The 117,037-nt window shown below is 37.8% G+C and overlaps 9 protein-coding genes and 2 long non-coding RNA genes across 30 annotated transcripts; 9 read left to right on the top strand and 2 right to left on the bottom strand.

The window, feature by feature from the left end:
* Positions 1-1,896: 1,896 nt before the first annotated feature.
* On the top strand, positions 1,897-6,812 carry nkain5 (sodium/potassium transporting ATPase interacting 5). Of its 2 annotated transcripts, XM_073867877.1 has the most exons (6): positions 1,899-2,168; positions 4,445-4,582; positions 4,851-4,931; positions 5,075-5,272; positions 5,364-5,431; positions 6,158-6,812. In XM_073867877.1, exons 1-6 carry the CDS (start codon positions 2,115-2,117, stop codon positions 6,162-6,164), a joined length of 546 nt encoding a protein of 181 aa, XP_073723978.1. In that variant the 5' UTR covers positions 1,899-2,114; the 3' UTR covers positions 6,165-6,812. The 2 variants fall into 2 exon arrangements, with proteins under 2 accessions (XP_055025245.2, XP_073723978.1); XM_055169270.2 differs by lacking the exon at positions 6,158-6,812 and having other exon boundaries at positions 1,897-2,168; positions 5,364-5,432.
* A 1,044-nt stretch (positions 6,813-7,856) lies between these two features.
* On the top strand, positions 7,857-15,467 carry ythdf1 (YTH N6-methyladenosine RNA binding protein F1). Of its 2 annotated transcripts, none has more exons than XM_055169265.2 (6): positions 7,857-8,246; positions 8,879-8,903; positions 9,798-9,877; positions 10,144-11,784; positions 13,679-13,723; positions 13,911-15,467. In XM_055169265.2, the coding sequence occupies exons 1-6, from the start codon at positions 8,220-8,222 to the stop codon at positions 13,935-13,937; spliced, it is 1,845 nt and encodes a 614-aa protein (XP_055025240.1). In that variant the 5' UTR covers positions 7,857-8,219; the 3' UTR covers positions 13,938-15,467. The 2 variants fall into 2 exon arrangements, with proteins under 2 accessions (XP_055025240.1, XP_055025239.1); XM_055169264.2 differs by having other exon boundaries at positions 7,858-8,246; positions 10,144-11,793.
* Positions 15,468-24,519: 9,052 nt separating this feature from the next.
* Positions 24,520-26,331, top strand: gid8a (GID complex subunit 8 homolog a (S. cerevisiae)). The gene is made up of 5 exons (XM_055169267.2): positions 24,520-24,676; positions 24,893-25,022; positions 25,168-25,364; positions 25,646-25,843; positions 26,006-26,331. Exons 1-5 carry the CDS (start codon positions 24,671-24,673, stop codon positions 26,177-26,179), a joined length of 705 nt encoding a protein of 234 aa, XP_055025242.1. The 5' UTR covers positions 24,520-24,670; the 3' UTR covers positions 26,180-26,331.
* A 256-nt stretch (positions 26,332-26,587) lies between these two features.
* slc17a9a (solute carrier family 17 member 9a) lies at positions 26,588-33,831 on the top strand. The gene is made up of 13 exons (XM_073867879.1): positions 26,588-27,682; positions 28,416-28,613; positions 28,689-28,828; positions 28,942-29,041; positions 29,297-29,421; positions 30,139-30,241; positions 30,430-30,526; positions 32,214-32,301; positions 32,438-32,472; positions 32,668-32,783; positions 33,042-33,097; positions 33,213-33,234; positions 33,383-33,831. The coding sequence occupies exons 1-13, from the start codon at positions 27,564-27,566 to the stop codon at positions 33,552-33,554; spliced, it is 1,371 nt and encodes a 456-aa protein (XP_073723980.1). The 5' UTR covers positions 26,588-27,563; the 3' UTR covers positions 33,555-33,831.
* A 524-nt stretch (positions 33,832-34,355) lies between these two features.
* On the top strand, positions 34,356-42,373 carry dnajc5aa (DnaJ (Hsp40) homolog, subfamily C, member 5aa). Its single transcript, XM_055169269.2, has 5 exons — positions 34,356-34,515; positions 37,278-37,410; positions 38,831-39,044; positions 39,289-39,460; positions 39,568-42,373. The coding sequence occupies exons 2-5, from the start codon at positions 37,301-37,303 to the stop codon at positions 39,678-39,680; spliced, it is 609 nt and encodes a 202-aa protein (XP_055025244.1). The 5' UTR covers positions 34,356-34,515; positions 37,278-37,300; the 3' UTR covers positions 39,681-42,373.
* A 534-nt stretch (positions 42,374-42,907) lies between these two features.
* tpd52l2a (tpd52 like 2a) lies at positions 42,908-50,673 on the top strand. 16 transcript variants are annotated; one of them, XM_055167161.2, is made up of 10 exons: positions 42,909-43,093; positions 43,694-43,791; positions 44,070-44,218; positions 44,506-44,565; positions 45,614-45,661; positions 46,815-46,916; positions 48,629-48,652; positions 48,930-48,971; positions 49,328-49,376; positions 49,536-50,673. In XM_055167161.2, exons 1-10 carry the CDS (start codon positions 43,075-43,077, stop codon positions 49,602-49,604), a joined length of 660 nt encoding a protein of 219 aa, XP_055023136.1. In that variant the 5' UTR covers positions 42,909-43,074; the 3' UTR covers positions 49,605-50,673. The 16 variants fall into 16 exon arrangements, with proteins under 16 accessions (XP_073723975.1, XP_055023136.1, XP_055023135.1 ...); XM_055167160.2 differs by having other exon boundaries at positions 48,927-48,971; XM_073867874.1 differs by lacking the exon at positions 45,614-45,661 and having other exon boundaries at positions 42,908-43,093; positions 48,927-48,971.
* A 606-nt stretch (positions 50,674-51,279) lies between these two features.
* Positions 51,280-53,269, top strand: ppdpfa (pancreatic progenitor cell differentiation and proliferation factor a). The gene is made up of 5 exons (XM_073867878.1): positions 51,280-51,439; positions 52,320-52,417; positions 52,531-52,608; positions 52,721-52,818; positions 52,898-53,269. The coding sequence occupies exons 2-5, from the start codon at positions 52,363-52,365 to the stop codon at positions 53,018-53,020; spliced, it is 354 nt and encodes a 117-aa protein (XP_073723979.1). The 5' UTR covers positions 51,280-51,439; positions 52,320-52,362; the 3' UTR covers positions 53,021-53,269.
* A 3,737-nt stretch (positions 53,270-57,006) lies between these two features.
* Positions 57,007-63,470, bottom strand: ptk6a (PTK6 protein tyrosine kinase 6a). Its single transcript, XM_055167159.2, has 8 exons — positions 63,022-63,470; positions 61,605-61,726; positions 61,287-61,453; positions 59,959-60,127; positions 59,396-59,554; positions 58,991-59,172; positions 58,757-58,910; positions 57,007-57,690 (listed from the first exon to the last, which is right to left on the bottom strand). Exons 1-8 carry the CDS (start codon positions 63,390-63,392, stop codon positions 57,434-57,436), a joined length of 1,581 nt encoding a protein of 526 aa, XP_055023134.1. The 5' UTR covers positions 63,393-63,470; the 3' UTR covers positions 57,007-57,433.
* Positions 63,471-63,966: 496 nt separating this feature from the next.
* LOC141363850 (uncharacterized) lies at positions 63,967-65,791 on the top strand. The gene is made up of 2 exons (XR_012369437.1): positions 63,967-64,645; positions 65,108-65,791. It is a non-coding gene; the product is annotated as an uncharacterized lncRNA (long non-coding RNA).
* A 1,352-nt stretch (positions 65,792-67,143) lies between these two features.
* On the bottom strand, positions 67,144-109,415 carry nol4la (nucleolar protein 4-like a). 2 transcript variants are annotated; one of them, XM_073867872.1, is made up of 11 exons: positions 108,421-109,415; positions 94,365-94,517; positions 87,749-87,860; positions 86,034-86,143; positions 79,005-79,158; positions 74,668-74,969; positions 74,349-74,534; positions 73,471-73,659; positions 71,548-71,663; positions 71,200-71,381; positions 67,144-71,126 (listed from the first exon to the last, which is right to left on the bottom strand). In XM_073867872.1, exons 1-11 carry the CDS (start codon positions 108,760-108,762, stop codon positions 70,906-70,908), a joined length of 2,067 nt encoding a protein of 688 aa, XP_073723973.1. In that variant the 5' UTR covers positions 108,763-109,415; the 3' UTR covers positions 67,144-70,905. The 2 variants fall into 2 exon arrangements, with proteins under 2 accessions (XP_073723973.1, XP_073723974.1); XM_073867873.1 differs by lacking the exons at positions 86,034-86,143; positions 87,749-87,860; positions 94,365-94,517; positions 108,421-109,415 and adding an exon at positions 79,409-79,565.
* LOC141363971 (uncharacterized) lies at positions 108,463-110,680 on the top strand. Of its 2 annotated transcripts, none has more exons than XR_012369681.1 (3): positions 108,463-108,595; positions 109,605-109,692; positions 110,204-110,680. It is a non-coding gene; the product is annotated as an uncharacterized lncRNA (long non-coding RNA). The 2 variants fall into 2 exon arrangements; XR_012369680.1 differs by having other exon boundaries at positions 110,245-110,677.
* Positions 110,681-117,037: the final 6,357 nt, after the last annotated feature.

The following is a 117,037-nucleotide window of genomic DNA, read 5'->3' as shown; positions in this document are numbered from 1 at the left end:
CTGTGATTTTACCATGTGATATTATGATACTTTAAGCACATTTGTGTTAAAGAATAAAGGTAGCATATTTTCACTGATTCGTTATTTACAGACAAACTGACAAAATTGTTTCACTAACTAAACTGAACTGAAAACTTGTTTCTAGGAAACTAGAAACTATTAGTCTTGAAATTGTTACAACCTAGATCAAACACATGCTGCACACGCGTCAAAAGGAATAGAAAGATTTAAAAAATGTAATGTAGCTCTTAAAGCAACAAACCAACCAACCAATCAAACATTGCTGTCTGTAAAGATAGCTGCATTTGTTTATCAGTGCATACTGAGACGCACAGACCTAAACCCTTGCACCCTGCTGATAATCACCCATCTGTGGGACAAAGCACTGTGCCAGTATGCATACTCACTACAGCAGGCAGCTGTACTCAGGTCAGTGATATGTGCTGAACATGGTTGGGCACAGCAGGGGTTTGCCAAGTGTGGGGGGTTCAAATTATGAAAAATGCAACCTCAGATCTGACATCTTAATTACTGCGTGAATCAAAACAAAATACACAATCAGGAGCCTACAGATACACAACGAGCAACGACACACACAAAACTTCTAAAGAATCTAATTTGAGTTTTCAAAGATGGCTTAGGTAGCCTACAAAAGAACAGTACACACTTTTTGCAACTTTTGTAACTTACAGTGCATGCAAGAAGTGCTTTATCTGTGCATGCTTTCCAGAAATCTAATGTGTTTGTTGCGTCATGTGAACCATGTGCATCACATGTTTTGTCAAAATAAGTGCCTGCTGCACACGCGTCAATACAGTTTATGATAAAGGAGACACTCACGTTCACAAAATACACACAAGACACTCCCTTAAAAGTAAACTCTGATTACGCATGAGATTATACGAGTATCTGGCAAACACAAGCGTCTTTTTTATCATAAACCCTTTAGACGCGTCTGCAGCAGGCACTTATTTTGACAAAACAAGTGATGGGTTCACTTGATGTGCCGAACACATATTTTGAAATGACGAACCACACACATGAGGGCTACATACATGTTGTGACGAACTTCGCATCGTATCGTGCCAACTTGAAAAAAGAAGTCACTGGCCGCCACTGGAAATCATTTTTTACTTTTACAACATAGATTACTTTGGCATTGCTAACACCAAGCTAGTTATGCTAAACAAAGGTTCTTAAAAGGGTTCATGACCCATTTTGGTTCTCCAAAGAACCTTTCAGTCAACGGTTAAAAGAACACTTTCTTACCTTTTTTATAGCTTTTTACCACCAAAAAGACCCTTGTGTGTAACAGAAAGGTTCTATGGATGTTAAAGGCGCTTTATGAAACCATACAGCCCAGAAAAGTGTACAGCTGATCAAAACTGATGGTAGTACGGAAGAGGTTGGGCCACTGGTGAAAAAAATATTTGAATTCTGACTTTATTCTCAGAATTCTGACTTTAATCTCAGAATTCTGACTTTAAACTCGGAATTCTGAGATTAAAGTCAGAATTCTGAGAATAAAGTCAGAATTCAAATATTTTTTTCACCAGTGGCCCTAATCCTCTTCTGTATTGAAGAGATGAATTAGAATTAAATGTGCTATATTGTTTTTTTATTAATAGATGCTCATAAAAAAGACAATATCTAAATATTTGGGTCTCTATGAAAATCTTCACCTTGAACACTCGCACTATTAAAATATGCAAGAATTTTGAAAAACTGTCACACAATTATGCAAACTATAAAAACTGCAACTTCTTCAATGGGAATTACCTGTACGTTTAGCGCCAAGATTGCACTACGTTGCTAGTGGCCCATCCACCCTCAAGTGCTCCACCTGCCGCTCCCTCATGTCAGTACATCAGGAGGTAGGGGGCCGCCTCCTTCGACCCATTTATTTACCCCCACCATCCCACTCTTCATACCCCCGCCTACTGCTCCATACATTGTTTTGAATCCTATGCGCAATGTACAGATCGTGCCATGAGCACATCTTATTGTAAGGGCAAGTACTGTCAAATACTGAGAGTAAATATCGAGGATCATCTAAAATGAATCTGCTGTATGTATAATTTTGAGTTTGACGAGTACACAGAGTGAATTTGAAGATGGGGTGCTGCACGGGGAGGTGTGTGTTCATATTCTTCTGCGCTATTCAGCTGGTAAGACGGCGTTCTTTATAAAAATACGCAAACGCAAGAGTAACCGAGCCGCTGTACTTTTGTAACCTGTTCATTTAATCTGCATGATAAAGGAAAATGTTGTTATGTATTAACTTCAAGAAGTTTCTCAACATACGAGGTCTCCAGAGTCCGTTATGTTTGCGTGCATTCGGCCTGTAGGCTACACCAATTGTGTGAAGCGATTCGAGTTTTGTGCCTGTGGTCTGATATGACCGTTTAATTTTATGTTTTCGTTTTATACATTTATTTTTATTTAAACAAAAATATAAGTGTGGGACAGGACACATATGTTGGTCGTCTTTGTTACACAATACATAGCCTGCTATTCATATAGCCTACGTGCTCACTCACTTTATAGAAAATGCATTAATGTCTACGCAAACTATTTTGAATGTTTTTAAATATTAAATATATTTTTCACTGTTATTAATGAAAATATGAACTATTATTTACATGACAGTTACAGAACAGACAAATGCTAAAATCTAATTTATTTATTTATTAGGACTATTTATTTATTAATTTCTTTATTATTTATTTAAAAAAATTCTTGTTTTCTTGGTCAGGTCACTCTTGTTTTTAACCTGGTTAAATGAAAGAACTGATTTAGATTAGGGACTGGCATTATAAAACACATGACCATCACCTGTGCATTATAGACTTTAATACCAAGCGAAAAAAGGCAAAACTTAGAAATCAAATTAAAAAAATATATTTTATATCTTTGTGAATTTTTAATTGTGTTAGATTTCTACATTTTTTTTCAACTCTTCTGAGTTTTCCATTATATTCATCTTCATCGCTCTTTATTGATTTTTTGTGGTCTTCCAGTGTGACATCATTGTCTTCCCTCACATAACGTGTTAGTAATTGGATTGTAATTGTTGTGTTATCTCAGTTCAATAGTTACACTGGTGGCCTCCACAGGAGGAAGCCTTCTGTACTGAACACCAACTAAGTATGACCTATATCCCTGCTTCCATTCTCTTAACCCTTTTATGGCTTTTAACTGGCTATAACCCAATCTTTTTAGTCCTTCTCAACCTTAACTATTCATTTGCTTGTCTTTATATGAAAGATATTCATATTCACATTTTTAGTCAACATTTAGTTTGCTGCAATGTTTGACTGTACACTCTTGTATATTATTGATCTGGTATGACATCACACTTGACTTCATAATCTCAGTGGATTTTCTTTTTTAAAATTACTGTCATCTAGTAAATAAATGATGAAGATTTAGTGAGACAGGGCAGAACAGAGGCATAGTTATTATTAGTCATTACAGTCATGTACGTTTGATCTTGGCTCAAAGAAAATATAGATAATTGGCTTAACCACAGCTTCACACCTATATGCTATCTTAAAAATAAAATTGTATGGAGTATGTCTATATATGTGATTTTGCGTAACAGTTGGCAATACGTTTTGGCTGAGCATTCACCTGTGATGTAGTCTATATCAACAGGTTCTGCAACACTGTTGCTGTGTAGACTCGGTTTAATCATTTTAATATTTTGAGTTGAACCTCATCCTCAGCACTGTTATTACAGACCTGAGGCTGTGACTGTGTTTATTACTGAGATTGCAGTATTTCATCTATTTCCACAAAGCATCTCTCAATTAGATTTTGGTGTTTGGCTCTTTATCGCGCACCTCATTTAGAAAGATAAAGCATGATATGAATGGGTGATTTGAGGTGGAACCTCTGGGAACAGCTGGTAAAAAGCAGCGGTATGCCATGAAGAGGGTTGGATAGGGGGATGGGTGGTTAGTGGCAGAGAGAGGGTTTATGACTGCTTCGGTAAACCATTATAAGAGAGCAACATCCCCCACACATAGTGTCTCTCTCCTGAATCATACATCTCCTCATTGAGTCTTTGACCTCCAAGGAGAGCTCTCATCTCCTCCTGCTCACCCTTTCTCCCTTAGTTGCCTCCCTCTCTCTTTTCTTGTTCTCCATCTCTCATTCCCTATTTCTCTGTCACAAGCTTTGTACCCCAATGGCTGTGTTACCCTGGCAACCCTGAGTAAAAATCCAGTGTGCGGAAAAGCAGGGATGGGGGTTTCGAACGGTTCTCTAGGAGAAAGAGATGGGGTCTTCTTTATTATTGTGATTGTGCATGGCTTATCTGCAGAAAGCAGAAAAATAAAGGGTGTGGGTTTTTTAGTCGTAGATGCAAAGTAGCTGGTGATGTTATTGTGTTAACAATGTGCAGAGAGCTCATTTACCTTTTTCTTTCACACCTTTTTAGATCACTGCTGTGGAGAGACAGGTGTTTGATTTTCTGGGTTACCAGTGGGCGCCCATCCTTATCAACTTCCTGCACATCATTGTGGTGATATTGGGTTTGTTTGGGACAGTCCATTATAAGCCCAGATATATTATTTTGGTGTGTGTATATACCTCACTTTTTTCTATTTTTTTAAACAAGCACAGTGTGAAATGAGATGTTATTGTTGTTGGACTTATTATTAAAATTATAAATAATTAATTATTTTTTATTATTATTAATTTATAAGTATTATAAATAGCCTAAACACAAACCATAATTATAAAAATTACATTTTCACACAGATTAAAAAAATTTCTCTTTACAAAGTGAATCTGAAAGTAATGTTATCATGTTATTAAATCATATGTTCTTACTTTTTATTTTGTATATAGTCTGGACTCTGTTTTGGGTGACATGGAACATCTTTATATGTTGCCTTTATCTTGATCTCGGAGGTCTCTCTAAGGTAAAGAGCCCTAATAAATATGTCTGCTCATTTGGGTCGGTCAGCTAGACCAAGTTCACATAAATTCATAGCATTTGTGTAAATAACTTGGTGTAAGTCATGGTGTATAATTTTAATGGTATTCCTGTTATGTGCTTTTGTAGGATAGTGATTATCTGTCACTGGGACTTTCCTCTCACCGGACATGGTGGAAAGACAACAGTCTGGGCTGCAATCATGTTAAACCCCCAACCGCTAGGTGGCAGCATCTAGACAGTCCTGCTCAAGTTGCTGAACTGGGCTGCATTCTAGAATATCAATACATTGAAGTCTTACACAGTGCTATTCAACTATTTATTTCTGTAAGTCAAATTTCAGATGCCCCTTAAACTGATTAAATCCACAAAAATGGCTTGTAGGTGATGTTGCTGAATGTGTTTTGTTTTTGTGCAGGCCCTTGGATTTGTTTTCGCCTGCTACATCATCAGCATCTTCAGTGAAGACGAAGACACATATTTGTAGAATTTAAACTTTTACTCCTTTTATGATTTCTTATAAAGGTGCAGTGTGTAGATTTTAGCGGCATCTAGCAGTGAGATTGTGAATTGCAACCAACGGCTCACTCCACCGTTCACCAAAATACATAGAGAAGCTATGGTAGCCTTAAAAGGACAAGCAAGACAAAATACAGTAGTGACGAAACACGGTCTGTAGAGCAGTTTGTCTGTTTAGGGCTTCTGTAAAAACACAGCGGCACAAAATGGCAAATTCTAAGGGGACCCGCTGTGTATGGAGATAAAAACGGCTCATACTAAGATAATAAAAACAATACATTTCATTATGTAAGGTCTTGATACAACATTGATAATATAGTTATGTAGATTATATTGCATTTCTGTCAAGGGATCCTGCTAAAAGTTACACACTACTCCTTTAAAACATTTCTTTAAATAAACAAAATCATTTAGTTGCATAACATTTGCATATAATAATAATTGCATAAAAAATAACATTTTAATAGTCATATGATATGATAGACCTAATGAAACTGTGGATTAAGGACATTAACCTATGCGGTTTTATGTTTCATTTTACTCTATACTGTAGTTTTGACTCATCCTCTTTGCATTTGGCTGTTTGTAACTACTAGATTTTCTTAAATGAGAAAACATTTTCTTACCTGTTCCTCCCTTGCTTATTCATATGTGTGTTTCTAATTTTGTGCCTGTGTTTTTTCCAGATTTGTACAAGTGAAAATGTCCAGATCTTATCAACTTTCCCAGGAAGAGAAAGAAAAATATCAGGAAAGTTCACCGTTTCTCAGTATATTCTCAGCCAACAAAAGAAACCCCATGAGAGATTACAGATTATGTATATAATAAGATAACAATACTTCAGACAACAATTACGGACAAAGCAATTAAAATTATTAAAAGACAAATAGGCATCTGTACATACTAGTTCATCTCTTGTATGATCTGAATCTGAAGAATCTTTCACATTTTCAGCACTGATTTTGGGTGGAATGGATTTAAGCATGTTAAACTTGTGTTAAGAGTACCTGAATCTTATTGGTAGCTGAAAGCAAATCAAATTAGACAGAATATTTTGTGAATGTTCCAAGTCTTCAAAATTCTGTGGAGTTTGAAAATCATGTGTTCATGCTAATAACACAGTGACCAATTAAAGTGAATGAAACAAAGTCATGGCATATTTGAATGGTCTGTTTAAACACAAGCTATTTTTTGTTGTGCAAAGTCTGTGGCTTTTTAGTCCTACAATTCAAGGGGGTATTTAATGTACATTTCATTCAAATCAGATGTGTTTGTGTATTGTAGATATTTCTTTCTGCATGTTTAATGTTTTAATGGTGGGGATAAAATAAATACTCTGACTGAGATAGTACCATGTTCTGTTTACCTGCAATGCATACCAAAACCATATTTGTATATAAGATAATAAGAACAGTGAGAATGTTTGCATGATTGCTCTGTTGTCTTATTCACCCCTCAAAAAAAATGCACAATGTGAAACCTCATTTTGCATATGTAAATTATTCCAGCATTTACTGATCACTGAATATGGTGTTTGTAGGTCATATCATAATTTCTCTTCTACAATCATAGATTTAGCTATGACAACCCATAATAATATTTGATTTGATTAAAATACACCACGTTTCTTACCATTTTCTCTGTGTCTACAAACGTAATCGAGGAAATCCAATTCGTTCTAGTGACACCTAGTGGTTAAAGTCATGAAAATGCAAGCTCTTATAATGGTGTTTATGGATGGATTTTTAGTGCAAAGTACAATATTATGATGACATATAATATCAAAAGCATAAACATGCCCGGATTGTGTATGGTTGGCTAATAGTTATGCAGTAAATGTGGTTCTATCTATTGTACAATCTTGTAATATTTTGCACATAAGCAAACGAAAACCTTACACAAAACCAACATCACTTTTACCTAGAATCTATGTAATTTTCTAAAGCCTAAAGATATTAGGAAACTTTGTACATAATAGATTTAATAAAAAGAAACTTAAAAATAACAGCGGAGAAGAAAACTAAATTACAAATTTATTAAAAAGTAAAAGTTATCCATATACAATAGTGTAGTATAATATTTACTATAATGAGTAATTTTCCTAGACAATATATTTTTTAAACATAGTAAATATAAGTACAGTAAGTACAGTATTTGCTACAGTTTATCAGTTTACTATATAGTATTTCTCGTGTGGGAATGGTGACAGCTATTATGATAGACACATTTCATTCTCGCAAACCAGGAAGTGAGAATGTTACGTTATGTAATAAATATTTCTAGGTTCAGTAGGAGGACACATAGTTGGAAGATTATAATTCTTGCTGCTCAGGTTGATCATCTCCGCATGGCCACCCGGTCCATGTGGCGTCAGTCCCCTCCGCTCAGATCCCGGATGGAGCGGCCATTGGGCGGAAGTGAGCAGAGGTGCACAATAACTGCGGGCTGGGAGGAGGAAAAATATAAATACACTTTTAACAAATTAAACACACACTGTGTGACAGCGTTGGATTGTTTCCGAAAAACAACGAGCCTCTAATACGAACAGAAACGACCGCAGACTTGACTGTGAGTGCCCTCGGTAGCACCGGATCGCCGGAATCAAGTCGTGGAAGTTGCTGAAAAAAAAGCGCAGTTCAGCCTGCACGGAGCCGAGAGGAACCCACGGGCTTCGGGTTACGCCGAGCACCCTCGCCGCCGCTTCGTTTTCTTTGCGAGACTCTTGCTAAATTTAAAGGGGCTCTCTGGATGAATTATGTCTACCACCAGTATTGACCCACAGGTAGGTTGGAGCAGTAGGGGCCGGCGGAGTGGCACGGCGTCGGTAAGGCCTTTAGGAGGAGCAGGGAATAGGCGTCCAGCCTCCGCCGCTTGTGCGGAGACATTACGGGCATCTGACTCTCCTCGCTTCGCACAATCGCGATGGCTAACCAGTTAGCAATTTTTCAGTGGTTAAATGGGCATGTGTGAAAAATCACATTGCGTTTCCTCAGTTGATACACAGATTCGTGAAACGACGTATCGCAAAATGCGCTCTGCTCCAGTGTGCCATCCGGATAAACTTAATTTCGGTCTGAATATCTCCCTTTAGCTTCCGAGAGTTATGTCCAGTCTAGTCACTGGACGCGGGCTGATGGTCGTGGCCGACCAAATCTTTATATAACTGGTTGCACGTATAATGTCTTGTTTGACTAAATAAATGTATATGCAAGCACCCGGTTCTGTTTAATATGCGGGGACGTGCATTGATTTATTTGTGACTCTGGTGGTGGGCGGTATATCGACGACAAGACGATGCGTATCGCGGTAATGAAATACCGATTGTATTGGAAAGCTCCTGTTAGAAATAAATCAAATGTGGTAACCTTATATCTTGTTTTTCTTTGCATCTCTAATCGCCAACTAAATGGGAAGACATCCAAAGGACAAGACGCTAAAGGTAAGTTTGGCTGCAATGCACATGGCTTAGTTGTGATCCCTTTGTATTTCACAATTTATATTAAATTAAAGGTTGCACGTTGTGACTAATTTCAGGATAGACATATCAAATTTAATATATCAACCCACTGTTAGTAAAATGTAGACATTAGTTCTCTATGCTTTCCATAAAGTCAAGGCTAGGTTGTTGTAGTGCTGGTCGTATATCATTCAAATGTTTTCTATCAATCACCTGATAAAGCCGTACTGAAGGGCAGCAACCCGCTCTCGTTGAATTAACACCACATTGATATATCTTTTGGATTTTAAACACTAAACAATTTGTAGCCTTAACCATTGCATTTGTGATTTTGCCCTTTTGGGCTTATGTGTGAATCTCAGCTGAAGATTTTAGACTGCACTCTACATTTATGACTTTACATCATGTAGTATCATGATACACAGACCTAACATGTGGTGCACGACTCGCTAAAACCAGTGTGATAATGTACGTGTTACTCAAATCATACATTATGCAGTGAAGTTCTTGTGATGTAGTAGTTGAATGATGTATTATCCCATTTTCCCCTGGTTTCACAGATGAGCCTTAAGGTTAGCCCTAGATTAAAACACATGCTTGAGTTGTCTGAACTGAAAATAACATGCAATGACAGATCTTAAAATAGGCCAGTGCCATTGATTTGTCTCAAGATACACACCAGTACGTCTTTTTCTGAGACATGTTTACAAAAGATGCTTAAACATCTTAAGCTAACTAACCCCTAGTCCTGGCTTTAGCTAAGCCTTGTCTATGATGCCTTTCAAGAAACAGAGTAAGTTGTTGGCTGTTGCATGCTCATTGTCAGATGTACTGATTAAAGTGTTATGCTAATATCAAACTTGTTCTTTATTTCAGTGCAAAATGGCTCTCTTCATCAGAAGGAAACAGTCCACGATAATGACTTCGACGCATACCTCACTGGCCAGTCAAATCCGGTAAGAGATGTATTTCTTGAGTTTTAAGTGTTGGAAGGCGGGAAATTTGTCTGTACATTTAAAAAAAATTACCTGGTACTTTTCAACAAGCTTTGTCCCTTTTGAGCTGGTTAAATTAAGCCGTTGACTGCATCATTGCTTTCATGATGTGCTTGGGGGTTGATAATAATTTATTTAGTTGAACATTTTTGTGTGTGTTGTTGAGTTTTGGTTTGCATTTTGTCAATATTATATACTAACAATAATTTTTCTGGTTATCCCATCAGAATAACAGTTACCAATCCATGACTGATCCTTACCTGTCTAGCTACTATGCCCCCTCAATTGGGTTCCCATACCCCCTCAGTGAAGCCCCCTGGTCCACTGGCGGAGACCCACCGATCCCGTACCTCACTCCATATGCCCCCCTTAGCAATGGAGACCATCATTTCATGCATGACACTGTGTTTGGACAACCGGGGGGTCTGGGCAGTAGCATCTATCCACACCGTTTTAACTTTTTTCCAGAAAACCCTGCATTTTCTGCCTGGGGTACTAGTGGCTCCCAGGGCCAGCAGACGCAAAGTTCTGCATATGGAGGCAGTTACAGTTACCCACCTAGTTCTTTAGGAGGCACTCTGGTGCCGGATGGGCAAACAGGTTTTCCCAGTGACACCTTGAATAAAGCACCAGGTATGAACAGCTTGGAGCAGGGCATGGTGGGGCTAAAGATTGGTGGTGATGTGACAGGAGGTGGTTCAGGAGTGAAAACGGTGGGCTCGGTGATCGGTGGAGGGCCAGTGGCGGCAGCAGTTGCCACGGGTAACGGTGGTACTCCTATTGGAATGCCGCCCCCCAAACCTGCATCTTGGGCCGCCATTGCTAGCAAACCAGCCAAGCCTCAGCAGATGAAGGTGAAGAGTAAGCCGGGGATGCCCATGGCTGGTGGCACCCTTCCTCCACCACCTATTAAACATAACATGGACATTGGAACTTGGGATAATAAGGGCCCCGTGACGAAAGTTGCGTCCCCGTTGCCCCCGCACCACCACCATCATCACCACCACCAGCAGCCCCCTCTCCACTCCCAGGGTCACTTACAACCTCACCCTCATGGGCTCCCACCACCACCTCAACCTCCCATTCCGTCTGCCCAATCACTTGCCCAGCAGATGGCTATGCAGGGCCCGCCCCCTCCACAGCCCTACCAAAACCACACCCCTGCTCCTCCCCCCCAAACCAGGTGGGTCGCCCCACGGAATCGTAATCCAGGTTACGGCGGGGGTGGCAGCGTGGACAGCAGCGGCTCCTCGGGTGGCGGAGGGGTTGGTAACGGTGGTGGGGGTGGACCTCCAGGCTCAGGTACCATCGAGTCACATCCGGTTCTGGAAAAGCTCCGTGCGGCGCACAGCTACAACCCCAAGGAATTCGATTGGAACCTGAAAAACGGGCGGGTGTTCATTATTAAGAGTTACTCGGAGGACGACATCCACCGCTCCATCAAGTACTCCATCTGGTGCAGCACGGAACACGGTAACAAACGGCTGGATTCTGCTTTTCGCGCCATCAACAGTAAAGGGCCCGTCTATCTGCTGTTCAGCGTTAACGGCAGCGGACACTTTTGTGGCGTGGCGGAAATGCGCTCGCCCGTAGACTACGGAACCAGCGCCGGCGTTTGGGCGCAGGACAAGTGGAAGGGAAAATTCGATGTGGACTGGCTGTTTGTTAAAGACGTACCCAACAGCCAGCTCAGGCACATCCGCCTTGAGAACAATGACAACAAGCCAGTCACCAACTCGCGTGACACGCAGGAGGTGCCGCTGGAGAAAGCGAAGCAGGTGCTGAAGATCATCGCCACTTATAAACACACCACCTCCATCTTTGATGACTTCTCACACTACGAGAAACGGCAGGAGGAGGAAGAGGTGGTAAGAAAGGTATTGTTTTTCTGATCCCGAAAATGCAGATGATGCAGATATTTGTAGGTTTATTAAAGCATCTGCTGAAGGAAAATCATTCTGTTGAACTGAGACCCTGTTAAATAGGTAGACCCTGTTGAGGTTAATGACCATAGGCAGCTATTAACAAAAGAACTTTGAACAGCATGTGATGGGTTGATGTATTTGTCACTACATGTGTCATTGTAACTGCTTTAATATAGGTGTAAACAGGATGCCAGATATCAGTGCAGATGGGTCATGACATGACATGCATATTTTTTTTATCTGGGGCATTATTTCCTAAAAAAAACATGATACATTTACGACATGCCACTTTATTTTATATTATATGTCTATTTAGTTTAAATGGACTCTTAAAAAATGCTGTTATTTTCAACAGCGTTGGATCAAAAAGGGAAGAACCCAACAGCAGCTGAGTTGAAATTAACACAGAAAATGTTTATATTTGACCCAACAATGGGTTAAAACAACCCAGCATTTTGGGTTGAAACAACCCAGCATGGGTTAAATTACAACCCAGCGGGCTGGGCTTGTCCCTTTTTGACCCAACGCTGGGTTAAAATCACCCACAGAGTGTACATCTTCAGCATTTTTAATAATAAATATCAATTTTTGTTTTGGTATCTCAAACTTGTAAAATGGCAGGCAGGCAACAGTAAAAAATGTGTTTAAATTATTAAAAATAATTTCACAAATATTCGTAGTTGTTGGTATGTTAGGATAATTGAAAAACTTGTGTTCAACAATTTGGATGTTCTCAAATGACACAATAGCAATTATGGGCTTTTTATGTATAAACAGATATGATATGATATCACATGATATGAATGAAAAGTTTGTAGGTTTCTCTCAAATACTGGAAAAAAATAGCTACTTTAATGTAATGAGTAGGCTGGTAAAATTTTTGTGTCAGATGGTACAACCAATGTGTATAACTAGGGAAAAAATTCTATTTTATCAAACACGTGTTAATGGTATTTAAAAAGCATGTTTATGAATTAGATATCACATGCAGCTACACGTTTTAATTGTATTTAAAAGGCATGTTTATGCATTTGATATCACATGCAGCTAAATAGGAGTCTGTTAAATGTAAATTCATTGCAAAGGTCAGGTGGTGCAACCACAAAGTCCAAGGGTGCTACTGCTATAAATGCCCCTAAGAAATAAAACAAACATTAAGCTAAATAATTTTATTAAGCTTATAATTAGTAAATAATTTTAGTTTTAATAAATGTAAGCTAAAGTTGTCTATAAAAAAATTGTTCTTAAATGTATAGTTCTCAATTTTTTACTTTAATGTTGAAGTCATTTCTAATTTTCAAACTATTTTCAGGATTATAATTTTAAATACCACTATCAACCAAACAAACAATTTGTATGACACAGGAATGCATTAAAACTTACCTGACAAATGGTCAATGATCGAATGGTTGTACTACCTGACTTTTTTTGAATATCAAAAATATTGTGAAAACATTAAATATACTGAAATGTTGTTTGAATAACAAAACTTGTGCATCAAAAATATGCCTCACATAAATTTCTTATAAACATGTTTTTAGGAGATTGTTTTGTCATTGACCCAGATGCTTTATTCAGAACGTTTAATGCGCTCTTTCTATTTGGTGCTACAGTTTTGTTATTTCGTCTTTGATGTATTTTTAATACTATGCTGTTGCTTTAGTCCAGTTTCGAGCTGCTAATGAAAATGTTTTTTGAAATATCATGTTGTAACTTTTTGATTTACTATGTAAAATATCATTTTAAAAATTAAATGAAATAGGATGTTAATTGTTAAACCTCTAATTTAAACTGAGTTTTTATATTTTAATCTTTTTTTTTTAATCTCCACTGACAGAACGTAGAGCCTGCTCCTCTGCAGAACCGATCCCGACTGGATCAAGTAAGTTACTTAATTTTTTTATTTGGTTTTATACGTTTGAGAGAGAAATTAAAACACAGAGCTTGTACTTAAACACATGAAAGCTTTTCTTATTGATAGTGTAATGGTTGAATTTTGTGATAAAAATAAGTTGTTTGTTTTGAGTTTTACATACTAACTTTCTCCTCGCTCTCTCTCTCTCTTCCAGGAACGCCAAATCCGAAATAAACAATAGAAGGCTGCCCCCTACAGCCAACAAGCAGTTGTTTTAGGACTGACCATTTGAAAATGAAATTTAAAGAGGACACCAGATGAAATTTAAAAAAATAAACAATCATTATGTTTTTCTATTTAATTCTGGTGACTTAAGCCAGCGTCAGACTCGAGTCTCTGCTCTTCTGTCTTCACCTGTGGTGGCTGAAGTCGATTAGCGTCGAGTCGCGTCATCGTTACGATTTTTCTTTTCTATCATTTGGTATTGTTTTCATGCACCCCCTTTGACCAACCAATATCTGCACAAGTCTCTTTTTTTTTGTCCTGTTTATGTTTCTTCAGCCCCACCGATCCTCATGGTTGCCCTTAAGAGTTGGTTAGGTGAGTGGGTAGTGAATTTTGTAACACGTGTATGTATGTGTGCGTGTGTGTGTGTGTGTGTGTGTGTGTGTGTGTGTGTGTTAGGAAAGTGTGATGAGTGTAAGTCGGTCATGTCAGATGGGGGGCATCTTCAGCATCAGTAACTGTAATGGGCCAGTTTTTTTTGTTTTGTTTTTTCTAGTGGGTGACTTAACCCATTTGTGGAGTGTTGTGCAACTGCGTAGAAGGGACAATGAAATGTGTCTTGACATGAGATGATAATGTTATAGAAAAACTATATTTTTGAATTATGTAACACTTTTTGTGTTCAGTGACGAGCCACACGTGTCACCTGTTTTTTCTTTTCTGTTTTTCCTGCTTGGAGCCTTAACATTTTAAAGCTACGGTGTCATCAGAACTGTTTAATAATGGCTGTTCTATACCTCAGTTGAAACAGCATTATCAGGGAGAAGACATCCCATGCATCTTTACCCAGGGGAAGTCAACATTGTCACTGGCTGGACTAAAAATTCTGGACTAATGTTTTAGTTGTGGTTCAGAGTTCAGTGCTCAGACTCTGTTCGCATACTTAATGTTTAAAGAGCAGAAATGTAACTACTTACTGTTCCAAACCCCGCCCAGCAGAGGTCGCTTTTTCTTTACACCAATTTGAGAGATGTAGCAATTTACTGCTTTTATTTGAAATCACTTTAGATGCATCACATTTTTTGTTCTTTGTCCTTTCCTAACAGATTTCATTTTATCGCTTTTCCTCCCCCATGTCCTCAGTATATTGCTAAGCTTTAACGTAGGATCATATAATTATAATAATAACGAAGAAAGCCTCAAACGTGTAACCTGAAATTTAATGTTACTGATTTACTGTTAAAGGAAAAAACAAACAAAAAAAGAGTATATGGTTTCTGTGCGTGGTTTTTTTAGGACCTGCTTGCTGTTTTGTGTGTTTGTGTGTGGGAGAGCAGAATTGAGCTGTGCGAGGGTTTCAAATTTCTATAGTCATATAACAAAAGATTCATTAAATATATGAAATACTAAAAATATTAAAAAAGGAATTACAAGACAAACATTTAAGTCACCCCTGAAATGAATATGCATTGTATTGGAAGGTCACTATCTATCACGTTCTTAGATTTGATCATGCTCATTATTAAAATAATACTATATGGTGTAATTGGTGTTTGAAAGTGTTATTACTGCCTTGTTTTGTTTTTTGAGAATTGTCTTTATTGTTAATTTGTTCATTGTTTTTGCCCAAAACAAAGGTATTGTGTTTCACCTGTTGACCCACTCAAGTTGGCAAAAAATTTAATTGATTTGCTCTAGGTTGAAGAAACCACATTTGACAAACAGGGATTAACAGCATCCCCCATATTAAGAGATGTTGGAAATTTGTTGTTGTTTGTGTTTATTTTATTAATCTAAAACAATCTAATATATATTATTGTACACGAGTATGTGCAAAATGCTTATTTGTGTTGAAAACGTAAAAGAAGCCTAAAACCAGCTAATCATAACAAATGGGAAAATATTGAATTCCCTTTTGTACTCCGTAATCACCAGTACTTTTTCTTTTTTTCCCTCTGCAAATTATTTAATTTTAAGGATGTGATTTATTGGTATGTTGTTTTAAGAGATATAGGGCAAATAGCAAGTTTTTTTTTTATTCCTTTTTTTCACATTCACTGTAGTGTCTTTGTCTTAACAGAGGAAAACTAAAGAAACAGTATTAAGCAAAACATTCTGGGAAACAAAATCTGAAGCAAAAAACAGAAAAAGGTTGATGATGATTTCTGGTTCCCAGAATGCTTTGCATGAGGCTGTTATTGTATAGTTTTATTCTGTAAAGATAAAGACTTGTTTATATTTAAAATTTATTTAACTTTGAACAAACTCTTGCCAGTAATAACATAAATTTAAATCTTAATTTACCGGCAACCCAGCTGCAATACCATTGTAATTTCTACGGATTTTTTTTTACAGTGTGTAATTTCTACGGCTTTCTTTACAGTGTTTGTTGCACAATTAATTGCTACAAATAAGCAGCATTCAACTACAGGCATTGTTAGTAAAAGCTGAAAACACCTCAACAGATGTTACAGCTTTTATGTGCACATCTGGCACTTCCACACACTGTAAAAAAATTCCGTAGAAATTACAATGTTATTGCAGCTGGGTTGCCGGTAATTTACCGTAGATTTAAATTTGTTGTTTGCTGGCAAGAGTTTGTTCAAAGTTAAATAAATTGTAAATATTAACAAGTCTTTATCTTTACAGAATAAAACTATACAATAACAGCCTCATGCAAAGCATTCTGGGAAACAGAAATCATCATCAACCTTTTTCTGTTGTTTGCTTCAGATTTTGTTTCCCAGAATGTTTTGCTTAATGCTGGTTTTTTTTGTTTTACTCTGTAAAGACAAAGACTTGTAAATGTTTAATGTTCATTTAACTTTGAACAAAATGTTGCCAGTAAAAAACATAAAATTAAATCTACGGTAAGTTACCGGCAACCCAGCTGCAATTTCTACGGAATTTTTTTACAGTGGAGACTGAACATCAATTAAAGTGAGCAGCCAATGGGAGTGGTTCAGTATACAGTACGGGAAGGGTCTTATATGATAGGCAGCATATATACCAATATGATTTCTTGAAGGTCATATGTTGTATTGATCATTGAAACCGCTTGCAATGAAATTGTCACTGTGTAGTGTAAATGAGTTGTTTAAATTGATTGGCTTTCATCTTGCTTTACCACCCATTCAGACCATCATATACCAATAGTTGGAAAAGGTGATTATGTGGATCACTGGGAGAAAAACAAAATTTGGATAAAGTACATCAGCTTTATTAAGTAACCAGAGTCTGTGTGGATGTTACAACCTTTAATAGAAGATTAATGTGTGCAATTTAAAAGACTGAGTACATATTATTTGCAAATATATTTAAAAACAATTGCTACTTTCAAATACTACACAATGTCGTTCAGATTTTCAGTAGACTATTTTGCAATCTAGAAATCTTGATGTACAATTATTTCAAGTGATTATAATATCAATACTTAACACAAAACGACCAAACATCGCAAAACAGGATTAAGCAGAAATGTATCTATATATCAGGTAATTATATTTAATATTTTCAGGGTGCAATATTAAACACGGTCTTTCCTTAGTTTTGCTGCATTTCTGCAGAGAGAAACATTGTAGCCTACACACCATTAGTATGACGTTTTAAATATTTGTGATGATGGCCTCGAGGACACAAGGGATTTATCTCAGCAGTCTAATGCTGAGTGTGCTTTAGGTAGCCTATAGGCTACACACCAGCATAGGCTACTTAATAAACTGAAACTATTATTATGTAGCTAATTTATATACTGGTTGAAATGCGCATAGGGGAATTAAAAAGCGAAAGCTGGAAAAACTGAAAGAGGAATTTTAAATTCCTGTCAGCACTGCTTCCAAAATTAATATTCCCATCATGCGCACGCAAACCGAGCGGACTCAGTTCCTGCTCAGCTCCGAAATGCAGCAATGTGGCTGTAGGAGAATAAACGCGCGCTCTTTTCGTAAATGCTGCTTATTTCTCGTAACGCCGCTCGTGTTTTAAACGCGATTTGTTGTTATAAAGCCCCTCTCTTGGCATTCACCGCGTGCCTTAATTGTATGTATATTAAATCAAGGTCCGCCGTGAACACGCAGAGTGGCGGGCCCATGTCACCACCCTCAATGACGCGCGCCTGTGAACGCACACACACACACACACTTGCACACTACAGCAGGCAGCTACTTCAAAGAGTAGCCTACTGCAAAGAGAGATGTCGTAATGCGTTTTAACAACGCACTGACTATAAAACGTCAACACAGCAAACACAATTATATTTCTATAATGTTTTCAATTTCAAACGAAACGCAGTTAAATGTTTAATCATGCATATTTTAGGAAATTTGCCGAACAGGCCACCCACTGGCCTATTTCACTCCCCACTAGCTGCTCTGAGAGCATGTATATGATTCTGCATTCTCATGTCAAACACCCATGCCCATTGTCCTCTTTTTGAGTCGATTTTGTGCGCAACTTTGTACATTAAAAATCCAAAGAATGTCAATGCCCATATTAGCCAGATCGTGTATTATCAATATCGTTTGAACAAATATATCGCATTGTAGGCGACAGAATGAAAGAAAATAGGAAGGTATCATCCACCGCACATCCATCCGAAGGGCGCGCATTGTTATGATTAGCACTCATTTTGCTGACCTCTGCAGTAGTGCATCCTTTATACTACACATCAACCGTAAACAAAACCCTCCACATCTCAAAATACACAATCAACTAATTTACAAAGAGCTGTCCATCAATCTTTTCTGAGCAAATTATCAACGCCAAATCGAGCAAAACCTCTCAAACACCACTGCAGTCCCCGTAAACACGGTGCTCCATTTTCTCCGTCGAGCATCTTTTAAGATGCCGCCGTATCCCTTCTTGCATCCCACAAAGAGCAATGAGGTTTGTATCCCCTCTTAAACTGTAATCATCTTCCGCTGTACCGTTAATGTGTATCATTTGCGTCTTGTCTTCGTTAAAGCCGTCTGGAGAGATTAGTGCTTCCTTGCATCCCAGCGCGCTCGCCCTCCTCTATTGATAGGACTCAAGCGCGAGAGGATTACATTGGGACACGGTGACGTCATGACCCGCACCGAGGGCCCCCTCCCCTCCCGTTAACCAAATCCCCATCAGTACGATGCCCTTGAAAACCAGTGAAGCTGACATTCGGAGGACTGAGAGCCATTAGCGCCCTTTACATTCGGCTGAGTTGCTGTACCCAAAATTGGCCCTTTAACCACAGTTGCGGTTATGCTTCTCCGACAAGAAGCCCTTAAAATATAAAAAAAATAATGTCATGCGCAATACGGTTTTTCATAATGCATAAACTGCTTAGACTCATTTGTGTTCGGGCGAAAGTGCCATGGAATCCCATTTACATTCATGCACTTGACAGACGCTTTTATCCAAAGCAACTTACAGCTTATTCACGCTATAGTACATTTTATCTGCATGTGTTTCCTGGGTATCAAACCCATGACCCTTACGTAACACAATGCTCTTCTAGGCTGAGCTACATACTGCTCAATATCCATAATGATTATTTCAGCAGGACGTGCTTCACATTTTGCACACAAATATATTTGGGTTAAAAAAATTACTTATTCTATTTCAGAAAAAAACGCACTGCACGATTCCTCAAGAAATTGTAATTTCCACAAAATTAAAGCCAGAAGTAGGGAAATAAGTGAAAACTCAAAAACGCACAACCCACGTGCAATTTTATGACAGTGTGCTGCAGTACCATCCATCCACCGTCTTAAATGTATCTCCAATCCCTTAATCCAAGAATAGATGTTCAAAACGGTTATTTCTTTTCCCCTGAAGCGATATTTTGGATCTACTTCCTTCTTCGCATGAGGGAGGAGTTGCGTCTTTGCATTACAATAATCGCTTCACAATTCATCCCGTGAGTCTCAGCTCGTTCAACGGCCTGTCCACCCCACCGCGCGACCTGGGCCTCTTCATCACAAGACGTCACCATAAATGCAAGTCAGTGCAGGAGGGAGGCTTTGGTGATGCAGGGGTGCGACTTAGCGGCTTTGTCATTGACGAGGACTCAAGATAATGTAGATGAATAAGAGCTGAAAAAGCCTATTGAGTTAAAGTAACTGCCTGCACCTGCTTCCACTGTCATGTATATCTAACCCTGTTGGCGAGGTCAAATGATCCGCATATTCTGTAAGGGATTTTAAAGCCGTTTAAGCGCACTAATTTAGTAATAAAGCGATTGTTACTTAATATTAAGTTTGTGGTGACGGATATGTAGACAGACAGGTAGAAACATATGCCTATCTTGCATAATGTTAAGAACTTTTGTTAAAACATAACCTTAATATGTTACATATTAATTCAAATTTTGACCTGCATTTAGACTGGGTCACAAAGCTTTTAATGAAATAAACATTTCAGGATCTTGTTTTAATGCCATGTACAGTATCTTTTCCCCCATGCTTCTTTTTTGCTCTTTCCCCTCCCTCCTTCCTTTTCCATTTATTTTCTCTAGGAAGTTTATTTTTTTCCTGTTCAGTATCCCCTTGCTTCCTTTCTACCTCCCACATGTTTCAACATCACTCTCTCCAGTATATAAGATCTACTCTGCCCTACAAGTCTCAGCTGATTGGACAAGCTGCTCAACTCATGTTCACCATAGCAACTATAATTCAGTCGCCCGGCAACGGGTTTTTACTTTCACCCCACTTCCTACTCTGGGACCCCCATCTCCCCACAGCCAACAGTCCAGTGGGTGAATCTGGTGATAAGTGATGAAGTGTCTCTACCTGGTATATGCAGTTTCACAGGGCTGATCACATGCAGGAGTGAAGCTATACCATTCATGTGGTGAAGAAAAGTGTTCAGTAGGATCTGGTAGAAACCAAAAGAACGTATTTATATAATTGGCACAATACAATGAATTTACACGAAAACATGACATGTTGTGTATATAGTACAGTAAACACATAAATTGGGACCAATGGTTTTTTTTTGGGGGGGGGGGGGTAGATTCCATTCGCCATATGCCAAAATGTTTCATGGCGATGATTAAAAAAATGTAAGATGTTTAAAATTGTTGACAGATATGTTAATATTCTCAAAGTAGTGTTTATTAGAATATTAGCAGCCACAATGACTTGGATGTTATTAGTGAGATATTAGTGAGAATAAACATATGTGCCGATGTTGCTAGTTTAACTTTATTTAGTGATTTGACTCAGAAAAAAACATTCTTATTTTAAAAGGCATTTATGTGAGCCAGCAATGTTTGGCACACATCTGCAAAATATTATTTGTTTATTCGGCATCACCAAAACAATCCGAAAATGACAATGACTTTTCGCCTGTAACTTCGTTTTGCATGACTAATGGAAATGTGTTTGCATTTAAATGATTACAATAAACAAATTAGGCCATCAACTCTTGCTTACCAAACAGATGTGTTGCTCCTTCTCACAAAATTGTTGATTGCACTCCATCAACCCCCTACATATGCACAGGGTTCATTCAGCATTTGGAGTCTAATTTCTAATCACACTCATTTGCATTAGTAAATGATGACTAATTGTTCAGACTCGTTTGGGGCATTTCTCAGGTGTAGGAGTAATATTGTCATTGCATGAATTTCCTTATTTGCTAGCATCTGTCATACATGTTTTTTTATTATATAATTGGCATGAATCATGATTATACAATTAAAAACACAGTTTAATGTAAGTCTTTTCTCTACAAAGTCAAAAGCGAAGAGAGAAAAAAAGTAGGAGAGTCATGGAGATTAGCTAAAGTGACAACATATGTGGTCAATTAAATCTATTTGAATAATTTATTGATAAATCTAATGTAATATACCATAATAATATATACTGTTCTTCAGCTGAACATTATATGTCATACCTACACTGTAAAAAAATTCTGTAGAAATTTATCATTTGGCAATTTGTGCACTCTCTAACATGCACACTATTTTTCCACATTGGGATTAAGCAGTAATTTGGCGTGATGACCCAGTTTTTCAATAGCAAAGCCAGCTAGTCTCTTTAAATCTTATAGTCATTTCAGATGACAGAAGCCTTCATAAATATCAAATTCTAGTAGACAGTTGGCATAAATGCATGTAAATCATTTTATGAGTAAAGAAAGGGGAATATATTTAAAAGAGATAGAAATATTTCATAAGAAAAAATAGTATTTATAATGACTGTGATTAAAAACAGTTAGGCTCTCTTATGTGGTACAAACAGCAGCACCTGTTTACATTTGTGTAGACTGATTTGATTGGGCAGTATGTTAATCCTTGAGAAGTTTCCCCAGGTTAAATAGGCGTTTACCACTGCGACAAACTTAAGCAGCAAAGGACGTTGGAAAAAAGGACTACAAATATATTTACTAAAATGAACAACAGGGGAGAGAAAACAATTTCAGATGGCGACCAAGGTTTTGGACTGCCCTTCTGCACCGCCATGAGTTGCCTGCCCCACTACCAGAATCTCGATGATGGAGTTTCTACACATCCTTCGGAAGAATTACGTATTGAAAATAACGTAATTAACGAGACCACAACCGAGACTAACAGAAAAAGTTTGGAAGATGAGTTTCATGGCGATTGTAATCAAAAAACATTTAAAAAGCCTAGATCGTTGCGGCTGCTCGTAAATGCGCGTGAACGGAGGCGCATGCACGACCTTAACGATGCGCTAAACGACCTACGATCTGTCATACCTTACACACCGAACCAAAGAGTGAAAAAATTATCCAAGATCGCAACGCTGCTTCTGGCCAAGAACCACATCCTGATGCAAGCTCGAGCTTTGAAGGAGATGCGAAGAATAGTTCAGCACCTGGACGTGACACAGAATTTTACATCCATTTACTTATCATATATATTGTCACAAGCGCATTAAAGTTGTTTCATATTATTTATTTTGTTATAATTGGGTAAACTAATGTAGTAGTACTTTTAGTGTATCCTAAAATATTAATGCAGTTACTACATAACTTGTACAATGTAACATAAAGTTAGACTAGAAATTAGAACTGTCATTTTTTAAATGTAGGCTACCCTTATTATTTTGTACATTTTCTGTCACCTGTTATGTATTAATTTTGCGTAATTATTTATACAAAACACAAATAAAATTTCGATCAAAATGAGTCTTCTGTGTTCTGTAAAAGAAAAGAAATGACAAAAAAGTTTGAACATAAATCCATTGTTAAATTGCATTTAGAAACGACAACAAAGTCACCAAAATCAAGCCACAGTTTTATAGCAAACGTGTCATGCATACATAAACTAATAACATAACATATAATCCTGATGCATTTATTTTTATTTTCTTTGAAAATTGAAAGGACGTTTCATTTAATATTTAGATAATTTAGTGAAGGGGTGGTCCACGATTCGTCTTGTACTGAAGAGATACAATATAATTAGTAGTTTAGATTTACGTGGAAATCAGCATGCAAATTAAGTTGTCATAAGCCAGTATAAGTAAATTAAATTATAGGCTACAAAATATAATGAAAGAATGTTCATAATAATTGTACTTATTATTATTATATATATCGTACACAAAATGGCTTGTTGCTTGCATCACCTGTTTTGAGAAAAATATGTTTTTCAACCTACAAACACACACAAACCTATTTTCATTGGCTTATCTGGTCTTAACTTAATACAGGCTGTTGTCATTTTAATAATATTAATATATGGGGGAAATAAACAATAGTTTTCCATAGTATGTTTTGTGTATGCATTTTTGCGACAAATAGGCTATATACACCCCCTTTCCCCCTCAACTCTTAACAGGGGATTTTTCATTCTTAAATATAGTCATCATAATAAAGGTGATAATCCTATCTAATATCTGAGCCATAATCAAATATATTTCTGGCTGTTTTTTGTAGTGCTTGTTTTGCAAAACATTATTATGCTAGAAAAGAGGATTAGACAAATTTAAGCTTGTTTTGGAAGGAGTATCAAGGTAAGGCATTTGTCATGACTTATTTGTCATAAGTCAGTGTTTGTGTTGCTTGTTTTTCACTTTGAAAGAACATGTTTTGCGACATAATTATATACTCATTTTAGAGAACAATAAACGTTTAGTCTCTGTGGAGTTTCAGTACATCCTAAAAAGTCTTAGAACGCTATTGCTTACTTTCAATTGTTATTGTTTTATATATATATATTTTTTAACATTTGTTTATTTCATATATTTAATCAAAAATCAGAAAATAAATGTCAAAGTTACGTAAATAATAGAAATCTGTTTGATCTGTGTACCTGATCTGGCAACCATTCCAGCTTTGCCACAGCAACCGTGACGTCATCATTCTGACCAATCACTGGCCTCTCCTGAAGTCTCGTTTAGAGCCCTGTTCTGTTATCGCGTGATCTTCGCAAAGGCCCACCGCTATTTACAACAGTAAACAGTAAGTATTTTATTATATTTAATAAAATAAATTGACAAAAAATAATACGAATAAATAATGTTTGAATTAACACCATGTATTGCTCTGGTGACAAATTGCGTTGTCAGAAAATAGTTAAACAAGCCTGCTTCCAAGTCTCGCGCTATTGTACGTGCACATAGGGGTCTGTTTATTCTTTTGGTCCGATATAACATAACAATCTTTAACGCGGCATTTTATTCACTAGTTTATTGCATTTTTTATTTAATCACATATATATGCTTTTAAGTCAGATACGCAGTTGGATGGCCAGTAAGCCGCTGGCTGCTTTGTTGTTGTGTTTCGGAACAGAAACACCGCGAAAATATGAACGTACACAGTGTCATTCATTCATTCATCCATTTATCATGTATTAACTAGAAACTGCCTAAATCTTAAACTAGTTTCCACTGTTTAATTAATGCAGCATCTTAAACCTATGCTGTAACAATTAACACATGAAGACAAAAACACGTGGAAGTTACCTTGTATAACGTGTAACGTTACACAATGATGTTTGTTTTAACCGCATGTCATTTTCTATCACAGGGCATCCATATGATGAGCTATTCAGAAAAGCCTGAAGATATTACGAAGGAAGAATGGATGGATAAACTAAATAATGTGCACATTCAGAGGGCAGATATGAACAGGCTCATCATGAACTATCTGGTAACAGGTAGGCAATGTGATTTCAGTGTTTTTTATAGTATCAGTTAAATGTATACATAACTAAAATTATAACATTATACACTATAGTTTTGTGCCCCTTCAAATCACAACCAAGCTCTAAAACTAACTGCCCCAACTGTTTCTCTTCACAGAGGGCTTTAAAGAGGCTGCAGAAAAGTTTCGTATGGAGTCTGGAATTGACCCGAATGTGGATCTGGACTCTCTGGACGAGAGGATAAAGATCAGGGAAATGGTTCTTAAAGGTCAGATCCAGGAAGCCATTGCTCTCATTAACAGCCTCCATCCAGAGCTCCTTGACACCAATCGATACCTCTACTTTCACCTTCAGGTAAATAGCTCACCTCATAATGGCATGCTGGGAGAGAGATATCTGACCGGGCATGTGAAAGGAATAGAGCCATCATAAACCTTGACAAAATCAAGAAACAATACCCAAAGCATGGCCGTGTTGTTTTTGTCATGCCCAAGCAAAAGTTTTATTTAACCCTTTCTAGTAACATCCACAGAAGACAAAACATGCTGAACGTAATAAACAAAACTTCACATCAAAGTGCTCCAAGTGCACTGGTTTAGGACAGAGTTACCAGTTTACTCATTTCCCTTTTGTAGCAGCAGCACCTTATTGAGCTGATCCGTTTGCGGGAGACTGAGGCTGCGCTGGAGTTTGCCCAGTCACAGCTGGCTGAACAGGGGGAAGAGAGCAGAGAATGTCTTACTGAGATGGAGCGGACCTTGGCACTGCTTGCTTTCGACAACCCTGAGGAATCACCATTTGGAGACCTGCTCAATATGATGCAAAGACAAAAGGTGTGTGTGTGTTTATTTAAATAAGAGGTTATTATCAGTCAAGTTGCGAATCTTTGTTTTGATTTGTTTTTCCTAATTATTTCTTTACAATACGGCCATTACTGTACCTACTGTAAATTCTGCCCTTTTTTCTTAAATGCCGGGTTCTGTCTCCCTCTACAGGTATGGAGTGAAGTGAACCAGGCTGTTTTAGACTATGAGAACAGGGAATCTACTCCAAAATTAGCAAAGCTCTTAAAGCTCTTACTTTGGGCTCAGAACGAACTGGACCAGAAAAAAGTGAAATACTCCAGAATGACAGACATCAGCAAGGGCACCATTGAGGACCCCAAATAGAGACTGTAATCCACATGGACACATTTGTAATTTTTTCTTATTTATAATCAGTCAGTGACTGGATGGCAAATATGTATCTATATTTCTTGATGCTACTGTAAAAATTAAAACAGATAATAAATTACAAGTGAAAATTTCATCATTTACTCACACTCGACACCTGTATGACTTTGTTCTGGGCACAAAACTAGATCATTTAATATATTTTCCATATATACTCCAGGGTGAGTAAATGATTACAATTTTCAACTAAATCTATAAGCAACTGTACATGTTTTTTTTTTTCAAATAGAACGATACTTATTGAAAACAGACAGTAAAGCTAAAATGTATTGTTATCTAATTATAACAAAGTGGCTAGCATATTTTTAAAGAACATGGAAAATTCTTATTGTTCTACTTTTTAGTTTTTAGAAGAAATCATCTGCACTGTTTCTGAATTAAATTTATTTTTACATACATTGATTGTCCATCAATGTTATGTCATAATGCCTAAATTAAATTGTTTTTTAAGACATTGATATCATCTTCTGGTTGGAAAAATAAGTCTTCATTATTGATAACCCCACGTTGTTCCTTGAGGGCATCTATCCTGCATATTTTAGGTCCAACCCTACTCCACGCACCTGCCATTAGTTTTTATGTATAGCCCTGGCCTGAACAACTTGATTTGCAGGTTCAGGTATGGTAGAGTAGGGTTGGAACTAAAATATGCAGGACTGGTGGCCTCCAGGAACAACGTTGGAGACCCATGCCATAGAGCAGTGTTCCCCGGGTCTTACCCTGGAGGGCCAGAGCACTCAATCAAACTTACCCACCTGTGATTGTGATCATGAAGAGCTTGATTAGCTTGCTCAGGTGTGTTTGATCAGGGTTGGAGCTAAACTCTGCAGTGCTCTGGCCCTCCAGGTTGAGATTTGGGGAACCCTGCCCTAGAGACTAGTGTAATTTATTTCACTTGGACAATGCTTTTATTATTTATTTTATTTTTCAGTGTTTTTGAATAAATTCCATGTTGTGCTCTTTAATGGCATGGTATGGTTTTCTTACAATAATTAAATCACATACGCTATGTTAGTTTAAAATTCAAGTGGTAAAGATGTTTCAAACCCCAAAAGTTTTAAACCTTATGTTATTATTCTCATTTGTTCACATTTTTGCTGCCTATTTGGGGATCATGTTGGTTTCACGGTAAAGTTTACTTCAGTTCCTCGTTAATCTTAATAAAAAAACACAAATATTTGTTATGATGTTCTAGATGTCTTCTGCTTGATCCGTGTCAATGGCCCCGCCTTCTGCATGTTACCTGTGGGCAGGTGTGGTTTTAATGTAGTTCAACAAAAGTCACCGTCCGGTTCCCAGCTGCGGAAATCAGTCGGATTTAATGGCTTGCGAAAAAGAGTCGGACGTCAAACCAACTGTGTATTCTCAAAAAACACCTGTCCGAAATGTGTGCGCCACGTCTGCGTTTACGATCATTGACAAGACAACATTATGGCCACGGTATGATACAACCTATTATATATTTTGTTTTTATTACACGTGAGCCACTGACAACAGTTTCAGCTGTAAAAGTTTAGTATATTAAACGGTAACATGAACGCAAATCATTCTCATTGTATTAAAAATTTTGCTAATAAAATAAATAAATAAATAATGAGTGAGTTGTGCATATATGTTCTGAAATTCACTGCATCTCCATCCGATTGGCTTCTTGGCAACCGTTGCACAAAAACAACGTAGCCTATTTTGTTTTTGGCATGTCATTGTGGTTCTTATCTGTGTTCGTGGAGGAACCAAAAAATACTTCCTTAAAGTACTAGCATTGTATAATTATGGTAATCATCTTAAATAAATATCATAAAAGGGGGTTGGCATCCTACATTCAAACATAAAGATCACCAAATACAAAAACCTTCCCAACAGGTTCTGGATCTAAATAAGCAGGGTAATTCAATCTTACAATCTAATCTAATGACAATGGTCATGGGTTCGAATTCTAGGGAGCACAGATAAAATGTACACCTTTCACTGTTAGTCACTTTGTGTGAAAGTGCCTGTCAAATGTTAATAAAAAATGTCAATATAAGAAGCATTCAAAACTAATAAACAAGAAAAAAAATGAAGAGACTGCTCCACCACAATGTCTTCCAGAAAGGCTATTATACATACAAGAAATGCTGTTCTGATTGGTTTCGTGGTTGGTGTTTAATTTTACGTTCCCCACCCACTGCAGGCCGCTGGCCCGAACATGGACGCTCATGCTGTTGTTGGTCACATGCCTTCTCTATTGGGCACGGATGGCCATGCCAATCTGTGCCGTCACCATGGCGAAACAGTTTGGATGGAGCAAGACAGAAACCGGCATGGTACTGGGGGCTTTTTTCTGGGGTTACTGTTTTACTCAAGTACTTGGAGGCCATGCTGGTGACAGGTAAGAGACACAGATCAGATATCACTGATTGATTGTTGATTAAAAAAAATATTCACTGTTTATCTTATTTAACAGTATTGGAGGAGAGAGGGTATTGCTTCTATCCACATCATGCTGGGGAGCCATGACCGCTATTACCCCACTTTTGGCCAACATAGGTGTTCGACCCCTTGTTACCATGACGATGGCTCGGTTTCTGATGGGTGTAATGCAAGGTCAGCGCACTGCATGAGAAGAATGTGCAGAAACATAAGATTACGTAAAAATGGTTAATCAAAAAGTAGTGTATTGGATTGTGAGTTTGTGCCATGTTCTTCTCTGTTTTCAGGGGTTCACTACCCTTCTCTAGTCAGTGTCTGTGCTCAGCGTGTGGCAATGGGAGAGAGAGGATTTTTGATGAGCACTTTAGCGTGTGGCTGCTACCTAGGGTGAGAATAATACTTGGCATACTCCAGAAAACACAGACACACAGTTAGGAGTGCTGAAGTAGGATCATTACACCTTGGTCTGTGGAAGCTTATTATTTATTAAGGTGTGAAAAGTAAATGATGCTGCTTCTGCTTTCTTTAATTGAATACTTTTTAGAAGTTTACTGGAGTTTACTCATACTGTAGGTGTTCCACACTGTGCATAGTTTTATAAGTGAGCCGAATCCATCTTACACAATATGATGTTTGTCTCAGGATGCTGTTGGTTGGAGGTGTGGGTTCGCTGATGCTGGATTGGTTCGGATGGGAGAGTGTGTTTTACGGAGCTGGTCTCCTTGCTGCTTGCTGGACCTTTTATGTATGGAAATGTCTTCTGCGAGGTAATATTTTAGATTTATTTAGGTAATCTGATTATTTACCTGCAGTGCTTAAATTGTTTTGTTAATACTTTATAGGTGAGTATGATTTTATCAATTAAAATATGGTCAGATTTGGCACAACCACTTCTCCCAGGCAACGTCATCAAAAACAGTGTTGGTATTTGTGTTTGCATAGCAACTGTGCTTTTTTTGCAAGTGTTATTTCACAACAACCAGCATGCAGCTGCACCATAGAACTGGAGAATTCTGACCGAGGCTGTTTCTCAATGTCAAGGAAGGATCTTCGGAAGCCAGAATTTCGAGGATGCTATGTCATCGACATCCGTCGAAGGACTGTTCCAATGTCGAGGATCCTCGGAATTAGTCATTCGTTCGAAAAATATCCCATATACAGGAAAGAATGTATATGTGTATCCTTCGCTCTATCAAATCACCCACAAGTCTATGCGCGCAGCACCGATAGCACACCTTTTTACTGACGTAATGACGCAATGACGTGCACTTGCTAGGCTGTTCTATTTACGTGTTCTCCAAATTCTGAAGAGGAGCCTCGCCTAGCCTCTGAAGGAAGTGACTTGAAAAGACCAGTCCTGCCAAGGAAGTATCCTTGACATTGAGAAACAGCCTGAGAACAGAAATGGTGTTTGCAACATCTTACATAGTTCAACAGTGCAATATCATACAGGGTTAATGCTAACTATATATGTTTCAACACAGGTCCATTTTTTTCCTTTGACTCTCCGAGCGACTCTGTGACTGAAGCCCAGCCAGGGGCCACCAGAACCCGCTGGCTGTATCTGCTCAAAGAGCCTTGCGTCTGGTGAGGTTCTGTAAATATTCATTATCCCATTCTGTATTTCAATTTTGAGCTCAGTTTATCACTTAACACTTGTTAGACAATTGTTTTTACATTAGATAGAAGGTTTAAAATCCAAATGCGTTTAAATTGCGTGATTATTCTGTACTTTTGTCTCATATTATTCACCTTTTAATGTGTGTGTGTCTCAGGGCCATGATCATTGCCCATCTCTGCTTCAGTAGCACCTATTACACCCTCATGTCATGGCTACCAACTTTCTTCAAAGAGACATTTCCTCATGCCAAGGTTCTAACATTTCTGAGTACTGTTTTATGTTTTTCCCCTACCTGTGATTTTTAATTCCCTGTTCAATTTTCTTTTTAAATTACCTTTATCACTTTTAGAAAACCTTTGAAGGGACATTCCACTTTTTTGGAGGTATGCTCATTGTCCAGCTCCCCTGGAGTTGAGCATTTGAGTCTTGCCGTTTTGGAATCCATTCAGCTGGTCTCTGGTTCTAGTGCTACCGCTTTTAGCATAGTTTAGCACAATTCATTGAATCTGATTAGACCATTAGCATCGCGCTAAAAATAACCAAAGAGTTTTTTAATATTTTTCCTATATTTAAAACTTGACTCTTCTGTAGTTACATCTTGTACTAAGACCAACAGAAAATTAAAAGCTGCGATTTTTTTTTTTCGAAGAATGGCACGTATGGTCACCCTAGCTAATGGTCTAATTAGATTCAATGGATTACGCTAAGCTATGCTAAAAGTGCTAGCGCCAGACCTGGAGATCAGCTGAATGGATTCCAAAGCGGTAAGATTCAAATGTTTAACTCTAGGGGCGCTGGAAAATGAGCATATTTTCAAAAAAGTGGAATGTCCCTTTAAGTGGTTTATAAAGCAAGGAACTACAATGCACTTCAAGTGCATTGTAACCACTCTTCTGCTGTCTATGTTCATGAAACAGCAGGTCATTAGAGTGATCAAATACATTTAAAAGTGCTGATTAATACGTATCTTTGACTGTGCTATATGAAATGCTTTTTAAGATGTAAAATAAATATTTGGTTACTGGATTGATCTTTTTCACATTTTCTAGGTTGATAGAAGCACTGGGGACCCAATTGTAGCACTTGAAAAAAGTCAGATTTTCACGACATATCCCCTTTAAACATAAGACACATGTGCTCTATACCCAGTGTGCCCCAGTAGCAATTCGTCCTCTATTCAGACAGACTAAAGGTTTGATGTTTTTGTCCTCAGTATTTTAAACAAGCCTTTGATTGTGGTTTTGAACAAGGCTTTGAACCGGTTCACGGAACGAAAACGAAAACCAGAAACTTTTGATGTTTTGCATGGAACAGAAACGAAACCAGAAACTTTCAAAAAATGTATCAAATGTGATTATCCCAATGCCCTTCAAAGATCAGAACTCTTGATGTGTAAACTTGAGAGAGAGTTGCACTACTGTCTCACCACTGTGTAAAATACATTTGGCGAATAAAGCACTGAAAAACAACGTAATTTTGACTTTATGTGGAGCGACTGTTTATGCTGCATCTTCTTCCTAAAGCACCATTTGGAATTCGTCCTCCGTCTGTGTGTGTGCGTGTTTAAGTGCACTCAACAAATGAAGGCATGTCAGAATTACATTTATGCCGCTTACATAATGTAGCCTTTTTTAATGTTTGATGACAAGATAGAGACTTAAGTAAAATTATGTAGACTAATAATTTAAGTTTAATGTACTGATCAGCCTATTTGTATGTCCCACAACTGACATGGAACGTTATTAACCGGTCCAGGAACTTTATTTTTTTTTGTTCTAACCGGTTCAGGAACGGCAAATGTAGGGTTGAACTGAAAACCGGAAACGTTAAAATACTGTTTCTGTTCGGAACGAACCAATTGGGAAAAAATTCTGGTTCAAAGCCCTGGTTTTTAATGAATTAACTTATTTAGTTGTTTGATGTTATTTTTGATGACAGGGTTGGGTGTTTAATATGGTGCCTTGGTTTGTGGCTATGCCCTCTTCGCTGTTTGGTAGCTGCATCTCTGACCATCTCATTAAGCAAGGTTGGACAATATTTCTCCCAGCCTAAACACAGCAGTTTCTGGTTCTAAAAACCCAATCTTATTTTGATTCTTGCTTCCATCAGTAATCATTATGAAACGGCATGGTCACACATTTAACCATTTGTCTTTATCTCAGGTTTTGGGACGGCAACTGTAAGAAAAATAATGCAGGTAACCCTGCACCAGTGGTGCGCTTTGCCATGCCTTCAAAAACGGTATTATTAAATTAATATAATGCATTTTATTGTAGTTGTCATCACTACTACAGAATATATTTGTAGTAAACAGGATACATATAGAGACACTGTGCATTTGCATCAAATTTGTGTTCTTTACTGTGTTTGTGTGTATCTTTGTAAATTTCAGTTCTGTGCTATGGGAATTGCCAGTGTGTTCATCTTCCTTGTCTGTAAGACCAGCAATTTTCTCCTAGCTGTTGCTTGTGTGTCTATGGCTGTTGGGCTCTCTACTTTTAATAACAGGTTAGAATGAACTATCATATACATAAACTACTGTATCTTTTAGCACTATGACCTTATATTTTATTATGAGTAATCATTTTATAAATGCAATATGCACCCAAAGCTGTTTTTTACAATAGCATGCACCTTTTTGCATAAATATGCTGTGTTATTTGATTTACAAATGAAAGAATTTAGATTTACCTTACTGAGAATAGCAATAAAATAAAGTAACAGTCACCAATAGGGTAACTTTTTGTCTGTGTCTTTGGTATGCAGTGGGGGTTCAGTGAACGTGCATGATCTGGCACCATCATGTGCAGGAGCCCTGTTTGGTGAGTTCACCCCTCACAAAATCTTTGAAAATATGAAAATGAATTTAACAAAAATGCCTGTGCAATTTTAGTTGTTATTATGTTTTCTGAATATGCCTCTCTTTTTTTTTAACAGGGATTATGAACACATGTGCTGCTTTTACTGGTGGGTCATTTACATTTATTTATTTATGTGTGTGTTCCTTGGGAATAGGATTATAATCATTTAACCAGTTACATTGCATATACACATTTAGTTTTTATTCATATGTATGTGCATATTTTATTATTTCGCTTGTTACTGGACTTTACTGGTTTGGTGATGGTGTATATATCTGGATACATGATTGAGGTCACAGGTTCCTGGGTGACTGTGTTCTCACTCTTGGCTTTGGTGAACATCATTGGTGTCACTGTATTCATTGTGTTGGGTAAAGCTGAGCGAGTTGACGTGCTGAATGAACCTCAAAGCATATGAACAACTCTATTTTATTTGAATTAAAAAAATACAAAAGTAACTTGGCAAGCAAATTGAAAAGTAATGTTTTTGAAAGTTGTAAACTTTCTTTAACAGATCAGTGCATCAGTGTATTCATTGGAACACAGCAAAGCACATAATGTGTGTATACTGTATGTATGTATGTATGTATGTATGTATGTATGTATGTATATTATAATGTGTATACATTTTATTTTAACTGTACCATTAATACAGTTGGCAGGAGTTGTTGGAAATTATATGTGATGATCCTGTACAGACAATGTTTCATTCACATTTTATTTATTTATTATTTTAAATGTTATTTAATATAAAACACGTTTATTTTTTAACATTTTTCTAATATATTAAATAATTAAACTGTCAACTACCTGGCTTTGTGTATGATAATAAATGCAAGCTCTCTCTCTCTCTCTCTCTCGCTCTCTCTCACCAGAAGGTGGCGACAGACAACCGAATTTGTAAAATTACGCACAAAACATAAACATTGAGAATATTAAAACATAGCACATTAACATGACGTTTACTCGTATTGGACCTTTAAACAAACAAAAAAAAATACTACTATTATACGCCTAGCCATTTGCCGTGGATGTATCGACTTATTTATTTAGTAGGCGTGTTCGCGCGGCACTGTGCAGACCGCCGCCATGTAACATCAAAGTATCGTGAGATCAATAAGCGTACGACATCAGCATCGCGATATCCGACGTCACATGGCGATCGGTTTGCGCAGTGCGCATGAATTTGAACCCTACTAAAACAACAGGGCGACTTCGTTATGCTGACGCTCCTAGTGGGCGGAGTCGAGAGCGATCTGCTGCATCTGGTACATTGACGTGATCGCGCGTTTCCCGGGGATGCAACCACAAAACTGACATCGGTTTCTTTACCGCACTGATATCAAATCAAGACGCCGTGTGTCGGGGCCGACAAAACGGTAAGCGGTGCATGCGTTAAACACACCTACACCCTAAGAGAAATCACTGTTCCCCATTTGTTTGATTTTGTCAGTGGGTTTGGCTGAATCAATCTTATTCGGTGTAACGGGAGTGCAAGCTAACAGGCCACAGTAATATGGAATTAGGAGCGCACAGCAAACCAAAGCAATGGGCCCTTCCTAGCGATATAGACGCAAAGTAAACCAGGGATTTACTTTAAATCTTGTCTTTTTTTAGTAATTTGATGTACGTTATGTGACGCAGTAGGGCGCAGTCGGAATTCGGATAAATGCTCAGATCATCGACCCCTCCTCAGCGTTATACTGTGAATGAATGGTGTGTACTTTTTGTCATTGCATGATTTAAAAATACATTCCTGTAATGTGGGATAATAAGTGACATATAGCGCAACATTTCGTGAAAAAGCGATATGTGTAAGCAAAATGTAATTCATCATTCGTACATACTGGCGTGCTTATAAATCTAACTGGACCTCATTGTGAGTGCCATAGTCGACTGTTCAAATTTCGTTTTAAATATCTCTCAAAGTGCTGTCTAGGTGGGCAGCTCATAGGTTTTTTAAAACACAACCATAGCTCCCTTAAACTATGTGATGCTGAAGGCAGCCAGGCCCGTTAGTTACTCCTCGTGATGCTTCTGGAAAATATATACGTTTATACGTCCACAACGTAACAGCTGTGACACTGACGATTCTTTTCATAATGCTGTCGTATAATAGTAAATGTGCAGCTTGTAGCTCATATGGCGTAAGCAACGCAAAGAGCGCACATACTTATCAAATAGGTAGCTTGAATGTATTATAAAAGCGTCCCTAAAATGCAAATTTTATGTCACTGCATACAACATATAGTCCTCAGAAATACTTTTATTTTGCTTCTTCAATTTACATTGTTAAACATATTTAAATATATTTTTATGTAAATGTCCTGAGCAGACGTTTTCTAACAAATTTTGTCCAAATAATCTATAGTCAATTACATTGTGCTTTTTTACATGTTTTTCTTTAAGGAGGCTTGGCTGAGTTATTAGGGTCTGACACTGCTGAGTAAACGAACTGAGATACGACATTCAACTCAGCAATGTGTTCAAGGTTCATTTGACCCAAACCCAGGTCTCCATTGATAAGTCAAACAACCGTATGGAGAGACATTTTAACATTTGAATTCTCACACAATATATTATTATCCACTGGTGTAAAAAAGTTCCAGCTTTGTGCACAATAATAAGTCTATAATCCACAAACCAATATTGTTTGGAGTGGCTCACAGGGTAACCTTGATGCGTTTTAAATCTGACATCTGCTCTAAACTATCACCTGTGATTTGTATTGGTTTCTCTTTCTGTGGACCAACACAAAAGAATCAGCTGACAGTGGAGGTGTGAGTCAGCCGGTGAATCATGCTTTGGATCACTGTTTTTAATATCATCATTGGATTTCAAACATTCCTGGTGACCAATCATGCAGATTCTCTGAACATTTTCTGTTATTGTTCTCGTGTTCCCGAGTAGCTTGACATTATCTTGTGACAGATGAACAGAAGTGGTGTAAAAGTTAAACAAAGACGGCATGTTCTTGATGGTTTGGACCTTTATGGCATCTTTAAATGATCCAGCTGCTCTGTTTTATTTTCAAGTTGAGTTATTGATTAGAAATCCATTAAATGTACTAATTATCTGGAGTGGTTTTGGTGTTAAACTTTAATCAATGATAAGGTGATGTCAGGCATGTTCTTCTTGCAATGCATTTTTGTGTCATTTGGGATTTTAGAGGCAAATTTATAACTGTACATTATAACCGGCAAGGTTACTAAATAGTCAATAAACATTGTTTGGTGTGTGGCCTTGTCATTTAGGATGGTGTGTGGCATTATGTTTCTCTGTCCTTTCATTACCCACAATCCCCTGCAATCAGACAAACAGTGTAAGAGCTTATATACGTGACAAAATGCGTGACAAAAAAGATGAGAACTTAAAAAGTCAGTAAATGACCTTAACAAACCACAGTTGGCCCATAATGCCATGTGATCTTTAAACTCTTATAAAACAATGACATTTAATAATACGCGTATTGTAATAATAACGTATCAAGATACATGATACATTGTGGTACTATAAAGGTTGGTGGTATATAGGGGCATTTCATCCTTTGGGAATATTATAGGATATAATTTTAGGAAACCTGTCATCAAGAACACACCACCATATGCAAGCCTTAGCAAAAAAATTGTGGTGCGCCCCTATGTAAGACGGCTCTATTATGGGCAAAATCATAATCATGCTTATTTAACATTTTTGTACTCGGTGGCTTTGAAAACATGAATTTATTTAATCTTTATTAAGTAAGTGTTGCAATAGGCTACATGTGTCAAAGCAGTGGTGCCTTACAAACACATCGGTCTAGCAGCATGCACGCAATTTAAATTTGAATCGCACAATAATTGTTTGATCTCGATAATCTTGTTTTTTGGCGATTAATTGGACAACCCTACCCCTATATTTGTACATCCTGTCACCGTTTAAGTTCAGAGATAAAAACAATCCTATCTAGTGGTTGGGATGTAAACACCAAACAAAACAACTGCCATAAATCGTGTATGATTTTTTTATTATAATTTTTTTTTTAGACTTGGTATAGTATTGCCAAACAAAATATCACGATACTCACATGTATCAGTATTTTCTTACACCCCTATTTGTGTTATGATGTCATCATTCATTGTCCACGTGTGTTTCTGATCAGATTGTTTGAGGACCTAAAGTACCATGGCTGAGCAGCAGAGGCAGCGTACGCTCTCCACATCTGGAGAATCCCTCTATCATGTGTTGGGAGTCGACAAACTGGCTACCGTTGATGACATTAAGAAGTCCTACAGGTAAGTTAGAAAAGTCCCTGCACTTCCACAGCATCTATGCGCAGTGGTCTGCACTACCGTTTCTGGCAGTTCAGTTTAAAGCTTTTGCTGGTTTTCATCACATGCTTATTGACTAAATGCATCAAACGGCACGCAGAACCCTGCAGTTCAATAACATTAAGTGCATTCAGGGGCTACATTATATTGTGTAGTGTTGCTGCTGTAAAAAATAGTTTTTAGTGATATGAGCTTACAGAATCTTGGAGAAAAAGTAGTTTTCAGCTATGTGGTTACTGTCAGATTATCACAATGGTCTACTGTGAAACTGATACTGTTAAGGCGCTTTTCCATTGCATAGTACCCCACGGGTTGGGTCCGATCAGCTTACTTCAACTGGGTATAGTATGTAGTACCCGATACTTTTTTTAGTACCACCTCGGTTGGGGTTCCAAGCGAGCTGAGCTGATACTAAAATGTGACATGGTTTGGTCTGAGAGAATCGTCACTACCAGCGTCAATGCTAAATGCAAGATTAGATTTACCTTCGTGCTTGTGCTGTTTGGAGCAAATCTGTTGTCATCTGTGCTTTGTTGTAAGTTCCCAAACTCCCTTTTAGCGGTGAAAAACATCCACAGGCTGAGAATCATGGCGGCACATCCGCGATGCGCACGGGTGTTACAGAAAATGTCATGTGAGACAGAGGTAGTGATAAACGCGATCTGTTTTTGGTGGTCAATTTTGATTTTGTGGCGTACTGACAAATAAGTGAATGTATGGGAAACACTGCATTCCAACGATGCTCTGTTGCTTCCACATTTTGTATGATGTCACAGCAGTAGGCAGCGCAAATATAACAACACGTCTATAATCCCTCCCACTCTGAAGTGGTACTAAACTCAATGGAAAAGCTAACCAAGCCAAAGTAAAGTGAGCTAACCCGACCCGTGGGGTACTACGCAATGAAAAAGCGGCATTACAGTTTATGTATTAGAATAACCACAGAGTCTTGACCAAAGATGTATTATGGTAGTCAACGAATTTAAACCAACAGTCTTGCTTAAAGACACAATATGTAAAATTTTTATTAAAATCACTAGCACCATGTTATGTATTTTGTTCACATGCAAATACTGTTGCGATGATTTTGTGATATTTTGATGCCATATGCCAATCGTTGGACATGATTTGTGAGTCCTGTCGAATTGATTCGTATTGACAGTGAAGGTGAAGATTTTTTTTACAGCGTCATCATGCTGCGCCACCATTGTTGCTCAAGTTGCGATCATTACATATTGTGCCTTTAATAAAAAGTATATAATAAAAATAAAAATAATGCATATTATTTATTTGATTACAGTAATATATTTTAAGGAAAGTAACATTTGACTGCAAAATTTGACTGCATTTAATGTAGCTTATGTGCCATTCTTGATTTTTAAAGGAAACTGGCTTTGAAATTCCATCCTGACAAGAATCCTGACAACCCAGAGGCAGCGGATAAGTTTAAAGAGATAAACAATGCCCACGCTATCCTCAACGACCCTACAAAGCGAAATATCTACGACAAGTACGGCTCTCTGGGTCTGTATGTGGCTGAACAGTTTGGAGAGGAGAACGTCAACACCTACTTTGTCCTGTCCAGCTGGTGGGCCAAGGTAGGACCCCGTTCTAAGTTCAGAAACTGCTATTATAGTTTCACCTGCTGTTTGAATAACAAACGTTTATCCGGCTGTTTTACATGGCAGCTTCAAGACCAAGCTGTTTGGTAAATGTAATGGTAGTTTTCAGTCATGAAATTATTCTTAAAATACTTAAACGCAGCAAATGCCTGAAACCGCCATAATCGACAACTATACAATAACACTAATTGGTTGTCTTGCTCTCCGTCCCCCCCTACAGGCTCTGTTTATTTTCTGCGGCCTGGCCACTGGCTGCTATTTCTGCTGTTGCCTGTGTTGTTGCTGCAACTGCTGCTGTGGTAAGTGTAAACCACGACCACCTGAGGGACAGGAGCAGGAATTCTACGTCTCCCCTGAAGACTTGGAGGCCCAGCTGCAGTCCGATGAGAGAGGTTTGTGTGTTTGGGAGTCATAGCCTAGCTCGCACTATGTACTGTATATGACACATAAATATGGAATATTAATATGTTTCAACTATAATCTCCTGTTCCCAACACAGAGGCAGGTGGAGGTGAGCCTATCGTGATGCAGCCCTCATCTGCCACGGAAACCACCCAGCTGACGTCCGACGGTTACCACACCACTTACCGCACTGACACCAGCTTCAACTAAAAGCTCGACCCTTTCCACCTCCACTCTGTGGCTTATCTCCTGCCACTACACCCCACCTCTCTGAGGAAAAAATGAGCAGAATCCTTAAACTACAACAAAATAGCCTGTTTCTGAGAGGAGGAAAGTCAGCAATGGAGGAATGGTTTTTAATTTAGCCTAACTTGTCCTGTTCACACACCACTTCCATGTCCCACACAAGAGTGGCTCCCATTCACCTCAGCGTAGCTTAAAACCGAGTTTTTGAAAAAGATTAAAAGATCCTGTCGGTTAGCCTGATCTCTTTGTTGCCTTGACCTCTGACCTTGCCTTCCACTTCCTCCAGTCAGTTTTGCTCGTCGTCCTGTGGCATGCACTGTTCCTTGACTTTGTTAGATTAAAATTTCACAGTTTGGGGTTTTTTTGTAGGTATATTTATTGACATGCGATGTTTGTTTCCATTTTTGTAAGTACTTTTGACTGTGGTTTGAATTTAACATTGTGAACTTGCCATAGGTGTTCGAAGACTAGTGAGGCTCAGCTGAGAAGCAGTAGGATTTGGTTTAATTCTTCATCATTAGTTTTTTTTAAACCATTTTTTTTGTAAGAGAGAAATAGAAGTGATGCAACTGATGACGTCATCCTCTTAGTAGTTACATTTTTTACATTTGGATGTTGGTGATTCTTATTAAGGACCATTCGCAACAAGCTGAGCCAACATTAGCACTCTTCTGTGTATGTGGAATGGATTTACATGTCATCTCTCGGTGTGCCTAGTATTTGGACGTTGCCATGCCGTGCTGAGGTTGTTCGGTAATATGCTATAACTGAGCTTTGGTCTTTGTGTTAAGCTCCATTCGGCCCAGTTGTGTCTCTCCTGTCATTGAAGGGGAATCATATACCACCCATAGTGTCATATCTAATGTCACATCTTGACGGTGCATAATCGATATACTAACAAAGATGAGGCATTTTTATATAGATAAACAATCTGTACACATCATGTGTATTTACAATATATGTATATTTTGTGCATTTTTATATTTCTGTTGTTGTTTTGCGCATATAGTTAAGATTGCGTGATCTAGTTCTTTGTGTCTGTGGTACTGGCCCCTCGTGGTCGCTTCCTTTGCCAAGATATACAGCAGATATACAGTCTGAAGTGAGAGAAATGTTTGTAATAGTTCAATCCTTAAGGATTGTGTGCTGTATGTTCCTCAGATTTATTTATTGAAGTGGCATGATGCAGCTCTCATGCTTTTTAACATTACAAGTATCTGGATACATGTCTAAGGTTTAATCTCACAATGCCTAAAAGGAAACCAAATATTAAATTGTGCATGCATTTTAATTTTCTCGGGTTTCATTTGTTTAATGCACTCAGATGTACAGTAGTACAGTATGCGAGAATCATTCTGTACACATTTTTTTTTTTTAAATTAAAATCAGCGTACATGAAAGGCGGTTTTTGAAAAGCCACCATGGTTTGTGGTAAAATATTTATCAAGTTGCTGACAGGCTTTGTGAAATTGACTCTCAAATCTCTCCATCACTACAATAATGTAAAGTGCAAAACTATCTGAGTAGTTATCTGGGCATCTATTTACAAACCATTTATTTTTGTCTCTCAGTTTTAAAAGGACTTGTAGTCTTAGATGTGTTGAAACTTTATTGAGCAGCTAAGTTTTGATGCTACATTTTACAAAGAATAAGCTACTTTACATTAATATTTCAGCATTTATTTGATATAATTTCTTAGACATGGCATTATATTTAATCATCCTTACACATTTTTGTTTTATGTGTGTCATATTTGGTGTCATGTAGTATAGTCATGTGGCCGGATCCTCATCGTGATTCTCTTGATAGACGTTTTGTGCTCTAAAAGAAAATTCAAGTAAGAAGTTATGTGGCGACATCAAGTCACCTCAGTACATGTGGTCAGTTGTTTTTTCAAGTACAGTACATTTGAAAGTACTTTAATAACCTTCTTATACCAAACCTGATTTTCAGAATCTGCCATTAAAAATACTAACATTACCATTATTGCCATATTCACTATCAGGAAAATTTCCATCATGGCATTTTTTCTGTTTGTGTACTCTTCCTTTTCCTTCCCAGCTCAAACTGAAGCAAAACACAAATGTCACCAGCCATGTTCATGTGTGAATTTTCCTGTTGATCCTTAAATGCCAATAATTTTTTTATTTGTTTAGATTTAGTTATTGAGCACAGCACAATGATGTTTTGTGTGTCACTATCTGCTCCTTTTCTTCTTCTCTCTCGCTCTCTTTCTCACTCTCTCTTGTTCTCTCTCGATGGCTTTTAATGGATTTTAGACTCTGTGGTCCCTTTTATCTGTGATCTGCAATTAAAAAGTATGGCTTCTTTGTTAAAATGGTGGATTTTCCTTTGAAGTTAAATGAACCTTGCTTAAAGGAGAGAAAAAAAATGAAACATACAATAGTAAAATGGTCAGGAAATTGTTGCAATTAATGTGTTGAGAAAGAAGAGAAAATGTTTAGTGTAATTATAGTGAAATGGTTATTTTATGCATTTTCTAATTTTATTTATGATCTTGTTTTGTCATGTTTATAATGAATTGTCTTTGTTTCAAATGGTATGTTACATGAATTTGACTCTGAAACTATGCGACAGTTCTCTATAGTGAAGGTCTCTTGTACATACACTGAATTATTAAAAAGAATAATAATAGACCTTTATGTTGTAGCATGGTTATTGTATGACGTAAAGAAACATTTATTTGCTGGTGTAAAATAAATGTTCTAAACATTTATTGTGACTGAGAGTAGTCTTCTTAAAAATCAACAAAAATTAATTCAGATGTTTCTAAATAAAAATAAGGGCTTGGGAAGATAACTGAGCACCTTGCCAATTGTGAAAAGAAGCATGATAAAAGTATAGTGTGAGGAGGAGAGAAAATATATAATATAACCCAATAAAAGTGTAGTATATATTTTTAAATAAAGAGAAAACTGCACAAACATTTATGCAAACTCTTTTTGGGATTGATTAAAATATTTAAGTTTATACATGGAAAGTTTACTTTTATGAACTTAGGATTTTTTAAATCTTAATTTTTTTTCCGGTCACATTATAATCAAGAGGATAGTCACTTGTATACATCAAAATATATATAAAAATTTTGTGAACAAATATATAATTAAATGGGTAAATAAAATCAATAAATAAAATATTTTAGTTTTCGATCCTAAAGCGCGCTGACGTCATTTCCGCGCTCCGGAAGCTCATTCACGTCGGTCGTTTGTTAAAGCGCTCGTGTGTGTTGTCGAAGTCCGTGAGGTCAACTCTCTTTTCTCCTTTTGTTTTTTAAATATACCCCTTGACAATTGTTCTGGCACTAATAAAGGTGGTCGAGGATCATATCTGAACAAAAATGGACTCGTCTGAACACGGTAAGGAGTTCTGATAGAGATTTATGTGTTTCCGAGCAGGTGCAGTAAAGATGTGGGTGGTGCTAATACTACTACAGTGTACATAGATTAGAAACAGTCAATTATAATAGCAATACTATCACATTTTTAATACTTGCTTTAGTTTACTGTTGTTTAGGGATTATTTGACTTAAATTGAGTGTACTTCGACGGGTTTTGTACATTACATGTCAGGGGTGTTAGAGGTCCGACAGCTGATCTACAGTAGCAACCTTATGGAAATGCACTAAAATAACCAGCTCCCGTGTTGTGCAGCTGTATCTTTTTTTACAGGCAGGGAAACAATATAGTCTTTTAATGTGATTCTGACATTTCAAACAAGCCTTATATTCCAAATATGGCGATTCATCCTTAAATTATTGAGAAATTAATTTGGTCAGTATCGCCCCGCCCTATCGTACTGTATCGTTACGGTCTGGTTAAGCGGCCATAACAAGTAACGATGTCATTTTTTTTATTTCTGTCATTTTGGTCTTGATCTTGTGGTTCACACAGGATGCCCTTTTAAAACCACATTATCTTGGTCTTTGTACACTTATATTACACATCTTATATATACAGACTCTTCAATGCCATCTTCAGGCTTTGCCACTGGAGGGGATCTACCACCTGGCCTTACAGAGGAAGAAGTAGAAGAAATACAGCTAGAGCTTACAAAGGTACCTCACACTGTACCCTCCACCCAAACCACCTGAGCGTCAACACCACAAAAGCAATCCGGTCGAATACGTTTGGGACTACCTCTGAATTTGGGCGAGCTCAAAACATTTGACACCTCGTTTGCACCTGTATTTAGCGACATCCACTTGTGATCCGATCGGCCAAAACGCATCTTAATATCAGCCAGGTGTAAACAGCCCCAAAACATTGTTATAGAATAACTCTTTTATTTAATTGTGGTGATTTGTTTTTTCTCCATTTGGTGTATTTGTGATAGGTGGATGATGAGATTCAGACACTGAAGCAAGTTTTGACGGCTAAGGAGAGGCATGCCGCAGAGCTTAAACGCAGGCTTGGCATCAGCCCTCTCTCTGAAATCAAACAAAATTTCACTAAGGGCTGGCAAGAAATCCAGTGCTCTAGTGCGTAAGTACTTCCTGTCTGATGAACCTACTTACTCTGTTTTAGTGGCACACATGTCCACCTGTTATTCTAGATCTCATGCTGTACATTTGATATCTGGATCTCTCACTAGTTAATCTCTGATTTGAATATTTACATAGAAATATACACTGTCAATATAAAATATTTACATTAATTAAATTATTCTCTGCAGTCTTTCCTCAGACTTATCTTTGGTGTTCTTTACCAGCATCTCAACTGCTGCCTTTTCTAGAAAAACTTCTTTCTACTTTCTGTATTTCTATTTCTAGCTATATGCGGACCTCACAAACTGTTGGAGACTTGAATCGTAGAGTTACTTCATCGAATGTGTGAGTTTCTGTCTTTTGCCCGTGGTTGCTTGGTCTTGTGATTTTATTTTTTTTATTTTATTTGCTAGGTGTGGACCTGCTTTTTTTATTTCTCTTGTATTCTCGCTGCCACTTTCCATGATTCTCTCCTAAGGAGATGATAAAAACTGCTTTAGGGTTTACTGTCTCCTATTCGGAGTTTGCCAGCTGATAAAACACAAAAGATAACGATTGCTACTTTTTTTTAACATAAACGTATATTATTTTCTTATTATTACATCTATACTGTGACCTCTATATCATAATTCTTCTAAATTAATTTTCATACAACAAAATGTTTGTAATGAATGAAGCTGGCTAACTTTTGATGCTTTGTGATGTTTTCATCTGAAGCATCCTTATTGTTACAAACAACCAGTACAACGTGTAAACAACTCAGTCACTGATGCAGATGTACAGTATGGTGTGGTGAAAAAATCTACACGATTACACAAAGCATGATGTCAGGCCAATAAAATACTTTAATATAAAAATGCAGGAATTGCAAGGGTTAATAATTCTTACTAGAAGAATATTTTTTGTGTTTATAAATATTAGGTGTCTGTCTACAGTAATGGTAACAGTAATAAGTAATTGATGGTATACACACATTTTACACACACAAAGGTCATGATGATGTGTAAGTGTCACAATAGCTCATGTGTACTTTACTCAGGATTTTATGACATCAGAGGGCATGTCTGAGTATTTGAATTTAAGCAGTCAGACCTGTTTTACAAGAAGAGGTAACACAAAGGTTCACCGAAAGTAAAAATGCTGTCATCGTTTACTCACCCTCAAGTTGTTCCAAACTTTCTTTGTGTCACTGAATACAAAAGAAGATATTTTGAAGAATCTCTGTAACCAAGCAGATCTGGGGCACCATTGACTTTCATAGTAGGAAAAAAATATACTATGGAAATGAATGGTGCCACAAGTGTTCTTCATTTGATGTTTGTTTTAACATGCACACCATTTGAACAGAATATATATTAATAGATTAATCGAATGTATAAATTTGTGTTTATAGATACCTTACAGCTTCTACCACACTGGAGGACATTAGCCGCTCAGAGGCGTGAGTTTTGCACACAACTTTCACAACATTTTTACTGTTTAATGGATTTTATTATTTCGTTCCTTAAAGAAGTAGTCCACTTTAAATATGGGGCCAATTGACTTACCATAGTGTTTTTTTCCTCCTACTATAAAAAGTCAATGGGCCCCATATTTAAAGTGCACGACTACTTTAAAATAAATGGCATTTATTCATGCCATTATTTATTTTATCCATTAAAAAACTCACAAGATAACTATTAAATTATGCAATAATTGCTATAGTCCTAAACAAACAATTCTTAAGATTGAGAGACTACAGATTGAGAGACCTTAATCTTGTAAGAGCACTGATGTCACTACTCCCTAAGAAACTGAACAACAGGCTTTTTAATGATGCTAGTGCCATAGAGTTTCCATGGCAACAGCCTAAAGGCGCCATTGCATATCTCTCTAGAGTTCTTTCATGGTAAAGATATCAGATCATAAATCAGAAAGGTTACAAAAACTCTACCTATACTTTCAAAATGTCTGTAAAATTGCTGGTAGAGATTTCAAAAATATTTTGCAGAAGCAACTTGGTGGTAGAAAAAAATCGCCTTTTTTGTTACGAAATAAGATTCGTAGCTGCTAGGCTAACCCACACCTAAGACGTGATATGATTCAATATTGTCTTATCTAGAACAGGTTGTCTATGTAATGTGGTCTGTGTTCAGTGCATGTGCCGATAAAGCTGACTTGGAGAATGCATAATGGGATTTCTTAGAAGTGGCTTAGCCATAATTAAGGTCATTAGTGTTGGTGAACCTCTGCAACTGTTAACTTGTTTTTTAGCCATGCACATGTGCGCTAGACCATGAGCTTTGTTTTTGGGAATGAAAATCACACAGGATGAAAATGTGTATTTGATTCAGATGTTATAAGATCAAACTGTAGCATCTTGAGTAAGAAGGAGGTTTTAATGCGAAATGTATATTGATATATTTTATTCGAATTTTAATAACTTTATTTGTTTGCCAGTTGCACTACTATTTCCCCACACTAAAATCCTAAATGTTAATGTTGTCCTGATACATTTGCATCTAAAGTGGCATTGTACTTGGTTTCCTATATAAGCTATCATTTGCAAAATGTATTCCCTAATAATTGACAACCGATGACATCTCTTTCTGTAGGTATAAGAAGACTCAGGAGACTCTGTCTCAGGCAGGTCAGGTGACATCAGCTGCCTTCTCCACAATGGGCACTGCCATCAGAAACAGACTGGGCGAGATGAGGTTAATTTTTACTATACCTCCCAATTTTACTTATCTCTGTCCTCCACCTTTATCCTCACCTATCTTTCAAACCACTCCTTCTTTTTCTACATCACTTCTGAGTTACACAGGATGTTTAATGAGATAAAATGTTGGGTGTGGTATGATTTTATCCATAAGGATTTGATACATGGTCACTATATGACAGGTCGATGAGGGGTTGTCTAATGTGACACTGGACCACAAAACCAGTCTTAAGTAGCATAGGTATATTTGTAGCACAGCCAAAAATACATTGTATGGGTCAAAATTGTCTTTTTTATGCCAAAAATCATTAGGATGTTAAGTAAACATCATGTTCTGTAAAGGTATTTGATAATTTTTTTACCATAAATATATACACATAGAAATATGTGTGGCTAAGGACTTGGACAACTTTAAAGGGATAGTTCACCAAAAAAAAAAGTATTCTTCTATGGAAGTGAATGGGGTCCACGAACGTTTCGGTTACAAGCATTTCTTAAAATATCTTCCTTTGTGTTCATCAGAGCAAAGAAATTATATGGGTTTGTAACAACATGAGAGTGAGTAAATAATGCCAGAATTTTAATTTTTTGTGAACTATCCCTTTAAAGATAATTTTCTCAATATTAGTATTTTTTGCAGCCTTAGATTTCAGATTTTCAAATAGTTGTATCTCAGCCAAATATTGGCCTATCCTAACAAACCATACATCAATGGAAAGCTTATTTATTCAGTTGATATTTATTCAGATGATGTATAAATCTCAATTTAAAAAAAATTACCCTTATGACTGGTTTTGTGGTCCACGGTCTTTGTGGTCAATTTTTTATGTTTTTTCCAGGTGACTATGATTAACTTGAATGAATCAGGAATCACAACTGTATTTTGTCACAAATATCAAGTACACATTTTACAGCCCAGTTCATCTTGTTTGACTAACAGCCAGTGACTGTCAGAAGCTGTAATAAAGTAATGGGAAATTCACAGATGGCTGCAGTAACCTTTAGTTATTCAAAATAGTTGGTTTTAAACACTGACTTTATCAATAGTAGTTAATGGTTTGAAAGTTTTTATAGAAAACAATTACCTTATTTGCATAGCTTCCTGTATATAACCATTGTTTCACTTTTCTGTATAACCAACCTTTTGCATTGCTTACTGCCAACTAACAAACATGATTGTAATGTTGTGTGTTGTGCCGTCCTTTAGCTTTAACACTCTCTGTTCTGATATAGGAACATGTCCATTGTTTTAGTCCACTGTTTAAATAAAATCACCCTTGAAGAAGGTAGCTGAAAGTTCACACAAGTGTAATACATGACACTAACAATGGAAATGTTCTCATGTGATCCATTCAGATATTTTGAGTGTTTGGACTAAGTGAATGCCATAGTATACAGCACTGTGCAAAAGTATTAGGCCACCACCACCAGACTTGTTGTTTTAGACGTTTTAATGTCCATCCATATGTATTTTTCAATCAATTTTATTAAGATGTAAACAGAAAATACAGGAAATATGTACAAAAAAATTACATTTTCAGGAGTAAATGTCTTTACAATTATATATAATTACTATAACATTGCAAAAACAACAAAATCTAATTCTGGCATGGTGGCCTGAGACTTTTGCACAGTACTGTATATCGTCAATATTATATTGTGATGGTTTTGTGTTTTTCTCCACACTGCTGCGATCTGGCTACTCAGGGCTCTACCGTACACTAACTCTGGGTAAGAGCTATATATGAGAGGCTGTACTGATGGTGCCCATCATCTATTTGTACTGCCCTGTACCCCAGAAGATATCTAGAATAGTTCTGAAAGTGTCTGTATTTAAAACTGTTGTCTGTTGTGATTTAATATATTCTTGTTTTTCTTGTTTGAGTTGCCTCAATAAGATTTTCATGATGCTTTACAATCTCTTTCTCTACTCTGTGCTCGACTAACGCTGCCTGCTTGGCTAATGCTGCCTGCTCGCTCTCTGTCTCCAACCTGCTCTCTGCAGTAGTAACCTTTCCATGCGTCACTCTTTAAGTATGCCAGCTATGAGGTAAAGTACCAATCACAGCAACACTTCTTCTTATCTTTTTCTGAATATGTATGTCTGAACATTCTGTCTTCCATCTGTTGTCATGCAAAGGTAAATTCTTAGCAAGACTCGTATTTAATAGACTAAATTTCCAGTTGTAGCTAGCCTGTATGTATTGATCAGATACAGTACAACAGGTGCAGAAGCCAGAAATGTAAAATGATGGTCAGCACTGTGGCTCAGATTTAAGATCTTAATATATTTGTCTTTTTCCACATGCAAAGCAAGAGCTTTATCACTCTGTGTAGCTATTTAAGTCCTTGCATGAATGGTAACTGGATGTTTTATTCAGTTGTTAATTGTAAATATCTTCTCAGGAACTCGCCAAGCTTTAAATCCTTTGAGGACAAGGTGGAAAACATGAAGGTTACACCTTTTTTTAATTTTCTCACTCACTGTAGTGGTTTCTGTTTCTGGATGCAAGATCTAGCAACTGTTTCTTTAGTACTGATAAAGAATATAATTTTTTTTACGTTTATTAAACTGTATTACTCAGTCCATCATCTGTGTTTCAATGTTTTGCAGTACAAAGTAATGGGACGATCGAATGGGGAGGGCTCCAATTCGCCAACCAACAATGATGCAACATTCTGAGCTCGAAGCACAACCAAAAACTGACCTTCATAACCCCGTAACAAAAGTTCACTCAAAAGAATGTACAAACTGAAAACTGGCAAACGTTGCCAACGTGCAAAGAAGCTTTTTACTTTCACCCTCGTAAAGGTGTTGTAGCCAAACTGATAAACAAAACCTCTTAAATATGCGTGTGGAAAAATTTGGGTAGGAGCTTTCTTTTCTATGCACCACATCGCGTTTAGTTTTTTAAGAACAAGGCTTATGTGAATTGTTTTTACAGATCTCACTTAGACTGTGCTGAAACATCATGGCTATTATTGTTACATGCTTTACATAACAATTGCACTGGTTATTACCCTGCTTATTAAAGACTTTTTTACTCAGGGCTAAAGGTGCTACAGCACCATATCTCTAAATGTATGTGCTAAATGATTCACATTCAGTGTTTTTTTTATTTGGTCTAAATAGAGTTTTCCCCAAATTATAATCTTAATTTATACAACCTTTCTAAAAAAAATTATGTTGTATCTTTAATAGGAGTTAAGTGTTTATCAAGCAAGCTACTCTCATTACCCTTTAAAAGTTTAAACATGACTTTTTCTCTTTTGGTAAAGATAAAGGACTTTTGGATGTTTTCCCTTTGATTTCTTATATTTATGGAGTGTGGTGTCCAGCATTGTTTGTGTTTTACTTTTTCAGTATTTTCAATACGTTAAGTAACAACAACATTAAGGGCATTTGGTAAAATTATGGAAATTAATAAATTATTTATTGTACTAATCAAACGCATGCTATCTAAATATAGAAGATTAAGGGAAGATTGGTGTACTGTTTGTGGATTAGTCATGCTCTATCCCAAATATTGTGTTGGGACAAAAGGTCAGTTTCACTGTGAGGTGATAGAAACCCCCTTGTTTTGGGTTAATCGTTTTGCTTTTGATTCTTTGTACTGGGCTGGTGCTGATGGGAGTCATACTATGAATGTTACCATGGTGACCTAAACACTGTATACATGTTGGATGCTTTACTATTGTAACATACTAGACTGTTCAGGGTTTATCAAGGACAAATAAATTAATGTAAAGAGCATTGTGGTGTTTGTCTTTTTTATGCATAGTAACATATTGCCGTCATGGTTGGCATTGCAATACAAATTGGCCGTTTCTCAATCCGAAGGCTGCAGCCTCCGGAGGTCGCATTTCGAGGATGCATACGTCATCAAGACTGTCTTATTTCAGAATATTAACAATTAATAAGTTGACTATTATTCTTAGTTAATCGTATATTGTTGTAATATGCGAATGTATGACGTATGCAGCCTTGAAAAACGGCCAAAATGGTCAACAATAATAACAACCGACAGCAGGTGGCGACAGAGATGCCTTAAATTTTTCATCGTTGCTAAAAGACCTACCAGAGTTTGACTGTACAGCGTTTTTATCACTGCCAAAGAGACTAAAAACAGGCCGCCAAATTGACCTCAATAAAATGGTTGTCATGTGGACAGTATGTTGTTTATGAGGGATTATCTTCCCTTGACAGCTGTGAAACGACATTGTTTTGAACGTGCCAGAGAGCAAGCCCCGATGAACTGCGTCAACCTAATCCAACGTCCAAGCCACGCACCAGCGGAAAGACCACGCCCACTGGGAGGGGCATGCGTGTAAGGTCACTCAGATAATAAATAGACCGCATGCTTATCATTCAGCAGAATTTGGAGCGGACAAGAGCGAAAGACCTTGGAGGGTCTCACCCAACAACCAAACTACAAATGGGCCCCGTCGCCTAGCGTTTACCCGACCAAGCTTAAAATTTGGTGCTTTACTACCATCAGCACTCAACAAATTTTAAACGTAAGTAAGACTTATAATTTTATTTATAATTTAACTTCATATTATTGTATGCGAACCACAAATAAAGAGTTCAAATTTAGTGTTTAGCACTCATTTTTTATTTATTTAATTTTTTGGGCCTGTTTTCTTTTATGTTGTATAAAGTTTAACATTTATTTGGATGTCTTTTTATCATATTATCAGGGTCATAATTGCATAACGTCCTATGTGTTGTATATGTAGCACAGAAAGGTATTAACCGGTCACACAGTAAATCCATTTATCCATTGCAACTGAAAAGGAGTGTGCATAAGGTTTTCACTATGCTAACTGTACTAGAAATGTCATAAAGTTATCATATTTTGCATAGTCTTCCTCTTGAAAGTTTCAAGCTACAGTCGACCTCCTTATTAATGCCGGGTACTTGCATGCATTCAACGCGTGGATGCCATGTGTCATGAAATGTGAGCTAAAGTTCATTGCAGTGCCAGCTGGGTAATGTCTGGTTTAAGCAAAGTGGGTAGCTGGATGTTGAAATTTGATTCTTCAAGTAACACCTGTTGAAGTACCCTCACATCACCCTTTGGGAAATATTGATAGTGTAGAGGAGAAAGCAGTGTCTACAGTTTCAGTGAAACCTCCATGTGTTTGATATGATGGGTCTTCTTTAAAAATGGTATAGCCACCGGTGGTTATTGGTATTTGACACGCCAGTGCCCTGTGTGGGATCTTGGCGAGGTTATAATCGCATTGAATCTTTGCCGGGTGTCAGTCATGAGGCAAAGCAGAGATTGTTTAGGCATCTGCCTACCAGAGATATTTTCCAGACTGATTTGATACCGTACAGCTGTCGTCATCAACCCTGCATGGAAACATTTATTAAAACTTTTTTTATTAACAGGTCTTCCATCTTTCCACACGGTTGACACTTAGAGGACGGGAAAATGGCAGCAATTCCATCCAGCGGTTCACTTATTGCCACCCATGATTACTACCGAAGTGAGTTCACTTTTTTTATCAATTAAAACAAATCAACATGGTTACTATATCCTCATTAAGTGTGGTACAAATTGGTGAATTAACCATTGTGGTCATGCACATTCATGTTGCAGGGCGCATTGGATCTACATCCAGCAACAGTTCCTGTGGCAGTTCGGAGTACACGGGTGAAGTCATTCCACACCCACCAGGTATCTGAAGATGTTTTTATAAATCGAGGATGTTTTGATAATCTTATACCCTGAGTTCCACATGGAAAATGTATGAAAGTGTAATATGGCTAAACATGGTTTTTGATGGCAGGTCTAGCACGTCAGGACTCTGGCCACTGGTGGGCCAGTTTCTTCTTTGGGAAGCAAAACCAAGCGGGAACACCTAATGGATTTGAATCCCAGCAGAAGTGAGTTTAAGGGCATGTTTGTGTATCAAAGTCTCATTTTTGTGCATTTTTTAAAGAGTGTTCATTTTGATTGGCAGAAGGCTGGTACCTACACAGTGACAAATGGCCAGGTGACCTGTGTTGCACGAGAGATTGTACTGAAAAGACAAATGAGTGAGAGCAGTGACTCTGGGAAAGAACCTGGATCTCCATTTCCCCCGTAAACTGCCCCCAATCCAATGCCGTACCCTTTACCCCATTCGGGAGTCACCGTGGGCAGACGCAGGCGACGGGGCTCAATTTTATTTTTTAGTAAAACAGGCTGCTTTTATGTCATATTGTAATATTGCTGTTTTTATCTATGACCAAATTAAAGCTGTTAACAAAAAAGCCCAAAATGAGTGTTTTAGTGTAACTCACTGTATCACTGTGTGCAGGTATTGTATGAAAAAATGACTGACTGCAGCCCAGAATACATCCTCTTTTATGGTCATTACTCAGTATTGTTAAAAATAAAGAGCTGTTGCCATTGTACCTAAAAGGATTAACACTAAACTGTATTTGGTAACTGACTCTGCGGTTATATGAGATCCTGGTGACCAGCCCCTGTGCAAGACGTTTGGAATTAAATAGGCTTTCAAGTGATTAAAATACAGGACACACTAATACGGTTTATATAACACAACCTGCTGTAACCGGATCCATTTATCATGCATAAAGAAACTCGAACAGTGTTTACAAGTCTTTCAATACTGAAATAATCACATCTGGATGGAAAGAAGGGATTGTTTGCTTAGTCAGATTGTGAAGGGGAGTCACATTGCTGAAAATTAATATCCCCAATACCTGTGCTAATCATAGAAATTATTTGACCCAAATAAAACAGCAGTGTGTCAGCTTTAGAAGCCTTGACCTACATTACTGACAATGTTTAACCTTTTAAGCGTCACCCCACCCCATTGAGTTAAATCTACACTCTCTGAGCTTTCCAACAATATACAGTTTGTCATGATTAGATAAGAATTCATATGCAAACATTGAAGTAAATGTAGTCGTCCTCCTGGGATAGTGACATTTAGCAGAAAATAAATTTTTTGAGGCACACTCTCTTCATAAATGAATCAATTACTCTCCCTACATAATTTATTTTATAAAACACTGTTGAAATGTCTATTCTGGAGGCTTAGACCTTTCCAACGATATATAGTTTGTAGTGAAAGATTAAAATTGACATCAACAATATTAATGCAAACTTAGGTGTCCCGTATTCGGGACGGTGACGCTTAACAGTTTAAACAATTATCTTTAAATCAAGATAACAGAAGTTTGATCTTACAATACTAAATACTAATACTAAAATGTTATAACATTGTTACATCTTTAAATTCCTTAATCAAAGCAAAAAATTCTGTTGCACAAAGCTTTCATATTGCTTCTATTTTTTTTAAACAATTATATGACCCTCAACCACAGAATCAGATGTAAACATTCATTTATATATTTCATATTTTTATTATCTGGCTGTATTTTAACTAAAATGCTATTTTAAGTGATATAAGTAAACTATTAGAAAATGTAGTCAAAAAACCCAGCTGTTACTGAGGCAGTACCCTTTGAAGTTACTAAAATGCACATTTGGTACCAACATGTACCTTTGAGATACTATTATTTATCTTTGACATGATAAGCTCTGTTTGGTACCAATGTACATCTGAGGCACTAATATGAACTTTTTATGAGCAAAGGTTTACTTTTTGAAAAGGTACTTTTTTACCTTTTGCTGGAGTTTAAAAGTGCTTGCCTACAATCCTAAGGGGGGGGGGGGTCACAAAATAATATAATAGAAATTGTGCTGTTTTATTAAAAAAAATCATATATTCATATGTAATGATTGTGATATTACAAAACAAATTGTCTTTATCCACTTACTAAACTATTTAAAAAGAGAAAACACATTGCGTATTGTAATTAGTTTGGCTTTATTGAGAATAGGTCAAGCATTTAAAGTAGCTAAAGTAAAATTAGAACTATGCCATTCTTCCTATACTGTTGCTTTTAAAATAACTAGAAAAATATAAATGTTATTCCCTGTAAGGGGTCCCTGACCCCGAAAAGTTTGAGAACCTCTGAGCTAGACCATCTCCTTGAAGGGCCTTAAAGGCCCAAAAGTTCCCAGTTGTCCTGAATCCAACCACAACCCTATGGCACCTCATGCTGTTCTTCTAACTTGAATGACAACTTTTTTAGGTCAATGTTTACATGTTTCCAGTACTTGACCTTTTGCCTACATGAATATTTTGGGGTTGTCGACTTTCCGTACTAATGCCAAAGTCGTTTCCAAAAAGAGACACGTGCTAAAACTGGCACATGGTCTGTTGTTATGGACTGTGGAATCTCCCACAAGCTGTTTTCGGTGAACCAGCCCACCATGTGCTTCAGTCTCACCCGAACTCCAGGGTTACTCTGTACAAAGGTGAGCACATGTTCGCAGAATTATGCCAAGCTGTTCTGTTTGGTTCAGTTTTGTCTGAGATGAGGCTGGTACAGTACATAAACAGAAAACATCTGCCTTATTTTGATTAATAAGAAAAACAATTCACAATAATAAAATAATTATTACAAATTTTACTTTTAAAACAGCTAAACTGGTGCAACTTTTTTATTTTAAGAAATGCAAATGATAAAAGCAAAGCTCCAAAAGTATTGTTTACAATTAGTTCACATTTACTTTATACTAATTTTAACAAATCAGAGCTCAATGCAAATATTTTTTTATATTATTGGTTCAGGTTTTCACTTGCCCTGCCAAAATTTTCACTGGCCCGAATAAAAAAATGTCAGAGTCACATATTTAAAAATAATAATTCAAAAATCAAATATAATTGTATACATATATGTTCCAACAAAAAAAGGCTCCCAACTTTTATGCATTACCTGTAAACTGACAGCAAATTGTGCAAAATATTGCATCGTTTCTTTCGTCATGTTTTACGCAAGTGAATGTCTGCTTGCAAAGATGTTAAATCATATACACTGATGAAAATATATTTTAGTGACTGAGGATGAAGCACTGGCCCGATCGGGCAAGTGACAATACTTTTTACTGGCCCGAACGTCTCTCACGTTGGCATAACAAATCTATAATTTTGACCCATACAATGTCTATTGCTACAAATATACCTGTGTTACTTATAACTATTCTGTGGTCCAGGGTCAAAGATGGAACCTGTGTGTGTTCCTGGTAGCTCATAAACCATAAACCAGGAAACTTTAATGCACTGTAAGTTTTATTGGATAACAGCGTCTGCCAAATGCATAAAAACGTAAATGTGTGTTATTTAGGTCATGCATGCACATAACAGAGTTACAGCATAAGAGGTTTAGCCTAAAAAAGTCACATTTGACTTCTGTTTGTTTTGTGGCCCTGCCTCTGAAGTCTGACTCATTAGGTGTCTGATTGCAGAGCATAAGAGCTGCCTGAAATCTTTCGGAGGTGCAATTCCAGCCAATCACGTCACAGCAGTGACCAAGTACCCATTCTGAACAACCTGTATATTTTTCCTATTAAATCTGGCCAGGCAAGTCCAGCGTGTTCCTGTTTCTATTTCTGCTCCCCACAGCATGCATGCTCGTGTTACTATGTTGCCATTAAAAGTTTCAGGGGCAATAATACTGAATAGCATGCAATTATACAACAATTGGATTGGTGTGCAGTGACAGTGCATATACAGTACTGTACATGTATTTATCAATGATCAGCGAATCTTGCAAGCACCATGTCACGCTATAAGACCCCATGAACTAACACAGCAAGAGATTGTGAAATATAAGGACTGGCCAAGCACGTTCTGTTCATAGTATTTACCATCTCTATTTTCCAGTGCTTATCAGCAGCAGAGACAGTTAAAGGGGTCATATCCATTTTTTTTTTTTACTTTTTTAAAAGAAGTAGAAAGACTTTAAAGTCCTAATTCAAAAGAAGACCTCTAAAGGGATAGTTTGCCAAAAAAGAAAAATTCTGTTATCGTTTACTTACTCTCATGTTGTTACAAACCTGTATAACTTTCTTTGTTTGTAGGGAGATATTTTGAGGAATGTTTGTTACAAAACCGTTCATGCCCCCTATTTACCTCCATAGTATTATCTTTCCTACCATGGAAGTAAATGGGGCTCACGATCTAGTATATTATCACACCTTTAAATGTTTGGGTTGCTTTTCAGTCTTATTTTATTCATATAAATAAATCTGGTGAGTTGGGTGGTACTGCATTCCATTAGCAAATGTTAAAACAAAAAAACATACAAACATCTGATTATAACTGAGAAACATTCCCATCTGCATAGGGAAGAAATTTTGTAGTAGAAAAATAATCATCATACTTAGAAGTAACAATTAAGGAAAGATTCCTTGAATGAATACAAATATGGCACATAAGTCACTAATGTCACATAAGGAAGTAATAAACATGTTAATACTGTAATATAAAGTGTCACTGGTTCAATACTCAAGCAACACACAAACTGATCAAAAGTACCTGGAAAAGATTCGCTTGAGTTACTTTAGAAAAAAATGTCTCCCAGCTGCTTTAATGCAGTCTATTCACAACACATTCCTTCTGATTTACTGTAAATCTTGGTTAAGAATTGCCCTCGGTCTGTGTATCATGACTGCATTCTGCTGGATCAGAGTCGTCACTGCAGGCTTCAGGGGTCCATTCAGTGTATAGTTTATTGTTTATGAGCATTTTTTTCAGTTCCTTGAAGTCTGGCCTTTCGTCTGCTGAGAAATTCCAACACATCAACATGATGTCGTAAATGTGTGATGGGCACTTATCAGGCGAAGGCATTCTGTAGCCGGAGCCGATCAGAAGAAACACCTCACGGTTTGAGTGAGCTGCAGAAACACAAACAGAAAACAAATGCAACTTAACCTGGCCCAGATATGTATGAACAATATTTACAAATTTGTGACCCTGCCTGTGAAACCCAAGCTAAAGTCACAATTACAGTTACATAAAATCATCCTGCATAAATATAAAAACATTGAAAATAAAACCTTAATATCTTTAATATTGACTAGGTAAGGTCAAGTAAAAAAATTTAATTAAATCGGAATCGATGATTAAAATCAAAGTTTGATGCTTCTAATTAGATTATAAGACTTTGGCCTGGATTTTACAGGCAGAGTCACGTTTAACTTAAAGGGACACTCCACTTTTTAAAAAAATATATATACTCATTTTCCAGCTCCCCTAGAGTCAAACATTTAATTTTTACCATTTTGGAATCCATTCAGCCGATCTTCGGGTCTTGCGGTACCACTCCTAGCATAGCTCAGCACAATCCACCGAATCTGACCAGACCATCAGCATCACGCTCAAAAATAACCAAAGAGTTTCAATATTTTTCCTATTTAAAACTTGACTCTTCTGTAGGTTGGAGGTGCAACTATATTACGCAGTACCCCAAAATAGTCCCCTCCTATTGAAAGTTACAAAGGGGGCTATTTTCGGCTGCCGCGCAATATCATTGCGCCTCCTGCAGCCATGTTACGGCAGCAAAGTCCTTGATTATTACGCCAGAATGAGAGTATAGTTCATAGCCATATCTGCCTAGAAAATCGCAACTTTTAATTTTCCGTCGGTCTTAGTACACGATGTAACTACAAAAGAGTCGTATATAGGAAAAATTTTTAAACTCTTAGGTCATTTAGATGCCAATGGTCCAATCAGATTCAATGGACTATGCCAAGCCAAGCCAAAAGTGCTAGTGTCAGAACCAGAGATCAGTTGAATGGATTCCAAAACGTAAAAATATTTAACTCTAGAAATCTGGAAAATTAGATTTTAAAAAAAAAAAAAAGGTGGAGTGTCCCTTTAATGCATTTGGCAGACCCTTTTGTGTGTTCACTAGGAATCGAACCCAATACTTTTGCGCTGCTAACGTAGTGCTCTACCTACCCGGATATGGGACACCACCATATGAGAAAATCTCATATAGGAGAACTCCAAACGACCAGACATCAGATTTGTTGGAGAACCTTCCATGGCTAATAGCTTCAGGTGCACACCATTTATATGGTATTTTTTTATCCTCAGTTGTGTAAATCGGCTCCTGTGAAACAACACATTTTAAAAGGCATGTTATATTAATCATGTTATAAGTAGACTGTTTAGCCAGAAAGAAGTGCTTACCTTGATGATTCGGGCTAACCCAAAGTCTGCCACTTTACAAATGTTGTTTTGTCCCACTAGAACATTCCTGGCTGCCAAGTCTCTGTGAATGCTGCTCTGCTCCTCAAGGTACGCCATCCCATCAGCCACCTGGCTCGCCATTTCCGTCAGCTTATGTGGCTCAAGTTTTCGGCCCTCCTGACCTGCATGCCGAAAAAATTTGAGGAATTTTATCAATCTGCTCTTGCGTTCTCATCTATTCAAGTGTCTCTTCATGAAGGGATTGCTTTCCAAAGTAATTAGACTTAATCTTCTCAATCTTATCATAAATATTAGCTGACATTTTTATGACACCTTGTAGTACATATTAAAAGCTAACGTGTAAAAAACATTACGTTAAACAGCAAGAAGTAAAAATGTAGTAACCTCGCAGGAAACTGAGCAGGTTGCCTTTTTCCATAAGCTCAGTTATTATGTAAAACGGGGTGCAGCTTGTACAAACAGCATACAGTGTGATCAGATGTTTGTGTCTGAGTTTTTTCAATATTTGCGTCTCCAGAAGGAACTCCCTGTGGTCCATAGATGCTAAATGAGGAGATAATAAAGCAGGTCAAGTATACATGAGTGATACCTGTGCTCTCATTCACCTTTCACAGTCACCAAACTAGAAACGCAACATTTCTCACATTCGTAAACAACAGGAAATAGCCCAAGGGTTATAGTTCAGAGTTTCACCAGATTCAGTCGAGAACTGATACAGTGAGAATGATACCCGTTTAATGAGATTTCCAGGCTGATATGATAACTTACATTGTTATATAACAGTACAAGAGATTAACTTGTATAAATACACAGTACAGTAATATATACACATCTGATTGTGTATAAAGTCTTACATGTCTCTCCTTTAAAGGTGCTGTATGTACAGTATATTTTTATGCATCACAAAGCTAAAAGCATTTTTACATTTATGCATGCGCCAGACCTACCATTTTGTTTCAGGATCTTGATGGCCACATTGACCACACCTTTATACTTTCCACGGTAAACATCTGCGAAGTATCCATTACCAAGCTGTTCTTCAAGGGTAAACTCTTCCTTGGGTAACTCCCATTCATCTACTGTTAGGTGGGAAAGATCTTGTGGTTTTGGCTCTGGCTAATAGCATAAAACAAGACACAGATGCATGTTGTTAATCACATATTACACTCACCTAAAGGATTATTAGGAACACCATACTAATACTGTGTTTGACCCCCTTGTGCCTCCAGAACTGTGTGGCATTGATTCAACAAGATGCTAAAAGCATTCTTTAGAAATGTTGGCCCATATTGATAGGATAGCATCTTGCAGTTGATGGAGATTTGTACACATCCAGGGCACGATGTGGTTCCACCACATCCCAAAACATGCTCTATTGGGTTGAGATCTGGTGACTGTGGGGGCCATTTTAGTACAGTGAACTTATTGTCATGTTCAAGAAACCAATTTGAAGTGATTCGAGCTTTGTGACATGGTGCATTATCCTGCTGGAAGTAGCCATCAGAGGATGGGTACATGGTGGTCATAAAGGGTATGGACATGGTCAGAAACAATGCCCAGGTAGGCCGTGGCATTTAAACGATGCCCAAATTGGCACTAAGGGGCCTAAAGTGTGCCAAGAAAACATCCCCCACACCATTACACCATTGCATTTATGAGAAATTGAACAGGTGTTCCTAATAATCCTTTAGGTGAGTGTATATACTGAATAGTGATATATATTAAATCATATTTTATTATTACTATATTGATTTATTATTTATTAACTATTATTTATTTATTAATATCTGTGTCCCGTGATTTGTATCCTGCAAAAAGTTTTTTCTTCAAAATTAGTCATTACTTACATAAAAATGTAGACTGGTAAAATTTGAATCCGAAAAGTAAGAATGATTAGACCGAACTAAATGCAAGATGGTCAGACTTGTTTCTTAAGACACAGTCTTAACTTAGTGGCTATGTTTATGTAACTGATCTAAAGTAAATTAAATATTTTAATGGCAACATGAAACCCCAACATTTGAATGTTAATCTCTCTTTAATCAATTGACATCTTGACTGAAACACAAAACATGCAGATCCTTTGAATTGGTGTGACAATGACAACAAGAATCTTCAGAGGATGTTAAAATATTTTTCTTCCTCATATTAGAGATGTTTTTTGTACCCACATGACTAATAATCATGACAGCATGAATGACAGGCGTCTCTCTAATTCCTTTATGCATTATTATCTTCAAAGTTTATTCATCTCTGTCCAGTTTCTTTTGCTTACCTTTATGCAGGGCTTTGTGAGGTGAATGCCACAGTCCAGTGAATTTCTACTGTAGTGTTCCACCAGCTCCTCAAGGTTCGAAAACACATTACTTTGATCCAAATAAAGAGTTCCCTCATTATCCTTGTGAATTTTAATGTGTTTCACTTGCCTTTGACTGACTAGCACTGACAGATTGAGAGAGAAACAATACAGAAGTCACAAACGGTATTGTTACAAAAATGTGCCTTTGAAATATGCTATTTTAATACTATTATTAAATACAATTTAACTATTAAAACCACACTTCAGTACATGCACATAGTTCCTCAGACTTACCTGATAATACACATCCTATGCTGTCTTTCTCACTCTGTCTCACCAGAAACGTCCCCACTTCATTACCTTGACCCAAAAGAAAATTCTCTGTCTCGAAGCGGCTTAGCGTCCCAAAATACCAACTAAAACACATAAACATTTAAGTTAGCTAGAAAAACTGAGAAGTAAGTAACTTAAGGGATTCTGTATAGCCATTTAATTGAAAAATGAACCAGAATAGCCCAACACCATCACTCCAAAAATATTTATTTGCCAAAAGCAACCGGATGGGTGTACATTTGTAACAAATTAAATCTTGCCAAGATAGCGGAGTGATATATTGTTCGACTTTATGCGGCGGCGTAAGAACCGACAGCCGGATGACGTCAAAGTACCGCGAGAACAATTAGAGAACTCATACAAAGTCTAATTTCGTCTCGCTCTCGCGGTACTTCGACGTCATCCGGCTGTCGGTTCTTGCGGCACCGCATGAAGTCGAACACACCTATTGAATAAATAGTAGCGGTCGATGGCTTGAGGTACCCGGATGAACAGTGTATTATAATAAGCAGTTGTTATTGGGACGACTGTCCAATCAGATTCAAGTATTCCAGACGTGCAATAAGAAACACGAATTAACTAAATGAACATTTAATTAGTTAAATACATTAAATAATGTTAACAAATACAACGATGTTGCACAGTGTTACCTATTTTAATCAATGTAGTTTAAAGTTCGCACAGTTTAGCATTAACGTTCAAAGGTTTATCAACTCGCAAATTCATAACAAATGAGGAGCTTGGTTGCAACACGAGATAACTCCGTTTTTAAAATGTTTAAAACAAAAAATAGATTTTTTTATTGTGCATTCCAATTAATATCAATCAAACTGCAGTTGGTTTGTTTTAGTTTAAGATTTTATAACTAAAAAATACAGCTAAGTAACACAATAAAACACGAAAACATAATAATAATAAACATGTTTGAGAATTTTTTTAAAAAACGGAGTTATCTCGTTTTGGAAACTCTTCAAATACTGCTGTATTGTTTGGTGTTTACTATAGTAAACTAACACTTGTTTTAATCCTAAAAAAAACAAACGAAAACATGATTACTATAGTTAAACCATAGCTACTTACCACAAATTTATAAAACCACATGGTTTTATAAATGATAATCATAGTATGCCAAAACCAATAATACTTATTAAATTTTAACTATATTAAAAATACTTATTTTTTGTAAGGTACGTTTTTTTTACCTTACCATGGTAATTAAATTAAATTATAGTACTACAGAAAATACTATATTATAGTATGAACTAACTAAATATGGTAATTACTTTACTTTAATTTTTGTACACTAAAATTGACTACAGTAAATACTTAAGTATGCAAGTATACAATTATACAACTCATCTGCAGTGTAAATACTCACGGATACTCTTTCGCTGTCTCTGTTCTGGCCAGGTAATTGTAAGGAACGTAGCCTTTTGCTGTCACCTTTCCGTTTTTGTCCAGTTTAACAGCTGTCCACCAGTTACCCGTGCGCTCATAGATACGGAACAGCTCTCCCTCCTGGAAAGACAACTCTTCCTCTGCACGAGCCTGAAAAGCCCACAGGGCCGTGTAGATCTCTTCCTCGCCGTCATCGTTCGCGGCAGTCGCCGGTGTTGTACTCGGGACGACCGGTTGTATCTGGAGTTTGTCAATCTTTTTTGGTTTGTCCACTTCATTCTTAGGAGGCTTAAACAGTCTGTCATACAGCGCCCAAAAATCGGGGCACGAGCAGCACCTGTCCTTGGACATTTCATTGAAATGAACGTGTGACGAGCACAGATTGAGAAATGAAACAAGGAGTGGGTGGAGCACGAAGTGTGCGTTTCACAACAGCAACACTATCTTGACGGGATTGTTTCAAACGATAGGCAGCACAAGGGGGGTTGAGACACAGGTGAGTATTTGGAGAGATACACTGTTGTGTCCTATTTTAATAGATTAAAGGGACATTTCACAATACTTTTTTAAGATGGAAAATAAATATTTGGTGTATACAGAGTATGTATGTGAAGTTTTAGCTCAAAATACCATATAGATAGTTTATTATAACATGTTAAAATTGCCACTTTGTAGGTGTGAGTTTTTGGGTGTGTCCTTTTAAATGCAAATGAGCTGATCCTGCACTAAATGGTATCACTGTGGTTGGATAGTGCAGATGAAGGGGCGGTATTATCCCCTTCCAGTGGCGGCTGGTGACTTTTTTTTTGAGGGTGCATGATGCAAAGTAGCCCGTCATGTGTGTGTTTTGTCATTTTAAAATATGTGTTCGGCGTGTTGAATGAACCTGTGTGCATCACGTGTCTTGTCAAGGTGGGTGCCTTCTGCACACGCGTTTAAAGGGGTTTATGATGAAATAGACGCTCGCGTTTGCCAGATACTTTGAAAATCTCATACGTAATCAGAGTTTACTGTTAAGGAAGTGTCTTGCGTTTATTTTGTGAACGTGAGCAGGTCTCTTTTATCATAAACGGTTTTGACGCGTGTGCAGCAGGCACTTATTTTGACAAAACACGTGATGCACATGGTTCACATAACTCAACAAACACACATTTTGAAAACACGAGCAACGCACATGACACTCTGAACACATATGAATTTGCGCCCCTTGGAAGAGCAGTCACGAGCCGCCACTGTCCCCTTCTGACATCACAGGGGGACGTCATTTCAATGACCTATTTTTCACATGCTTGCAGAGTTTACCAAAACTAAGTTACTGGGTTGTTCTTTTTCACATTTTCTATTCACCTTATTTTTCACGACAACAAGGGCGGCGCCATTTCGCTCATTTTGTCAACGTTCTTCCGGCCGCATAGACGATGAGCAGCTGAGGCAGTGACTGAAGGCGACGCGTTAAGCTTAAAAAGCTCACTTGAGCGCCTTTATGTTTCTTTCTTACCAATTTTAAGCCAACTGAGGAACACCCTTATCCCAAGTAATGTTTCGACTACGATGTTCCGGTAACTTTAAACCACGCCGGGTGTTGAAAAGGTGGCCAGTTTCAGGTAAGCTATCTTAGCTAACTTTGTGCTCGTTCGCCTAAAGTTAGATTTGTGAAGTCCGTTCTACAAATACACTTAAGATCAGTAACGTTAGTTTATAAAATTAAACTATTTGAATGGTTTTAATTGTCCACCTATATTTTTATATTTACGATAATACAACAAGATATTATAGTCATTGCATTCTTACAGTAGCCCACGTGATTCCTACAAGTTACTGAGATTTCAGATGCTAGAATGTCAGTTCAGTTCTCATTCAGATATTGATAATGACCTATTAAACAACGTATTATTTAACACTGAAGTTAAAGGTTGTGTGTATAATGTTACTGTCTCTTTTTAATGCATCTCTCTCTTACACACTGTTCTGTTTAAGTATGGGTGCCATTTATATATTACTTCTCATGATGCAAGTTTATTTTAAATACTAACATAAAACTGTTTATGGTTATATTGTTTTCACAGATGCATTGATGTGTAGTGATGCAGTGGACAACTGTGAGGATGATACAATCAACATGTTTCTAAACTGTGATGCAGAAACACAATGGGACCATCCATCCGTCTCTGACCACAACTACACTTTAAAATCACAACTCAACCTGAAGCAACCTACATCTGATATGGGAAAACAATGGTGCGGTTTCCCTGACAGGGCTTATGCTGGTCCCAGGCTAAAATGCAGATTTGAGCTACAATAATTTAAAAACACCTTGTACTGACATACCTCAACATATATGAGTGCCATTGTTTTGTCACAAGATGCGCACCAGTCTTGTTTTTTTGTAGGGTTTTTGTAAAAACTAAAATGTCCTAATATAATTAAATCCTAGTCCTGTAAACCCTGTCCGAGAAACTGCTTCAATGTGTTGAGCTGGCACAAATGTACATATCTCTGCTGAGAAACAACCATCTTTGTGTCAGCTTTACAGAGGGTTGATATTGCATCCATTACACAGTCGCCAAGCACTTTACCAGTACATACACCAACAGCTTCCAGATAAACACTTGGGATCAGCTCCTGATGACTCCGATAAAGCTGTGTCTTAATTTATTGCAGGGTGGTCTTGCTTTACCTGTTGTAAAGTTACATTAAACCTTCATATGTGATCAGATGTCATGCAGTGATATTAAACATTTACAGTGTGATCAGATGTTGTGCAGTTATATTAAACCTTTACTATGTGATATGATGTTGTGCATTTATATTAAACCTTTACTATGTGATCAGCTGTTACCTGTCATGCAGTTATATTAAACATTTACTATGTGATCAGATGTAACCTGCCATGCAGTTATATAAACCTTTACAGTGTGATCAGATATTATCTGTAAGGAATTTCTTAAACCATATGTGAGCTTTGTAGATTCCACTTAAAAGGATTTAAGTCTCCTGATTTGAAGGAATAAGTTTTGGCAAGTTTGCAAATGAATTCTATCATGGTACCACATAAAAACGAAATAGTTATTGGACTGGCTAAGGTGCACATTTAAAAAAGACGAAATCACTGTGTAAATATTGGTAGACATACTTTTAATAATTTTCAATGCTGCTCCATCAACTCCTGACAGGACGAGGTAATTAAATATGCCAGGTTACTTGCCGCGGCCGCTTTATATCGTCTAACCACGAGAAGATTGATGGGACAATATAAGACTATCCGAGCGTCGTATGAAGTTTTAACCGTGCTCCTAATTTAAAACATTTACAGCATTAGCGATATTTGTCATTTCGCTAAATTTATAGTGAACTACAAACAATCTTCTAACCACCAAACTAACCACCGAATGCACTGTGCCATATTAGCAGCGGAAGTCGTTTGACAAAATGCGGAAGAGCGAAGAATTAAAAAGGGGCGTGGCGGAATAAGGTGAATAGGTTGATAGAAGCACTGGAGACCCAATTATAGCACTTAAACATGGAAAAAGTCAGATTTTTATGATATGTCCCCTTTAAGGCCTTTTAAAAGGGTACTGCTCCAGTGACAGCTTGGAACCAGTTTTGACAATTTTGTATGACTGGTAAATTTTGTAACCTTTATGTACTTTGGATTGAAAGAAAAGACTAAAATTGAAAAGGACAAATATTTTTTCTTATAGCCTCTTCAATATCAAAAATTGATGATAATGATAATACAATCGTCACTTTAATTTTAGTTTAACCTGATTTGTAGACTTACGCATGCAATGATGACTTTCGTAAATTAGGTCTTTTTATGAGTCTGTGATAGTTTCATTGCATATTAACTCTGCTTCTCGGTGGGAGAAATGATTTAGGGAAAATGATTGTGTCATTAACTCAGCAGACATAGTTGGATCGCATTCAAATACATCTTTTATGATTCACTGTTGAATTAAAATTTCTCTCTAGTCAATACAAAAATGAGAAAATATCCAAAATGATTTTCTCATACTACGCTTACTAACATGATTTCCTAGCAGCTCAACAAGAAAAATACAGCCGTCATGGCCATTAAAAGAAACACAGACAGCAGTAAGTCTTCAGTTCACAGATTTTATTCAGACAGCTCTGGAGGATAGAGCAACTCGGGTTGCAGGTGCTTTCTCGTACCACAGCGATGACACCACACCGAACATTTTAAAATGTCTTAGAATGAGTCTCTCGGCAAAGTGATATGTAAAAGGCAGGCAAATCATCCACCTGTGCTTTTTTCTTTTTGTACATTAAACAAACAAAAATGATTTTACCTGCAATATTCTCCATCTTTTAGTTGTTTCACACACACACACATTTATATATTTATTTATATATATTTTTATCAACACTTTTCTAAAGTTTCAAATATTCAGCCACATTTACTGGAGAAGATTCACTTTTAAACACAATAAATATATAAAAACAAACAAACAGAACACCGATATAACTGGGTTGAAATTGGAGAGAGGGAGGACTCGTCAGCAAAGACGTACAGACCTGGTTAAAAAAAGTAACGCAGGTCCAAAGAGTTCCTGAGGTTCGCGTGTTCCCCATACGTACCAACAATAGGAGGAATGGCTTTCACGAATGTCAATATGAGCTGAGTAGAAACCTGCCCCATCCCAAAAAAAAAAAAGCCCCTACTCACATGACATCAAGAGTCTTTTTGCTGTCTCTACAACAGCAAAAATGCATAAATATCTAATGGGAATTATTATAAGTGGCCTTTTTAATCCAACATTTGTGGGGAAGGGAATTAGTCGTGCACTTTGTGCTGATGAGAAGTCCCTCCTCTCTCTTTCTTCAGCATCTATCCTCAGCATTGGCAATCACATTTAAAGGCCCTTACACAGATCTTTATCCCTTTGATGCGGAAACAGCACTTTATACTGCACTTTATGCTGTTTTCTAAAATTAAAAAAGCATTTGATTTGATTTAAGCAATAACATGACCTAGAAAATAAAAACACGTGTTTCTATTGTGAATGTGCAAAGGCCTTTAACGTGGTTTAAATTCAGCATTTTTTTAGGAATTGTCATTTTAAAGTAAAAAGCACGGTGTGGGGTCACGACAGGACAAGAGGCTGGGATTTACCAGGACAAACAAAAACAACAACAGCAAAAATAAGAACAACGAAGAAAATCGTAAATTCTGTACATGTAAACATCACACACTTTCACTGAGTCAAAAAACCAGAAAGAAATCATACAAAACTTCACATTGGTATACAAAGAGAAACTGAGCGTCAGCTTACAGTTTCTAGTAAGTACAGGAGTAAAAACAAACAAAAAAATACCAGAATTATAATAATATTACAAAGCACCACAAAATTAAAATATATCACAGGCAATGGTTGTTACTACATTTCATTGCAGATTTTAGCTGCACTTAAAAAAATAAAAGGTTGTAGCATCTTTTTTTCTTGCCTTCAGTTTTTCCTTTTTCCATTAAATGCATCATGTTCACCAACCTCAGATGTCAGAGCTTTAAAGGTCTATGCCCTTTAATGAAATGTAAAAAAACATTTTACACTTCTAATGTTATTATAAAACAAAAGCATACAAAAAAGCGAAAATATAAGTTAAAGCAAAACAAAATTATACGGCTTTGTACAACTTTTGTACTTGTAAAGAGCTGTTTGTCTACAATATTAAATTAGAATAATGTCTGATGCATTTTACTTGATGGTCAGAAATCATAAATGAACCTGGCACTGTTGGATCGGCATAAAGGGGTGTGTGGAAAATAACATAAATGCGAGCATACAAGCAGAACAAAGAAATAGTTTTCTTAAATAGCAAATATTCACATTTCAGCAACGCAGAGTAAATTAAGACAGGAGATTATGGCTTGTGAACGACTAGCTGCATTTTATAATTTAGAGTCATGTACGTAGTTTTAAGGCTCCGTCTCATTTGACCCCTTCTGCGTACATTTTCCTATATGCGGACTGTAAAGTGCTACTATGTTTTTAACCAATTTAAATCATTTATAAAGTGTAACATCTGAATATAAATTACTAATGATCCTGCACATATTTCATCTGTTCATCAAGCAACCGATTCAACAAATAACATATAAGAGGTAATAACAGGCTAAGTTGTTTGAGTCAAGCTTGTTTTCTCTCCATTTGTATGTCAATCTTAGATGCACGGTTTACATTTGGAATGTTGAGAATTCTCTATAGACCCTCATTGTAGCACAAATGAAATAAAAAATACAAAAAGTAGCCACAAATAACGGGAAAAATAAGAAAATGAAATGTTTTACAGCTAAGTTCCGCATAAACATGTTGCAGAGCGAGGACACGGTTCAAGCTATGGCTACGAGAGTTGAAACTTGAAGGCCCTGTCGCTCCGCTGAAGGCTAGAGAGTCCGATCTCATACACAGCTATGCAGTTTTACAAGTGATCAACCGTTCAGGATTGTCTTTTGCTTTTTTAATACAGTTTTTAAAGATGGCATTTGTGAACATGAGAAAATGAAGGAATAGTAAAACTGGTAATGAGGGTTGTAGTTTCTACTCTATTCTGTCTCAGTCCACTGATCACTGCCAAAAATATGCCAATTGAGCATAGCTTTCCTGACAGAAAGGAAATGATGACATCATCCTTCCTGTTAACAACTACTGTAGGTCCTTTCTCTCAACCTCACTATGCATATACAGTACAGTATGTGTGCCAATGAGATGTCCCTCTGGTCCACGTGAAGATGAAAGTGTCTCAGTCATGAGGTTAGAAAATAAGAGCAGCATTCACAACTTAACAAAATGTATTTGCAATGCATCATGGGAAACGCAGTCCATATTTTTCATTTTTTTCCTCACTTTTTTATTTTTCAAGTCCTTCCGGTCTGGGAGGTCGATGTCAGCGTTCCTCTGCCTCTACAGTGCATTGATGTGCTGAACGTGGAGGGGTGCCAAGGCGGTAGAGGACGAAGGAAAGGGTTTGAAGCGTTCCACTTCGCACAGCTTCATTTGCATAATGTCCAACGGTGCACCGTTCTCAACCAATAGGATTACATCACCTTTAGCTATAACCAATCATTGCCCCTTTAAGTAGACTTTTCTGTGCACGTGTAAGCTCAAACTAATTTTTCTTTAATATGTGTGAGGAATATATTTATAAATATGTACAAACAACATTGTTAATGTGTTTATGATCGAAAATGATACATTTTCAGACAGTAACACACTAGAACGATTATCATCTACATTGCACCTTCTCCCCAAACCTCATTAGCATTAAACAGATAGAAGAGATCTCATATAGAAACCCTTTCTCTTGAATCTGTTCTTTATCTAAATGGCTAAAATCTGGATCAAAGTTGCAGCATGGTTACATGTATGGTAACTTAAATGTCTGAGGTGTGTAAGTTTTGGCTCATCTGTGTTATTTTTTGTAATTTAATAAAGCCTTTGAGATTGTAAAACATGTAATTGTGCCCACGTCAAAAGTTTGTAAGTATAGAGAATGTTTGTGTACTCAATGTGATGTACCAGTTTGCTGAAAGCACTGCTCTGTGCAAGAGACTTTATGATGATGCAGACATGTTTCTCATAAAACACAGCTCTGATCATTAGGATAATTGTGAACGTACAGCTGTCATGGGTGATAGATGGAAAGAGGAGGCTTTAACATAGACAGAGTTTGGATTGGTCGAAACTGATTCGGTAGAATGGTCAAGATATTCAACTCTGGGCTCTGCCTATGGGCTTTAGGTGTATAAATGCGTGTAAGTGCACATAGCTACATGTATCTTTCTTGTCATTGCATGTATGCATACATATGTGAAAGACGGGCAGCACCAGACCGTGTGCAGTTCTCAGTTCTGCTGCAGTATGAGGTTCTCCAGCTCATCTGCCGAGCGGAGCAGGAAGGCTGCGGACTCGCGGTAGCCTGCGATAAGTTGCCGAACGGCGGTGACCTCGGGTGGGCTGAGCTGGGCAGATGCCCCGCCGCCCCCTCCGCCCTGACCGTGACTGTTTGAACTGGAGGAGGAGGTGGTGCTGGATGCCAAAGATTTCATACTGAGATCAGTAGGACCTAAGAGAAGCAAAAAAGATGTTTATTTATCAGTTCATCAGGAGAGATGAAAATGCTTTGAAATTTTACTCACCGTTAGATTGTTGTGTGCCATTATTTTGGAGGGTCCCGTATCCACGGAAACTGTAGTTAAGTCCACCGTTGGTGTAGAGTTGGTCCTGGGCGTAGGCCGAGGCAGCCAATGAGAAGCCTGAGTGTGCCAGGGCAGCTGGATCTCTGGAGCTGGGCTTGTCCGATGAAACCGTCTCATCATGAGGAGAGGTGAGTGGACCGATGGGGAGGAAACCAGGTATCACATTTTAATACAGTAAGAAGGCAAGCAGCTAATTAACATTCACTGATGTTATAGAGAATGAATTGTTTTGACTAGAGATCCAGAGATATAATAATAAAAACAGCAATATTTATTAGACTCACATGACCCTGGTAGATGTCAAGGCGCATCCTCTTGGCTGCATTACGCGTTTCACTTTCACATGCGGCTGCGAGGATGTTTTCAGCCATGGCGGAGGTTAGGTGGGGGGGCGTAGGCCGTGTCTGACACCATGAGTGAAGAGAGAAAGAAAGTGTCAGTACATTATTAAAACAGCAGAGTGCAGCTCTTCCTGACAAAATCCTGAATCACAATTTTGTCTTAAATGAGTCTGTTGTAAGCTCTACTATACACTGTCAGAAATATAGTCCATCAAAATTACATACTGTACCTAAATGGTACATATTAGGACCTTTTGAAAGGCTACTGCCAAAATAACGGTAATCATTTTTTTTTATTGTACTAACTCAATTGCGATACTGTAGTAGACTATATTAAATGCATTTAAATAGGCATTCTTTTATATAAAAGTAATGCTGAGCAAAGATTAATTGCGATTAATCGCAAACAAAATAAAAGTGATTTTTTTTGCATAATATATGAGTGTGTGCTTTTTATATATTCCATTATATATATATATACATACATTTATATATATATATATATATATATATATATATATATATATATATATATATATATATATATATATATATATATATATATACACATGTAAATGTTTCTTAAATATATATTCATATATATGTGTGTGTGTGTGTGTGTGTGTGTGTGTGTGTGTGTGTGTGTGTGTGTGTGTGTGTGTGTGTGGTTAAATATAATAATTACACACAGTACAAACACATATATTATGCAAAAAAAAAAATCACTTTTATTTTGTATGTGATTAATCGCGATTAATCTTTGCCCAGCACTATGTCTTGGTAAACTAACTGTATAGTCATGTGTCTTCCTGTTTTATGATTATACAGAATTGTTTTGACAAGTATCAGATTGGATTTTTGGATCTAGTTGCAGTAGCTGCTATACATTCCAGTCATTTTAGGCTGTCTGCCCATGATATGTGTCGCTACCAGCATCACAGATTCCAGAAATACTGGTTTGTCTGCATTTAATTCCAGTAAAAGGCAGGAAGTAAATTAAAAAAACATTGCTGGATCTGTTGGATTAGAGGTTCAGTGTCTAGTTTTAAACTTTTTGGAAGTCTGCCCTCTCTGGCAGTTCAAGTCATCTACTAATAAGCTAATGAAGTAAATCAGGTTTGTTCAAATGTGAGGTACTGTGATACTCCAGGTTTGAGAAACACAGCAGTAAAGTGAAACCATCAGCCACTAGAGGGCAGAAGTGTGGTATAAAAATGTGCTAGCTACATAACACCCATGCCCCTGCTTTAAAGGTCACGTTCTTTCTGATCCAATATTTTAACCCCTAGTTAGTGTGTAATGTTTCTATAATAGCATAAATAATACCTGTGAAATGATAAAGCTCAAAGTTCACTGCCAGGCGATATATTTTCGTTAACAGAATTCGCCTTTCAAAGCCTACAGCGAACGGCCGGTTTGGACTACAGCCCTCTACTTCCTACTTTAAAGACGTCACTAGAACAGTTTTTTGACTAAACTCCGCCCACAGGAATACGTCCGTCGCCAGCTAAGCTAACGGCAAGCTGAGCTGCTTTTGAATCACAACACACTAAACAAACTACCCAATCAGAACTCGTTACGTATTTCTGAAGGAGGGACTTCAACAAGGACAGTTTTTTAGCACCGTGAAAACAGCGGTATAGAGATAAGTAAATTGTGTGAAAAAATTTTTTACACGTGAAACATGAACACATTATATTGCGTACTCTAAACACAATCAAAGCTTCAAAAACACAGAAAGAACGGGACCTTTAATTAAATGCTATTACTTTCTAGTACTGTCATAAGCACATATGCATAGAAGACTATGTTAGAAATTTGTCTCTCTGTGTGATTGTCCATATTCAGGCTTAAGTGCATGTTTCTGTACCTCAAAGCCCCCCTTCTTCATGCGTCGGCAGGATTTGAGGTAGGTTCGGATACGTTTCCGAGCACGTTCTTGAAACTCTGGGAACTGGCGGCTGCAGGACTCAATGATGGCCTGGATTTTTTCTTTGGGCTGCTTTGAAATCGGAACCATTCGGTCCAAATTCTCATCCACAAACAACCGGACAAACATCTGAAAACAGAGGGAAGTCATTTAGAACAAGAAAACAAGCATTCAAAATATTTAAAAAAATACACATTATTTGCAAGTATATAACTGAAACTATATAAAGGCATCTTGAGCTAAAACAATGGAATTGATATATGTTAAAATGTCAGTGCAAGGTGTTTTTAAATTAAGGCAGCTCGAACATGCATTTTAGTCTGGGACTAGTAATACTTGAGCAATAGCAGGCAACTGCAGGATCTCCTTAACCTATATGAAATTAAATCCTAATTTCCGATTCTAATCGAATGACTTCAGTCTCCTCAAAAAAGCTCAAAATGTGTTTCGTGCCAAGAGAGGTCACACTAAATACTGATTGATGCCTGAAGACGACATTTAGCTCTGAAAATTGTTTTGTTTTTAATTTTGTGTACATAATTTCGGTGTTTTCTGTTTGTATCTTAAAAAAGAGTGAAAAATAAATATGTATGGACATTAAAACTTTGCTAAAACAACAAAGATGTTGATGGTGGCCTAATACTTTTGCACAGTACTGTATGTACACCACCAGTGCTGTCTTAAATTAAATTGATCCTCAGACACATTTTTAATAAATAAATTACATTACAAACCATTATAAAAAACTTTATAAACTATTTAAAATGCATATATATGAGGAAAACCAAGAAAAAATGGATTAAGTGATGCAAACTCACATTAAAAGCTTTGAGTCTTTCAGGGTCCATACCCTCGGCATCATTAATCTTGTCACTGTCGTCATGGTCATCGTGCTCATCATCATCATCATCTATCACCTGAGAGCGACCCGGGGTCATGTCCTCCCCACACGTGCTCAGTTCTGTCTTCACAGAGTCATAGCTTCCTGAGCTGTATTGAGGGGACTATGGAAAAACAATATGAAAACAACAGTGTAGTTTTTCTAGTACTAGTTAAAACCTAACCTCTGAATTTATAGAATTTAAGTACCATTACCCTAACTACCTTTAATACACTTATTTTAATAATGTGATCTACCTTGTTGCCATACTCGGTTTTGACAGGGAATTTTCTGTTGAGGTCAGGTTGGTAGGATCCGAGCGTCACCCCTGGCAACAGTCTGTCAGTCAGGTTGACGGGCTGCTGTCCCTCCTGTGAAGAAGAGGATGATAAAGTGTTGCTGAAGTCCAGCGGTGCTGCGGCACCGTTACCGTTCACCTCCCCGTATGGAACCGCCCCCTCAGATGCAGGAACTCCTCCTGTCGCCATAGCAGCAGCACCAGGTGGAGTCACTGCAGGAAGGCCGTTAGCTGTGCTGCCATTCTCTGAAGAGGAGTCATCTAAGAGGAGAGAGAGAGAGAGAGAGAGAGAGAGAGAGAGAGAGAGAGTCTGTTCATAAAGTCACTTAGCACTTTAAATGCACGTGTGGATGTGGGGTGTAAATGTGTATGTGCGTCAGTGTGTGTCTAATATGGAAAGGGGTGGAGGCTGTTCCACTTTTAGGCTGTTTGTAATTATGAAGCGGTGTGTGTGAGCACAGGCGCAACATTTGGGCCAACTGTCAAACCAGTGGATGGAGGCAGAGATGAAGAGAGAGCTGGGATGAAGGGGAATGAGATGGGTGTGGGCTCTGACAGAGTGGATGGAAGCATGCTTAGAGGGGGAAGGGGGAAAGATCAGATGAAAAAGATCCATTTTTATTATTTCAATTGAAAAACAAAGACAAATAAATTGGGCACATGAATGGACCCCGCAGAGCCACTTTGAGATGATCAGACCAACCCAGTCTCACCCCATGTCGTCAATATTTGAAGTTAAACATTTGATTCTTACTGTTTTGGAATCCATTCAGCTGATCTCCGAGTCTGGTGCTAGAACTTTTAGCATAGCTTAGCATAATCCATTGAATCTGATTAGACCATTAACATTGCGCCTTAAAAAAATAACCAAAGAGTTTCTATATTTTTTCCGATTTAAAACTTGACTCTTCTGTAGTTACATCGTGTACTAAGACCGACGGAAATTAAAAGTTGTGATTTTCTAGGCAGATATGGCTAGAACTATACTTTCATTCTGGCGTAATAATCAAAGACTTTGCTGCCGTATGGCTGCAGGAGGCGCAATGCAGCAGCCGAAAGTAGTCCCTTATAACTTTCAATGGCAGGGGACTATTTTCGGGCAGTGCGTAATATCATTGTTACCATGTTACGGCAGCAAAGTCCTTGGTTATTGCGCCAGAATAAGAGTATAGTTCCTACCTAGCCATATCTGAATAAAAAAAGTGACTTTTAATTTTCTGTCTGACTAAGTACACAGAAGAGTTAAGTTTTAAATGGGAAAAATATCAAAACTCTTTGGTTATTTTTTTAGGCGCGATGCTAATGGACTAATCAGATTCTATGGATTGTGCTAAGCTATGCTAAAAGTGCTATGCCAGATCAGAGATCAGCTGAATGGATTCCAAAACGGTACAAATCAAATGTTTAACTCTAGGGGGCTGGAAAATGAGCATATTTATAAAAAAAAGTGGAGTGTCCCTTTAAGGTATACATCAAAAATCATCAAAAAATGACTTTAGCTCGGTTTCCACAAAGTGTGTCACATATTCAGATGCATATGGTTTATATTTTTTAATTGTAAAATTATTTTCATAATCAGTGCTATTATCTTGTTTTTTAGTGAAACTAAACTGTGCGCAGACTGTTCCTGTTTTAAGCATAAAACTAAAGGTTTATAGAAAGGTTTATCCTTATTAAAAAATATATATATATATATATTCTCTAAATAACAAGTCTTGATATAGCCTATTACTTTTGCAGTGATACCCAAACTAACATTTAAAGGTGCAGTGTGTAACCTTTATAAGGATCTCTTGATAGAAATGCAATATAAAATACATAACTATATTATCAGTGGTGTATAAAGACTTTTCATAATGAAGTGTTATGTTTTTATTACCTTAGAATGAGACGTTTTTATCTACATACACAGGGGTCCCCTTACATGGAAGTCACCATTTTGTTTCTACAGAAGCCCTTAACGGACAAACTTTTTTTACCAAGTTGTCTCCAACGATGACATGGTTGTCCGGTGGCAGCTACCGTAGCTTCTCTATGCATTTCGGTGAACGGTGGACTAAAATGTTGGTTGCAATTTGCAACCTCACCAATAGATGTACTAAAATTTACACACTGCACCTTTAAAGAAACTCTCAAAAATGCTCTAAAGTGGGATTGGCCTAAAGAAACAATATAATGCGATCCGAACAACAAACAGGAGGTTTCCTCTATGCTGTATGATGGGTGGGTTAAATAATCATCATCATCCTGTATGTAAACAGCACCTTGGACTGCCATAAATCAAAAGCATGGGTGTGTTTATATCAGGTACAAAACACCAAAGCACCTCATTATACTGTATTACAAGATCTGAACTGAATCATAAAAATCCCATAAAACCACACCAGGTAGTACAACACAGTCACGCAGATATAATTTGTGTAAAAGACATCAATAGTGTCACTGTGCAACACTGTATGTGTATGGTACACTGTCACAATAAATGGGAAAAAATGCTGCCATTGGGGCGGTACTGTAAAGAACCACCCACCGGCCCAAAAAAGGTCTTAATATATACCATCAACGTCAGTGGCGTAGCGTCTGGGCATGCAGGGTATGCACGTGCAAATGGGCCCGGGCCAATAGGGGGCCTGCCCTATTTTTTTCAATGTCATTTTTATTTGTGGCAGCAATAAATATATTTTTGTATGCATATCATGTGTAGTGATTTCTTATTTCTCCGTAATGTCTAATTTCTTGTTTGCGTTTATACATTTTTTTGCACTTTACGGCTGCCGTAGACTACTACGCCATCATTTTTTTACATGACGCATCACAGCGCCAAAAAATATAAGAAAACACAGTGTGAGAGGTTACTTTAGCGGCCATCTACATAAACGTTAAGGATGGACAGATATAAACATAAAAGTGGGGCCTCAAAGAGAAAAGAGAAGGCGGAGAAGTTAGTCACGAGTCAAAAACTAACCAAAACATTTTGTTTTTCTTTATTTAAATCTACCCTTTAAAGTAAAAACGTAAAGTAAAAATATGTGACTACCTTATAAAAGTATATGTTGTTAATAGACCTGCGCGTCACAGTTAACAGTGCCAACGGGCAAGGTTGGTGGGGGGTCTTTGGCTTAAGGGGGCCCGTAAATTTTTTTGCATATGGGCTCGGGACTCACTTGCTACGCCACTGATCAACATACATATAGGTATACATTTGTTACCAATATAATGTTCGGTTGAGGTACAAATATGTACCTTTAGGTTCAAATGTGTACTTTTTAAAAAGGGTACTGCCCTAGTCACAGTGTATGTAATTAAACGAGAATCACAACTTTACTGTCATTCCTAAAAAATACTATCATTGCCCCATTCGTTTAAATTTCAAAGGGGTTTCTACAGCCGTCCATCAAGGGTAAAGTGCACTGAGCATGTGCATCGTCACTCTCTCTCTCTCTCCACGTGCAGGGGTGAGGGGACACGCGTCTGTGCGTGTGTGGCCTAGTCATTCCCCGCAGTCCCCTCTGAGCAAGATTACACGGGATTAGCCTACAAAGAAGCGACCCAAGCTGCTTCCTCTCTCTCTACCACCCACAAGAACCTCGACTGTCCCAGCAGCCATTTTAAAAGCATCCTCGCATCCCCTCCCCCTGCCCCATCCTCACACCCCTCGTACGCCACCCCAGCCCCCTGCACTTAGCTGAATGAGAGACAACACAGAGTGTGAGATCTTGCGTGCTGAATTCAAAAAGGAACCAACAAGGAAGTCAACGACCATGAAACCCTGCAGTTGTTTACATTCATAAGAAACCAATATAAAACCCTGGGCAACCATTCTTTATCGATTGTGATGTTTATCAATAGATTATAACTTGTAAGTCTGTTATTGATTGCATGAACAAGAACATTTAAAATAGCTAAGGATGCAGATTATATAGAATCGAGATCCACATAGGCTATGCTGCAAAACTTCACATTGAAGATGCAGCCAAACAGAAAAAAATAAGGCTGTCTCAGCAGACCCCAGACATCCATTTAACCGGCATCTGTCCACAACATAATGGAAGAGAGTGAGAGATGCTGGAGTGCTGTAGGAAGAGCTATAATGGGCCTTTACGCACCTCTTAAGCATCAGCATTACAAAACACTTACCAGACTCTCCGCAACATAAAGTCCACACACATAAACCCTGACAAACATTGGTGCAAGGCTGTTGTTTTTAAGAAATATATACAGTTACAGTATACAGTACACAATGTGAGGGAGTGTATGTATGTATGTATGTGTGTGTGTGAGAGAGAGAAATCATACCTTCCTCTTCTTTAATGCTGGCCTGTGGAGGTGTTGGCATCCTTTCTGAGTACGGGGCGGCCGGACTGTTGGGCTCTGCGGCTGGAGCACGCTCAGTAGAGACCCACGCGGGCTCAGCCATGTCCAAATCCTCACTGCTTACTGAACTCTCATCCTGTATGTGAGAGGGAGAGGGGGGTGGGGAGGAGGAAGTCAGAGAGCTCAGGATACTCGGTGGACAAAATGAATCCCATCCACTCCACTATTGCCTAGATATCAGTAGACTCTCCCTCCAATGTCTCCACTAAACCATCCCCACACAGCCCAACCAGAGTCAAAATAAACATTGCGCTTCCCATTTAGTTCGATATACGATGATATACGAGATGATATATGAGAGATAAACAATCTAACGTCTTGCCAACCTGTTCTCTTTTTGCTTCAGTCCATTAGTACGTTGCAACATCATGTACCACGTTGTATTCCTTACTGAGGAAACTCCACATACCCGGGTGAAGGATGGAAGGAGAGGGATGGAAAACGAAAGAGGGTGGAGACTCTTAAATAATGAGTGACTATGAGGGAGGCTATTTTTAACCCTGTTGGAGCCGAAGCCCAGATGATGTTAAACATATGAAGCATATGAAGAACATAAACGCTTATAAGGAAAAGATGTATTGTTCCTTATGGCATCAAGCACTGGCTGGAGTTGCAGAGTCACTGCATGCATATGTGACCCTGTCTGTGAAATCCAGGAAGAAGTCTCAATCTAATTATGAGAATAGCAAGAGCATGATTTTATTTAATCTTTGGCATGGCTTTACTTAGTCAATATTAAAGATATCAAAATTATATTTTTTACACAATGTTCTTTACATTGTGTAGGATGATTTTAGGTAGAAAACAGTAGCTGGGTTTTCACACACAGGGTAAGAAGGAAAATAATTGTGGTTGTATTTGAAATGCATGTTTTAATATTATATATAACATATGGATGCACCCACTGAATTATGTGGCAAGCTCCGCCCCTAATATTTTTACAGTTCTATATTCATAACATTTGTACAAGTCATTATATACATCTATACAGAGTACACAGTTGAACAAATGTACCAAAAAAGTCAAACCTAAAGTCCTATACTTTTCCAAGAAGAAAAAAAAACGTTTAATAAACATGAGTATTTTCAGTATTCAAACGGGATTTGAAAAAGAATTATAAGATTGAAAAACAAACATTGTAGGTGTATGTCTGTATGCATCTGTGCGAGAGCAAGTACAAGTTTAGCAGGCTAAGGGCATAGCGAATCCCATCGTGACCCTCGCTGTCACCTGCACTATAGGCGTGAACACACCTCTCTGCCTCTGCCGTTGTCATGGCGATGAAGCTGCGGGAAAGTTCACCATGATGTTTAAGAGCTTCTGGCGAGGGTTACATTTAGCATCGCCACTTCCTTTATCATTCAGCATAGCCCCAATTTCACATCTCAGCCCCTCCCTAAAACATTCCAGGAAAACACCCATAATGCACTGCTCTGCCTATGCCGCCCATCTGTTCAGATCAAACCCAAACCCTCATAATGGCATGTGGGCCAGTGTGTTATAGACAAACATCCACCCCCAACCACATGTACATGTGTGCCACTTCCTCAGTTTGTCACAAATAAGCCCCTCATATCACTAAAACCATCCCCCTTATGTGCTTTAAAGCACACATGACCTGATGTTTAAATTAATCCTTTATGTCCTTTAAATCAAAAGACGGGCGTGATTTAAAACACCTAGTGAACAGTTTTGTGTATAAAAAGAAAGTTTGGGTGAACCTTATTAACCCAAAAGGATTTAGGCCTACTTACTGTACGTTGTGCAATATCAACAACAATATCTAGCCGTTTTACTGTAGCCATATAAGCCGCACACAACTCCATCTTTATTATATCAACAATACATCACTTTTTTTCATCACAAGACCAAAAGGAGTCTTTGTCCCCCTCCCACACACACGAAAATCACATGCGGCCTCTATAGTACATGTGTCCCTGGATCCCTGTTTATGGTTACCATGGTAACCTGAAGAGCAGAGCGGGCTAAAGGAATGTAATCATCCAGAGGAGCTCAAGAGAAAGTGAGAAATGAAAGTGTGTGTTTGTGGAGACACACACAGCTGAAGAATTGCCTCTCCAAAGATCAGCGGTAACATGTTAGGCACTCACAGGATCTACTAAGAACTGCACTGCTAACATGAACTGGTTTGAGAAACACACCATGAGACCTTACAGATCAAATCACTGTCACAAATGATCTGAAGTTGATTACATTTTTTTCCTGTGTTGATTTTTATCTATACAAGCTCATTTATAATTTTTAGTCAACTTTTTGGCTCTTAAAGGGACATTCAACTTTTTTTGAAAATATGCTAATTTTCCAGCTCCCCTAGAGTTAAACATTTAAATCTTACCATTTTGGAATCCATTCAACTGATCTCTGGCGCTAGCACTTTTAGCATAGCTTAGCACAATCCATTGAATCTGATTAGACCATTAGCATCGCGCTAAAAAATAACCAAAGAGTTTCAATATTTTTCCTATTTAAAACTTGACTCTTCTGTAGTTACATTGTATACTAAGACCAACGGAAAATTAAAAGTTGCGATTTTCTAGGCAGATATGGCTAGGAACTATTTTTGAGCTAAATGCTAATGGTCCAATCAGATCCAACGGATCATGCCAAGCCATGCCAAAAGTACTAGCGCCAGACCCGGAGATCAGATGAATGGACTCCAAAACGGTAAGATTCAAATGATCATATTTTCAAAAAAAAGTGGAATGTCCCTTTAAAACCTATATAGTGCACCGACTTATAGACATATCACAACAAAAAACTTTTTTGAAACAATACAATGGTATTTTTGCTTAAATTTTCCTTTTTCGCTTATCTTCTTTATACGTAAATAACCTCTTTGCATGTTAAAGGTGGAAATGTAGAATTTTTACCACTAGATGGCGCCAAAACACAATAACATCAAATGACATTGTTTAATGACGCTCTGAAGCAGCGTGGAATTATGGGATTTGTAACCGCTGATGCCATCAATCAGACGCGAATGAGAAATCACGTTGACGGATAAGGTAATCAAGTCTTATAAATGTTGCGTTTGATGACATCGTTTATTTCATTATGTAAGTTTATATGTGATGTTCAAAACGAAATTGTTAGTCATAGATGTTACAGGATTAGTCCAAATTTGATGGTTAACACAGCACAGAATTAAATTTTCAACTTACAATCTACAATGATTTTTTACATAATTTATTGACAGTACAAATCTTATTGTGAAGTGTCTTAAAATGATTTATATTGCTGTACAATACCTCTTGATGTGCATATCGTCCGCGGGAAGACGTGCTGATTACAATCTACACACTAATCTTGTGATCGATATAATAGCATATGTTTTTGAAGGGTTACGAATCAAAACAACTCACCATTGCGTAAAACACAAGCAGGATCAGAATCACTGTCTAGTTAAGTGTTGAAGCTCTCTCCATCCAGATAATGCAACAACAAATTGATCCTCATTCTTACTCTCGTTTTGTTCCAAACTCTTCTTGGGTCGTTTGGTTGGCCCGTACGCTTACGGGAGCTGTCTTTGCTGACACAACCAGCGGCAGACGGTAAAGAGTAATCCATAAGTCCATAAGCAAGCACGTAGCCCGACAGGCGCTAACGCATAGTTCCGCATTTGTCCACGACACTGGCTGCGTCCGAAAACTCAAGGCAGTGACTTGTTGCCTCGCTGCCTCATGAGGAAATGACTTCAGAGGCATGAAGGCAGCTCAGAGAAAGGCTTTCGGACACACTTCAAAGGCAGCGTGTTTGAAATATAAACAGAGAGCGCCTTTGTGATAACTAATCACATATTTGAAAACTACAATAATAATTTCTCGCTAGAAATGCAATTAAAATGTGTAAAAAGTTAAAATATACCACTAAATTTGTGCTCCAGTCGCTTCCTTGGCCGCCATTTTATTTTTTCGAACTCGACCACTGTTGTCGTGTGCTTTTTACATCAGTAAAGGCGGTAACATTATTAATGTCATTGACAGGAGACTGCACTGCCCCGTGTCAATGTTTTGAAGGGCAATTTTCTCACGATTAACAAGTAGTTTAAAACATTACAGATATTGATAGTAATCAGCTGGACAAAATATATAACACTGGCCTAGTGGTTTTAGAACATTTTACTGCAAATATCTTACAAATTGCACCTTTAAACGAGTAACATTGTGCTAAAATGTACCGAAAAACCATTGAGTAAAAAAATCAAGGACCTTGATAAAAATAAACTTCAGCTGTGAACCAATAGGCATGCATGTGGAAACACACAAACACACACATCTGTATGCTGTAAACATGGGATTTACAGAATTCCCCTCGTGAGAAATTGGGCTCCCTCTGAGGTTTGTTTAGAGGGCTGATGTGTGCACCATGGGCTCCATTAGGTACCAAGTGGGGCATCAGTAATACAGGAAATGAGAAAGAAAATGAAAGAGACTGGAGCAAGAAAAAAAACAACGTAAGCAAGTAAAAAAGGTAAAAGTAGACATTAATGAGGATGATGAAGTGAAAAAATACAAGACATTCCACAACGTGATGTTGCATGTTATTCAAGCATCGACATGAGCAAAACCAATCTCAGCCAGCGGACATCCATAGACACAATGTCATTTCTCACTCGCTCTGCCTCTTAAGGACAAACAGTCACAGTGAAATTTTAGTTCAAAGTACACAGGGTGTTACATATATAAAGTAGTACAATAGCGCCCCCACCTGTAGGCCCAAAATACATCTGCTCCCATCCACAGCAGCTGTGGTAGCCTATAGGAGTGTTTACATGATAACGTCTTTCCAAATGCACTTGTTTATAAAAATAATCATTCGACTTTTATTCAACATTTTCTATTTCTCCAACTCAGTGGGATTACTAACTTGAGGTCAATATGGATGATAGTGTGAAGCAGGAACAAGGACAATACAGTGTGTCCCATATGCCAAAAAAATTAATTTCTCTGGCCGAAAATATATTTTAAATATATGCTAAATACATTTTGTACAATGCTACGCTCAATTGAATATATTTTTCAATTTGGAAATATATTTAGTTTTAACCTTCATATGTCAACATATATTTAAAATGTATTTCAAGGGCATTCAAATACATTTCTAATTTTACATCCCATATGATTTTTTTTTGCCTAAATATATTTTAAATATATGCTAAATAAGTACATTTTAATTGAAGGTATATTTTTAAAGTTGAAGCTATATTTAATTTGAACCTTTTTAAAACATTTTGAGTTTTTCTTCCAATGCTACGTGAATATATTTCCTTAAATGCAAATATATGAAGGGCTAAATATATTTTTATTGCTTTAAAATGTATTTACTTTTAAAATATATATAAAATATATGGCCAAAAAATATATTTTTGTAAACATATTCAGCAAATATATTTTTTGGCCATTTTTGTATATTTTGAAATATACTTAAAATATATTTAAAAATATATATTTTTGCTGTTTGGAAGCTACATGGTTACAAAATACCCTATACACTTTTTATACTTTTATGCTCTGTTACTTTATGTAATTTTAGCATGTAATTTTTTCTCACTAAAATGCTGTTTATGCAACAATGTCTCTAGAGATGAACAAGAGAGTTAGTGGTTAAAATGATCCTGGACCTTTTTATTGAGCTGTAGGTGCATTTTTTCAGTGATATTCTTTGTCTTATTGACGGCTGGTGTATCTTGATCTATCTTAAAGAAACAGTTGACCCAAAATGAACATTTTGCAATTATGTACACACCATCAGGCTTTCCCCATGCTTGAACTGCAAAGAGAAGAGGCACAGGTCAAGACTTTCTTTGAATAATGGGCTATATTTTAGTTAATTTATATTTCCATTCAAATGCCTTCAGGACGTTTGTAATATACAGTACACGTCGTGTGCAGGTATTTATTGATGCTTTTACATCTTTTTGATGCTTGAGAAGAGGAGGTCACCGTCCACTTCCATTGTAAACATTTTGGTTCCCATTACCAAAGAAAGGCATTTGGGGTTTAAACTGCATGAGGGTGAGTAAATAATGACAGTTTTCATTTCTGGTTGTATTAAAGGTGGTGTGTGAATTTTAGCGGCATCTAGTGGTGAGATTGTGAAATGCAACCGATAGCTCACCCCTCAATTTCAAAACACATATGGCAGCCGCCACAGGACAAACATGTCATCGTCTGAGACAACGTAGGGACACGAAATGCTGTGTAGAACAGTTTGTCCATTTAAGGCTACTATAGAAACATGACATCAGTTTCCATGTAAGGGGACCCGCTATGTATGTAGTTAAAAATGGCTCATTCTAAGGTAATAAAAACAATACTGTTCATTTTGCATGTTCTTTATACACCACTGATAATATAGTTATGTAAATTATTTTACATTTCTATCAAGAGATTTTACACAATTCACCTATTTAAATGAGCATATTACAAATATTTGTTTTATAGATTTATAATTCAATCCAATCTGATAATAAAATTCTTTATTATTCAATTCAGTCCTATTTCTCTGTAAAAACTGTAAATGTATCGCTCAAAGCAGCTGTTAATCACAAGTATGGGGGTAGTATGTATGTACTAAAATCCCATTTATATAGCACAGTGACCCAAAGACACATACTCTTGCTATTCCAGGTATCCGCATAGACTGTTGCTAAGGCAACCATCCATATAAGAGTTTACCTTGACAACCACACGTTGTTCCATAAGGCCTTGTCACAATATTTTTGAGTTGGGTGACTTTTACATTAAATTCTTTGCCTAGATACTGAAGCATATTTAGCATCATGCTACCATTTCAAAATAGAAGTTCTTCAAACACCTGATAGCATCTATAAGACTCTGTTAAGAGTATAGCATCACAAAACACTTGAGTGGAAACAATTAGACCTAAAATATGAATATACTACACAACAAAGCAGTATGTCACTCCTACCTGCTCATTGTTGGTCATGCACTGTAGTTTCATCTGTTTCAGATAGGTGGCAGTAAGAGGCATGTTGTAGTCAATGAGGTCCGGCACAAGAGAGGTGGGCCGGTCGTTCTCTGTGGTTAAAAAGCATAAAAAGTAGTGTCACGCATTTAACTGTAGTTTAAAGTGACAACTGCAATTAAATATTAACATTTGTAGCTGTAAAATTCATTCAAGTGATACTTGTATTAATATCAACACCATGGGTGAAGCTTGCGGGGCCCAGTCCCCAATTGGCTAAAAGGATTTAAAAAAAATATATAATTATATGTATTATATTTACATATTTATTTAGGTACTTATATACATTTTAAACGTTACTTTTTAAGCTACTTTGTAAAACAACTGTAAATCTGGTCAGTATAGTCATCCAATCACGATGCAGGAGACGCGGGACAAATACTACACCGACCAACTGAAGCATCCTACCTCTACCAATGAACAACAACATAAAAGTTATATAGCTTGTCGAATAAATAAAACACACCCCGTGCTATCACAATATTAATACGCATTTATTGTAGTAAACAAAATTAATTTGAATTATCTTTAGTTTGCGGTTTAAATCATTGTTTTCGGTATAGATACTATAAAAGACCAGCCTGCCCCCTTCCGTTTTAAATTTCAAGATGCGCCTATGATCAACACTTCAAAAGGCTATTACTGTCCTATTCAATTCCTAATAATAGGGTAATTCTACATAACTATAAGAAGATATGTTCACTAGAGGGCGCTATTGAAACAGAGCTCTAATAGACCTTGTCGAAAATCCCCTCGGGTCTTTGTTAAAATCAAACACAATAAATGTAGACAGGCTTTTGTTTGGACACAGATCCTCTGACTCTACATGGTACCCAGACGTTATACAGAGTGAACAGTTTAATAAATCATCAGTCTACGCAATTCATCGGCGAGCAGCCTTCGCCACCCATTTCAGAATCCTCTGTAGGCCCGATCTGATCATTCTCAATTTAAAGTTTGTTTATCATTCAATTCATGCTGTATGAATGTCGAGAGAGAGCATGTCTCTCCCACACGGCAGTCTGCACGTGCATAGAAGGAAATCAAGCTTATCTCTGGATAAGTGTGAATTAGTCACATCAGTCTATGACTAATGGCAGACGGACGTCATGCCTGCAAAGCTGACTTATATAGCATGTGGAAAATAATATCTCAGATGTGGGAAAATGACCTAATCTGTATAATCCCACTTGCATGTTGGTTAGAGATGCTGGTAAATTATTGCTGTATCGTCATTAAACATATGATATGATAACAACAGCACCGACGATTCATAATGTCTCCAGGCAGATGGGATATTATTTGAAGGTGAACTTCAGCTTCAATCACATGGGACAGTCTGATATGTTGTTGTGTCCTGGTGGATTGGCTGCATTTTCCCTTAGCGTTATTTGTGATGGTTCTGATGTTTACTATGGGAAGTGTGGGTATAATAATTACATGTGCAGTTTGAGTCTTGCCTCAATGTTTCATCAAAAATGGTGCGCCACGTTTAATGAAGACGTTATATCTGCTAATTACTGCTAAAGGGGAATGCATTGCCAAAACGTTAATGAATGATTAAATGATCCCAAACAACCAATTTACTCAGTAGGGAAATGGTTTTTAAAATGTGGCATATTCATGTGTAATGTTAAAAGACAAAATTAACAGCTGACCTTTGAACTCTGCTGTGCTCGGGTTGATGTGCATCCTTTTCTGGCATTCTCCACAGCTCATCAGAAAACGGGTCACTGCCTCACGTGGAAGAAATGCGTACGTCTCTGCAATCTGACCAAAAAATGCAGAAAGGAGAGGAAAAGTCAGGAAACATTTTGAGAGAGATTAAACATCTGGATGAGGAACAAATTGAGAGGGAACTGAAAAAATTGTTACTGTCATAAATATGAGGGTTTATTAAAGGTCCCGTTCTTTCTGTGTTTTTTAAGCTTTGATTGTGTTTACAGTGCGCAATATAACATGAGCTCATGTTTCACATGTAAAAAAAAAACGTTTTATTTTCGCACATTTACTTATCTGCATACCACTCCTTTCACTGTTCTAAATACGGGCTGATGTCTTCCTTGTTCTGTTAAGTCCCTCCTTCAGAAATACCTAGCGAGTTCTGATTGTGTAGTTTGTTTAGTATGTTGTGATTCGATAGCAGCTTAGCTTGCCGTTAGCTTAGCTTGCCGTTAGCTTAGCTTGCCGTTAGCTTAGCTTGCAACTGACGTATTCCTGTGGGCGGAATTTAGTCAAAAAACTGTTCTACTGACGTCATTAAAGCAAGAAATAAACAAGAAAATATATCGCCTGGCAGTGAACTTTGAGCTTTGTCATTTTACAGGTATTATTTATGCTATTGTAGCAACATTACACACTAACTAGGGTTTAAAAATAGGATCAGAAAGAACGTGACCTATGTTGATTTACAAGTAGTAATACGAGTGCTGCACTGTTTTTTTTTTTATTTACTGACTTTTTATTGAATATGTGCGGTAATATATGCAACGTGTTGCCAGTGAGTTACTGTAACTGCCCCAGTATTACATGTATGTACAGTACCATAATTTACAGTATGATGTTTTACCGCAGTTCCATTTTACAGTATAATACCCTTACGTAACCTAGTTTTTAAAAAAATTGCCTTGAAGGGGAATTGAACCCAGGTCACCCATGTCATAGATCCATAACACTACCACAGTGTCACAGTCACTTGATAAAAATCACGCTCTACACTCCCCAAGTAGCCTCTTCTGTCACTTCCGACTTGAGGTCAAATTAAATCTGACGGTCAAGCATTTATCCATAATCCCTTTCTTGTTTCTATCTAAAATTCTCAATAAATTATTTACACTGCTGAAAAACAATTCACATTTGGAAATTTGCTTCACTGCTAAAAGCATAACAAATAAAATGTATTTCATTTCATAGATATATTTAATTTTTCCATTTTATATGCTTTTATAACACAGTTTTATACAGTAGCACTACTGCTGTTGTTTTACAGCAGTCTACCGCATATTCAAAAGATACAGTAAATCACTGTAAATTAAATGTTAATACCCATAATGCAATGCATATTACAGTAATGAACTGGAAAAGAAAATTATGGTATTTTGTGGTAAGGAACTGTAGAAATTACAGTTAAGTCTAACAGTGTAAGTATTAACTGCTGTAAAATCATTAACATTGTTAAAATATTTATACAATTTGACAAATAAAATCCAATAGGAGCGTTTAAAGCTAAATGTTGACACACACAGGCATATTAACATCACTAGTCGCACATTTTTGAGTAAAAGTGGAAAGACATTGTAAATTAATAATTATTTGTTTATCAAACCCAGGCGGGATGTTTAAGAATAGTCAATTGTATTCATTGCAGTGAAATTATCCAAACATGTGACACACACACCTGCAAGAGACAGCAGCAAAGGCATCTTTACAATTCTTAAATTATGTTTATAAAGTGTGTGTAAAACTTGTTAAATTATTGCATTACCATAATAATTACATTTCCATATTTATACTTGTATTTTAGCGCAATATAAGAAAAACAGAATATGTTTGCCCTACTAACAATATCATATACTATCTTTTGCTTCTGCGTTCTTCTACTGGATGTTTTCATGGTGTGACCTTCACACAGAGAGGGCGATCGAGCAGTGGGAATGGCAGAGCCCACCTCCTTCCTCCCCCTTAGGGTGCACAGGGAAAAGGCCACCCAGGGAAAACCGCACCCCCCCAGAATGCCAGACTGCCCCCTCCTTCCAGCCTGGCAGGGCTAATCTCTATGGGCTGCTCATGCTATGAGACCTGACAGCAGGGCTCTCCAGGGCACTGGCTGAAGAGAAGAGGTGAACGTTGCCCCAAGGACATTGTGCAGCCCCCCCCCCACAACCAAAAACACATGCTCGTACACAAACATCTTTTTTGCATCTATCCCAAGCTACAAGCTAAGGTCCGATTAAAAAATACTAATAATTATTTGTTTATTAAAACAAGTTTATTTATTGATTTAGCAAATGCCTTTTCCCAAGCGATTCTAAGAAAAATTGCTTTGTTTTACTCACTTTTTACCTATGAATAATTGTGTCTAATAAATGCCTAATCTAACATCTAAAAATGTTTCAAAGTAAGAGCATTTAACATGATGATTACTAAGTGCACCTCTAACCTTTTTCCCTAAACATTTTTAAAAGCTGACCTAATCCTAACCCAGTGTGCAGATATTTCTGTCTATTTTACAAAATTGTTTAACAACAGAGCATGCAATATACCCAAATGCACCACATTCAATGATGCACCATGTCACCAGTGTGTGGATTTGGAAGAGAAAATTGACCGCTTAGGGTACAATTTGGGACAGGACCCTGAATGAAGATGCTAGTCAGACATTTAAAGACATTTATTTGTAAATACCTAAAGTATAATATACAATTACACTTGACAAATAAAGTGATTTGCTATTTTTTTAAATTGACACTAGCAATGTGCTGCGTGTGTTTTATAGCACACGTGTTTTACAGCACACATTCAGCAACTATTATGCTGTTTTTAAATACACAGAAAATATACACACTATATATAAATATACACCTAACATTTATCTGAAAGAGTATACACACAGAGGGTGTGCTAGTGCAGTGATTCCCAAACTTTTTCAGTGTGCGGCCCCCCTTGTGTACGGTGCATTCCTTCGCAGCCCCCCCCAAGAAAATTTGTGACAAAAACTGTTCTAAAACTCAACATTTTAATAAAGAACCCATTAAATTATACAAAAAGTAGTGCTTTTGGTTAGTAGCCTTATTATTTTAGGTTTAAATACACAAACTTCATGATAAATTAATGTATTTCATAAAATGTCATAAAAATGGGGGCCCCCCTGGCACCATCTCGCGGCCCCCAGTTTTAAAACCACTGTGCTAGTGTACACTAAGTATATCTGATTACATCCCCTGTGCTTTGATTTCTTGATGTGTGAAGGTGTCAGGTTTCAGTCCTAACTAAGCTCTGTGTTAATCACCTATTTAAAGCAATTAAGTGCTACGAACCTTATAATTCAGCTGTGATTGGTTGAGGCAGACTGTGATTAGCTTGTATGCTGTAGTTGAACTGTCTTTGATTGGCTGTAATCATCTGTGACCGAGTATTATTGGTGGTTTCCAATATCCCTCTATCTGTAAAAGTTCTCGGAACACCACGCACACACTTTTTATAAGTGAGTCTTTCATTTAAAAGTTAATTATTTGCTACATAAAGTGGTTGATAATGATGTTTTAAGGTGAATGTGTTAAATGGTTTTAAAGGTGCCATAGTAAAACTGTATTTATCTAAGCATAGATAAATAATACAAGTTCTGTACATGGTAATGACATACTGTGAGCCTCAAACACTATTGTTTCCTCTTCCTTATGTAAACCCTGTGCATGCAAAAGACAGCTGGAAACAGGCCAATCTCAACATAACACAGACTGTGACGTTACAGTTGTGATGTACGCCCCAACATTAAATTAAACATTAAAATGTAATACAACACTGTAGAATGAAGTTAGAATGGCTTTGCAAGTCAATTCAACCTACTATTGGAAAAAAGTTGACATAACTTATAAAATCAAGTTGAAATTGTTTAACTTATTTTTTTTATTAAAATAACACAAATTATATACAAAGTTGTGACTGCTGAGTTAGTGCTACATGCTAGTTCATGCTATATGCTAGCGTTTAGGCTAATATTCTACTATTGACATTTACTTACTATTATGTTTTGTAGGTCCATACTGAAAGAAACACAAACGTACCACTCAGAAATGTTCATTTCCAATCTCAAACATATAAAGTCTGTTTACTACGAGCTACTGACATGAGCCTCATGAAGCTCACTGTGAACCAGCCAATCATAGCGGAGCTCAACATTATTATTCAAGACCCTTCCAAATAAGGCAGTAACAATCCATTTCATTCTATATCAGGGATGGGCATTCCTGATCCTGAAGTGCGACTGTCCTGCGAAATTTAGCACCAACCCTAATCAAACACACCTGAATGCCATTTCCAAGGCCATTTCTCAATACGCGTTCTTGACTGTACTTGTGTTCTTGTGAAGTTTGCATTAAGCCAAGTTCACATAACATCCCTTGATGTGTTCTTGATCTGCCCATTTTATCAAAGATGCATCTGGAGGTGACTTATGACAGCGAAGTTTGCCAGAATGCTTTTCGCGTCAACGGCAATGGAGCTAAAAACATGCACAATATTCGAATTATTACTCTTTCTGTTTCATAAATGTACACTCTAAAAACAAACGGTGCTATATAAAAACATTTTTTACACTGTAGTAAATCACTGCCTTACTTACTATAAAACTGGATTTTTATTCTTGTGTTTATTTCATGTTGTACAAACGTTTTGCATTAAAATTGTTTTAAAATAAATTGTTTATTTTTATATAATTTTTAATTTTGTAATAAATACATCGCTAATCAGCATATGCACGTGTTGCCTGAACCACATATTCATGTTTTCAAAACAAGCAGGGTTTTTGTATTTTATATTTCGTTGTATTGTAAACATACATTAAAATAAGAATAGCCAGGACTGCACGTCCTCGGGAGATCATTCTTTTGAGTCTGAACTTGCAAGTCCGAACTGCAAATGCCGCAAGTCCGAACTTGGCATTCTTGGTATTGAGAAACAGCCCAAGTCATCCTGCAGCCTTTGATTAGATTTTTCAGTTGTGTTTGATTAGGGTTGGAGCTAATGTTTGCAGGACAGTGGCCTTCAAGGACCAGAAATGCCCACCCCGTTCTATAAATAAATAAAAATTCTTGGGTTTTAAATAGACGTAAAACCGTTTTTGGATGGAATAAAGTCACCATTCTATGTATATATCAGAGAACAATTTAAGATATTATGTCAATGCATTATTTTCTTATTTTTTATTTCTCAAAGTCGTCATTCATTCACCAGCGTTTCAAATAAAGGTGAGGTGTGACACACACACGCATGCACACACGCACACACACACACACAAATTGGTTTTGACACTTTTTATTTTGAGAACTAGTGGAAATTGAACAGAGATGTTTTGAAGAGATGGAGAAATGGTAAGTGAACTTTTTCCCTTCTTCTCTAAATATGATACAATAACTATATCTGACACCCTTAAAGCTTAGACTTCTTTCCTTTCTAGTCTATAATGGCACAACATCTCAACAGGTGTTTAAAGATAGCTGTTCTTGTCTTAGCAACAACAGTTAGCTATGCAAATCTTCTATTTTAGAGTGGGTTGTGTGGTAGTAAAAATAAATGGTAACATTTTACAATAAGGTTGTATTAGTTAAAGGAACAGTATGTAGGATTGTGGCCAAAACTGGTATTGCAATCACAAAACTTGTGGCTAAAACTGGTACTGCAATCACACAACTGGTGGCCAATACACAAAATGACAACATAAACATTAGTTGAGGGCTGCAACTCCACTTTTTAAATGACAATATCCTGGCCAGACCACTGTTGTCAGTGATATAAAGTATTTGAAATGAAAATGATTTCTTTATGTCTAGTGACATATCAGGGCCATTTTATGATTAATTTATATAAATTTCTTACATACTGTTCCTTTAACATTAGTAAATGCATTACCTAACATGAACAAACAATGAACAATATACATTTTTAGCATTCATTAATTCTAATGTTAAATTCAACACAGTTATTCATGTGAACAGTTTAAACATTTTATTTTAATAATATAATAGCAAATGCTAAAACTAACATGAACTATCACTGTAAAAAATTTGCTGTAATTATGCAGCTGGTTGGCAGTAACTTACTGTAGAAGATAAAGAGTGAAAATGTTTCATGTTCATTTAACTTTGAACAAACTGTTGCCAGTAAATAACATAAATGTAAAATCTACAGTACGTTACTGGCAGCTAGTTGCCAGTAATACCCAGTAATACTGTAATTTCTACAGAATTTTTTTACAGTGTAAAATTAATAAATGCTGCATGTAGAAGTGTTGTTCATTCATAGTTCATGTTATAGCTAATGTGCATTAACTAATTGTAACAAATACAACCTTATTGTAAAGTGTGACCGAATAAATTGAAGGAGGGCATGTTTCTGCACATAAAGCCTACGCCATCCCTCAGCACTAACGTTAAAAATTGATATAGCTACTAATTCCATGTACTTACATTTAAAGACAACATAGTTTAGTTTATGTGCATATCAGTGCATATTTGAAATAACTATTGTTATGCTGTAGACTGAAGTACTCTGTCTTACCGCCTTGTATGTCTTTTTCTGACCGGCGTGTTTGGGTGCTCTACCGGGATCCGCCCCCATCTCCACGTGCATGGCATAAATGATATCAAAAAAATCCTCCACCACAGCGACCCGCTTCAAAGAGCTGTCCTGGGATGCCCCTCCATCTGAACACTGCATTTTGAGAGAGAGAGAGAAAAGGAGAAAGAACGAAAGAGATTACAATTAAGTTGCTAAATGCAATAAAATAAGAAAAGTAAGAAATCTTTCATTCTATTCAAACATTTTTATTTATTGTATTTCGTTTTTTCAAGGTTGATTGTTTCATGCAGTAATTCTCCAGGTTAACGTTCCTATTTGCATATTTACAAGGTCAGGTTAGACAAATACTCTTACTTATCATTTTGTAAAAATGCTGCTACATAAATCTGCGTGGGATGTTTTGAGTCTCTGAAACTTTTTTGGACCAGTACGCTACAGTCAGGTTTGGCAGGATCAGAATTCAGAGCCGCTCTTGAGAGCCAAACTGAACTCTGGGTGCACCATAAACAGACTAGCATCTTTATAGGATATCTTTATGGCTTTGTGTTGTCATATAACTTAGTTTAAGGTGCACTCTCCACACTTATGCTGATCTCAGTCACTGAAATGGCTCCTGAATGCGTCCATTGCTGCAGGCCTTTATGAGTATCACCCCTGGGGTTACGGTGACTGTGTATAAGGCTAAGTGAGTCTAACAGTGCAGTGTATTATTCAGACTTTCATTGATCTGAATCTAATATTAAGTCATCCACACCTCAAGTGGTTTCTTAAAGAATACTGCTTCCATTTAGATTTGTGTATGTGTGTGTTAGATGGAGAGAAACGGAGTGTGGTTTTCAAACACAGCATTTTAAAAATAACTGCTTTCTTTGCCACAGACAGACATACACACAGACACACAACCAGCATCACCTCCCACCACAAGCACCTTCAACCCTGCTTTCCATAAGGCTGACCCTGTCGCTATGGCAACTGCCAGCACTCTCAGGCAGGTGTGTGGGGCAGCAGGTCATGTGACACCTGCCGGAACTACAATCACTAAGACAACCGTCTTATTTTCCAAATGACACCTGTCCTTTGTCTTTTTCTTAAGAAACTGTACCCATCTTTTTCATATTTAACCTGAAAAACATTTAATGAAATTGCAAAACTGATAACCTGTCAGCTGCAGGTTTCCCAGACTGCTATTGGTTGGATTGAGTGGATGACCCAATATTATTGTGGCTGTCATGTCAGGACGCACACAATGGTAACACTTTTTGAGAAATCCTCATGCTGTACGAATAGCTTACATGCACAACATGTTAGTTGCACAGAAAAACTGTATCCGAAGTCAAAGAAAACATCAAAGAAATTACAACTTTCAACTTTAACTGCTTTTGTTACTCAGACATCGACTATAATATTATTTTAGGTCATTATTCATTTTCTATAATGAAGATAATGAAGATAAATGAAGTTAGCTTGTTGCCTGTTTTCATGTGGGCAGCAGGTGTGTGTGTGTGTGTGTGTGTATTATGAAGAAGGAAGCGCCAGTCAATCTCCTTCCTCTTTATATCATCTTCTCTCTCCGCCTTTCCCCCCCTCTATCATCGTCTAAATTCCTTCTTAAATTCCCAATTTTCCCTTTTTCCCTCTATAACCACGAGGCATCTCTTCATTCTTCACTTCTACTGTCCCGTTCCATATTCCCTTTCTCTTGCTCCCCCTTTCCCAAGTGCCAGGTAATGAAGGTTGCCATGGCAACTAAAACCAGCGCACAGAGCGGGCTCGCTTTAATCCGGCCCTCTCCAGCCGCCCGGCTCATGCATGCGTTCCCTTCCACTCGTCATAATTATCACTCTTATTATGCCACGACCAGGCAAACATGCACGAAATTTGTTTCCCTAAACTCAGTCATGAGGTGACCACGCCACACCTACAATATGTAGATCCTCTCCCTTTCTCTCTCTCTCTCTCTCTCTCTCTCTTTCTCTCACTTTACTAAAGAATATTCAGGTTCAGGAAATGGTCCCTTTAGGTGACAAAATGCTTCAATACCTTAGAGAAATTTGTGAATCTAGCCAGCATTTATGTGAGCTTTGTGGCTCTGTCCTACAAACATCTTCATCTCAGCTCGATTGCTCCATTCCGGTTGCTTTCACACACGCACTCACTCACTCACTCACAGACATAAACATTTTTTCCACCCCCATTCTCCTCAATCTGAGGGTGCATCGCAGTCTGAGACAGACTTGTGTGGGTGACTAAAATAGGCAAGCAGGCGATCAGGCAATCTGCTCTGTCCTATCCAAGGCCTAACTTGGCCTAACGCTGACACCGTGTATATCTACATACGGGTCAGTTCAGAGTATAATGTTATGTGGCAGTCACCGTGTCCCAAAAGAAAGAAAGATAGAAATCATAATTAAATAAGTAAGGGGTTATGTATTGTACAGTACAGTTAGCTGGTCATATAAATGCAAAAATAAACCCACAGTGCACAGCGGGAGGTCTGGTAACACGCTCCCTAGAGCGTTTTTATGACATATGTTATCACATTTATTATGTGACTGTTATAATAATAAATAAATGGACGGATATTAAATATTCATTTGAGGTAAAGTTACTTTATTATGTGAGTGGAAAGAGCTACTAATAGGAAAATGGAGTCTATGATAACAATTCAGCAGTCACTGTAATAAAATATAACCCTTATGACACAACAGACCAATCAGAGTCAAAGTTTCCAGAGCTATAAGATAACTATTATAGAATGCTTGCATCTAAATATATGAAGATACAAAAACACCATTACTAATGGGATAAACAATAAGTAGTTGTGGCAGCAAGTACTCCATGACTCACACACACACAAACAGACACAGATAGACTCTGAATGTATTCGCTTCAGTCATTAAGCCAGATCAAATGTACACACCTCGCTCACAAAAGCTCAGTGTTTAGATTCTCAGGTTGAGACGGCTATTTGTTCCTGACGTGGGGCAACAGCATCTGTGTTTGAACTGAACGTGTTTAATCATTAAACCGCTGTAGAGTTGAACTAAAGTGTGTGAGAGTGAGCAGACACTGCTGGGCCTGAAACTGCATGATTTCATCATCCTCTCGTCATTTTAAAGAAGCGTTGTGAATTGTCAGCAGCAGCATTTAGCATTTCTCTTCTTAAACTCTACCACAGTGTATTTCTGTGTGCATCTCTCTCTCTCTCTCTCTCTCTCTCTCTCTCTCTCTCTCTCTCTCTCTCTCTCTCTCGCCACTCTTTTCTCTATACCGGGCAACTCTTTGCTTTTTCCAGATGTGGCATATTTTTTTCCAATCCCCCTTTTCTTCTCTCTATCCTATTCTCTTTCTCCCTGCTTATTTCTCTGCCTTTCTTTTCCTCTCTCACCCGTCCCGCTCCAAACAGCTCTGTTGCTAGGAGACTAGAGGGGCTGATTCGGCAAGCGGCCACCCCCGACCCCCCCCCCCCCCCCCGGCAGTCACACACACACACACACGCATCACATTGAACAGTCGTACACACACAGGGGCAGTGAAAGGAGGGGGCATTAGAAAGGAGGCAGCTGGGTCACACTCACACACGCACGCGTGTATGCATGGGCCAGCGGAGAAAAGGGAGCTCTAGCAAATATTTGCAGTGAAGATGATAAAGAAGAACCGACAGACTCGGGCAGTGAAACCGAACGCGACTGATATGACGAACTGGATGCGTAAGATGCATGCGACAACAATGACAAATACACTCAGATAAATGATAAAACCTTAAAAAATAAAGGTTCTTAAAAGGGGTTTTCACAGCGATGCCCTAGAAGAACCATTTTTGGTTTCCCAAAATCCTAGAGGGAAAGGTTATTAAAAGAGACATTTCTTTCTTACCGTTTTAGTCTGAACTTTTCCAACTACACAGAGGACCTTTTGTGCAAAAGAAAGGGTTAAAGGTTCTTTAGTACCAGCCTGACAAAAAAGGTTAGGAACCTTTATTTTTAAAGGGACACTCCACTTTTTTTGAAAATCTGCTAATTTTCCTGCTCCTCTGGAGTTAAACATTTGATTTTTACCGTTTTGGAATCTATTCAGCTGATCTCTGGGTCTGATGGTACCACTTTTAGCATAGTTTAGCATAATCCATTGAATCTGATTAGACCATTAGCATCCAAAGAGTTTCAATATTTTTAATACTTGACTCTTCTGTAGTTACATTGTGTACTAGGACTGGCGGAAAATTTAAAGTTGCGCACTGCCCGAAAATAGTCCCCTTGGTTACATTCAATAACAGGGGACTATTTTCAGGTGCTGTGTAATATCATTGCGCCTGCTGCAGCCATTTTACAGCAGCAAAGTTCTTGATTATTACGCCAGTTTGAGAGTATAGTTCCTAGCATATTTGCCTAGAAAATCCAACATGATCTCACAAAGTTCCGTGGGATAGTCACGGAATTTTTTGCTCATTTTTCCGTGACATTCTCACGGATCTCCGCATATTTCCGTGGCCCTGCCACGGACTTTCTTTTCCGTGGCATTCTCACGGATTGGTTACTCAACTGCTTTTTCCTATTTTCAAACCATTGTCGCTTCGGTTTAGGGTTAGATTTGGTGCTTGCATTACTTTGTCACTGTAAGTATTGGTTTATACAATTTTTTTTTAGTAAACTTTAATCAATTGTCACCTGGCATTGGGGTTAGAGTTGGGTTTGGGTAGGGATGTCATTTTATGTAAATCTAACCCTAAACCGAAGCGAAAATGGTAAGAAAATAGGACAAAACAGTTGAGTAACCAATCCGTGAGAATGCCACGGAAAAGAAAGTCCGTGGCAGGGCCACGGAAATATGCGGAGATCCGTGAGAATGTCACGGAAAAATGAGCAAAAAATTCCGTGACTATGCCACGGAAATTCGTGAGATCAGGTTGAGAAAATCACAACTTTTATTTTTCCATCAGTCTTAGTACACGATGTAGCTACAGAAGAGTCAAGTTTAGGAAAAATATCGAAAGTCTTTGGGTTTTTTTAGCACGATGCTAATGGTCTAATCAGATTCAATGGATTATGCTAAGCTATGCTAAAACTGCTAGCACCAGACCCGGAGACCAGCTGAATGGATTCCAAAATGGTAAAAATCAAATGTTTAGAGGAACTGGAAAATGAGCATATTTTCCAAAAAAGTGGAGTGTCCCTTTAAGAGTGAATATGATTGGAACAGAGCGAATGTGTTTTTCTTTATTCAGACATAAATATAATAAATGAACAAACTGTGGCTCAATAGTTGGAGCATTACGATAGCAACACAGGGTCCCAGACGCACATACTAATAAAAACCACATACATTGAATGGCCTGTAAGTTGCTATGAATAAAAGCATCTGCCACATGCATAGACATGTAAATATAAATATCCACAATAAATGTTGCATTCAAAACCATGAGTCACATCTCACCTGTTGTCTTTGATCCACAGTTTCCAGTATTATTATTCAAGTCCATATCGCAAAAGGTTTTGGATGAGTTTCACGCTAAAGTTGCAATCGTAAAAGTGATGCTGAAGTTGCATTCGTATAGCTATGCTAGCATTTGGAAGCACCACTAACTGTATCGGCGATGATTTAGTGTAGTCTGATCTCAAATATCTAAACACTTAATATCCAGCTGTATATTTATGAATTGGCTTGTTTGTTAAAGCTGCCATAACACATTAAAGTGATATAGTGCTGGAGGGGAAAATGGGGTGAGGAGGGGTGGGGGGTGATATTTGTATTAAAGTGGAAAAGCCAGAAATGTTTGTGTGTGGCCGTGAAAGACAGAAAGAGGAACTGTTTCAACAGTGCAGCCGATTCAGATTAGCTTGCTGCAGATCTGATAACAGGTCACTTCTTGAAGTCCCATTTCCATCCTGAGAGGCCAGCAGCAGGTGTGGACCCACAAATCATACAGGCACCACCTTTCAGCAGGAGGTGGGGGATTTGCAAGAGGTAAGGGTGCGGTGTGAATTTGTGTGTGTGAAGGTCAAGAAAAGAAGGATGAGGTGTAATCCCTCTGTTCCTCTACTCTTCTCATGTCTCCTTCCTTTTCAATCATGCCACCCCATCCATACCTTAAACGCCTCTCCACCTCCCTGCCACTGTTAGTTCAGGTTGCCCCCCCATTAAATACCCTCCCATGTTATTCAGCTCCTAATTCAACTCTGACCGGATGCATGGATGCTCTCAGCTCCACGTACAAGCATGCTCATCCCCTACATTACATTATCTATCACACCTGTCACTAGAAGCAAGCCTCCCTTAAATTATCTTCAGCTAAAATATTAAGAATCAGGCATTCAACCCATATCGATCGACCACTAATTTCCAACCTCAATGGATGTAGTTACGTGCTGAATAAACCCAAACCACAAAAATAAAACACTTGTTTGCCGTGCCGTGTGTTTTTTAAGGTGTCTGCTTGGTCATGTGACCCTGGTGTCATGGTGTAATTGTGGGATGGGAGGGGGGGCGCCGACAGTGAGACAACCGGACAGGATCACAACGCTAATGAGAGACTGCAGCAGTTAATTACAAAGGAGAGATAGAAAGAGAGAGAGAGTGGCATTGAGAGTAGGGAGGGTGAATGTGAGGAGGGGGTGATGGAGTGAGACACTCTTTTGTCCCAAAGCTGCATCCTCCCAGAATAGAGATGGAGAAGGATTTGATTCACTCCACTCACACACACACATATACATACACACACGTCCTCTCTGTGCCGCTCAGGGAGGCAATGTGTACCGGGACTGTGCCTGTGTGTGGTAATCTGTGTAGGTGTGTAGTAGCTGTGTGTATTTGTAGGAGCTTTCTCTGTGGAAGGGGGGAGGCCCTGGAGCCAGTTAAAAATGGTGTTAATTTCTTCTCCTATGGGAGAGGAGAACAGTCTCTCCATGGCAACAGAGAGAGAAGGAGCCAAGGGGAGGAACACCAGAGCACCACCATCCTCGACCCTCTCTCATCCCATACACACACGTGTGGTACACGCAAAGATAAAAACACTGAAACGTACATGTACATGGGCCCTAAACGCACACTTATGCAGGCATTCACAGATGTACAAACCTAACGCACCACATTCCTAAAGTCGTCCTTATGTATCTATAGGTCCTAGACACATATACAGCTTGAAATCTTATAAACAATCATAAATCACCAAAAACTGGATGTGAATGTGGATGCAAATTGAGAAGAGATAGCGGATTGTCTCAAACATCCATTTCAAATAGACAGAAACTGAAGTGGGTCAATCAAGCTGTGTGTGTAGTGTGCGGTGTGTACGATAGTGAGAACAGTTTTTGCTACATCTATGTCAGACGTGGCAGATTTTTTCTCTGATTTGATTTCTGGCAGCTAATAACACAAACTTTATGTAAAAAACAGCAAAAACATTTTGTTCAAAAAAGCAGGGCCTGAATCAGCAGGTGGAATTTGTAGCATACCAAGCCCCTCTCAAACTTTTATTTGTACCTTTATGGTACTGTGAGTTATTAGGTTTTTGCACGATAAACTTTATGAGGTTGAACAGTGAACTGATTTTAACTTTTAAACAGCGGCGGCTTGGACTGCTCATCCGAGGGGCGCTAATTCAAAATAAGTTTTCGGAGTGTCGTGTGTTGTTTGTGTTTTCAAAATATGTGTTTGTTGCGTCATGTTATCCATGTGGATTACGTGTTTTGTCAAAATAAATGCCTGCTGCACACACATCAAAACCGCTTATGATAAAAGAGACGCTCACGTACACAAAATACGCTCAAGACACTCCCTTAAAGGTGCAGTGTGTAATTTTTAGAAGGGTCTCTTAAAAGAAATGCAAAATAATATACAAAACTATATGATCAGGGGTGTATAAAGACCTTTCATAATGAACCGTTATGTTTGTATTACCTTAGAATGAGATGTTTTTATCTACATACATCGAGAGTCCCCTTACATGGAAGTCGCCATTTTGTGCCGCCATGTTTTTACAGAAGCCCTTAACGGACAAACTTTTTTTACTAAGTTGTCTCCGACGATGACATGTTTGTTTCAAAAGCAAGGGGGAGCAGTGAACTAAGCCGTTGGTTGCAATGTGCAACCTCACAAAAATGTACACACTGCACCTTTAACAGTAAACTCTGATTAGATTATGAAAGTATCTCTTTTATCATAAACCCTTTAGACGCGTCTGCATCAGGCACTTATTTTGACAAGACACGTGATGCACAGAAGATCTTTCAATGCGCAGAACACATATTTTGAAATAAGGAACCACACACATGGGTGACGAATTCGCATCGAGTGCCTTCTAAAAAATAAGTCACCGGCCGCCACTGCTTTTAAATGATATGTTTTGTGTCACTAGCATCACCAAACAGAATAAAAAAATACACATTTCAAACAGGTTTCTTTCTCCCACCTGCCACTATGGTCAAAAAATAAATAAAAAAAGGAAAACAGCAGACAGTCCCATGCTGATTGGTTGAGTCAGTCTTGGTAATGTTTTGATGGCACCCCAGTGCCAGTGTTTACACATTTAGGGGCAAATAAGCCTACAGATGGTTTAGTTACAGTATTCACATTCAGCTGGAATGCATTTTATTATTTAATAATGTTATAGAATTCTGCATCTATGCAAATAAACAACATGTGATGTTTTTTTGTGTCTGTGGGCACTGTTGCCCCCTGTTGCACTGTTGCGTGTGGACAATGTGACTGTTTTGCAGATCATATGTGGACAGCACCGTGCTCTCTGTGGGATTTTCATGTCTTAACCTGCTATTGCAAATGCATCATGCAAAACGTTAGCATTCATGCAAATGACTGGTAGATAAAAGGCCACTGTTGAGGTAGAGGCAGCTAGTGTCTTTGGGTTGGGAGGCGTGGGGAGAGGGCCGAGGGATGGTCTGTTTAGATCCCCTTTTCTCCGAGGCTCTCTGCAGATACGCTCACTAATTAATCACTTATCATAATGAGATTTTTCCCTGAATTTTTTCTTCAGCAATATGCTAATAATGGAATGAAAAAGTGGTTTAAATCCTCCTTTCACCCATGTGTGTACGTGTGTACTCTTGTTAGATATCATTTGGTTGGATGTGTATTTTTAAAATCAGTCTCCAAAAGCAAAAGGTCCTTTAGGGTAGTGGACAATGTCTTTTGATCCCTGCAGGAATCTTGTGTGACCTGGAGCGTTGAGTAAGAGAGAGAAGACACTAAAAATCACACACATCGATTAAAATGATGTTTTGCTCATCTTTACCACAAAGCATGAACACATTTACCTGCTATTGTAGTATTTTATCTCTTGATTCGGTATCAGTAGGTATTTTTAGTTTTTGTTTTACACTTTTGTTTTATCCCAGCACAGCACAATTTCTGAAGACACTTTCTTCTTTTTTTGTCCCAAAATTCCCTCATCTGAGACCCAAGGCCTTATGTTATGTTGCATTAGGTTACAGGTATGATGTAAGACATCGCAGCTTTTCGGAAACAACTGTTTGCTTTTGTATCTCCCCATCATCCCTCACTAGATATAACAGAATGAGCGAGTTCCTTGACCAAAACATTTCAGCAGCTCAGAGAGTAAAACCTGCTCGGATCTCTTGCTATGGGCCTGTACTGCAGAACACGGACTAAACCCCCACACTGCCACATTCACGTACACGGCGATGAGGATATTTCTGTTTCTGTTGGCATAGCAACAGAAAGCAATCATTTCCCTCACTTAAAATCTTGCGGCATCCTTTCTTCTCCTTTGCCCTCTTAATAAGAAAAATCATTTAAAAAAGTCTCTCTCCCTGGACTCTTCTGCAGTTTCCGAAAAATCGAAGAGGGAAAAATTTGCGGTAGGGGTAGGAGATGCGGGCAGCGCAAAGTCACAAAATTAAATATTTGGTGCATATGCGGCAAGTTTTTAGACTTATTATCGAACTCTAAGTGGTCGCGAAAATATATGAGATGGAGTGATTGCGTGAGAGGTGCTTTTGGTCCCGATGTTACCCATAACAGGTGATAAATGAAGTTACACCCCCTCACAGAGAGATAAAGCAACAAAGGGAAAGAGTAAAAAGAGGATTGTGTGTGTGAGAGAGAGAGAATATTAAAGTGATACACAGAAAGAGTTTGACAGACAGAGAGCAGAGCAAGCCTGTGATGCCCTGCGGCTGAATTCGGCACCACTCTCATAAAAACAAAGTCTACAGTGGGTCTGTGACACAACAGATACATATTTAATAGCTTTATAAATGATCTGTACGCTATGAGCACAGTCAGCATTGACAGTATAACACAGTCATACACAACAATCAAGGCTTATTTTGCTCTCATCTCTAAACTGATGAACCCAATCTTACAACAATCCGCAACTTTTTTGCAAGTTGACAGACGCATTCAGATGAATTCACAGCTATTTTGCCAAATACTGATACATGATACTGAACTGGACTTATCTCTCTTTCTCTGCGTTTCTGTTTGTACTTCCTCTAACTTTCTCTTAAAACCACACAGGATACCCCCCTAAAATACACACAAAAACTCCACCTCCAGCCCTGAGTAGCCCCTTGCTTCACCATCCCTCACTCCTCCTCGCCCGCATAAACTGAAACTTGGCACATTCATGGAGCAGCTGCATCAGTGAGGCCCTCTGCCACCCTACAACATCCCACTCTGCACTGGGGTTGCAACCCACACCATGGCACCCTGTAGCACTGGCACCAAGGGTGCAGTGAAAGAAAAGAGACACTGGGAGGGTAAAAGGAGGAGGAAATTGTAAAATGGGCTGGCACGGAGCACCCTGGATGAAGTCAATTTTGTGTTTACTACTGATAATAAAGAGAGAGACTGTTAAAAGGGAGAGAAAGAGAGACAAAAATAGTTCTCATACATACAAAGAAGCAGGAAATAAAAGTACAACCAGGAAATAAAAAAATAAAAAATATGCATACAAATGCAACAAACACATCTACAGTTTAAGGTCTAATAAAGATATAAACAATTCCCAACCCAATGTCCTATCAATAAATGTGTTGTAAAATTTTCACACGATTCACAGTTGATTTACAATTTGCGACATGTATAATTTAAGTGTAACCAAATAGATGATGTGCCACACTTTGTCTGTATCTTATTACTGTAAAAGGGTCCCTGGTTGCCTCAGTTCCTCTTATTATTTGGCTCTGTTCTGTTTGTTCTGTCTTTGTTTGTTGTCTAATTTGCGTATATAGAGAAGGTTGTGGAGGATCCCCTACTGTTTAATCCTTAATGAGATAGTAACGCTGATGTGAACATTTTTCTCTCAGTGTATGTGTGTTTGTGTGTGTGGTTACACTTCCTTGTTTTTGGACACTTTGTGTCATGCTGATTGGTGAGGGGCACAGCAAGGTTGGTTTAAGAGGAAGTGACATCAGCTAAGTTTACATGCATTGCCCTTCGTATAAACGCTATCATGTTTCATAATTCAGAACATGCAAATTATGAGTTTGTGTAGAGTAAAATATTTAGAAATGTGTTTATATTTATCTTCACATTAACATTAAAAGTTAATAAATAAATTTTGATTAAACTAGGATCTCACAAAACTAAAATTAAATGGGTTCTGAACTATATGTGGTGAAACCAACATGCAAACCGCTGCTAAAAAGCACATTTATAACTGGACTCAAAATGTATATAGCACATGTAACAACTTCCTCGTGTGACAATTAGCTTTGCACGCCATATATACGGCTATAGATCATATAAACTCTTTCATATGACGAAACTGATCATCTGTGTGACTGACAGATCGCTTGGGAGATGTATAGTGAGTGTCATAAAGTGACAGAAGGCCTTAAGAGGATCCATAGAGGCTCCAGATGACTGGTCAACAGTATAACAAACGTAGACATTAGGGAACTGATAAATTATGATTGTAAATGCCAGTGTACAGATTTCAGATCCGCCACAGTTTACATATCTGTAGAGAAAGAGGGGGACTGGTTGGGGGAGTGTGCGTGTGTGTGTGTTGGGGGGGGGGCAAAGTTCTCAAATAGGAATTCTTAAATGTAATCATGAACTTTACATTCACATCAGACTTGCGCATTTATTCCATTACGAGAGCAATTTATGGATAGGGAACATGTAATTGCCACAGGCTCAATGATCGTCCTTTGGGTTGTTAATCCCACACGCCTGTGTTGAGGGTTAACTATGGCAAGAGTTATTCCTATGATCAGAGTTCTGCCTCATTTCATCTTAATACAGTCTTATAAATTAAAAGCACACTGGGAGCTGCCTGTTACGAGCTGTCAAACAGTTACATAGCAATTATCTGCTATAACAAAGATTAATCAATGCTAATTTAGCTTTGGTTATGTAAAATTAAGGTATTTTTGTTATTTTTTTTGTGTATAAATTTCACGCATTGGGTCCTGCTGGCATGAGTGCTGATGCTGTTTTCAAATAATCAAATGACACGGGGATTTTATATGAATACTTAACAGGTATGAACAGTCATTAAAATTGCATTAAAATCACCATTGTTCTTAATATATGTCCTTATTTTTCAAAGACTGAGGTGTGCCAGTCTCTGGGGAGTCGGTCCCTCCTGGCTGGCAAACAAAGGTCTGTTGGTGGGACCTCTTGAGGGCAACACTCAAAATGGTGTCTGTTCTTGACACTAGTCTGAACAATGACATTATGCACCAGTGGTAGGACCTTCATAGTGTTCAAGAAAACAGCACATATATATATCAGCCTTTACTGTACAATGAATATGATCACATTTTATTGATTTAATTAAAAATCTCCATTTGCTCTAACGTCCTTTTGTTTCATGGATCTGAAAGAACAGCAATTTAAACTACTATTAGCCGGCTATACCCACAAGACTGGATATTTAAATTTACCTCCAGAGCTTTGTGACCCATCCTTTTCATGCATATGGAAATAGTAACACGTCTATTCTTCTTTGTGCATATTTTGTGCATCAAAGTAATTCCTAATGAAATACGACACTGGTTTTGCTCTGGTTGTCTTTCTAATGATGAATCCTGACACAGTCCTGGGATGTGTGAAAAAAAAGCACGCATTCTGGAGCAGAACAGGTAGGTTACCAGAGCAACGGGTGCCAACCGTCCGCTCCGCCCTCATCCGGTGAAGAACAATGAAAGAGCGTGTCCTCTCCAAAATAACCGAATAAACCTTATGAGGTTCATACTTGCTATTATACGCATTTGTATAAATTGTTCAACGTGTGTCATGCCTCTAAAAGATGCAATGATCACCAAGCGCGAAAGGATGTCAGTGCCTGATATGCCCACAGGAGGAGGATGGTGCGCGAGACCCTCAAGTGGTCCAAAAGCGAAGTCTCTCAAACACCGATTCCACAACGGTGCGTCCATCTTACAACACGTTCCCCAAAAACCTTTACATCATTTTGACAGTGTTTTAAACTCTATTATATCGTCAGCCCCTCGGGCAAACTACATTTTGCGCACGCCCCTATGCACCCCGGTATTCCCAATAATTGGGTACACCAGCTCTCCATGCGCGCGCTCCCTCCTGTCATCGTCCAGTGTTCGTCACGATACAAACAAAAGTAAAAAAAAGCGCTGTGAACCACGTTGTCTCAATCAACATTATTGTTACATGCTGGGATGGAAACAGGTCACGTTGTGATTTTCAGTGCCATCCCGTCAGCAGGACAACGTCATGCTTATTCGTCAGGCGGCGCGTCTCGGGCGAGATACCATTACTACACCGCCGTTATTGCTGCGAGGGACCGGCGTTGCTATGGCAGCCAGCTCTCAGAGTAAGACTGTTCTGCCCGGTTGGGTTGAGGGATGCTCGGTCAACCCTCGGTGACAGAGAGGTGTAAGATTGAAAAGTTGCGCACAGCAATGTGGGTTGCGCGTATCCTTCGAATCGAATCAAACGTGTGAATGATAAAGGTTACAAAATTGGGAAAACCATGCAGGAAAATTAAGTCTCACAATCACAGACATACACTTAACTTAAGTGCATACACACAAACAACACACGACTGTCAGGTGAAAAAAAAACACTTTACCGTAGACTTGACAGGAACGTACAGGACGGGCTTCCCCGATGGCTCTTTCTTGTTGTGCTCGCCCAAGATGTTGCTGCCGACCTGAAACCCTTTGGACTTCACCCAGAATTTGAATTTGGCGTTGATGTGGCTGTTGTCGACGTAGACACCATCGGACTCTTCGTTCTGTAGCAGGGTCTGCATAATTTTGTTGTATTTTCGTCGGGTAACGGTCTTTGTTTTACCCGAGTCGCCGTAAGTCCGGAGACACCAGTCCTGAAATTCGCTAAACATCTCTGCCTCCAGCACGACGGGACTTCGGCTCCTTTTCGTTAAATCTGTGCATGGTTTCTTAGTTGCCATTCCTTCCTCTTTGTGAGCCGTGCCCCTCTTCGAAACGACAGAATGCAACTACAAAGCCTCTAACTGAAAATGATAGTAGCGTCCCCCTCCTCTCCCTGTCCCGCTACGAGTACGATAGCTTTGACACCGGTGCTGGATGTCTGCCTCCGCTAAACAAGCCGGAAAAAGTCGTATGTGTGCCTGTTTTGGGCAGCCGCACACCTGTTTGCAGAAACGCCTCGCCTACTGTCCCAAACCGCAACGGCAAATGTCACTTGCACACATCATCCGCTGAGGAACTGAGAGAGGGGGCCGTCCTACCAAGCGGGTATCTCCCACCTGCGCGTAAACGGCTCGAGGAGCAGTGCAAGTGGGAAAAACCCCGATGGCCGATTTCGTAAATAAAATAACGAAGTAAGGATGTGGGTCCAGTAGAGGGTAAAAAGCTCTGCGTAGTAGACTTAAACGACCCACTTTAAAACGGCCGGCCCGAGACGACGTTTAAATGCGGGGTTTTGGCACGACCCAATTGATAGCGCGATGTGTGGCCAAAATTATTCTGAATATATATTTATTCTGATGTTTGTCAAAATAATCCACTCAGTGTACAACAGATTGCCTTCACGAGCTTCAGTCACGCGCTAGGACAGTCCCAGCCTTTCCACCTGTTTGAATCGGATCTGCGCGTGCAGCGCTGACAAGAGCAGCGCGCGGCCACGCTATAAAGACCGTCCCAAATTGACATTTTTCGTTAAAAATTTTCAGCATTTAGTAGCTAGTGGTAGCTTTATAACGAAAACGTATGACGTGGCTTAAAACATTAAAAACTATTTAAAATAAAGTGGCATTTCTGTCTTTTTCAGGAAATGCTGTACAGCGCGTGGACGGACAACGGGCTAGCTGCTGTCGCAATACAATTATATTAAAACAATTTTACAAACACAAATAAGAGTAAGCGGCGCTATTTCTTTTAATCCAAGTTTGTTAAACATTTTGTGCATCGAAAAAAAATCTATCTAAGTTTGTAAATACCTGCAATGAATAAAAGAAAACTCACTATATGAAATGTTTTTTTTAAATAAAATAAATAAATCATGCTTATTAAATAATAATGATAATAGCAGTCCACAATTGTCTTTTTTGCATTTATACAAAAATGCACCAAAACTAATGAACTTTTAAAAGAACTGAAAAGGTTTAAAGGAACTGAACAGTGTCATATTTTGTGATATTTTAATGTAATGACACATATTGCAGTTTTTATCATTCTAACAAATTTATCAGCACCAAAAAGATTTTTTTATAAACCTAGACTCTTACTGTTGTTGCTAATGCTTGTGACAAATGGGCATGTAGTCAATTTTTTGTTTTGTCTTATTTCACGTTTCATGGTTTTCTAACACATTTTGTAACAGTGCATGTGCTCAAATTGGTTATATTGTGTGTGTGTGTTCATATACAGTATGACTGCTGGTATGTGAGCATGATCTCTTCTTTTGTCAGTTGTGCGAGTGCTCCGGGGCTGTGTCGAGGACCATGCTGGGACTGCTGGTGATGTCGGCTGCTGTTGCTATGACAGCAGCTCAGCTCCAGCAGCTGAAGAAGCAGAACAGGCCGCCTGTATCTGCCCCATCCAGACTGCATTGCCTCACTTCACTCTTGCAGCTCCAGAATCTTCTTTCAGTCCTGGAACCTGTTCACAGCTGTAAAATGTTTTCCTGCATTTGGAATTTCTCCCTGAGCTCTAGAAATATTTTTTCGTAATTCTCCTACATGTATGGATGAAGCTGACCGGAATGTGTGCCTTTCAGACTTAAAGTGGCATTTCCGTTTGTTTAAATGTCATGTTAATTTCCCCCAGCAGCATACTGGATTGATTTGTAAGTGGCAATAAACTGTTTGACTGACAGCACAAAAGCTCACCTCTTGATTGGCAGCAGGCTGCATATCTTTCCCAGATGCCCCCCCCCCCACCTTAGTTAGCAAAGATATTAAGAAACCAATTAACAACTCAATGCAACGATAAATTCAGATTACATCTTTTTTGGGGGAAGATGTGTTTGAATCAGTTCTATAATTTATTAACCTCAATGACAGCAATTTATCTTTTTCTGTTTTTCAACAAAAGAGAAAGTTTGCATTTGCAATCAGGGTTAAAGGAATAGTTCACCTAAAAATGAAAATTCTGTCACCATTTACTCACCCACATGTAACTACACAGTTGATGGCCACTGACTTTGATAGTACTGTTATTTCTACTATGGAAGTCAGTGGGTACAGTCTTGTGCATCATTTATCAAAATATCTTTCTTTGTGTTCAACAGAATAAAGAAACTTCAACAGGTTTAGAAAAAAATTCGTGTACTGATGACAGACCTTTCATTTTGGGGTGAATTATGCCTTTAAACTGTTATCTGTAATTCATTATGAGTGTTTCTTTCATTTACCATTTATATGGTTTGACAGTAAAGAGAAACTGTGCTGAGGTGTTTGAGAGTGATTTTTATTGGTTTTGAAGTCAGAAGCAAGAGCCTATGTAAGGTGATAAACAATTTAAAAATAGCAGTGTGTGAGCACATATTAAAGTAATTACTTGAGCTTTCAAACACTTTCCTTGATTTACCATTAAAAAAATAATTTAATGTTAGCTAATTAAGAACTATAACAAGCTAATTATGAAATGCAAAGTAATTTAGTATGAAAATGACCCTTAACGTATGGTTGTTTTTGCTTAAAATAGTCCAACTAAAAATAGAATCGAACTTCTGCAATGTATCTTGCGTATAATAACAATTACCTGATGTCACATAAATGGTAACTTATTAAAATTGTAAAGAGACATTCATTTACACTGTAAATTTTTTTTTAAAACAAACTGTTGCCAGTAAATAACATAAATGGTAAATCTACAGTAAGTTACTGCAGGCAGCTAGTTGCCAGTAATATACCATTAATACTGTAATTTCTACAGAATTGTTTTACAGTGTATTTGTAGAAAAATTACACATCTACAGAAGGAGAATATATGACTATATTGTGTGATTTCTTTTATAAATTACTATATGTGACCCTGTCTGTGAAATCTAGGCTACAGTCTCCAATAATCTAATTTTGAGATTAGAAACATCAAGTATGAATTAAATTGCTGATTTAATTTTTTCTCATAGCATTATTCAGTCAACATCAAGGTTATATTCACAGAATGTTGTTTACGTTATCCAGGATGAAAACAAAAAATCCTAAAAACAATCTTATGTAGGCATACCTATGCAAATCTACTCGGGAGCGTGCTGTTCAGGTACACGTTTCAAAATTATGTGCACCCAATAGAATTGCATTTCTCTTAGTTTCATCATTTTGACTTAACTCCGTATACAGAGACGTGTGATTGTCAGGTCCTGGTGGTGATTGGTCTGTTTCGGGCCTAAGCATTATTTGTAAGTTGGCAGATCAGCTCTCAAGAACTAATCGCTAGCAGGGCTGGAAGTCTCTAAGCAGAGCTTACCCCAACATTTCTACATCATGCCCTCTGGGTATGATTAAACCAACATTAAACACACAGTCACTGAAAAGAAGTGCTGCTATTTTGTCCTTGTACATGTGTGTATGTGTTTACGGTCCTGTGAAACATTTTGTGTTTCTTCACTTTGGCCACCAACGTGGTGCATCGCCAGCATATGCCTACAGCGTGCCAGGTGTCTGTTACAGCAACAAAGAATGTATCTCACTCCCATTGAGAGCATGTGTGTGTGCAGAAGTGAATGGAGGAGAGGGGATTACTCTGCCAGTGCAGAGGAGGCTGGTGTTTTGTATTTGTGTGTGTACGTGTGCACTCTGCTGCTTAAATTTGCCAGCTCAGGGTGGGTGTTACTAAAGCTGCGCATTAGCTTAGAACTTAGCTTAGGAAAAGACAGCGACTTTTCCTCGTTTAATCTCTCCCTCCCTTTTCTTGATTTTTCTCTTTTAGGAGCTCTACTCTTCTGTTTTCCATTACCCCTCTCTTTGAAATTCGACAGCGCCTTTCTGGAGCAGGCCTATCTATCTCTGTGGAAAGGTAGAATTCAATTGCAAATATAATGCATACACACACACCAGTGCAGTGTGTGTTACATTAGGTCTCTCTCATTTTAAGACCTTTTGACACTGTTGACCTTTGCCCCTTTGATTGGTGCCGGAACACCCCATGGCCCGAATTACATCAGGATCAGCTGGTGCCATGATGAGGTGGGGGTGTAAATGCGTGTGTATTTGTGCAAGAAGGGGGTTTATCATTTCACATTGTTAATAAGCCTGTCGCTTCATAATTAACCCACCCCCTTCACACCCCACCCCTTAATAATCTTTCTTTCCCTATCAAAGGAGGACAATGATGAACATTCAGCCATCGTCTCCACACCCTGTCATTTCGGACTGGAGGAGGGAAGGAAGCCACGGAAAGGCAATCTCTCCCCCTTTCAGGTCTCTTAGAGGGTCACATGACTCATCGCAGCCCTATGGTGGCAAGTCTTGCACTCAAACTGTAGTGATTAGTGTCAAGCTCATCCTCTGGGTCTTTTGTGGGATGTGTTCTGACTTTGTGTAAGTGTGTGTGCGTGTATGTGTGAATGCATTTGAGACTTTATAAGAAAGACTTATGGACTTTCTCTGCTGTTTATCATATCTGACGCCTCATCCTAAATAATCTTTTACTTATCTAAAGGGCCCTAAAAACTAAAAGAGGAGTGAATGAAGGGTAAAAACAGAGAGATTGAGACAGCCTGTGTGGGAAGTGCTGAATCAGATGAAGCTGAAATGCTGACGAATAGTATTAATATTGCCATTTTGATGGCTGATGAGTTGACTGGTGATCTATTCACTGCTGCCACCTTAAGTTCACCCTTGGAACTGAACTCTTATCATTTAACCTGACACAATGTCAAAGTCTTTTGAAGCTTTGTTTCAAAGCTGTATAAAATAGATATGTGCAATATGTTAATTCATATTTATTTTACACTACAGTACAGAAAAATGGAGATGACACAATATTTTCATTTATTAATACGCACTCTGAATGCAGTCCATCAGAAAGTGGACTTTTTTTGTTTATATGTGTCAACCCTTTCCTATGTTTCTATTCTAAGTAGACAGTAGAATGCTGTGTTTATTTCAACACAGTGTTGGGTTAGAAATGAAGAAACCCAGCCGTTGTGTTAAATAAGCCCAAAAATGTTTACATTTAATCCAACAATGTGTTAAAGGGGCAGTGTGTAAATTTTAGCAGCATCTAGTGGTGAGGTTGCGAATTGCAACCAACGGCTCAGTCCACTGCTCAGCCCTTGCTTTTGAAACGCATAGAGAAGCTACGGTAATTTTTTTTAGAGTGCACATTTCAGGTAATTTGAATAAACTGAATCGGGTATTTGGGTGAGTGAGTGCTCCACAACCAAGACTCAAATATTGCTCTTAATAATGCATTATTGTTTTTCTGTAGTAGCAATAAGTGTGAATTTAATATTTGTCTTTCAATCCGTGTCTCTTTAACTCATGCAGAAAATGCATGAATTCGAATGCATTAAATTGGTTGTACAGGTGGTAGGTGGTCGATCTGTTTGTTGTACAGAGAAAACTGAAGAAGTGCAATGACACGAACACACACAGACCTCATGGGATATCAGCGTAGGGTGGGCCAGGACCTGGGCAGTCAGGCTGGGGGGCAGTGGGAAATGTCAGGACAGGACAGCCAAGAGGCTGTAGGGAAACGACAGAATGGGCATAGTCACCATGGCAACGCAATTGGCCCAAGCAGTTCGAGGCAACCGGTAACCAAGTAACAGGAAATGAGCAGTGAAAAGGGGGAGAAGCAGAGATGGAAGATGGAGAAGGAGGATGATCTTAGCTAATGGGACAGGCTTGAACTCTTTTATTACATAAAAACACACATGTGTGCATTCTTAATCCACTGTAGCCTCAAGATGTATGTTTATGTGTGAGGGTAGGCCTACCATATGTGAAGATTGGCTGATTGACATAATCTCAGGGGTGTCGTCAAAAACATACAAACAAAAAAATATAATCATGCTAATTAGAGTATCACCCATAAAAACATTTTAGGATTCCTGGTTTGACTTATGGAGGTTTTTTATTTTTCTGCAATACTTTTTCTAAAGCAACAAGTTGAAAAGAGTTATTTAAGGATCAACCTTGTCGTCTTGACGACATACTCATATTAGTTAGAGACAAATATAGATCTAAAGATCCACTCTGTACACTGCTGTTAATTAAAATAGACTTTAATTAAGTAGACACAATATGCATTTAATTACACAAAAGAGTGATTTCTTATGGAAACACTGGAACAAATCATAAATGGATAAGACATACTGTGAACAAACTGTGATGAACATGCTTACTTTCCCCATGAACAACAACAGAATATTTTTAACCCTTTAACTGTCAACCCCCCCCCCCCCCCCTTAAGTGAAAAGGTGGTCTGCACCTTCGAATTACCATAAATCTGGAATTCTTTGGTCTTAAAGCAAAATCTTGGTCTCTTTTTAAAGAAGACACTTTATAGTTTTACAGTGCACTCTTAGAATGCATGTTTTTAAAACAACACATTAGTGTTGATTCTGGGACAACACACTAAATGTCTAACCACCCATCTCTGTGTTATTATTGAAACAACACATTTTTGTGTTACTTTTAAAACAACTTGTGTTATATTTTAACACAAAATCAACACAAAATGAGAAAGCTTAACGCACAAAGATGTGTAAAAAAGTAAAACATCCTTTCTAAGAGTTGTGAATATTAAATCAAAAAGTTATACCAGTTTAAATTTTTTTAATAATAAAAATAATGCAATAAACTATGTATTTTATATTTAAAAATCATAAAAATGAAAATGTTTTACTCCCAAAACACTACAACAATAAAGACACGTCGTAACTAGTTCTGAACCAAATTTTAAGTTAAAATCACAAAACAAAGGTTTCTGTCAAACTTTTAGTGGTTTTACCAACAAAGGCCACTAGGCGTCAACGGTTAGCTATACTATCTTGTAACAAGTTAATAAATTACTTTCTCTGCATTGTTTTTAATGCAAAAGGTTTTGAAAAATGAAAACTACATTCTTAGAGCTTTCCAACGATATTTAAGTTGTCAAGATTTTTAAAGATTCATAGATTCATTTGAAGAATATTAGAATTATGAATATATACAAATTCATATGTACTCCTATGGGGTGAGTGAAAATTAACAAAATGACTGTCACTATACAATTTCTATCATTCATGGCCATGAAATATGAAAACAATCCTAGAGCTTTATAACAACACTGTAAAAAATGTCTGTAGAAATTACAGTATTAATGGGTATTACTGGCAACTAGCTGCCAGTAACTTACTGTAGATTTTACATTTATGTTATTTACTGGCAACATTTTGTTCAAAGTTAAATGAACATTAAACATTTTCAGACTTTATCTTTTACAGTAAGTTACTGGCAACCAGCTGCAAAATTACAGTAATTTTTTTTCAGTGAATATATAGTTTTTCAAGATTATTTCAAAATTATAGGATATTAGTGTTGTAAATAATAATTCATATGTATTCCTATAGGGTGAGTGACATTTAACAAAATGACTGTTACTGTATAATTTATATCATCAAATGGCTTTGAAATATAAAAACTACATTCGCTTTCCTGTCACCTGTGGTTCAGTGACAGTTAGATTTAAAGACTCAATGTTTTGTGCACTCTTAAAAATAAAGGTACAATCTTCGCAACAATGCTAAAAAACAATTTTTGGTTCCCCAAAGAACCTTTCATTCAAACATTATTAAAAGAAACATTTTTTTCTTATCTTTCTTTAGTCGGATACGCACTGCTGCGGTTACGCGTCTGACCTGAAGCTAACTTGTTTCAGCTCCTTGTTTCCTGTCTGCCATTATTGGACAAACTGACCAATCCAGGCGTGTCCGACCCCAGTAGTCACAAACACACTGATTAATCCAGGTGAGCCTGACCTCAGTAGTTACAAACAAACTGATTAATCCAGGTGTGCCTGACCTCAGTAGTCACAAACAAACTGATTAATCCATGTGTGCCTGACCTCAGTAGTCACAAACAAACTGATTAATCCAGGTGTGTCTGACCTCAGTAGTCACAACAACAATAATCAGACACACCTGGATCAATCAGCCTGTCCAACAATGGCAGACAGGAAACAAGGAGCTGGCCGAAGCCCAGGAAGCAGTGCAGCTGGGCACAAAGCCCATTGTGCCCTTGAGCAGGACACTTCACCTGTGCTTCCTAA

Source organism: Misgurnus anguillicaudatus, chromosome 5 (assembly GCF_027580225.2).
Source record: "Misgurnus anguillicaudatus chromosome 5, ASM2758022v2, whole genome shotgun sequence".
Classification (NCBI taxonomy): Eukaryota; Metazoa; Chordata; class Actinopteri; order Cypriniformes; family Cobitidae; genus Misgurnus; species Misgurnus anguillicaudatus.
Note: the sequence above shows the minus strand (reverse complement) of the source record. Positions and strands in the feature narration are given on the sequence as shown.

What these genes read in the sequence shown, in the direction of transcription:
- nkain5 (XM_073867877.1), top strand. Translation starts at nt 2,115, where the DNA reads ATGGGGTGCTGCACGGGGAGGTGTGTGTTCATATTCTTCTGCGCTATT. An exon ending in TCTTCTGCGCTATTCAGCTG is followed by an intron (nt 2,169 to 4,444) that starts GTAAGACGGCGT and finishes ACACCTTTTTAG; the next exon opens with ATCACTGCTGTGGAGAGACA. An exon ending in AGCCCAGATATATTATTTTG is followed by an intron (nt 4,583 to 4,850) that starts GTGTGTGTATAT and finishes CTTTTTATTTTG; the next exon opens with TATATAGTCTGGACTCTGTT.
- ythdf1 (XM_055169264.2), top strand. Translation starts at nt 8,220, where the DNA reads ATGTCTACCACCAGTATTGACCCACAG. An exon ending in TCACTGGCCAGTCAAATCCG is followed by an intron (nt 9,878 to 10,143) that starts GTAAGAGATGTA and finishes TTATCCCATCAG; the next exon opens with AATAACAGTTACCAATCCAT. An exon ending in AGGAAGAGGTGGTAAGAAAG is followed by an intron (nt 11,794 to 13,678) that starts GTATTGTTTTTC and finishes CTCCACTGACAG; the next exon opens with AACGTAGAGCCTGCTCCTCT.
- gid8a (XM_055169267.2), top strand. An exon ending in ACCTCTACTTTCACCTTCAG is followed by an intron (nt 25,365 to 25,645) that starts GTAAATAGCTCA and finishes TCCCTTTTGTAG; the next exon opens with CAGCAGCACCTTATTGAGCT. An exon ending in ATATGATGCAAAGACAAAAG is followed by an intron (nt 25,844 to 26,005) that starts GTGTGTGTGTGT and finishes CTCCCTCTACAG; the next exon opens with GTATGGAGTGAAGTGAACCA.
- slc17a9a (XM_073867879.1), top strand. Translation starts at nt 27,564, where the DNA reads ATGGCTTGCGAAAAAGAGTCGGACGTCAAACCAACTGTGTATTCTCAA. An exon ending in TGACCATCTCATTAAGCAAG is followed by an intron (nt 32,302 to 32,437) that starts GTTGGACAATAT and finishes TCTTTATCTCAG; the next exon opens with GTTTTGGGACGGCAACTGTA. An exon ending in CTCTCTACTTTTAATAACAG is followed by an intron (nt 32,784 to 33,041) that starts GTTAGAATGAAC and finishes TTTGGTATGCAG; the next exon opens with TGGGGGTTCAGTGAACGTGC.
- dnajc5aa (XM_055169269.2), top strand. Translation starts at nt 37,301, where the DNA reads ATGGCTGAGCAGCAGAGGCAGCGTACGCTCTCCACATCTGGAGAATCC. An exon ending in GACATTAAGAAGTCCTACAG is followed by an intron (nt 37,411 to 38,830) that starts GTAAGTTAGAAA and finishes TGATTTTTAAAG; the next exon opens with GAAACTGGCTTTGAAATTCC. An exon ending in GCTGCAGTCCGATGAGAGAG is followed by an intron (nt 39,461 to 39,567) that starts GTTTGTGTGTTT and finishes TTCCCAACACAG; the next exon opens with AGGCAGGTGGAGGTGAGCCT.
- tpd52l2a (XM_055167160.2), top strand. An exon ending in CTACCGTACACTAACTCTGG is followed by an intron (nt 48,653 to 48,926) that starts GTAAGAGCTATA and finishes TGCTCTCTGCAG; the next exon opens with TAGTAACCTTTCCATGCGTC. An exon ending in TTAAGTATGCCAGCTATGAG is followed by an intron (nt 48,972 to 49,327) that starts GTAAAGTACCAA and finishes ATATCTTCTCAG; the next exon opens with GAACTCGCCAAGCTTTAAAT.
- ppdpfa (XM_073867878.1), top strand. Translation starts at nt 52,363, where the DNA reads ATGGCAGCAATTCCATCCAGCGGTTCACTTATTGCCACCCATGATTAC. An exon ending in AGTCATTCCACACCCACCAG is followed by an intron (nt 52,609 to 52,720) that starts GTATCTGAAGAT and finishes TTTTGATGGCAG; the next exon opens with GTCTAGCACGTCAGGACTCT. An exon ending in GATTTGAATCCCAGCAGAAG is followed by an intron (nt 52,819 to 52,897) that starts TGAGTTTAAGGG and finishes GATTGGCAGAAG; the next exon opens with GCTGGTACCTACACAGTGAC.
- ptk6a (XM_055167159.2), bottom strand. Translation starts at nt 63,392, where the DNA reads ATGTCCAAGGACAGGTGCTGCTCGTGCCCCGATTTTTGGGCGCTGTAT. An exon ending in CATAGGATGTGTATTATCAG is followed by an intron (nt 61,454 to 61,604) that starts GTAAGTCTGAGG and finishes TCAATCTGTCAG; the next exon opens with TGCTAGTCAGTCAAAGGCAA. An exon ending in CAAGATCCTGAAACAAAATG is followed by an intron (nt 59,555 to 59,958) that starts GTAGGTCTGGCG and finishes CTCCTCATTTAG; the next exon opens with CATCTATGGACCACAGGGAG.
- nol4la (XM_073867872.1), bottom strand. Translation starts at nt 108,762, where the DNA reads ATGGCAACTAAGAAACCATGCACAGATTTAACGAAAAGGAGCCGAAGT. An exon ending in ACGTTCCTGTCAAGTCTACG is followed by an intron (nt 94,518 to 108,420) that starts GTAAAGTGTTTT and finishes CTCAAAATGCAG; the next exon opens with TGTTCAGATGGAGGGGCATC. An exon ending in AAAGACTCAAAGCTTTTAAT is followed by an intron (nt 73,660 to 74,348) that starts GTGAGTTTGCAT and finishes CTCTGTTTTCAG; the next exon opens with ATGTTTGTCCGGTTGTTTGT.